The 143,426-nt window shown below is 48.4% G+C and overlaps 1 protein-coding gene across 3 annotated transcripts; it reads left to right on the top strand.

Moving 5' to 3' along the window:
• Positions 1-38,280: 38,280 nt before the first annotated feature.
• Positions 38,281-103,671, top strand: ICE1 (interactor of little elongation complex ELL subunit 1). Of its 3 annotated transcripts, none has more exons than XR_009492003.1 (19): positions 40,447-40,780; positions 54,783-54,841; positions 55,526-57,989; positions 58,764-58,875; positions 61,051-61,127; positions 62,077-62,114; positions 64,809-64,891; positions 65,103-65,142; positions 65,220-65,276; positions 72,335-72,421; positions 74,575-74,948; positions 76,969-81,531; positions 82,771-82,939; positions 88,226-88,386; positions 91,166-91,356; positions 93,173-93,279; positions 100,021-100,119; positions 102,399-102,744; positions 103,370-103,671. XR_009492003.1 is itself a non-coding variant. In XM_003587535.6 (19 exons), exons 1-19 carry the CDS (start codon positions 40,697-40,699, stop codon positions 102,578-102,580), a joined length of 6,537 nt encoding a protein of 2,178 aa, XP_003587583.2. In that variant the 5' UTR covers positions 40,447-40,696; the 3' UTR covers positions 102,581-103,316. The 3 variants fall into 3 exon arrangements, 2 of the variants coding, with proteins under 2 accessions (XP_059734901.1, XP_003587583.2); XM_003587535.6 differs by lacking the exon at positions 103,370-103,671 and having other exon boundaries at positions 55,526-55,560; positions 57,971-57,989; positions 102,399-103,316; XM_059878918.1 differs by lacking the exons at positions 40,447-40,780; positions 103,370-103,671 and adding an exon at positions 38,281-39,404 and having other exon boundaries at positions 102,399-103,316.
• Positions 103,672-143,426: the final 39,755 nt, after the last annotated feature.

The following is a 143,426-nucleotide window of genomic DNA, read 5'->3' as shown; positions in this document are numbered from 1 at the left end:
TTAGATGGCATCCAGCCATCTGTCCTTCCCTGGTAGACTCTGAACTTCTTGAAGAGGAATTCTCTTCCTCCTCTTGCTAAGTCATTTCAGTCGTGTCTGACTCTGTGCAACTGTCTGTAGATGGCAGCCCACCAGGCTCCCCCGTCCCTGGGATTCTCCAGGCAAGAACACTGGAGTGGGTTGCCGCTGCCTTCTCCAGTGCATGAAAGTGAAAAGGGAAAGTGAAGTCGCTCAGTCGTGTCTGACTCGTAGCGACCCCATGGACCGCAGCCTACCAGGCCCCTCGGTCCATGGGATTTTCCAGGCAGGAGTACTGGAGTGGGTTGCCATTGCCTTCTCCTCTTACAAGGACACTAATCCCATCACAGGGGCCCCACTCTCATGACCTCGTCTCTACCTAATCACCTCAAAATACCATCCCAGTGGGTTAGGACTTCAACATGTGAATGGAGGGGGTGTGTGCAGGGAGGAACAAAACCATTTAGTCCACAATAGGCCACCACTAGCCACACGTGACTGCAGAGCGTCTGAAATGTGCTCAGTGTGGTAGAGGAACTGAATATTTACCTGCCTCTGTGTGTGTGTGTGTGTGTGTGTGTGTGTGTGTTAGTCGCGCAGTCCTGTCCGACTCTTTGTGACCCCATGCACTGTAGCCCGCCAGGCTTCTCTGTCCATGGGATTCTCCAGACAAGAATACTGGAGTGGGTTGCCTTTTACTTCTCCAGGGAATCTTCCCAACCCAGAGATCGAACCCAGGTCTCCTCCTGCATTGCAGGCAGATTCTTTACCATCTGAGCCACCAGAGAAGCCCAAGAAGATGAGTGGAAATTGTATTTTATGTTAATTGATTTAAGTTTATGTTTCAATAGCCAAACATGGCCAGTGGCAACCACACTGGACAACACAGCTCCAGGATCTCTTGCGTGCATGGGTACTGGGGAATGAAAACCGACCTGAGTTCAGGCTTGAGTGGTTAAACTTCCTGACTGTATCAGGGAAGTGAAAAGGCTTCCCAGGTGGTGCGCGTGGTAAAGACTCTGCCTGCCAATGCAGAACACATGGGTTTTGTCCTTGGGTTGGGAAGATCCCCTGGAGGAGGGCATGGCACCTCACTCCAGTGTTCTTGCCTGGAGAATCCCATGGGCAGAGGAGTCTGGGGGGATACGGTCCATGGGGTCTCAAAGAGTTGGACACGACTGAGCGAGCACAGACACACACATCAGGGAAGTTACTTACCATTTTCTCACCAAACCTCTGCAGGACCACCTGTACCAGACTAGATGCCGCCTTCCCTGGGGGCCCCTGCAGGCTCCCCCCCACACACAGTCAATGGTGGGAAGGAGCCTCCCTGGAGAGGAAACACTTGAACAGACACCTGCGTCCTTGGGGTGATCTGGAGGAAGTAGCTGCAGGTGGGGGGACGCAACCCACACCAGCCTGTGAACAGAAAGGGAGCCTGTGCTCTCAGCAGACAGGAGTAGGAAGATACAGGCACCCAAGCACGCAGGCCCACCCGCCATCGGAATATTTAAGTTTCCTTTCAAGCATCATGGGGAGTCGTTGCAGGCCTATGAGCAGGGGTGTAACATGATATTATTTAGGTTTCAAGCTTCCTCCTTGGACACCTCTGAGGACACCAGGTCTCAGAGGGCAAGAAGGACAGCAGAGATGCTGGGGTTTCGGGGGCGGGGAGGAGAAGCAGCCTGGTCAGAAGAAGAGACAAAAGAGGGGGAGCCGAGAGGCCGTCCTGTCATTGGCACTGAGGACACAAGTGACCCATGGACACCGCCTGGGGTGAGGTCTGCGGCGAGGGGAGCTGCCGGCCGAGAAGGGCAAGGTTCCAGCTGTGCTCGGGTTGCCTGGATGAGATGCCCCCGGGATACCCACGTGGGCAGCTAAAGGGTAAATAAGCAGGGAAGAGCCTGCGCTGACTGACTGCTGAGCCAGTACCCTCTCCTCTGGAATAAGAAGTCTGCGGATGGGACAAGACACCGCATCAGAGGTGGTCCAGGAACGCTTCTGCTTTCTGGTCAGCGAAGACTGGGCAAGTCCTTTGGGCCACTCAGCGGAGACCACAGCAGCCTGTCCCGCGGCTGGAACATTTCTTTAGCAGCAAGGGGATGGCTGAAGCCCCTTAAACCACCCCACACTCTGCTTCCCATGTTTCAAACTGCTAGATGAAGTTGTTGAGAAATCCTGGAATGCCCCCCAAGTTTCCCTAAACTATATTTCTCACGGTGGACTCTCAGCAACGAGATAAATTTAGATTCCCCCCATTAAGCAAGCCCAGCACCAGGGCGATTGTATAGGCTGATGTTTTCAATTCCACTTTTATTATCTTGTATTTCTCTTCCAGGCTTAGAATCCCTCTTTCTCATCACCCTGCAGTTCTTCCCTGTCTGTATTCCTTTCTCCTCCTCAGAAGATGATCATGATACTGCTTCCGTCATCAGTAAATGGCGTAAAGAATGAATGAGCTTGGCTTTTAACACTCCTAAACAGACAGTTGGGAGGTGGTGGAAAATTAAAACCAGGCAGCTCCATGACATTAGTGAGTCCTGCTTGAGCGGAAGATCCCGACTCCAGTCTCCAGTCTCGTCGTACCAATGACATCAGAGCAGAGGGGCTGGCCAGGACGGGGAGCCCTGGAGCAGAGGACACCATAGAGCCGGGCTTGTCTCATCTGCCCCACAGGAGCCCAGCTTGTCTCATGCTGAAGTGGGAAATGGCAGCTTCCTCCAGCCGACGAGGAAGTTGACGGTTCCTGAAGAGAGGAGCTTGGTGTGAAGGCGAAGGGAGCAGGGACAGTGCTGTAGCATCCTCGGGGGTCAGCACTTTCCCCGCTACCCTGGCTGAAAATGGGGAGCTCCTTCCAGCCGATCACCAACCCCATGGAGCCTGGTTTGACTAAAAGCTTTCACTTGCTAGATTTTGTGAAAACTTTACCAAGTGACTTTCACAAACTTGAGGTCCAGAACTCAGAAGAGGAGATCAGGTTATAGCCTGGGGAGAAAAGCAGGTTGGAGCATGGGATGCTTCTCAGGTTAGCAAGTCTCTGGCTGGGGGGTTGGGGTGGGTGCTTTCTTTCCAAGCATCACTGAGGGCAGACGAAACGTGAATTGCGTCAGCACCGCGTAAAGGACATCAGTGCCATGGCTGGTGATTATTTCATCAGCCTCAATATATTAAGCATGTTCATCAGCCACAAATAACAGTGAAGCTTAAAATAGACTCTGATTAAAGCGTTCAGAGAAAAGGCAACCTCAGGGCCCACACACAGATTCTTTCCATCCCCAGAACAACAGGGCCAAACAGCTGTGGGGAACGTGGCCTTGCCAGACACGGGCAGAACCCTGCCAGGTTGTCAGCATCAGTCTCTTGGGCGGCTCTCTGGGTTTCCTGTGTGTTCTACTACCCCTAGCCAAGAGCAAAGGCTTTCCATGTGGCTCAGTGGTAAAGAATCTTTCTGCCAGTGCCGGGGCCATGGACTCGATCCCTGGGTTGGGAAGATCCCCTAGAGGAGGGCATGACAACTACCTCTAGTATTCTTGCCTGGAGAATCCCATGGACAGAGGAGCCTGGTGGGATACAGTCCTTGGGGTCACATAGAGTAGGGCACAACTCAGCACACACAGGCACCCAGGTCTGTCCTGACTCATTTTTATCTTCCCGGTCACACGTGGGACATCTCAGCAGCACAGAAAATGTCTAAAGCCAGTGCAGTCCAGCTGTGCGCATGCTCAGTTGTGTCTGGCTCTTTGTGACCCCAGGGACTGTAGCCGAGGGCTTCTCTGTCCATGGGATTTCCCCGGCAAGAGCACTAGAGTAGGTTGCCATTTCTTTCTCCAGGGATCTTCCTGACCCAGGGAGCAAGCCCATGTCTTTGCCGTCTCCTGCACCGGCAGGTGGATTCTTTACCACTGAGCCACCTGGGAAGCCCAAATTCTTGGTACCCCCAATAAAAGGCATGAGCGTGGAGGTAGCTCTGAAACAGCCCCAGGTTCCCACCACAGCCCCCCGACCCTGTGGTGGACACTCATAGGCTCCCAGTTACTCAAACAGTAACCTAGGTACTGCTGTGATTGGATCTTGTTGATGGGATTCAGGTCAAAATAAATTGACTTCAAGATCTGGAGATTATCCAGGGTGAGCCTGACCTAATCAGGTGAGCCCATACAAGGGATAAGGTTCTTCCTGAAGAAAGAGATTGGAAGCATCAGGGGGACTCACATGAGGGGGTCCCTCTGATGCTGGCTTTGAAGATGGAAGGGCATTTCAGATGGCAGGGAATATGAACGGCTTCTGGGACCCAGAGTCCTCAGTCCTACAGCCATAAGGAAACGAAATCCACCAACAGCCTGCATAACTTGGAATCATAATCTTCCTTGAGCCTCTGGAAAGGAAGGAAGCCTAGCCAACAGCCCAATTTCCCCAGGTGGGACCCTGAGCAGAGAATGGCCCTCTGACCTGCAAAATTATGAGCTAAGGCAGTAAAGAATCTGCCTGCAACGCAGGAGATCTGGGTTCAATCCCCGGGTCGGGAAGATCCCCTGGAATAGGAAATGGCAACCCACTCTGGTATTCTCAGCCGGAGAATCCCATGGACAGATGAGCCTGGCGGGCTACAGTCCATGAGGTTGCAGAGTTGGACACGACTGAGTGACTACATTTTCACTTTCTTTCCAGCAGCTTTTGGTGACTTTACACAGCAAAGGAAAACTGACGGAATCTGCTGGGTAATGTTCAGATGCCGACTCCTGAGCAGGCCCCCACTGCACAGCTGCAGGATGTCAACGACCTCAGCAGAGAAGGATGACAGCTCCTGTCCTCCAGCCCCCTTGGGGGAGAGTGGGGGCTGCCCAGAGAATGCACAGAGCTTGCTCGGAAGACTGGAAACTGCCTCTAAGATAGAGCAGATCCTGTTGCCTTCTTGTCAATGAGCATCGTTAATTACACTTGTTTTCATTTTCACTCTTGGAGATATCATTTCATTTTTTTTTTTTTACAGTTTTGCTTGAAAAATTATGGTATCGGGAGACTAGCTTTGCCTGGGCTGCTGAGCTTAGATAGCTGGTGTTCACAGGCGTGCTGATGGCTGTTGCTTGGAGAAGGTGCCAACTCTGCTGACCATCATGCTCTCGGAGAGTCACAGGATGTTCGCAGATTAAAAGCCCTGAGAAGTCTGGCTATGAAGGAATTTGCTCGACGTGATTTATTTAACCAGGCATCTTCCAATCCTTCTGCTCCAGAAAGCCCTTTCCTCCAGCTACTCTGATAAATTAGGGGGAGGAGCCTAGTGTGAAAAAACTGGTTCAGAGATTAATAAAGGCAAATAAGTAATAGACAAAGATGCACAGAGCCTGTGTTGTGTGCAATCTGATCGTGCTGTGTGTGATCATGAATGTGTGAGGGGCCTTCACTTGGCCAGATTTTGGACATCCCCCTTGATCTTAAAACTTGGTGGCTCAGGCAATAAAGAACCTACCTGCAATTCAGGAGATCTGTGTTCGATCCCTGGGTTGAGAAGATCCTCTGGAGGAGGGCATAGCAACCCACTCCAGTATCCTTGCCTGGAAATTTTCATGGATGGAGTCTGGCCAGGCTACGTTTCATAAGGTTGCAAGAGCCAGACATGACTGAGTGACTGATCACACCATGACCTTGAACCTAAACATTCTCAGACAATAAGGCATAGGGAAGGGAGCTTTGGTAAGAATATTTAAGACAGGGTTCATTGCCTTATATTGCACAGGAAGAAATTTCACTAAGTGAAAATATCTTTTTAATGGGAAAATAGCTTGATAAGAAAATGAAAAATCACTGTCCTTAGAAAAAAACTAAAGAATGCTGTTTTACTTACCTAAATCCTATACAAGTAGACACTCTATCGTTTGCAAATAAATGTTTTGATATTTAAAATGAGACCTACTCTGCCAGATGAAGAAGTCTATTATATATCAACAGTGACTTACGTTTTATGGTCTGGGGCCAAGACACAGGCAAATCTAGAGGCCGGAACAGACAGTCCAGAAACAGGCCCTCCTGTACCGGGCCTTCACATATGAGCAATAGGACTTAAAAAAATGAACTACTACAGTTTCTAGAGTCAAGAATGGGACAGCAGAGGATGAGATGGTTAGATGGCATCACGGACTTGATGGACATGACTTTGAGTGAACTCCAGGAGTTGGTGATGGACAGGGAGGCCTGGTGTGCTGCAATCCATGGGGTTGCAAAGAGTCAGACACGACTGAGTGACTGAACTGAACTGGAGTCAAGAAATCTGGCTAACTCCTTGGGGAAGAAACCTTATATCTCCAACTCTCATCCTATTTTAAAATGAACTGTAAGTAGAATACAAATTTAAATATAAAATAATAACTGCTAGATGTTTTGAAAGAAAGCACAGATAAATACAGCTGTCCCGCTACGCCCTTTGGTTACTGGTTCCAGGACACCCCCTCATCCCACGCAAATCCTTCTGAGGGTAATTGTGAGAATATCTATGACGATACTTATGACAGTCCTTATGAAACGGAGTCAGATGAGCCATGATCTTATTCTTGGACTATTTTTTCTTGCTAGTAAACTTCACTGATGTTCAAGTCTTTTATGTGAAATTGGCACAGTATTTGTATTTAAATTTGCACAGTATTTGTATATAACCTAGGCACATGCCCTGGTGGCTCAGAAGGTAAAGAATGTACCTACAATGCGGGACACCCTGTGTGGGGAAGATCCACTGGAAAAGGGAAAGGCAACCCACTCCAGTATTCTTGCCTGGAGAATTCCATGGACAGGAGAGTCTGGCAGGGTACAGTTCATGGGTTTGCAAAGAGTCAAACACGACTGAGTGACTAACACTTTCTCTCTCAGGCGTATACACCCCTATACTTTAAATCATTTCTAGGTTACTTGTGTTACTTAATGCAATGTAAATTCTATGAAAATCGTTGCAAATACAACCAGATGCTATGTGAAGTGTTGCAGTCCATGTGTGGCAAATTCAAGTTTTGCTTTCAGGAGCTTTCTGGACTATTTGTCCCAAATATTTTTGATCCACTGTTGGTTGAATCCAGACACAGAGCCAGTGGGTACTAAGGGTAACTGTATTTTATCCACGTTTAAGAAAGGCTGTTTCAACATAATCCCAGAGTTCAATCATAAGAAAGATAATGATCAACCCACTTATACATACATCTCTTTATAATTTTTTTTTTCTTTACTTTTGTCTGCATGGGGTCTTGGTTCCTGCCAGGGCTTTTCTCCAGTTGCATGGAGCAGGGGCTACTCTCTCGTTGCAGGGCGTGGGCTTCCATTGCAGTGCAACACAGACTCCAGGGCACCCGGGCTTCAGAAGCCGCAGCTCCCCGCTCTGGAGACAGGCTCAGTAGTCGCGTCACACAGGATTAGCTGCTCTGAGGCCTGAGGGGTCTTCCTGGATCAGAGATCGAACTTGCGTCTCCTTCACTGGCAGGCGGATTCTTTACCACTGAACCACCAGGGAAGCCCCTACAGACATTTCTGCAATAAAGAAAAACTAAACAAAAAGGCAAAGGAACATTTAGAAACATATCTCTAACATTTAAAAGAGACACATAACTGATGGATTGCAAACGAACGAGAAAAAGTTGACTCCTCTAAAAGGAGAATGGACAAAGGACCTGAACAGACAAATAAATTAGATCGTGAACGGACAGTATGTGGAACTATTTGGCCTCAAAGGCAGTGAAATAAAGGGGGGAAAAGTAACGAGATATTCATATGATTGAATACAGTAAAAAAAAAAGATTGAGAACCTACCCATTCATGCTGGGTATGGTTATGGGAGCTGGGTCAACTGAGATGAGAGCACGCTTTACAAAACTGCAGGAAGGCAATGTCAGGGGAAGAACAGTCAGAATCAGAAATGGCCAGTAGCCAGGTAAGACCCACCTGATTCACTAGGAGTAAGTACCTTTGGTTTGCCTACTATTACCTGTAGACTGGGGCATCCCCTGTGGCTCAGTGGTGAAGAATCCACCTGCAATGCCACAGAAGACACAGGTTCTATCCCCAGGTGGGGAAGATCCCTGGAGGAGGAAATGGCAATGAACTCCAGTATTCCTTTTTTTTTTTGGTGAAAGTTTTCTTTTTCTTTTTTATTTTTATTTTTTAATATTGTATTGGTTTTGCCATAAATCAACATGTATCTGCCATGGGTGTATACATGTTCCCATCCTGAACCCCCCTCCCACCTCCCTCCCCATACCATCCCTCTGGGTCATCCCAGTGCACCAGCCCCACGCTTCCTGTATCCTGCATCAAACCTGGACTGGAGATTCATTTCTTATATGATATTATACATGTTTTAATGCCATTCTCCCAAATCATCCCCCCCTCCATCTCCCACAGCAAAAGAGACACAGATGTATAGAACAGTCTTTTGCACTCCAGTGTTCTTGCCTGGAGAATTCCATGGACAGAGGAGCCTGGAGGGCTGCAGTCCTGAGGGTCTCCAAGAGTAGGACTCGAATGAACTGACCTAGCACACACGAATCTGTTGATTATAGTATTTCACAGCCTTGGAAGAGTCCGCATCCACACAAAGCAATGAATGATGCTGGTAGACTTGGAAAGGATTACAGCCCAAGGTTAGAGCTCACTTGTGTGCGTGATTGAATAACCTCCCTCTCCAGCATTTTTGCGATGCTCTGGGGCACCGTTTCTTCACTTCCTTCTGAACCAGCCTCCCCAGCCTGCTGGTTGTCTCACTAAATGAGACAAAGAAATCTCTGACACAGGTTCACTGTGCGTTTGTCTGAGAGTTGTGTTTCTAACTTAAAAAAAAAATGATACTTTGACAGAAATTTGGCAAAAGGATATTAAAGTTCTCAGATGGATGTTTCTGCTCTGAGACAGTAATTTAGCATTGAGGAATTTACCCTCTGGATAGAATTGGATAGAGATGGAAAGACAGCTATAAGGAAGTTCAGGCAACTTTGTGTAATGAGAGCTGGGGGGAAAAAAAATACATACATCACTGGTTCTCTGTCCAGGGTGATTCTGCCTCTAACAGATTTTGGGCCATGTCTGAAGACAGTTTTAATTGTCACAACTCAAAGGGCCGCTACTGGCATCTGGTGGCCTGAGACCAGAGATCTGCTCAGTGTCCCACCACAGAGAACGATCCAGCCCCAAATGCCAGCGGTGGCAAGCCTGAGAAACCCTAACCAAACTGTGCAACTGCAGGGACGAGGCTGAATCAAAGTGCAGTGCTTTGCAAGCGTAGGGAAAAATTATGATATTGCAGGTCTAGATTCATATTTATATTTAGAACTCGTTGCTAAGTGAAAAAAATATTTATAAAAATATACTTGAATCATCATATGGTTAGGAAATATAAATGTATTAATAAGATATTTATATATTTATAGACTATTGTCTCTCATGTTTCCCACGGACAGAATAGATTCATTATATGGGTCCATAGAAAGTGGCATATGAGTGAATACGTGCGTGCGTGTGTGTGTGCATAGTCGTGTCTGACTCTTTGTAACCCCGTGGACTGTAGCCCGTCAGGCTCCTCTGTCCATGGAATTCTCCAGGCAAGGATACTGGAGTGGGTAGCCACTCCCTTCTCCAGGGGATCTTCCTGACTCAGGCATTGAACCTGGGTCTTCTGTGGCTCCTGCCCTGGCAGGTAGATTCTTTGCTACTAAGCCACCTGGGAAGCCATGTGTACATATTATAGTATTTATTATTCTGTATCTTTTGTCAGTTGACTTCTATATTGATTGGCTTCCTCTGTGGTGTGATGATGCCCCAGAGTCCTTCACTAAGGAGTCCCGTCTCTAAGACAGTTCAAGCTGTTATTATGCATGTGTCTGGACAGATAGCACATTGACACTTATAAGCCATGAACCCTGCCTAGGAAGCTCTTGATTAAATCGGGTGGCCTGCCTGTCACTCAGCTGAGGAGCAGACAGCTCGGGTGTTGAGCTGCAAGACCGCTTCTTAGAAAGGTGGACCTCTGAGCAGCCCAGGGAAAGGACACAGATGGAGCGGACAAGGGTCCTGTCGCTTTCCCTTAGGCCAGCCTCTTCCATCCACTCACTGAGCCAGCCTGAGAGTCTCAGGCCCAGTGAGATGGGCCCATGCAGGACTGTCCATCCCAAACCTGGCCGCCAGCCCTGGCTCTGTCACTGACTCCGGGTTCCTTGTCTGTGAAATTAGTGCACTAACCAGCAGCCTCCTGCAGTTTTCCAGGGCTCTGGTCCTCTGGATTCCCCATCACACATCTGTCCCTGCGATTTCACAACGAGTGGTGTCCACCCTGAACACTGACGTGCCTGTTGAAATTGTTCCCTTGTCTTGACAACTTTCTTCTGTTACTTTGGCATGATCACAGACCTCAGGGAGGAGAGTTTAGGTAAACCTCTTTCCAAGTTCTGGGCCCCAAAAATGCCCCCAGAACTTCCTCTTTGTGAAGCCTTCTCAAGGTCCTGTGACCGCGGAGATCTGGAGGGTCGGCCAGCTCTGCTGCTCCCTGGGGAGGAGGCTGGCCGTGTCCTGTGTTCTCCAATTTTTTGTGGGTTGCGAATCTTCACTTGATAACGTAATTTTCCCTTTTTTCCTTGAAGCCCAATAAATCTTCTCCCACCCTCCAGCAGTTTATTCTGGGAGTATACAATTTCTGCCTGATCTATGAGTGCATGCGACTATCTCCCTGAGATTGTCGTGTGACTTAAAGAATGCTGAATTCTGCAAATGCGCTGAAACCAGGTGGCTTTCACTCCTTACTTCCACTGGGTAGAGCTGTGCAGTATGGTTGAGAGAGAAAGGGACACCTTTGAAAAGAAACAAAACCCTGATTGAGGTGAGTCGTTAACCAGCAAGTGATGACTGGTACAGGCAGCTTCCTCTCTTTTGTGAATATATGAACCAAATAACCTTTGTAAGAGGTTTATAAAGAAAGCTGAGTGCGAAGAATTGATGCTTTTGAACTGTGGTGTTGGGACTCTTGAGAGTCCCTTGGACTGCAAGGAGATCCAACCAATCCATCCTAAAAGAATTCAGTCCTGAATATTAATTGGAAGGACTGATGCTTAAGCTGAAACTCCAATTCTTTGGCCACCTGATAAGAAGAGCTGACTTACTTGAAAAGACGATGATGAAAAGAAAGATTGAAAAGAAAAATAAAAAGAAAGACTGAAGGCGGGAGGAGAAGGGAACGACAGAGGATGAGATGGCTGGATGGCATCACCGACTCGATGGACATGAGTTTGAGCAAACTCCGGCAGTTGGTGATGGACAGGGAGGCCTGGCGTGCTGCAGTCCATGGGATCGTGAAGAGTCGGACACGACTGAGCGACTGAACTGAACTAAACTGAACTGAAGAGGCTTATTATCTCCATCAGAGTGTTCCTAAAATAAAAGTAAAATGCAGGGCAACTTGTAGCTGGTGAAGTCAGCTACCTGTCAGTGCTTCCTATCATCACTGATGTTTGGAATGAAGTGATCAGCTAAAATACGAAGCTAATGAACTTCAATGTCATCAAATATCAAAGAATCAGCCAATAAACTCTATCCACATAGCATATATGTGCTGTGTGTGCTCTGCTCAGTGGCTCAGTCGTGTCCGACTCTTTGTGACCACATGGACTGGAGCCCGCCTGGCTCCTCTGTCCATAGGGGTTCTCTAGGCAAGAATACAGGAGTGGGTGGCCATATCCTCCTCCAGGGGATCTTCCCAACCCAGGGATGGAACCCAGGTCTCCCACGTTGCAGGCGGATTCTTCACTGTCTGAGCCATGGGGGAAGCCCTTAGTATATATACTGTACATTATACGTATATTATAATTACTGTGGCATCCGGTCCCATTACTTCATGGGAAATAGATGGGGAAACAGTAGAAACAGTGTCAGACTTTATTTTTTGGGGCTTCAAAATCACTGCAGATGGTGACTGCCGCCATGAAATTAAAAGACACTTACTCCTTGGAAGGAAAGTTATGTCCAACCTAGATAGCATATTCAAAAGCAGGGACATTACTTTGCCAACAAAGGTCCATCTAGTCAAGGCTATGGTTTTTCCTGTGGTCATGTATGGATGTGAGAGTTGGACTGTGAAGAAGGCTGAGCACCGAAGAATTGACGCTTTTGAACTGTGGTGTTGGAGAAGACTCTTGAGAGTCCCCTGGACTGCAAGGAGATCCAACCAGTCCATTCTGAAGGAGATCAGCCCTGGGATTTCTTTGGAAGGAATGATGCTAAAGCTGAAACTCCAGTACTTTGGCCACCTCATGCGAAGAGTTGACTCATTGGAAAAGACTCTGATGCTGGGAGGGATTGGGGGCAGGAGGAGAAGGGGATGACAGAGGATGAGATGGCTGGATGGCATCACTAACTCGATGGACGTGAGTCTGAGTGAACTCCGGGAGTTGGTGATGGACAGGGAGGCCTGGCATGCTGAGATTCATGGGGTCGAAAAGAGTTGGACACGACTGAGCGACTGAACTGAACTGAACTGATTGCATAAAGTAGGGCTTCCCAGGAGGCACTAGTGGTAAAGAACCCACCTGCCAATGCAGGGACACGTCAGAGAAGCGGTTTTGATCCCTGGTTAGGGAAGATTCCCTAAAGGAGGGCATGGCAACCCACTCTAGTATTCTTGCCTGAGAATCTCATGCACAGAGGAGCCTGGTGGGCTGCAGTTCACGGGGCCTCACAGAGTCGGATGACTGAAGTGACTCGGCATGTATGCATGCACTGTGGAAAACAGGAAATTGTACTGTGTATTTTGGAAAGATTTGGGCTGTAAAAGGAGGAAAGGTAGAGGATTGTTATCACGATCGCCACTTGCCCAAACATGTTAGTATGTCAGGAACGTGGTGTCCTACACAGAAACTGTTCGTGGATTTTGGACCTCGGCTCCATCCATCATTTCCCACCTAAATTCTCTGAAGTGGCGACAACCAGCTGTGCCTAAATCTTCAGGCAAGAGGACCTTCTGTGGCTGCTTTGGGATGTTCCCTGTTCACACATTCCAGGGATTCCCCGAGGCCCCCTTCCCCTGGGCCAGCACTCCCGGGCTTCAAGGAACAGCCTTGCTCCCCACTGCCAAGTCCGAGCTGCCCCTCTGCTGTCTCGGCGTCAGTCATCACCACCCCCTCACTGGCTCCAGCTCCTCACACTGTCCGCACACCCTCCTCCCCGGCCTGGTCAGCCAGTGACGGGTGAGACTCGGGCCATCTCCAGCTCTGGCCTCCTGCTGTCCCAGTCCAGCTCACTCAGTGTTCCGTGTCTCTGTTGTTGACCGCTGTGCTTGGGGGAGGCTCAGAACTGCTCACCATCGGAAGAAAAGAGGTACCCAGGGAAGGAGCCTGTCTTGCCTGGAAGATAAGGGCCTCACCCCTTCCCAGAGGCACGTCTTCGGGGGTGGGTGGCCACCCAGCCCAGGGCCGCCTGTAGCACTGACGGAAGACGTCCCCAGTAACTCCAAAGCACGCGTTCAGTAAAGATTTTAAAATGCTGGTTGTTCCTACAATGGTGGGAAGTCTCTGTCTTACTGAGTCGGAGAGGAGATGGGTCTTTTTACAACACCATAGGGAAATAGAATTCTGGAAGCCTGCTTTGGAGAATGTCTTTTTTTAATTAAACAATTTCAGTAATTAGCACAATGTACTCAAGCCTAGAAAAATTTAGATCTTCAGAAAATTTATCAAATTTTTCTAAAACTAAAAAAAAAAGTATAGGATCAAAATCAGATTGTATATAAATGACTCATTAGAGAGGATTTTGTGAAGAATTTTCTCAAGAAAGGAGAACTTTGTGATAGAAAAAATATAGCTATAAAATCCCATGATTCCATGCATCCTCAGAGATCATTTATAACTGCTGCTATGTTTGAGATAAATTTGAGGAACCGGGTGATATGTGGAGGAGGGTGTCAAGCACGGAAAATGTGAGCTAAAGGCCGGGCAGAGTCTTGTGAATGGCCACTGTCGTCAGACTGATGGCCAGTCAAGGCTAAGGTCCTATTTGGGGAAAGTCCTGCGGCGCTCACTGGCGTGGGGACAGAAGAGGGAGACTGCCTTCGCGGCTGACTCCAGGAAGTCACGCTGCCTTCATTCTGCCTGCGTTCCCCTCACCAGCAAACCTCCCTCTTATACGAATACCTGAGGTTACTAGGGCCCTCCTGGGTAATCGAGGAAAATCTTCTCTCCCCAAATCCTTAACCTTATCACATCTGCAAAGTCCATTTTGCCATGCGAAGTAACAAGGATGGGAGATGGATAACTCTAGGAGCCGTTATTCAGCACTCCGCACCAACACGATAGCCAGGGACCGGGAGCTTCGTCAAGGATGACGATGCTGGTGAGCAGTGCAGTTGGGACATGATGCAATGACCATGTTTACAGCTCCTAGTGGTCCTCGGAGACACACGTCTTCAACATAGAGCCCAGAGCAGTGAGGCGACCAGATGGACCTGGGCACAGGAGCATCCGTGCAGTTGAACCCCCGCTCCTTGAAAGTCCCGCCAGTGCAGGCTCTTGGCAGAGCAAGGCTGAGTTTGTGGCTTGCCAAAGAGCAGGAGGACTCTACTTATGTAACTGGAAATGGGGTCCGGCTGATCGCAGTTCACAAGCCAACAAGTCGCAAGTTACTGGAAAGGAAAATTTGCCTTATTCTGGATGCTGGAGGGTGGGGGCGGGGGGCGGGGAAGGGCAGACTGTAGTCCAAAGCCCGACAGAATGAAGGCAGCGTGGCTTCTGGAAGTCAGCCGTGAAGGCAGTCTCCCTCTTCTGTCCCCACACCAGTGAGTATCGCAGGACTTTCCTCAAGTAGGACTTTAGCCTTGATTGGCCATCAGTCTGAAGACAGTGGCCCTTTGCAAGACTCTACTGGGTCAACCCCAAAGCTTTAGCTCACATTTTCTGTGCCTGATATCCTCTTCCGCATATCACCTGGCTTCTCAAATCTGTCTCAGACATGATAATAGTTATAAATGATATCTAAGAAGTAGGCTAGAGCTTTTGTAGATGCAGTGAGGGGGCTACTTGCAGAAACAGCAGTCAGCTCTGACGGTCATCTTGAAGTTGGTCATCAGTGGTCTGACCAGCATCATCTTGATTGTTTTAGGTACAGTTTACCTTCAGTTCCAGAGTTGGTTTGTTCCAATTTCTCTGAGGCCAGTTTCCAGAACTGTGGCAACTCCTATCATGGCTGCAGTGTGGTCATCATGCAGTTAATTTCTCCACTTGGTGGGGTTTTCAGTATCTGTAAGACAGCTCACAGGATGTGGTCCAGAATAATTTTCTGGAATTACAAGTCTTTGACTTTGCTTAATGAGTAAGCAATTGCTATTTGGTCTCCTTTGACTGTGTTCCTCTGTTTCTGCATTTCTGCCAGAAGCAGAATTTTAATAAAGCATTCGGACAGTAATTCGAAGTAGAGGATTTATTTGGCAAAAACAGAACTATGTTCAGCAACATGGAACTGAACATTATTTTTCATACAAAGTTAAAAGCACATTGTGTCTCCTTCCTGACCACTTGTCCAGTCCCCATCTCTTCAAGAGAGATAATGTTCATCTAAATTATTTCATCTGATTGACGATTGTCATTTATAACTTTATTGCCGCTTCTGTCTCAGGTATTCCTTTGGAAAAGGTATATGAATTCTTTACCTATTCTAATGTATTGTCTATAGATTGTAAGATAAAATCAAGCATGTATCTGCTGATGCTTTTTAAGTTGATCTGTCTTTATACTTGGAAATGTCTCTTAATAGTAGGCTTCTCTGATGGCTCAGATGGTAAAGAATCTGCCTGCAATGCAGGAGACCCGTGCTGGATCCCTGGGTGGGGAGGAGTCCCTAGAGAAGGGAATAGTTACCCACTCCAGTGTTCTTGCCTGGAGAATCCCATGGACAGAGGAGCCTGCTGGGCTACATGGGCTACACGGAGTCGAAAAGAGTCAGCTATGACTGACTGACTCACTCACATTACAGTTGCTCTTTGCCTAAAGTTTTCCCACTGACAAAGGGCAGGCAGGGCACATGGGGGTGGGAAGGACCATGGGGCGCTGCTCTGTTTCACTGTGAAGGCCTTGGACTCGTCTTGGAGGCGGGTGGGGCAAAGCTGGGACATTTATGAGATTTCTGGTGTCTGGGTTAAGGCTGGTCTTTCAAAGCAGAGTGGAGTGGGATTGGGATGGCTTAAAGTTCATGATAAAATATCTTGGGAGAAGCAGATTCAGCAAGGCTTGAGGACATATACACTATGATCCATTCCAGATTGGGTACATGAGTGTTCATTTAAATTAATATTGTGGAAATTCCTGAGATTGGTAGTCAAATTATTTGCAAGTTTACTCCTATCTGGAGAGAAGAAGTCAGGTTGATGGAGACCATGGGGTGGTAATCTGTTACAATGTAGACAGTCAGTTCTGTGGGTATGCATTCCCACACTCAGTTCAGTTTCCCAACACTCAGCCCACCACAAATTCCTAAATGAACCAGATTCAAGCAGAGCATGCTTTTGAGGAGCCCCCACAAGATAGAAAACCCATAAGGCACCCCTCGACACAGTCAGACCAGTGGTGAGGACAGGAGGCAGTCCCCTGGGTCATTGGCAGCAAGGCCAGGGGTCAGAGAAGAACATTCTTTCTGCATGAGTTCCCAAACCCGCAGCCAGACGGCTTCCAAGGCTGCGTGAAGACGACAGGAAGTGTGGACATGGGCATGACAAGGGGGAAGAATTCCTTATGTGACAGCCACACACGTTGAAAGTGATGAGCACAGAGCTGGACGCCCTGCTGGGTGCCTTTCTGCTCTGAGGAGTGAGCAGGTCAGCCCAACACCGGGGTGAATTCCAGATGAAGGCAAAGTGGGAGGCTTTTTTGCAAAATTCGAATAAAACAAGGAGTTTTATTTGAATTTTTTTTTGGTTAACAAAACAAGCATTTTGTTAACCAGGTAGATCTGCTCCCAATGAGAGCTCAGCTGTGTGGCAGAGGAGTAGAGAGAAATTACCAAGTTCTGGACCTGTGAACACGAGATCTCCATGTTATAGCATCTACCACATACTAAGCATCCACTTGTAGGTCAGGTCTTAGGCATGCTCCTACATCATGGACAAAAGGGAAGTCTCATTGCCCCAGCTTAGAGAAGCATGAAGAAAGGTCCTCTCTCAGAGCTCAAGCGGCCGGCCAAGGCATCTCAGTGAGGGACCACGTCCTAAGGCTGCGAGTCTGCATGACCCCACGCTGCCCCCGGCATTCCTCAGAAGCTGCTGTAGGGGTCGCTGTTGACTCTGCAGGGTTTTGCGCACTTTGTGCACCTGATGTGTGCTGAGGCACCTGTGCAGCTCGGCATCAAGCATCCGTGATGCTGTGCGTGCTTTTGTCTGTCCTGCAGAGGAGAGAAGAAATCCACCTGAGAAGTTCCTCCTTTCCCAGTCCAGCAAGTTAGACAAAACCCTTCTCCTCCCTGACTCTCGACAACACACAAAATCCTTGGGGCCCAGACCGGTTTTTGGTAACTTAAGCACCCCACCACCCACCTCTTGTTCCGTCTTCCTTCACTTGGCCCTACCCGCCTTCCCTCCGGCCACGTGCTATTACTCATCTCCGCTCAGAAAGCCGATACTCTCATACCCAGTGACTTGGCCAAAGCTGTTTCCTCCCCTGGAGATGCGCTGGCCCTAATGGTTCTGTTCTTGGTAAAATCCTTTTTTAACGTCCATCCCTGAATTCTAAGCTCATCTCCTCCGTGCTGGTTCTTGAATATCTAGTAAAAATCCTTGCCCCACCCCCCAACGCTGCTCCTCCCTGTTCTGCTCCTGGGGTGCGGGGGACAGAGCATCCCAGCGCGCAGGGCGCTCACCTGGCCAGGTGTGCGCCCCAGCCACCCCCACACCCAGAGCCGGGCCCAGCCTGGAGCAGACATGCTCAGTCCATGCTTGATCAGCAGACCAAAGTGGGGCAAACGTGCTGTTTCCAACACGGACCCTCACTTTCCTGGGGAGATATTTAGATGAGGAAATCATGCAATCTATTCCTGTAAAAAGTGGGAGTTTCATCAAACCTAGTGTGAAAAAGGAATTCCCCTCAAAAAGAATGAGAGAGACTTTTGGATAAGGGAGTTGAAAACATATACGCTGGCAACAATAAGGATTCTTTTTTTTTTCTTTGCCAAATTAGCACCACTTGGTTCAAAGACAATGGATCATATTTGTCAAGTTTAAAATTTGTTGGAACACTTTTACTTTTCTCAAATTTCAGATCTATGACTTAAACACACTTCATAAAGTAAATGACACCATTCTTTTCATGTTGCTACTTAGCAATGAGAAACAAGGTACTTCACAAATAACACTGCATTTTGCAGGATTCCTGTTAAGTGAGTCCATATACATGCCTCCATTTGGGGGCAGAAAACCTAAAACACACATTGAAAAAAAAATGTTTTAAGCACACACGCAATGCATACCCGGGTTGCTATTAGAACATAAAGCATTTAACACCACCCTCCAAGTTTGATGGCAGGAGTCACGGTTCCCCATCCATTATCTTCAAGTGTTGAGGTCAGTTAAGTCATTATGGATTAGAGCCCATCTTATGAATGGATTGTGATGTGCTTTGTGGAAGGTGGTGATAGCACGGACTTCTAAGCAGGAGGACCCTCCTGTTAGAGGGTAGAGAGACCCAGGGTAAAACAAAAGCAGCACAGCGCACTGCGGGTGGGGGCATGGCCCAGCCGCACTCTAAGTCCTGTAGGAGTCACGGGACAGAGCCATTCCCCCGAGCTAGATAAATTAGGAATTCCTTGTGGAAGGGATGGGCTTGGCCGGGAGATCAAAGGTGGTGGCATTTGGGTGGATGAAATTATGGGCGGGCGGCACTCCCGTGAAGGAATTGTGTGGCATGCAGGTACAAAGCGTGGCTGGGAGACCTGGGGGGGATTAAACGTACCAACTGGTAATAAAGCTTCAAGGAGGTGAGGGAAATGTGTGGGGAGGGGGAGGGAGCAGGCTTGAATCCCGTTCTATGACACCTAGACTTTGTCTTGTAGGTGACCTTAGCGACAGAGTTCTTAGGGAAAGAGAATAATTTGATTAAAAAAAAAAACAAAAAAAAACGCTTTAAGAGAACAAAAGCGTCAATGTTGTTAAAGATGAGTGGAAGGAGATGTCTGAGGCTGTGTGAGTCGGCAGTAATCTGGGTGTAGATGTGTGATGATGGAGCCTGCAGGAGCCAGGCCGTGAGGAGGCGGTGAGGAGGCGTGGAGCAAGTGGGAGGGACTCAAGCCGGTGGAGGGGGGACAAGGGATCTTTGAGGAAAATAAGAAAGATGGCTGAGAAACCAGCTCAGGAATTAGGAGTCCAGGTGCCGTTTGCATTTCTGCCTCCAAAGTCAACCCTCATGCTAACAAACCAGACACCAGAACCACTCGGTATTTCTTTTAAATATATTTATTTTTATTTATTTATACGGTTGCGACTTCCCAGGTGGCTCAGGGGTAAAGAATCCACCTGCCAACGCAGGAGACACAAGTTCCATCCCTGAGTCAAGAAGATCCCCTGGAGGAGGAAAAGGTACCCCGCTCCAGTATTCTTGCCTGGGAAATCCCATGGACAGAGGAGCCTGAAGGGCTATATAGTCCATGGGGTCACAGAGAATCAGACATGACTTAGCAACTGAGAACCACGTATATGGTTGCACTGGATCTTAGTTGAAGCCCGTGGGATGTCATTGCAGCATGCGGGATCTATTTCCTTGCATGCATGATAAACGCGTGCATGCTCACTCAGTTGTATCTGACTCTTTGCGATCCTGTGGACTGTAGCCTACCAGGCTCTTCTGTCCTGGGATTTCTCAGGCAGAAGTACTGGAGTAAGTTGTTCTTTTATCCTCCAGGGGATCTTCCCAACCCAAGGATCACACCTGCATCTCTTGCCTTGCAGGTGGATTTTTACCCGCTGAGCCACCAGGGAAGATCTATATCCCTGACCAAGGACTAAACCCCGGCCCCCTGCATTGGGAGTGTGGAGTCTTAGCCACTGGACCATCAGGAAGTCCCCAAGAATCACTAGGTATTTTAAATGAAAAGGGATTTAGTGCAATGAATCATGTGCTTCCAGTAGGGTCAAAAGGAGAAGGGGTCTGTTCACCAACTGGGCTTGGAGAATAACTCGAAGTCCTTTCTGGCTTGCACTTCTGCTACAAAGAGGACTGGGGGCATCGCGATGGAATCGTGACTTCAGGAACCTGTGGCCTTCTCTGTGTTCCAGGCACCAGAAGACTCACCCTGCAGGTGCAGGAAGTGAGCGTCTAGACAGTGGACCAAGGCTGCAGAAGCTAGCGTCTTGGTCCTGAGTGTCAGCTGATGTGGCCACGGCGGCAGCAAGTCAAGCTCTCTGCCCTTCTTGCCTGGCAGTGGTCCTGGGAAGACAGCTGCTTCTCAGAAGCCAGTTTCATCCAGACTGTAACTGGAGAGGACGCAGAGAAACTCTGTCCCAACCTCGGCCCTCTAGGAAGGCACAGCTGGGGTTCAGGATGGACGTTGAGAGCGGCACCCCGAAACGTGCCATAGCAACCCATTCTGGCAGCCCTGGACGTGTGCCCACCACCCACAAGGAATCTTCTCAGCCACTGGAAGGACAAGAAAGCGCCCTCCCAACATAATGGATTTATTCTTCATACAAATGAAAACTAACTCCATCTTCACTGCACAAGAGGAGAGATCCATACTCTTGTCCATCAGCGCGTCCGTCATCAGACCACGGCCTCAGCGGTCACAGTCTCCCCTTCTGCAACTGGAGACTACGGCACTGACCACGGCCAACACAGCACGTGTAAAATAAAAACAGAAGGGCAAGCAATGGAAAAGGGACTTGGCTAAGCCACCTTCACAGAGCAGAAAAGAAACATCGTCATTACTATGGTGCTCACTCCTGCAAGTGCACACAAAGCCATAGATATTATTTCTACTTATGAAATTATTTACAAATGACTTCCTTTTCTCCACTTGGAAAATACTGCAGCTATTTACCTGGTCAATCGCACCTTTCCTCTTAGCAGACTTGAGCTCTTTGGGGTCCTATTTCGGTCAGTCGATTGAATTTTCCGTTAGCCTTTGCCACTGGCTCGGCGGTTCTAAGAGCCGTCCCTGAGGATAACTGGGTTTCAGCATTTCCTACCCGGGAATGAAAACCTTTGAACAAGGAAACCTGAAAGTTGGGGCAGCAGGAAGCAGTTTTGTGCGATGGTCATTATGGGTAATAACAAAAGGACCCAGCCCTACCTCCAAGGGCCTGGGGTACATATATTTTTGCCTTTGGGGAAACAGCACCAAGTACCAGGCACCATTCAAAGCAAACAGTGCTTTCTACAGGGCATCACCCACTCTCACATTACTCCCACTTCAGTAATGCCCCCAATGGATGTCTTGTCTGGGTACTTGATAGCCTATTCCAGCATTTTGAACATCCAGCTGCATGTGGATGTTTGGGTAGGAAGGGAAGACCACATAACTCCACAGGGATGTTGAGGTCAAATCTCACCTCTGCACCCCGACACGGAAATAAATCTTGGAGACAGAGATTTGGGTGAAATAGAAAATACAGCTTTATTGCTTTACCAGGGCAAAGGGGGTCCCAGGGGACAAAGCCCTGAAAATGGCATGTCCCCACCAGAGGGGCGAGTGTGGGGTTTTATAGAAATGCTTCAAAGAGGACATGATCAGCTTGTGAGCATTCTTCTGGTTGGCTGATGGTGAGTGAGTATGAGTCAGCATCATCGACCTTCAGGTTCCAAGGGTCTGGGGTCTGTGTGCTTGTGGGCAGCATACCGCAGTTAACTGTTAACCTCTCCTGCCTGAAGGGGGTTTCCAGGTTATATAGAAGTTTTACAACAAGGGGCAGGCAGTCTGAACATCAAAAGCTTATTGTTAATTAAAGGAAGCCAGACATCTCAGGTTAAGGAATTCAGTGGTTTCCTACGTATGGCAAGATGCGAGTCTGGGCTCACTGAAGCCAGTCCTTTGATCTGCACCTCAGCTGTCTGGGGCCAAGATCCCGTGCTTTCTCATCCCGAGCCTCCGCGGGCCGCCCGGTGGGTGGGGGTTGGTGGTTGATTCAGTGTGACAGGACTGGCCGGCATTCCTCCTGAGTTTCCATCCTGAGTTCCCTCAAGGCTCCCCAGGGGGTGGCCTCAATCGCTGATGGCTCTCACATCCTTTGTTTTCTGATACAGCGGGCAACATTCCATTTCCCATTCCCCGTGGAATGACACTGTCTCTGACACTCAGCCCTGTCAGCTCTTGGCCGGGGAAGCCCGTGGCAGGCTGACAGATCAGCTTGGTGAAGGAAAGCCCGGGCTGTTACTCATCTTCATCCAAGATACCATGGCCAGCTTGCTGCTGGAAAACCAAGGTGGTGTGGGGAGAGGGTAAGTGAGCCACACAGATAGGTCATCTGGGCTACCTGGATACTGAAAACTTTTGGGAGCAAAGCTTTTGTAAGAAGCAGATTCCGTAGCCGTGCCTGTGCTCCCGACCCCTTGTCACCAGGCCTCCAATCTGATTCCTTCCAAGTCCCTGAGCAGCCAAACTCCCTCGACTTCCCATGGATCAGTTAAGGTCTACACCTGCAGCCACAGCTCCTTCCAATAAAACTGAGACGTTACATGAACTGCTTGGTTTCCACCCCGGAGAGAAACTCCCTTGGCTACACATCAACAGGAACAAACCTGAGAGGAGATGTCATTCTGCAAAGACCTACCCTAGGCTGTTCCTGGCACACTATGCCTGAGCCTCTATTAACTGGTTTAATGGTTTTGCAATTTTAATTGACCTTCTAGGCCTGCTAATGCTCAAGCTCTCCAATGTCATCTCCCTTTGACCCAGTGCTGTTCTGGAATCCACACTTCATGACCGAATCTGTTAGATCATAAGGACATACGATGTCCCACGATCTCTTCCGTGATCCTGTAGCAATGAAGAGATATTTTAGAAAAAACATTGTGCTGAAACTCCAATCCTTACCCTGATGCTGGGAAAGATTGAGGGTGGGAAGAGAAGGGGGTGACAGAGGATGAGATGGTTGGATGGCATCACCGACTCAATGGACATGTGTCTGAGCAAACTCCAGGAGACAGTGAGGGACAGGGAAGCCTGGCATGCTGCCGTCCTTGGGGTCACAAAGAGTCAGACACGACTTAGTGAGTGAACAACAATTTCCATAAAAGGCATTACCTTTTGTGCAGAAAGTCTAAGGGCCTCACCAGTTCCTCCAGGAAGGTCTGCAGGAGGTTTGACGGCACATCTGGTCAGTCCTTCTGCGTCTGCTAGGAAGCCAGGTACCAGAGCATCTTGCCGTCTGCTTTGTATTCCTAAAAAGTTGGCTGTCTTTCAGGTTACTCAAATAAACGGGTCAAGGCTGCATTGAGGGGCCAAGGGGTCTGCAGCAGAGGCCCTGACACCGAATATAAGGGAATCTACTTTCTACAAGTGCTCCCCAAAATACCCACACGTAGTGTATTCTTCCTCAAAACAAAAAAAGAGTCTGACCAAGCCCTGAGCTTCTTCTCCGTGGTAGAGCCTCAAACACCCACACATCATGCTCTGCCCTCCCATGTAGGCTGTGTGAGCACCTGCAGCGAGTCCACTGCTGGTGGTGACCCCTGAACTTTTCATCAGTTCTCTCTTGCCTGCTCCTACATGCGATAGGCTATTTCTGGCTCCCCAAGTTCAACGAGCACAGCCATCAACAAATTGAATAAATATGGTACCCTAAGGGATGATGGTGGTGGTGGTGGTTTAATTGCTAAGTCATGTCCAACTCATTGCGACCCCATGGACTGTAGCCTGCCAGGCTCCTCTGTCCCTACAGGATGGTAAGATACTCAAATTTCCTGTGATTAATTGTCAGAGAATGAAAATGTTGACACAGATCAAAAGTGAGAGACTAGAACATCTGATACACTTTGCCCGAACTAAAGATATATTCCTTTTACTCTAGTTTATGTAGCGTGTTGCCAGACTATTCCAAAACATATTACCCAGGCTTCTCATGTCATTAAATACAATCCTTCCTAGATGTCTAACCCTTCCCTTCCCTTTAAAGAATCTGCCCGAAATGCAGGAGACCCTGGGTTTGATCCCTGGGTCGGGAAGATGCCCTGGAAAAGGGAATGGCAGCCCACTCCAGTATTCTCGCCTGGGGAATTCCATGGACAAAGGAGCCTGGAGAGCTACAGTCCATGGGGTCGCAAAGAGTTGAACATGACCGAGTGACTAACACTTCCTAGATATCCAAGAGGGATTGGTTCCAAGACCCCTCCCAGGATACAGAAGCATCTATGGATATTCAAGTAAAATGGTAAATGTAAAATGGTCTAGTGTTTGCCATATAAGCTACAGACATCTTCCAGCATGCTTTAAATCATCTCTAGACCTAATACCTAATGCAATGTAAACAACTGTAAGTATAATGTAAATCCTACGCAAAGAGCTCTAAATACGATGCAGTACTATGTACACAGCTGCCAGTGAGCGACACAAGCTTTGCTTTTTGGTGATTTCTAGAATATTTTCCCAAATATTTTCATATCGTGGTTGCTTGAATGCATGGATATGAAACCCACGGATACAGAAGGCTGACTGTATAAACAAATGGTAATTCTTTTGATCAGTATGTCTTCTCTTCCTGAGTCAGATTCTGTTCTTTGCCTCTGAAGCATGTGGGGATCTGATTCTAATTACAGGTCTAGGGCTGATGAGGAAGTAGGAAGAGGCAGGGAGAGACCCAGCATTCCTTTCCAGGAAACTATGTCAGATGTTGCTAAGATTGACCTCGTCAGACAAAGAAGGAGAAAGTTCTCTTAGCAAGGAAATCTCTCAACCAAAGTTCTCCAGTTCTAACTCGTAACCAAACAATCTCCTGTATTTCAAAGGAGCCCTGACAAGGCTTTGAATTCAGCTGACTCTGCAATTCAGCAACGAGAGTGATCATTTCAGCCATGTCCATGACTACCAGGAAGAAGCTCTACCTGCCAGACTGAGGAGCTCCTTGTCCGACTGCAACCACAGCACAGAATGTAAAAACCCGGGCTTAACACTTTCTTTCCCTGAAATCTCCAGTTTAGCCACATGCTGCCAGCCCGCGCACCACCTTACGCTGCTCATTCTGCCACGCACGAGGTTGTAGCGGCCGCTTGGTCCGCCAGTGCGTTGCTTTCAACAGGCTCTTTACTCCCGGACCCTTTGGGTGAGAATTTATGTAGCTTTTCCTACTGTCGGCCACACAGGTCCAATTTCTGTCACAGTGACTGAATCCTCACTGCCCTCAAATTCCACTGACAGATCACCTCACCATCTGAGTCCCCCAGGGTCTGTTGCCTATGACGACTTTGATTGCCAACTTCTGGATGAGTGAGAATTAAACTGCAAGGAATAAAAGACACCGCAACTATTTTAAGCATGAAAGGATTTAAAACAAGAATCCATACAGCTGTTGCACACTAAATTGGAAAAGTGTCTCCAGGCTGGGTGGGCCTCCAGGAATAGCCCAGTGCACCACAGACCCAGACTCAGCAGGAGCGGCCACCTGTGCCCATTGGGGAAGGTGCGGGGTCAGAGGGACGGTGTCAACCTGGCGTATCCAGGGACCTCTTTTCCTAGCTGTCCAAAGATGTTCCCGCTGTCACTGCTGCAGAGGGTTCTCAACAGCTAAGAAACTAGTCATAGCATCTTGGAATACTGCTGGAGAAAAATAAAAAAAAAACAAACCTTACCCAGTCACAGCAACAGAAACATGACCTCCCCCTTGCTTCCTTCTTCTGTGGCCACTTTTAATTGGCAGATGCTAATTCACATCCATCAGCCTAGCTGCAAGGACATACACGTACAGTTGTGTTAGCTTTCTAGACCCTCTAATCTGCGAAAGACACACCAGGGAGATCACGAGAGGGTGTGATGGCCAATCTCCTCGTTCTACCACGTGAAGTCACCTTTAAACAAACAGCATCTACTCTCATTTTATGCAGTCCATTTCCTTGCATGTCATCTAAATTTATTTACTATAATGTATCATTTTTCTCTCGACTCCATATAAAGATTTCCAAATGCAGGACCACTGGGGAATTTTGCTGTTTTCTTCTCTACTACTGAGTCTACAATCTGATTAAATCGCCATGATGTAAGTTTTGGTGTCCTGGTTTATAGCTTCTTAATCTGAACAACTAATCATTGTTGGGCAGTCAGCTAAACAAGTGCTGAGCAAGCATTTTTGCCTATCCTTTAAAAATAATTGCCTGTAAAGGGCCAAGCCCTTGGTTTTTATTTGATGTTCATATAAGTCTCTTGAAATAAATATCCAGGTATAACTCAATTTCCCAATGCTATTTGACCATTGGGCTTCTTTAAGACATCCTTTTTCTTGTATGGTTTCAATGACAGACACTCTTACCTCCTCTCAATTATGTGACCCAGAGGTGAGCTCCTGGGACAAGGTAAGATGAGCCTGCATCTCCTTATCCCAGCATAGCACACAGTACCTGCCACAGAGGAGGGTGGTGCCCTCCAAGATATACCCAATAAATGAACAGATGAAAAAAATCTGCTTTCATAATCACCCTTTCAAATCTGGTTTCCTTTTACTAAAGCCCCTGCTACCGTTAGTCACCTGAGGAATAAAAGGAGTCATTGCCCACCCACGAGACTACATCTCAGTCCGGTCCACAAAGTGGGAACCCACAGAGGGCAGTGCAGTCCTGTGCTGGAGGGCTGGACAGCCAGTATCCAGTATTCTTACATGCGTAGAAGCATCTGAGTCCATTTCAATATCTGGCCCCACACACCATGGCCACTCACTGGAAAAGACCCTGATGCTGGGAAAGACTGAGGGCAGGAGGAGAAGAAGCAATAGAAGATGAGCTGGTTGGATGGCATCACCGACTCAGTGGATGTGAGTTTGAGCAAGCTCCTGGAGATGGTGAAGGACAGAGAAGTCTGGTGGGCTGCCGTCCAGGGGGTCACTAAGAGTCGGATATGACTGAGCGATTGAACAACAACACACCCCAGGCAGGTGGGCCTGCCTGGCTGTCCAGCAAGGCGTGTGACCCAGACCCAAGCTTCTCCCAGCCGCAGAGGCTGGTTCAGGTGCGTGCACCTGGCCTTAGGTAGCCAAGGTTTTGTTTGTAGGAGGAGCAACTTCGTTCCTAGTGCAGGAGAATCCTGAGGACACAGCCTATCATGTGCCTGGGCGGGGAGGGTCTGTCTGATCACTGACAGAGTTAAAAGCTCAGATCTGCTAACCCTGGATCAGACCAGTTGACGGGAGCCAAGACATTCTTTAAAAGTCAAATGAGATTACATTTCCTGTTCCTTACAACTGAATCATTCCCAAGTGACAGAGCTACCTGGCTTTAGCAGGGCCTTGAATCATTTGGCTCAGATGGTAACAGACCTGCCTATGATGCAGGAGACCTGGGTTCGATCCCTGTGTTGGGAAGATCCTCTGGAAAAGGAAATGGCACCCCACTCCAGTATTGTTGCCTGGAGAATCCCATGGACAGAAGAGTCTGGCGGGCCACAGTCCATGCGGTTGGAAAGAGTCATACACGACTGAGTGACTAACACTTTCAACACTTTCACTGAATCACTTTGCCTACTTGAAAGGCCCGTGGTTGTTTGTTTGCTGTTGTTCAGTCGATAACTTGTGTCTGACTCTTTGTGACCCCATGGACTGCAGCACGCCAGGCCTCCATCTTTCACTATCTCTCAGAGTTTACTCAAACTCACGCCTACTGAGTCAGTGATGTCACCCAACCATATCGTCCTGTGTTGCCCCCCATCTCCTCCTGCCCTCAATCTTACCCAGCAATGGGGTCTTTCCCATGAGTCAGTTCTTCGTATCACGTGGCCAAAGTATTGGAGCTTCAGCTTCAACATCAGTCCTTCCAATGAACATTCAGGGTTGATTTCCTTTAGGGTTGACTGGTGCAAGCTCTGGGAGCTGGTGATGCACAGGGAAGCCTGGTGTGCTGCAGTCCATGGGGTCACAAAGAGTCACACACAGCTGAGCGACTGAACTGAACTGAACTGACTGGTTTGATCTCCTCGTAGTCCAAGGAATTGCTTATATTTTCTGCAAAGAAAAAGGAAGCACCATCCCTCTCCTTGCCTCTTGCCTTCCACAAAAAATGGATGTCCTAGTTCTTGAGAACAAGGGTGGACTTGACAGCCTGCAACTTCTACTTCCAGAGTTAGATAGGCTGTAATCTGTCTTCATAACAGCACTTCTCAGGTTTTACTTCTGAATTTTCAAAGAAATTTCAACCTGTGCTTAAACAGATTTAAAATTTTTTTCCTCAGAAGCTATAAAGTTCCTTACTGGCTACAAAAGTTCTTTTTTAACTAGGAATTCAAAATGTAACAACAAATTCAATAGGATATGTCCTAGAGGCATTTGGAGTTCACACTTTCCTAGTTTTTAAGGAAGAACATGTAGCTATTTTTTCACTCTAGTATATGTTGAATGATTATCTCCAAGACTTGGAGCGTCTACCATGTATCTGGAATGTATTGTTAGAGTTTAGCACCATTTTTCCTTATGTCAGGGCTTGAGGATGAGGCCAAAGGAAAGTTTCTGGCCAAAGATGTTTGGTATCATTTTATCTAAAATTCAAACAATTGCTCAACATTTATTCTAAATGAAAGATATATATTTTTCCCTCCTTGGCAATCCTTTCCTGCCTGGATAAATTACAGAATGTGCTATATTCTCATGATCTTAGAATAAAACCATCCCAACTCACAATCTGGACCTTCAGGTTCAGAAATAAGAAAGTTTTGAGAATCACGGCTTCTTAGGGCCAGTTTGTTGTAGCTGTTTAGTCGCTAAGTCGTGTTTGACTCTTTTTATGGACTGTAGCCCACCAGGCTCCTCTGTCCATGGGATTTCCCAGACAAGAATACTGGAGTGGGTAGGCATTTCCTTCTCCAGATCTTCCTAACCCAGGGATTGAACCCATGTCTCCTGCATTGGCAGGCGGATTCTTTATTGCTCAGCCACCAGGGAAGCCACGTAAAGGCCTCAAAAAGGCCACATAAGGAACTCAAGATATTACTTTTCAAAATCTTTTTGTCATTCAGGGGCCCAGATAATTTTATCGTGTGATCTCTCTTGTGAAAGCCATAAACAACTTCTTAAGTTACATGCGTCTTTACAGGAACACATACTTGATTCTCTGCCCAAAGCTGATTACTCTTTCCCAACTCAGGAAAGGACACCCAGTCTCCTAAGCTATTTCTATTTGACAGCCAGAATGAAATGTTTTTAATGTAAATCTTATCAGGCCACTCCATTTCTTAAAACCTTTAATGGCTGCCTACTCAAAGCTATGGTTTTTCCAATAGTCATGTATGGATGTGAGAGTTGGACCATAAAGAAAGCTGAGTGCTGAAGAATTGATGCTTTTGAACTGTGGTGTTGGAGAAGGCTCTTGAGAGTCCCTTGGACTGAAAGGAGATCAAACCAGTCCATCCTAAAGGAAAATAGTCCTGAATATTCATTGGAAGAACTGATGCTGAAGCTGAAGCTCCAATACTTTGGCCACCTAATGTGAAGAACTGACTCACCGGAAAAGACCCTGATGCTGGGAAAGATTGAAGGCAGGAGGAGAAGGGGACAACAGAGGATGAGATGGTTGGATGGCATCACTGACTTGATGGACATGAGTTTGAACAGGCTCCTGGAGCTGGTGATGGACAGGGTGGCCTGGCATGCAGCAGTCCATGGGGTTGCAAGAGTCAGACACAACTGAACTGAATGACTTCCCATGGAATGGGCTGCCATTCCCCACCCAGAGATTGAATACGTCTCCTGAATTCCAGGCAGACTCTTTACCATCTGTGTTTTCATCAGGCTTCTCAGGTGGGACTAGAGGTAAAGAGGCTGCCTGCCAACGCAGGGGACCTAAGAGATGCAGGTGTGATCCCTGGGTGGGGAAAATCCCCTGGAGGAGGGCATGGCAATCCACTCCAATATTCTTGCCTGGAGAATCCCATGGACAGAGGAGCCTGGCAAGCTATAGTCCATGGGGTCACAAAGGGTCAGACTCGACTGAAGCCACTTGACATCTTTACCATCTGAGCCATCAGGGAAGCCCAGTGGCTGACCATTGCACTTCAAATCTAAAGCATTTCTACCCTGGCTTACCAGACTCTGTATGGTCTGTCTGTGCCCCTACCATCACTTCAATTAATCAGTATTGCTGGTCCCTGGCTCACTGCACTCCAGAGGCCCTGACTCGGAGACTTATTGTGAGTCCTACTGAAACTTCTTGCATATATGTATCACACACACACACATATATATATTAAACTTTAATTTTTAGACATTTTAGGTTCTCTGCAAAATAGAGTGGTAAGTACAGATGTATCCCCTGTCCCGCCCCACCTCCACACAGCCTCCCCCGTTGCCAACACCTCCCTCCATGTGGTACATTTGTTATAACTGAGGAAGCCACACCGATGAGTCATCATCACCGAAAGTCCGTACTTTATGTGAGTGTTCACTCTTGGTGATGAACGGCCTACGGATTTGGACAAACATAAGACATCTGACCGTTATTATCCTCTAACACATAAAAATATTTTAACTGCTCTAAAAATCCTCTGTGCTCCACCTGTTCACCTCCCCTCTCCCCAAGCCCTGGAAACCACAATCTTTTCACTGTCTCCATGCATGCGTGCTAAGTCACTTCAGTATTGTCTGACTCTTTGTGAGCCTATGGACCATAACCAGCTGGCTTCCTCTGTCACTGGAATTCTCCAGGCAAGAATACTGGAGTGGGTTGCCATTTCCTCCTCTAGCGGATCTTCCCGACCCAGGGATGGAAGCATGTCTTAAGCCTCCTGTATTGGCAGGCTGGTTCTTTGCCACTAGCACCACCCGGGAAGCCTTTATTGTCTGCATAGTTTGCCTTTTCCAGAATGTCTTAAGAGTCAGAATCATACAGGATGTAGCTCACTAACACTGGCTTATTTCACTTTGTAATGGGCACTTAAGTCTCCTCCATGTCTTTTCATAGACCCTGATGCTGGGAAGATTGAGGGCAGGAGGAGAAGGGGACGGCAGAGGATGAGATGGTTGGATGGCATCACTGACTCAGTGGACATGAGTTTGAGCAAGCTCCGGGAGTTGGTGATGGACAGGGAAGCCTGGAGTGCTGCAGTCCATGGGGTGGCAAAGAGTCAGACAGGACTGAGCGACTGAACTGAACTTTTCATGGCTTAACACACATTTTTTAGTACTGAATAGTATTCCACTGACTGGATGGACCACAGTTTATCTATTTATGCACCTACTGAGGGTCATCTGAGTTGCTTTCAAGTCTCAGCAATTACGAACAAAGCTGTTACGAATACCCACATGGTGACATGCATTTTTCAGCTCATTCAGCTGAGTGTCACGGGGCACAACTGTGGAGTTCCTGGTTTTTAATCTAACCTATATTTTTAAATCCAGGTATTTGTTAATTAATCACTCATTTGTTAATTAGTGATTAGTTAATTGTTAATTGATCACTCATTAATTCTTTCCACAGTGAGACCTGTTGAATAACAGGCATGTTAGGCACGTGAGGCAAGCTCTAGGTACTGGGGACCCAGAATGAATACAAAGTGCTTCTCCAGGAAGTGCCAGTTCCAGCCGAGTGAAGTTATCAGCACACAGGCAGGTCATGTCGGGTGGTGATGAGAGCTCAAAAGACTGACAGCCAAGCTGGTCTGGACAGACTCCCCTGGCAGACCCTCTGCTTGGGGGAGCGGGGGGCTGCAGCAGAGAAGTGAATGAGGTGGGGGAGGGGGCCCACAGATGTTGAGGGGAAGGAAGAGCCTCTCGAAGTGGGTCAGAGGTGCCTGGAGCCTCTCAGGGCATGTCTGGGAGGGGCGGGGGACAGTGAGAACACAGAGGCAGCAAGGTCGGCTGTGACTTCACTCTTTACCCGTCCGCTGGGGAATCTGAGATGACTCATCTGTCAAAGCTCTGCTGGGATGAGTAAAGGGGGACAGGCGCGGGGGAGGACGGTGGGCACGATGGGAGCCTGGGATGCATGCGCTTGGACTGCCCGGCTGCCCGCGAGCTGGACGTGCAGGAGAGAGGAGAGGAGGGAAGGGGCCTCCTCAGCTCTGGGCCTGTAAGTGGAGAACACGTGGCAGCTAACCCGGCCAGATGGTCAGGACGCCCCTTCCCCGCTGCGGGAGAGCGCACCGAGGCAGGGGACCTGCTCCTGTAGAGTTCAGGCCAGCGGACCAGGCTGCGTGGTGTCAGCTGGGACTGGAAGCCGGGCAGATGGAGGAGTTCACCGCACAGGGAGTGAATGTGGAGGGAGGGGAGGAGGCAGACCACTCCAGGTCTGCCCACACTGACACCCTGTAAGGGGCAGTCTGGGGGGCCAGTAAGAGAGACTGACGAGGAGCAGCCTGTGGGATGGGGGGTGTCCAGGGGAGAGGGTGTCTGGACCCCAGTAAGACCCCAGGGAAGGGGGAAAGGGTGACCAGCAGCTACGACAAAGGAAAGCGGTGCAGGCTGAGATGCGCATCCTCCGTCTTTAAGAAATCGCTCCCTCATCTCCACGTTTTCCCTTCCAGCCACCAAGAAAATTAAAGACACAACTTCCGTGAGGTAGTGCAGTGGTTCTCAAGGAGGGGTGGTTTTGTACCCCCCCCCACCTCCGCCCCGGGGATGTGAGCAAGGTCTGGAGGGAGTTTTGGTTTTCTCAAGGGTGACAGAGGGTGAGGGGCTCCTGGCTTCTGGTATACAGCCTGGGGGCTGCTGTTTAATAACCTGAGGCACAGGAAGGCCCCACCATCACAACTCTCCAGAATTACCCAGCCCCAGGGTTGCTGAAGCCGAAGCTCCAATACTTTGGCCACTTGATATGAAGAGCCGACTCACTGGAAAAGATCTTGATGCTGGGAAAAATTGAAGGCAGGAGGAGAAGGGGGCAACAGAGGATGAGATGGATGGAAGGCATCACCATCTCAATGGACATGAGTTTGAGCAAGCTCTGGAACATGGTGAAGGACAGGGAAGCTTGGAGGGCTGCAGTCCATGGGGTCACAGAGAGTTGGACATGACTCAGCAACTAAAGAAGAGAGCAGCTGGTGAGGCTGGGAAACTGACGTAGAGTGAGAATTTGCAGTGTGTGAAGCTGACACCCAGTGCCCCTCAGAGCAGGCTCCAGCTGGGACCCAGGCCCAGAGCAAGCTCACAGATGCGTAAAGACACTTCCCAGGATGGGACTGAGGCCACCAAGGGGCAGTGTCACGTCAAAGCTCTAGTGGGGCTCACCGGACCTTATAGTTAATAACCACGAAAAGATGATGGTGAAACATCGTTGAACACACATGCCAGTTTAGGAGAGGTTCGGGCTATGTTAGCAAGGATGGGCCCCTTTAAATAGTGATGAGGATGCTAAGAGCACAGGGGCCACGGGGATCCCAGGCATAACACGCCATTCCCAGAGTCGTTCCCCGATTGCTCAGGGATACCGGCCAGGCCAGCAGGGACTGTGAGGACCAAACCTCAGCTCAGAGCAGACTCTCAAGAGGGCGGGAGGGAAGTGAGGCCCTAGGGAAGGCACAGGAGGGAGTGGATCCCTCACAGTCTCCATAAAACAGTGGGACACGGTATGACTTGCAGCAAAAATCGGGGCAGAGGGTTTCATGTGCCTGCTACGGAGGTGCCGGCAGAACTCCAGGGTGAGGACTGAGCCAGCAGTCGAGTGTGAAGGGCCAGGGGGAGAAGGGAGGCGCCCGCAGCATGTCCAGCTGGGAGGACAGCCTCCCAGGGCCTGGGGATGCTGCATCCGCATCAGCTTTGATTCCCATGAAATGGAAAAACGAAGCCTGTCTCAAAGGAGCACCACTACCCTCAGACCGTGTCTGCCAGAGACCCTTCCTCCCTCTCATCTGCCCGAAAGGATCAGGGGTCAGAAGGCGCCACGGGTGGCCTGTGGTGACCTCTGTCTTCCCTCTCTCACCGTGCGTCCAGCCTTGCTGTCGTTGGTGCTGGGACCCACTGGCAGGCAGGCTTGAAGTGCTAACAGGGAAGGCTGTTCTCATTCAGAAATGCCCTGGTGGATTTGCCCTGGTAACTCAGGTGGTAAAGAATCTGCCTGCAATGCAGAAGACCCAGATTCGACCCCTGGGTCAGGAAGATCCCCGGGAGAAGGGAATGGCCACCCACTCCAGTATTCTTGCCTGAAGAATCCCATGGACAGAGGAGCCTGGCGGGCTACAGTCCACAGGGTCACAAAGAGTCGGACACGACTGAGCAACTAACATGACACGGAAGGGCCTCAACAGAGCTCCCCTCGTTCTTGGGCTGAGTGGTGGCTCTGAGAGACAGGTCCCCAGGCTTCTTCCGGGAGAGAGCGCTTCGCTTCAGGTGACACGTGGAGGGGCGGGTGGAGCAGACCCCGGGAGCACGGCTGCTGCTGCCCACCAGGTCTCCCCTGCATAGGCCTCCTCCGAGCTGTCCTCTCAGTGTGGCCCTGACCCCCAGGCTTCAGGGCTCATCTCTGCCTGGTTGGATCTGAGCCAGAGTCTTGTTCAGTCACTTGGACCAGGAGGCCCCACCCTGGGCACAGGACCCGGAGACGTGTGATCACGTTCCCCATCTTCCACGTCCCCGACATGAGGTCTGACCACCCTGCCTGCCTGCAGCTAGAGTCCTGTCAGGAAGCTTTAGCCAGGATCCCTGTCCCCACTCCCCCACCCCCAGGCTGGATGTTTCTCTTAGAAATGCTCTGCCCCCTGCCCCACCCCCACCCCGCCCACCGCTCTGTGCTGCGGCTGCAAATCCCCACCTTCCCTCTTGGTCGCTGGCTCAGAGCCCAAGCCCTCTCTCCTGCCTCAAAAGCCCAGCAGGGCTCCCTATGGCTGTCACCAGGGCATAAATAAGGGCTTTGCTGTTCTTTGCCAAGTGTCGGAAATAACATGTTTTTTTTCTTCGACAGTTAGAACAACATTTTGAGCCCTCCTTCAGATTTTTCCTGGGGTCGCCCTGCAGTTATCCCAGGGCTCCGTGGAGTCTTACAATCACAGCCATAGGAGACAGGAGTGACCCACAACACGGGTGGCTGAGACCATGTGCAACCAGGATCATGAAGGGCCTGGACAGACGGACAGACAGGGAGGAGAGATGCGAGGCCTGGGATGAGAGCCTTCGGTGAAGCGAGAAGTCCACACACGATGTCTCTGGACTGGTCGGACTCTGTTGTCTCTTAGGACAGGAAGGGAGGACCACCTGGTGGGCTGAGTGTGGGAGCAGGGAGGACACAGCTCTGTGCTCCAAGGGTGGGAGGGTGGACCACGGCGGGAGGCGAGGGGAGCTGGGGGCAGGTCTGGTTCCAGACAGGGAGGCAGCGGGGCCACTTTCTCAGTGCGCTACCCATTGTCAAGACGGACCCTCGCTCACAAGAGGCCCGCCCCTGTTTGAGGCTTTGTTGTTGCATCTTAAAATTCATCAGAAGTTCTGAACACGGTGTCTGGCATTTTCATCTTATATCTGGCCCCCAAAACTGTGTAGATGATCCTGGTGCTGGAAGGGGCCAGAAGTTACTGGGTCTGTAGGGTGGGAACTTTCAGGAAGCAAATCCTGGAGACCACAGAAGAGTCCTAGGTGACCAGGAGTTACAGCTGCCAGATGTTCACAAAACACCTCACACTCCCCTGCAGAGGGCTTTAGCAACCAGGAAAGTCCTTTAAATTGCGCTTCATCTGTATCAGTTCTGCCTTCTATTCCAAATCACGCTTGTTTTAAAGCAAAAACTGGTTCTTCAGGTTTCCAGGTTGTTGTTCAGTCGCTCAGTCATGTGTGACTCTTTGTGACTCCATGGACTGCAGAGGCTCTCAGTCCTTCACCAACTCCCAGAGACTGCTCAAACTCATGTCTATCCCATCTTGTCCTCTGTCCCTTTCTCCTCCCGCCTTCAATCTTTCCCAGCCTCAGGGTGTCTTCCAAAAACTGGTTCTTCAGGTTTCTGAGTAAACTCAATCTTTCAGGTAAGACCCCTTGACTTAAGATGTAAAACTCATTCTTACCTGGCAGGCTGTGCAAAAACAAGTGTAGTTGTAGTTCATAATGGAAACTGGTGTTGGCCGATGGTTAGGGAATGCTGGAAATGACATTTTTCTCTCCTGTAAGAATGGCCACCCCTACTGTGTCATACTGTAGCTCCTGATGTGAAGAGCCCATTCATTGGAAAAGACCCCAGTGCTGGGAAAGAGACTTCCTGGTAGTCCAAAGGTTAAGAATCTGCCTCACAATGCAGGGGACACAGGTCTGATCCCTGGTCAGGGAACTATGACCCCCATGTGCTGCAAAGCAAACTAAATCTGCACACCAAAGCTGAAGAATGTCTGTTTGCAACGAAAGATCTTGCATAATGTGACGAAGATCTCGTGTGCTGCGATTAAGACCCACTGCTGCCGAATAGATAAATAGTTTTTAAAAAAGCAGCAAAGGCATAGAGCCCACCACTGATCCCCGGAGAAAACTCAAACTTCCCTCCCCACCCAGAAGGGACTGTTGCTTTGTTCAACCTCGGTCATGTTTGATTCGCTACAACCCCATGGACTGCAGAACTGCTGCCCTTCCTTCACCGTCTCCCCGAGTTGCTCAACTCATGTCCATTGAGTCCCTGATGCCATCCAACCATCTCATCCTCTGTCATCCCCTTTTCATCCTGCCTTCAATCTTTCCCAGCATCAGGGTCTTTTCCAATGAGTTGCCTCTTTGCATCAAGTGGCCAAAGTACTGCTGCTGCTAGTTAAGTCATAAACATGGTTGGAAATTCCATTTGGGTCTAAACCACAGACAGGGAAAGACAGCCATCTTGTGGGCTTATGGTAGCATTACATTGCAGATGCAGAAACTGGCACAACTTAGATAATACCACTGAACTGCAGACTGCTAGAGTTGCCATTATTCCCTAACACACCTCTCAGGAATTTAGAAGAAGGAAGAAACACAGTTTATTTTGCTTATGGGCAAATGCAGCAGGTGAAAGAATAGCTCTCCATAAAGCAAAATATCAGAACATTCAAAGAACAAACAGCTTTGCACTTTGAGTTCTTGTGATATAAGCCTTGACTTCTAGACAAAACCTATTAGCCATTTCAGTGGAATCATGTTAATAAATTAAATAATCAATTCAATTAAACTTTATTTTGTTATTCTTCAAAGCATTAACTTTGAGAAGCTACCAAGGATATGGGGGGTGATGAGGAGGGTGTGGGCCAAGAACTGAGACTATTATACTTGGATTCTCTAAGTAGCTTCCTGGACTCCAGGCACAGGGGTCCCCAAAATCAGAACCAGAATCTAGACATCCTCCAGGTCTTAGGACAGTCTGACAGAAAAACAGTTTTCCTTGGAAGCTTGATCAAAATTTTAAAAATTGAAAAAAAAAAAAAAAAAAACCCAAAACACACCTAAACCAAACCTCTTTTTTCCCTTTTCTATTATTTTTTTTACGTGAGTTGGATGGAGATATTATCTATTTTCCAAACTAGATGACACCATCAATAAACTGTGAATGCCTCTTCACTGTATGGTAGAGCCTATGGGCTTGGCCCTGCCCTTTTCATTTTACCCTTAAATTACAGCTACTCCTCTGTAAGGAAATAGCAGCTCAAAGAGATCACTTGCTTCAGAGTTTAAAGCCAGGTGCATGGTTCCAAAGCCTTTGCTTGCAGTTTTCTGCAATGTAGACATATGCTTGTTTGCTTCCATCACAATGACACAATGTTGCTGTCTCTCAGTTGCTAAGTTCTGTTGGACTCTTTGTGACCCCATGGACTGCATTATGCCAGGCTTCCCTGTCTTTCAGCATCTCCCAGAGTTTGTTCAAACTCGTGTCCATTGAGTCAGTGATTCTTTCCAACCATCTCATCCTCTGTGGTCCCCTTATCCTCCTGCCCTCAATCTTTCCCAGCATTGGGGGCTTTTCCAAGGAGTGGGCTCTTCACATCAGGGGCTACAGTATGACACAGTACGGGTGGCCATTCTTACAGGAGAGGAAAAATGTCATTTCCAGCATTCCCTAACCAGTGGCCAACACCAATTTCCATTATGAACTACAACTACACTTGTTTATGCACAGCCTGCCAGGTAAGAATGATTTTTACACCTGTAGACGGTTCCTCAAAAACAAACAAACAAAAAAAATGACATATGCAGTAAAGACCAGTATGTTCCCCAAATCCTAACATATTTACTGTGTGGCCGTTTATGGAAAGTTTGCCCACACGACATTACACAAAACGGACTGCTGCTATTGGGTTTTTTCCCCCTTTGAATATCTTATGAGAAATGTAGAAGATGGAGCAAATGCACTTTCACTTCTGAGCAGAAGTGCTTATTATTTTTCACTTTCAATTAGCTGCAGCAAATCTGACTCACTCTGACATCCATGGAGCACCTACTGTGTACAGCACTTTGCAGAGTTTCAAAGGAAAATTCACCTCTAAGACATAAAGACCACCATTATCCAAGTCAAAATGTGGTATTAATTTCAAAAAAAAATTAGTGCTAAGGGACAAAAACGGGCTTCCCTGACGGCTCAGCGATAAAGAATCTGCTTGCCAAGGCAGGAGACACAGTTTCAATTCCTGGGTCAGAAAGATCCCCTGGAGAAGGAAACGACAACCCATTCCAGTTTTCTTGCCTGGGAAACGCCGTGGACAGAGGAGCCTGGTGGGCTATGGTCCATGGGGTCACATATGTTAGGATATGACATAGTAAGTAAACAACAACAAGCGGACAAAAAAGGACATACATATTGTGGTCGTGGAGGTAAAACATGCGGCCTGGAAGGACAGGAGGGTTACAGAATGCCAAGCTGGCAGGAAGGGCGTTCCAGGCAGGTGCAGGGGACAGGAAGGCAGCAGTGAATTCCCAGTTCCTGCAGGGGTAGGGATGTCGTGTAGGCGGGTGGACAGTGCAGAGGGAGCCAATGCTGGAGTATAAGCTGGTGCCTCCCTAACTAAGATACCCTGGGGGGTAGGGGGGGGACTACATTTGGGGAACCTTAGATAAAAAGGAAGTTACTGTTAAGACCTGTTTGTCCGAGGTTGGAAGGCAGACATGGAAAGTCATCAGGACCACAGGGGTTCCTCTGCTCTTTCTCGCTTCTCCTTTCACTTTTAACCCTACTCCTGTTTTCTGCACATCCCACAGTAGCCCCTCGTGTACAGACGTGTCTTCAGTGCCAAGGACAGGCGATCTAAGCGACTGCTGGACACCTGGTCCCTCCACTTCACAGCCAGCTTCAACCGCAGAGCGTGTACAAGCAAGGACAGGGATGCCGGCGTTTGGAGAGGAGCACAGACTGCTTTCTTGGAAGGTGCGGGGGGGGGGGGGGGGACGGGGGGACGGGGAGGGGACGTGTTTTCAGTTGCAATTTCCATCCTGAAGATTTAGGAAGGAGCTGATAGGGTCTGGGACGCCTCCTTAATGCATGCAGTTCTTGTATGGGACGCTAAGAATTCGGAGTTCCTAACCAGACGTCGAGAAGCGACGTCTGAGGCTTCCGAGCAAGGTAACCGATGGCAAGCTGGGATTATCAAAAAGATTCTGGTGGCAGCGGATATTGGGGAAAACTTCGATTCAAACAAGAGGATGAGGACTTCAGGGTATCCGGGAATTGCTGTAAAGTGAAGATTTTCTCTTTTTTCCCCTTTGAAGAGATTTTAAAAAGATTTGGTAGCAGCCGGCCACTGACGGGAGGCGGGGTCGCTCAGGATTCGGCCAGGCGCTGTGCTTGGCAGGACTTCCGGGGGGTGGAGGGGAAAGAGGCCGAGGAGCGCGGGGCCGGAAGGCAAGTGGACACGGAAGGAGAAGGAGCTGCGGAGAAGAAAGACGTCTGAGAAGAAGGGCTGGTCAGCGGCGACGACGACAACGCCTCAGGAGGCGAACCGCCCCCTCAGGCGCGCCCGCGGCGGCCGGAAGAACTGCTCGGGGTCCGCCCGGCGCGCGGGGACCGCCGGGAGATGTAGTCCTCGGGTCTCCGCCTGGGCCCGGCCGCAGTCTGACGGAGCGCGCCGCTCCAGTTAAAACTCGCGCACCAGCCCGTCAGCGTGCGGGGTCCTTCAGGGCCAGGAGGCGCCTGCAGTGACGTCACCTCAGGTCACCTCCCCCCCTCGGCGAAGGTTTTTGGTGTCTATCGAAAGCCGTCTACAAAGCAAGCCGGCAAAGGAAGACTAAACCCTACACGGCGAAAGAGGGGACCCGTCCGACGCCTCTCCGCCCTGTGCCGTTTCTTCGGGCGGTGTACCCCCGCCGCCGAGGCGCAGCCCCGCGCCCCGTTTTTCCTCAGGCGGCGCGGCGGGCAGCCCCGAGCCGCGGCATGGGGGCGGAACGAGCCGGGGCGGGGCGGGGTCCTGGCTGAGCGGCGTCGCACGCTCGGGGGGCCGCGCCGGGTGTATCGTTTCTGTCTGCAGCGCCTGAGGTGGCTCTGGCTCGGAGAGCCGTTCTCCCGGCTCCACGGGGACCTCGGTGCACGGATGGACCCGCCCGGACCCGGCGGGAAGCGGCCCGGTAGGGCCGGACGGCCCCGACGGCGTCAGCAGAGGCAGGACGGGGCCGAGGCCGCCGGCCCCTGAGGCGCGCGGGCTCCGCGGGCCCGGCGGCGGCACCATGATGCCGGGCGAGACCCACTCGGCGGCGCCGGGGACGGCGGCGGACCTCTCGCGTTGTCAGGGCTGCGCCTCTCTGCAGCAGGTGAGGCGTCTGCCCCTCAGGCCGAGGGCGCGGAGAGGTTGGGCAGGGCCGTGCGGGGCGCGGGCGGGGCGGGGCGGGGCGGGGGGGGCGGGTCGGGCGGAAGGCCCCCCCCCCCCTCCCCGTATTGGGAATGGCTACGGCTTCCCTGGTGGCTCAGCTGTTGAAGAATCCGCCTGCAATGCAGGGGAGAGATTCTGGTTCGATTCCTGGGTCGGGAAGATCCGCTGGAGGAGGGAGAGTCTACCCACTCCAGTATTCTTGGACTGCCCTGGTGGCTCAGCTGGTAAAGAATCTGCCTGCAATGCGGGAGACCTGGGTTCGATCCCTGGGTCGGGAAGATCCCTTGGCGAAGGGAAAGGCTACCCATTACAGTATTCTGGTCTGGAGAATCCCATGGACACAGGAGCCTGGCAGGGTACAGTCCATGGGCTTGCAAGAACTGGGCATGTCTTAGCGACTTTCCGCTGCGTTCTTCAGGCTTAGAATCCGGGATTCATTTCCTAGATGCAGCGCTGGTGGAGGGTTGGGGGGCCCCCCGAGATTCCCTTCTCCAATCCCGGTGTTTCCCCCAAGGCTGACTCCGAGGGAGATGAGTGGTGGTCAGAATGCCAAGGGAAGCTAATCTCTCCCAGGAGAAGGTGGTTGATTTTTTACTGTGCCGGGCCGTCCTTCCGTATTTCTTGCTTGTGGGGGTGGTGGGGGCGGGTGCTCATGTGGCCTGCGGGTTGGCCAGGAGGGTCATTCGTTCCCCGAAGGCAGGCGGACAATGCAGGTCTCTGAAGTGTAGCGTGGAGTGTGCGTGCCCCTGGCAGAAGAGGAGCCGCTGCCAGCGTCTGCCTCAGGTCCTGCGGAGTGCTCCTCCCCAGCTGGACTTCTCGCAGCTGTCTGATATCAGGAGTCTCTCTTTTTGCTGCTGTCATCAATATTTTTCAGTGGTAAAGCAGTGCTGTGCACCGCCTGTGCCTGTGTCCTCAGTCGCGTCCAGCTCTTTGTGACCCCATGGGCTGTGTGTGTAGTCCTCCAGGCTCCTCTCTCTGTCCGTGGGGTTTTTTTTTCCAGGCAGGAATATACTGGAGGGGGTTGCCATTTCCTTCTCCAGGGGATCTTCCCAACCCAGGGATCGAATTTGTGTCTCCTGCATTTGGCAGGTGGATTCTTTACCATCTGAAGGTCGTAGTCCAGCACGGTACTGACATGTAATTAAATTACTCCTGTTCTACCTGGTGTTCTAGGCACTAGGGACATAGTGGTGAATAAAATAGTGGTGAACAGTAATCTTGTAGATAAGGTGTATATGTGGATGAAAGAAGGTTTGAAGTGTTAGGAAAATAGAGGAGGAGTTGGAGTGGTGGTTTTTCCTCCGCTGGGGGCTGCCCGGAGGGCAGGTTGCTCTTGAGCTGGTGACATTCGGACACGTGAATGATGAGAAGCAGACTGGAAAAGGTGTGGGAGGAGCTTCCTAGGTAGAAGGTTTGACAGGTGATCGAGTTTTGGGGTGAAAAGGAGCGAGGTGTCAGGAACTGGAGGAGCTCTGGTTGGGGCAGAGGCAGAGCTCTGTGAAGGCAGGAAGGAGTGTAGGCCCCGAGGCTATCAGAGAAGCTGAGGGTTTGGGGTTTTATTTTTCTAACAGCATCATCTATGAGCTAATACCAGACATTTTAAGGGCTGGGAGCAGGGAGGGAGAGAAGAAAGTCCTGCCCTGGCACTCGGAAATAGAGGAGGAACTAATGGGAAAGTCACTGTCTGAGCTGAGATGTCTCATGGAGGCATTCATAATGTGCTTCTGTTTTTCCCTCAAAACCCAGGTCCATGAGGGAAGTTCTCTTGAATCTTTTGTAAGTTGTATTTGTTCTTTGGGCTCTTTACTCACTCAGCAAATGTTTTTTGATTCCCTCCTGTGTTTTAGGAAGTACAGGTTCAGCAGTGGGTGAAAAGGCAAATATTCTTTATCTCTTAGAGCCTGTATGTTAGGAGGTAGGGGGAGGAGATAGTCAACAAGTTATGTGAGAAGGTAATAAACATGTTGGAAATAAATTGAGCAGAGAAAGGAGGCAGAGGAATAAAAGGCTGAAGAAAGGGCCAGTATCTGGTAGAATTTAAGTAGGGAGTCCTGGAGGCCTCAGGGAGGTTGTCTTTGGGCAGAGAGGGTGAGGATAAGCTCTGGAGATGTCTTTGGAGAGGAGCACCCCAGACGGCAGAGAGGTCGCTGTGGTGGCCATTCACTCACGTGCTTGGGAAGACGTGGAGGCACGGCAGCTGGGGTGGAGCGCGTGCTGGGCTCTTGGTCGGTTTGGGGCCGCCCTGGCCAGGTGACTTCCAAGCGACAGGGATTCACTCCTCACAGTCACGGTGGCCGCCAAGTCCAGGATCCAGGGACTGGCGGATCTGCTCTCTGATTCCTTCCTGCTGTGCCCTCACTTGGCAGTGCTCTGGGGTCTCCTTCGTAAGAGCACAGGTTCCATCCCCAAAGGCTGTGCCGTTCTGACCTGTTTACCCAGCAGGGGACCACCCTGCTGTGCCCGTCCTATTGCTGATTATTCGTCAGTATATGAATTTGGTGGGGGCGCAATGACCTACAGAATTTGATGAAGTTAGAACAGAGGCTGACCGGGGACGCCCTTCGAGACTGTCATAAGGATGTTGGCTCTTCTTCTAAGAGGACAGTGAGTCACAGGCTTTTCTGTAGGAGGACGATGAATGTAAATAACCCACTGTCCAGTTGTGGGTTCGAATCTCCTTCAAAGACCCGGTCTTCATTCAGAGTAGCAACTGCATCCTCCTGGTGGCTCGGGCAGAAACTAGATGTCCCCCTTGGTTCCTCACTTTTCTCTCACACCTTGTGTCCAGCCTATCAGCTTACTGTCAGTTCTTCTCCTGGTCCACCCGTTTCTCCCTTTCCCCACTGCTTCCCCTCTCATGTGAACCCCTGTGATCTCTGGCCCAGAAGCTGTTGCAGTCGCCTCCTGGGCACCTCCCTCCTTCCTGCTGCGCCACATTCTTCTGTTGGTTCTCAAGCCAGCCAGCAGCCGTAGGGGTCGTCCTCTGAGGTCTCTAAGTATAGGAGTCTGCAGGACTTTTCCAAAAGGGGCAGGATTGTAAATAGTTAGGTGTTGTGGTCTCCTTCACCGACACTCAGCTCAGCCTGTGTAGTGTAGAGACACCCACGGGTAGCACTGGAGGGATGGGTGTGGTTATGCTCGGGGGAACCCTTGTTTGTGGGATGGGACAGGCACTGAAAGTGTGGACTGAAGCCCCAAGGGGTTTCAGCTGTGTTCGTGTCTGGATGTGGAGCCTCCAGGTACCACGATCCCCTCCGGGGAAAAAGCAAAGCGGCTAGGTCAGATGGGCTCTGAGCTCACTGTGAGAACCGCAGTTGGGGAGAAGTGGGGACAGGAGAGTGGAGGAGTGTGTTCTGTCCATGCCTGCTGGCCTCTAAGGTGGATATGGGGTCATGAGGCCAGGAGCAGCAAACAGACGGAGGTAAAGAGGACGCGTGTGGGAGATCAGGATGGGGGAGCCCCGAGGGTGAGAACAGGCGTTTGCCAGTCAGCAGGCCTGCGGTCGGCCCCGCAGCAAAGACATTTCTGCAGGATTGCGTAGCACCACAGCTCGTTGTGTGTCTCAGAGAGAGAGGGTATGTAGAGAGCACACTTTGCTGTGAGCTCTGGTGCACCGAGACTCCTGGGTCTTGCAGAAGTTTACCTCGCACGTCAGGGGTGTCTGCCTGCAGGAGCCCCCGAGCCAGCGCTGTGGCTCCCTCCTGAGCCCCGTGGAGGCCGGTTGTCCCCATGGAGCGGTGCTCTGTGTGGGCTGCGCGGCTTCCTCCCCGTCTCACTCCTCCCGGCCCTCTTCTCTCTCTCTCTCTCTCTCTTTCTTACTTTTGTCATGCCTCTGGGTTGCAGGATCTTAGTTCCCTGACCAGGGATTGACCCCGAGCCCTCAGAACTGAAACCCTGGAGTCTTAACCACTAGACTGCCAGGGAATTCCCTGCCCTCTTTTTCTTTAGCAGGTGCAGAGATACTGCTTTTGTGGCTTGATGTAGAAGTTTATAGATGGACCACATTTTTCCCTAGCCTCTGACATCACGTCATCTGTTTTCTCACCCTTACTGGTTACGATGGTTGATCACTGACCTGTAGCCCAGTGTCCGTATGGGTTGCCACACTTTGGAAATCCTAAACCTGTGTGGATCCTCACACTGGTGATATTATGTACCGTTAAACAGATCTTACGCTGAGAGGTTTTAACTCAAGCTGGCGGAAGCCCCTTTTTTCTGGTGAAGGAGAGGGCCTCTCCACCCACCTCCCTGCCTTTTTTTTTTTTTTTTTTTTAACCAGTTTTGGTTATTGCAGAGCAAAACATTTTAATTCTCTGGAGAATCCAGATGAGAGTTTGAAGCACATAGTTATACTGTTTAGCTTATGTAACCAGAATAGATTCAGAATAAATGGTGTTTGGCTGTCCTTGGAGCAGGTTTGAGCCAATTGTTTATATAAATTTGTGTTGGACTTCCATTGATAATCACCAGTGCTTTCAACTTCCATTATTTGCAACTTGAAACATACTTGCCCCTATACATACCGATATGTAAGTGGTTATAGCAAATTCTCACAGAGTTGAGATTCAGTCAGTGAATGTTTTTCGAGCGTCACCATGTTTGTGAGACTGTGGTGTGTGTTGGAATTGAGTGTGAACAGAGGAGGCGTAGAGTGTGTGTTGTGGTTGAGGTTACAGATGAATGAAACAGCGTCCACAGCGTACGTGTCTTGTAATGAGTACTTACTGAGAAAATCTGAGTAAAAGGTGGGACCCACGCAGTTCAGACCGTGTTGGTCAGAGGTCAACTGTTCTCTTCCAGGGGACGTTCAGGGTAGGTGCTCTGGGAGCATCCAGGAGGGGCAGCTGAAGGCTTCATGGAGGAAGTGAGTCTAGGCCTGAAGAACCATTTGTGGTAAATGAGAGGGAAGAGATGGAAGGGGAGTGGCGTGGGCAGAGGAGGCATCCTGGGCAGAGACTAGGAGGGGAACGGCGGAGTCTCTGAATGATCAAGCCCCAAGAAGAGGCCCGCGAGGCTGAAGCCTGCCCTCCCCAGAGCCAGAGCCGCTCAGCGGCCCCCGCGGATGGGTGCAGGTGGAGGGGTAGGTGTTCCCACTGTGCCAGGGAGCATCACCTGGGGCCCTGGCTGACCGCTCAGGGGACAGGCTCAGCCCTCATGAAGCTCGACCAGACTCCATTCAGCCGCAGTTCGTAAAAAGGTAGCAAACAGGAGGAGGAAACACAGCTCATTGGAGAGGATTCAAGCTGGTCATTTAGCGAAGTCACCCACAGCACAGCAATCAGAGATTTGTGGTTTTTAAAAAGAGTTTATTTTGAAATAGTTTAGAACTTCCAGGAAAGTTGCCAGAAGAGTACAGAGAAGGCTGATATTCTGTTCATCCTATTCACAGGTGGTCAGGATGTTTGTGTTCAGGTCCTCGTTGGTCTACACACACACACACACACACACACACTCCTACACACACACACTTTGTCCCCGCTCCACGTTCTCGTTGGTCTGTACACGCACACACTCCTACATACACACACACTTTGTCCCCACTCCACATTCTCGTTGGTCTACATACACACACACACACACTCCCTCGCACATACACTTTCTCCCCGCTCCTCATTCTTGTTGGTCTACACACACTCACACTCCCTCACACACACACACATGTGCACACACACATACACTTTCTCCCCGCTCCACATTCTCATTGGTCTACACATACACACACACTCCCTCGAACACACACTTTGTCCCTGCTCCACATTCTCGTTGGTCCGTACACACACACACACCCACACCCACACATATACATACACACACACTTTCTCCCCGCTCCACATTCTCGTTGATCTACACACACACACACACACATACACTCCCTCGCGCACACACTTTGTCCCTGCTCCACATTCTCGTTGGTCTACACACACAAACACACACACAAACACGCACACACACACACTTTGTCCCCACTCCACATTCTCGTTGGTCTACACACACACACACTCACTCCCCACACACACACTTTCTCCCCGCTCCTCATTCTCGTTGGTCTACGCACACACACTCCCTCACACACATACACATGTGCACACACACATACACTTGTCCCCGCTCCACATTCTCGTTGGTCTACACACACACACACACTCCCTCACACACACGCACGTGCACACACACACACACACACACACACACACACTTTCTCCCCGCTCCACACTCAGTGTGCTTCCTCAAGATCTGAGCGCTTTCCAGCAGAGCCTCAGCTCTCCCATCGGGCCAGAAGCCTTCATGCCCACTTCCCTCTGGCCTCTCCATGTAGCTGTGATTTCCCTCAGGTCACTATCTGTAGACCCTTCCGAGGGGCCTGCATTACGGCCAGGTGTGGCTTCCCCTCCTGGTGCTAGAGCCCATCAGGGAGGTGTATCGTTATGTTGTCGTGTCTTCTGCCTTTTTCCGTCAGTCTCTCTCTCGTGTGCGGGGAAGTTCCAGTACAGCCTTGTCTTCTCTGCGAAACACTTGGCCGGGTCTGGAGACGTTTGGGCGGTTACCCTGTATTAGCGAGCTCCACAACTGCCCCGAGTTTGGTGACGCCCATAAGGGGCTGATCCAGGGTTAGGTTAGTGGTTTATTGCGGTGAAAGCAGACCCAGGAAAGGCGAGCGAGATGCCAGTGGAGGAAGCCAGCTGAGCGCTTGATTCAAGGGTTGTGCAGCTGTGTGTTGTGACGCATGTCAAGTATTGTCCGGCAGGGCTGCTCATTAGAGACTCCGAACCCAGAGGCTGCTGTGGTCACATGGCCACGTGGTCGTGCCTGCCTACGTGCCCAGGTGCCGGTCTCCCGGGAGGAAAGCAGTTTTCAGCAGCAGCCATGTCGCATCGTTGGGCCACTAGGTACCACTCTTAACGGTTTGGGGAATGGTGGGAGCCCTTCAGAAAGCTAGGTTCCCAGATGCCAGCCAAGGCCCCCCTCCTCGCAAGCAGGCCTTTCTGAGGACCGCAGTCTCAGGCCTGCCCTGTGGGCTCTGGTCTGCACCAGCCCTGGGGGGTGGACAGCCTCTGGCCATGGGGTGAGGAGTGACCGCGAAGGTGGCAGGCCTCCCACGGTGGGAAGGGCACTCCAGAGTCAGCTGAGAACCTTCCCTCCCCGAGCATCAGTGCTCACAGGCTGACTCAGGCAATTTACTTAGCCCGCTGTCAACTGTGTGTTTCCTTATTTGCTTGATGTCTGCGTGTTGTAACACCACTTGCCTAACTCGAGGGCCATCCCCCGCCCGCCTCTCAGCCCCGGGCCCTCGGTGCCCCCCGCCCCGCGTGCACAGCTGCTGTGTTGAGGGAAGACGGGAATTGGAGAGGATTGCTTCTCTCCCCTTTCCCTTGGCTCTCTGTGTCCTCACTGACTCTCAGGGCTGGGACCTGGCTGATGGGAACCGCTCACTGTGGAGCAGGCGGCAGGACCCAGGGGGCTGCTCTGGGGGCTGGGTCAGCGAGCACGGGAGTGAGCACGATGGAGCCGGAGGAGCGCGCGCTGGAGGCCGAGGAAAGCCGAAGGAGGGAGTTAGGACAGCAGAGGGGACTGCGGGGACGTGAGGTTTCCAGGGGACGCTGGGGCAGCAGTCCCCGAAGGAGAGGAAGCTGTGTTAGCACAGAGACAGCGGGAATGGGGTTCCAGAAGGAGAGCACGGGCCGCGGAAGGAGAGTGGTCTCAGGACACCCCCGCCTTCACCTTGGACCGCGTCCGCCCTGGAGGCTGGGCACTGGGAGGGTGCGGCGTGCGCACGCGGGCGATCGGTCAGCGGGGCCTGCCGCCCTCTGCTTCACGCGCGGTCATGCTTCCCAGACGCATCACTCGCGGCCTTGACCGCGGGCGGGGTTGGAGAAGCACCGGAGACTGTTCCATGAGGTCAGGGCAGCGGCAGACCCGCCGGCCGGGCAGAGAACGAGGTAGGGGCTGGGGCGCGGCGGCCACCACGGTGCACTTCTCACCCGCTGTGTGCTGCTTTCCTGGGTAGTGCTGTGCTTTGTGATTTTAAGCTTTTAAAATTTTAAGTTTTTAAAATCTGTGTGAGCATAGTTTAGAAAGACAGGTAGACGCACCATATTTGTTAAGCCCCCAGCCAGCCTGTCCGTGTTCTCAAGAGACACCAGTTTTGTTTGCACTCTTGCATATTGTTGAATAAAAGAGGTATGTGGCTACTTCTTGTTTTTCAGTTTCAGACATATTTTTCCATTTCTGCCTTTGGAGGGTGAGGCTGGAGCTGCACCCATCACCCCCCGCACCCCCAGTGGAAAAAACAATCCTCTCAGTGTAGTTGTGATGCCCCTTAGGTCACTATTCAGAGTTGACATCATTATGACTGTTTGTTAGAGCCAAATATGGGGTAAATTGCAGTTATTTTTCCTCATTTGTGTGTTTTCTAGTGTTTTCCCTGATTAATAGCTATATCCTTAATTCAGTGGATTAATCTTGAAAATGTTAATATGGCAGAGATGAAGTTAAATGCTTTATATGACTCCTTCTGTTTAATCCTGATAGCAAGCCAGGTACATTACCTGCCCCACCCCCAAACACACACACAAACCAGGGTTTCAGTCTCCTTGTCTGTAAAATTGGAGATAGTACTGAGGCAGGGCAAGTTAAGTTGGTTTGCCCAATGCACCCTTCTAGAAAGTGGCGGAAGAGGAATTTAAGCCCAGCTGTGTGTAACCACAGAGCCTGAGGTTTCTGGAATGTGTCTGGCACAGTTCTGGACATTACAGAATGGCCCCCGGAAGAAAGGCTGGGAAGATGAGATTGACTTGCAAAGAACTTGAAAGAGAATTGGGGGTGGGTGGGAAGAGGTTATTTTAAAAAGTAATCCATCTCAGTGCGCAATGACACCGTGTTCCCTTGCAGCTGTCAGTCAGTCAGAACAGCTTAATGCCTTTGTTCTACCGGGTCTTCTGTCGTTTTATCCTTAAGGAGAAACATCCCCTCTGAGCCCTTGGGCCTGCCCCAGACTGGTGCACAGCTGCCCTGTGGGGTTCTCCGGACCTCTCTTTTGTGCCTGCCTCGTCCTCTCTTCTTTTATCTCATGATTAGGGTGGGCTCCGTTCACATCCTTGGGTACCTCCTGAGCAGGGGCGCCTGGGGAGTGAGTTTGCGGAGACTGCAAGTGTTAGAATGTCTGTTTTCCATCGTGATTGATTGATAGCTCGTGTGGAATTTTACCTTGGAATTCGTTTTCCCCCAACATGCTAAAGGCTTGCTTTCTCAGGTCTCTAGTTGATTTTTGGAGTCGGAAGATATTCTGATTCCAGGTTCTTTGTATGTGACTTGTGTGATTGTATTGTTTGCAGCCAAAGATGGAGAAGCTTTATACAGTCAGCAAAAATGATACCAGAAGCTGACTGTGGTTCAGATCATGAACTCCTTATTGCCAAATTCAGACTTAAATTGAAGAAAGTAGGGAAAACCACTAGACCATTCAGGTATGACCTAAATCAAATCCCTTATGATAATACAGTGGAAGTGAGAAATAGATTTAAGGGCCTAGATCTGATAGAGTGCCTGATGAACTATGGACTGAGGTTCATGACACTGTACAGGAGACAGGGATCAAGACCATCCCCGTGGAAAAGAAATGCAAAAAAGCAAAATGGCTGTCTGGGAAGGCCTTACAAATAGCTGTGAAAAGAAGAGAAGAGAAAAGCAAAGGAGAAAAGGAAAGATATAAGCAACTGAATGCAGAGTTCTAAAGAATAGCAAGGAGAGATAAGAAAGCCTTCCTCAGCGATCAATGCAAAGAAATAGAGGAAAACACCAGAATGGGAAAGACTAGAGATCTCTTCAAGAAAATTAGAGATACTAAGGGAACATTTCATGCAAAGATGGGCTCGATAAAGGACAGAAATGATATGGACCTAACAGAAGCAGAAGATATTAAGAAGAGGTGGCAAGAATACACAGAAGAACTGTACAAAAAAGATCCTCATGACTAAGATAATCACAATGGTGTGATCACTCACCTAGAGCCAGACATCTGAAATGTGAAGTCAAGTGGGCCTTAGAAAGCATCACTATGAACAAAGCTAGTGGAGGTGATGAAATTCCAGTTGAGCTATTTCAAATCCTGAAAGATGATGCTGTGAAAGTGCTGCACTCAATATGCCAGCAAATTTGAAAAACTCAGCAGTGGCCACAGGACCGGAAAAGGTCAGTTTTCATTCCAGTGCCAAAGAATGCTCAAACTACTGCACAATTGCACTCATCTCAGACGCTAGTAAGGTAATGCTCAAAATTCTCTAAGCCAGGCTTCAGCAATATGTGAACCGTGAACTTCCAGATGTTCAAGCTGGTTTTAGAAAAGGCAGAGGAGCCAGAGATCAAATTGCCAACATCCGCTGGATCATGGAAAAAGCAAGAGAGTTCCAGAAAAACATCTATTTCTGCTTTATTGACTATGCCAAAGCCTTTGACTGTGTGGATCACAATAAACTGTGGAAAATTCTGCAAGAGATGGGAATACCAGACCACCTGACCTGCCTCTTGAGAAACCTATATGCAGGTCAGGAAGCAACAGTTAGAACTGGACATGGAACAACAGACTGGTTCCAAATAGGAAAAGGAGTACGTCAAGGCTGTGGATTGTCACCCTGCTTATTTGATTTCTATGCAGAGTACATGAGAAACGCTGGGCTGGAAGAAACACAAGCTGGAATCAAGATTGCCTGGAGAAATATCAATAACCTCAGATATGCAGATGATACCACCCTTATGGCAGAAAGTGAAGAGGAACTAAAGAGCCTCTTGATGAAAGTGGAAGTGGAGAGTGAAAAAGTTGACTTAAAGCTTAACATTCAGAAAAGTAAGATCATGGCATCCGGTCCCATCACTTCATGGCAAATAGATGGGGAAACAGTGAAAACAGTGTCAGACTTTATTTTTGGGGGCTCCAAAATCACTGCAGATGGTGATTGTAGCCATGAAATTAAAAGTCGCTTACTCCTTGGAAGAAAAGTTATGACCAACCTAGATAGCATATTAAAAAGCAGAGATGTTACTTTGCCAACAAAGGTCCGTCTAGTCAAGGCTATGGTTTTTCCTGTGGTCATGTATGGATGTGAGAGTTGGACTGGTGAAGAAAGCTGAGTACCGAAGAATTGATACTTTTTAACTGTGGTGTTGGAGAAGACTATTGAGAGTCCCTTGGACTGCAAGGAGTCCAGCCAGTCTGTTCTAAAGGAGATCAGTCCTGGGTGTTCATTGGAAGGACTGATGCTAAAGCTGAAACTCCAATACTTTGGCCACCTCATGCAAAGAGTTGACTCATTGGAAAAGACTCTGCTGTTGGGAGGGATTGGAGGCAGGAGGAGAAGGGGACAACAGAGGATGAGATGGCCGGATGGCATCACCGACTTGATGGACACGAGTTTGAGTGAACTCCGGGAGTTGGTGATGGACAGGGAGGCCTGGCATGCTGGGATTCATGGAGTCGCAAAGAGTCGGACACGACTGAGGACTGAACTGAACTGCACTGTGTTCTGAAAGCGTGTGCTTCTGTTTCCTGGTTTGGATCCGGTTGGAATCCGTGTGCTGGACCCTTTCAGTTTGGCAACTGTGGCTGCAGTTCTGGGTTTTTCTTGACTTTCAGTGTTTAATGATCTCCCTATCTTTTCCATTCTTCCCTGAGACTCTTATCAGGCAGGTGACATTTCTTGCACTGACACACCGATTGCTTTTATTTTTCTGAATTCTTTCCTATGTGTCTGCTTTTTTGGGGGGGAGGGGTTTGGAGGACATTTTTTTTTTTTCCAGTTTTACCACCAAATTTTTTGAGTCTTTTATTTTGTTTTCCTGTTTTTAATTTAGCTGTAACAGTTTTGTTGAAGTATAATTCACATACCATAAAATTCATCCTTTTAATATGTACAGTTAGGTGGTTTATAGTATATTCACAGTTATGGAAACCGGTTACCACTTGTTAAACATGTCTTTCCTGCCCGTGTGTCCTCTCCAAGAACCCGTTAAGCACTAGCAGTCATCCCGCTTCCCCAGCCCAAGCCCCTGGTGGTCTCTAGTCTGCTCTCTGTCTCTCTGGCTTTGCCTGTTATGGGCAGTTCACATGAATGAAGCATACCGCGTTAGCCTTTTGTAACTGGCTTCTTCCACTTAGCAGGTTTTCAGTGTTCATCCATGATGTAGCATGGGCCATTCATTTCTGCTCATTGTCAGATATTGACATTGTGTGGCTGTACCACATTTTATTTTTTCCTTCATCAGATGATGATTCATCCATTTATCAATTGATGTTTAGTTTATTTCTACTTATTGGCTAGTGAATAAATGCTGCTTTAAATGCCACCTTGTTTCAGTGGTGTCTGACTCTTTTGTGACCCCATGGCCTGTAACCTGCCAGGCTCCTCTGTCTGTGGGATTCTCCAGGCAAGGATACTGGAGTGGGTTGCCATGCCCTCCTCCAGGATACGTTGTCTATCCAGGGATTAAACCATCAAACCCATGTCTCCTGCATTAGTAGGCAAGTTCTTTACCCCTAGCGCCACCTGGAGGCGCTTTAAATAAGAGTGTACAAACTGGCCTGGACATATATTTTCACTTCTGGGTGTATACCTTGGAGTGGAATTGCTAAATCATATAGTCAGCTGTTCAACATTTTGAGGAGCTGTGAAGTTATTTTCCAGAGCAGCTGTACATTTCCTGTTCCACCAGCAGTGTTAGGAGAATCCCAGCTTCTCTGTGTGCTCGCCAGCACTTGTTATTTTCTGTAATTTTGATTTTAGCCGTCCTAGTAGCTATCTGTTTTTGATTTTTAAGAGCTTCTAAAATTTTTTCTAAGAATGGCCACAAGAGACAAGGGTGATTTCTCAGTTTCACTCGTGAGGAAATATAAATGAAAAACACGGCTCTGAGATGATCACGCTTCCAGCTATCACTAATGCAGGGAGCCTGTTTGGATTTGAAAATAGATGTGTCTACCAGAAGACTGGGCAAGAAATATATTGCCCAGTGTGTTATTAACAATACGGTGAAGACTGAAAAGGACCCAGCCTGGTCTTCAGTAGGAAAATGGTGAATTGAATACATCCAAACATGTTTTAAATATACAGTGACAGTTCTGAAAAGATATATGCAAAAAGTAAGAGTGACTTTCAACAGGTGTTGAGATTATCAGAAGGTACATACTTTTTAATGTGTTGATTTCTTATTTCAGTAAATGTTACATGTATGATTGCAAAGAAAATGCACATGTTAGTGTAAAGGGAAGTTGTCCTGTAATTCTCAAAATAAGTTAGTAAAGACATTTTGGGGATAATTAATGAAAAATAAGTTCTTATTTCTGAAATGTTAATGAGAAAAGGAGACATTAAAGGAAAAAGTGACTTAAAAAATACCTGTTCAATTTTAAGTATTAGAAACATTTTGAACAGTCAATTAATTTTTTCCATCAAATTGGTAGCAATAATTTAGAGCCAAATTTGTAGTTGTCCCAAAAGTATAAAGTAGATCCTTGTAAAAAGAAACTTCACTGACTCTTGACCCTATTTTAATATTCCTATTCATCTTTTCCATGTTATTTTTCATTGTTTGCTGTTTTTAAGAATTTATGTGTATTTTTGGATTAAGTCCTTTTGGAAATAATGCAGACTGAAGTGTGTGAGTGAACTAAAACTGACTACTTATTGAGCTCTCGCAGTGAAAAAGCACACCCAGTCAGAGCATCTTGCTGTTGGTGTGTGGTCGTTCAGGTAAAGAAGGAGCTTCTAAGCGATGCAGCAAGGGCCCAGGGTCATACAGAATATCCCTGGGGGGTTATGTGCAACGTGGATAATAGACTCACATATTTCTGAGTTTGTAGAATATAGTGAGCTGTATGTGTATTTTATCATAAATGTTACAGAAAAGTTTAAATTATAAAAACAAATGGCTAACTGCAGCTTTTTTTCTTGCAGAATTTGAATGAATACGTTGACGCATTAATTACCTTGAAGCAAAAAATTATTAACACAGAGTGAGTATGTTTCGTGTGTTTGGCTGAACTCCATGAACCTGCCATACAAACTGGAGCGGGTGCTGGTGGTAGCGCCCTGGCCTGAGGGTAGACCTGGGGTTGCTCGCCCGGGGCCTGCGTGGCCTGTGGGGCAGTGCAGCTCCTCAGGGCCTGGCCTGGCCTCGGGGAGGCCTCTGGTCTTACGGGTGTGCACACTTCTCTGCTGTGTGGCCACACCGTGTGACTTGCAGGGTCTTAGCTCCCTGGACCACCAGGGAACTCCCAGTGCTCTCAGACCTTTACAGCAAAGCTCAGGGGCTAGGACATAATTTCTGCTCAGCTGGAAATGTTAAAAATTCTAAGAACTTTAAAAATTCTTTAAAGCCTTCTTAGCTTTAGGACTGGATAGATTTCCTGTGGTAGTTCATGGTCATGGTGTGAGATTGTTTTTTTAATCCTTTAAAAATCACAGGAATTTATGGGCAAAGATAGTATTTAGATCAAAGGAATTTTAAATTAAAAACTCATATATGTGCAGAGCTTCATAAGGAATTTAAGGTGGTGTATATGCGTGTGCACATATATTTAATGAATTAAATATGTTGCAGGAAACCTAGGAAGAAGAGTGCTTTGTATATTTTGAAATATGCTTGAAACGTATGTTTTTTAGATTGAAAACTAACATAACTCTTTTCTTTGTTGCAGTAATTTGTTAACAGAATATCAGAAGAAATGTGATGATATCCTTTTACTGGCTTTTTCCTTTGAATTTTTAAGAATAAACAAATGTGATAATTTTCATGGTTATCCTTTGGGAAGCGGTTGTTTACAGATTCAAAGTAGAAAGTGCCTCTAATAAGCTCAGTGAGCAGCTGTCTTCTACTCTAGACACATGCTAAATCAAGGCTGCTCATCTCCTCCTTACAGAATGTTTTGGTTTTGTCATTAATGCTGATTTTCTCAGATTTTGTAAGCTTTTTAAAGAGTCGGTCTTTTTCATTTGCACTGAGGACATCACATATATTCTTTAGGTTTAGGAGTAATGTGAAGCTGAGATGATGCTGCGAGAAGATTTGGGAGTTTCTGTAAGAAATATACTGTAGGAGTATCAGAATGTTGGGAGGTTAACTTTTGTTCATTAGCTTTGTGATTTGTAGAGAGTAATAAATACTGCCAAGTCATAGTACTCTTGCCTGGAAAATCCCATGGACGGAGGAGCCTGGTGGGCTGCAGTCCATGGGGTCGCTAAGAGTTGGACACGACTAAGCGACTTCACTTTCACGCATTGGAGAAGGAAATGGCAACCCACTCCAGTGTTCTTGCCTGGAGAATCCCAGGGACGGGGGGCCTGGTGGGCTGCCGTCTGTGGGGTCGCACAGGGTCGGGCACGACTGAAGCGACTCAGCAGCAGCAGCAGCAGCAGTGGACTTCCACTACTTGTCTCCTCCCCTCTCCCCATGTCCGTAAGTCTATTCTCTGTCTCGTTCTTCTTTGTTGCCCCGTAAATAAATTCTTCAGTACCATTTTTCTAGATTCCACATATACGTGTTAGAATACAGTATTTATCTTTCTTTTTCTGACTCACTTCACTCTCTATAATAGGTTCTAGGTTCATCCACCTCATTAGAACTGACTCAAATGTGTTCCTTTTTGTGGCTGAGTACTATCCCCTTGTGTATATATACCACAGCTTCTTTACCCAGTCACTGTCGATGGGCATCTAGGTTGCTTCGACGTTCTAGCTATTGTCAGTAGTGCTGCAGTGAACAATGGGATACATGTGTTTCTTTCGATTTTGGTTTCCTCAGGGTATATGCCTAGGAGTGGGATTGCTGGGTCATATCATCGTATGACCTAGTTTTTATTCCTAGTTTTTTAAGGAATCTCCATACCGTCTTCCACAGTGGCTGTATCAGTTCACATTCCCACCCACAGTGCAAGAGTGTTCCCTCTTCTCCACACCCTCTTAAGCATTTATTGTTTGTAGACTTTTTGATGATGGCCCCTCTGACCAGTGTGAGGTGATAGCTCATAGAAGTTTTGATTTGCATTTCTCTGATAATGAGCGATGTTGAGCTTTCCATGTGTATGTTAGCCACTTGTATGTCTTTGGAGAAATGTCTGTTTAGGTCTTTCCCACTTTTTGATTGGCTTGGTTGTTTTTCTGGCATTGAGTTCTATGAGCTGCTTGTATATTTTGGAAATGAATCCTCTGTCCGTTGTTTCATTCGCTGTTATTTCCTCCCATGCTGAGGGTTGTCTTTTCACCTCGCTTAGTTTCTTTTCTGTACTCTTTTGTGTCATTCTGGCCATCTTCTTGTTTATCAGTTTCTCTTTCTATAGGACAGAGAGTATATTTTATTTCATCAGAAATTTTTGTGAATTTGTCTATCTTGCAAAGACTGCAGTAATTTAGGATGAAAAACATATACTCCATTAGAAGTTTATGTTCTAATAGAGGAGGATACAGACATGTTATGACCCATAGGCATTTCTATATTGTGATATGAGAGTAGGGTTCTACAGAAATGAAACTTAAAGATGAAACTGCTGTCTTCGGTAATATTTTACTGGCAGCATGATGGGAAATGATGTTATCAAATTGTGCAGATTGTAAAAGTGAAAGGTTTTTCAGATTTTATGTTCTGCCTGTATTTCTTTTCTCAGATCTCCCACATTGCAGGCTAATTCTTTACCATCTGAGCCAACTGTATTCATTAAACATATAGATACATATATGTATACGATTTTAGTAAGTACAGAACGCTTGTTTGCTGGAACTGTGCTCTGGACTCTGAGAAAGGAAAGGCAGGACATGCAGGGATTCAGGGTCGTTTTTGTTAGTTGTTTATTCCTTTGTCTTTGCTTTTGTCTGGAGTTTCATATTAATCATACAATTAATCAAGAATCTTTTAATTTAGAGAAATATATATTTCGACTTACTGTAATGCTGTAAATTAGGAGTAGCTCAGTGAAAAGCTTTTTATCATATGTTATAGGTGGAACTTTGAATGTTGTTTTCTAGAAATTATGATCACCTGTATGTATATTGAACACAGATTATTACAGTTTTAAAGGGAGTTTTATCTTCAGACCCGCTACCTGGTACCTGTAGATAAAGTGGTCACAGTTTTCTTTAACCAGTTTTACAGCTGCAGTTTGCAAGAAGGTAAGCTACCTGTTTTCACAGTCAATGCAGGGTAGACATTTACTGAACTGGATTTCTACACAAATTCAGCAAAGTGCCACATAGCATTGACCCATCATGTAGGCTTTTTTGAGTGCTCATAATAAAAGATGTACATTTTCCTTCCTGTTAAATTGTCTAAATGAATTCTTACTGAGGTCTTAAATTACAGCCTAGGGTTTGGCTTTTCAGTTACTTTTACTGACCATGTGGCTTGAATTGAAGCTTATTGCTATCAGTTATTGTCTCTGAATTGACAGTTTAATGTGGTTCACTGTGTATATTCTAAACAATTTAAAATAATCTTACTTAGAATTTAGTAGTGTTGTATACAATGCTACTGATTACACTTACCAATTAGAAGAAGGCAAAGTGTAGTTATAAAATGAATCAAAAAGTTGCCTGTCGTTTAATTTAAATCAGTGGTGATGAGTTTTTTATTGGAAAAGCCACATCACTTGATAGACAGTCCCAGTATTCTTATGTTCTCCAGTGGATTGACAGCCTGTGGTGTTTGCTTCTCAGATGGCTTTTGATGTACTTTTATTAGAAATAGAGTCATGTCAAAGAAATAAAAAGTGATATGTAAATAATTTTGGTATTTAAAAATACCAAAATAAATAGAATGTGTTTAAAAAGAGATTCTTATTTTCTTTTTTGTTTTTAGAAAAAAAAATTGAAACTCACCAGTAGATATATTTAATAATTCATCATAGATACTTCTCATAATAACGTTAATGCTTTGTCCATTTTTAGAGAGAATAGTACTTTGCATCACCAAGTGGAGCAGATGCTTCAGAAAATATCTCCTCTACAGAAATGTCAGGAAGAACTGGGATTTTTAAAAGCTGAATTAGAAGAGAAAAAGGTACCTAAAGTAATTTTCCTATAAAGGTTTATCTTTGGTAAAGTAAGATCTGCTTATTTCCTGTCACTGGGATAAGGGGACTTTGTGTATCTTACTTAACAAGGAGAGAGAGGTGCTAGGACTCTTAAGTGTGCTGCTATCCTTAGAGAACACTGAACTAGTTGACTGATGGCTCAGTCCTTAACAGTAGTTATTAGTGATTAATGTAATGCTGTATTAGTTGCTTTTGGAGAAGGCAATGGCGCCCCACTCCGGTACTCTTGCCTGGAAAATCCCAGGGACGGAGGAGCCTGGTAGGCTGCAGTCCATGGGATCCCAAAGAGTCGAACACGACAGAGCGACTTCACTTTCACTTTTCACTTTCTTGCATTGGAGAAGCAACCCACTCCAGTGTTCTTGCCTGGAGAATCCCAGGGACGGGGGAGCCTGGTGGGCTGCAGTCCATGGGGTCACATAGAGTCGGACACGACTGAAGCGACTTAGCAGCAGCAGTATTAGTTGCTTATGCTTTTTGAGAGATTTAGTAGAACCACCTTTTAGCTGTGAATTTGTATGACTTTGTGTCCTGCATAGCTTGCTTTCTCTGTTTTTCTTTCTGCCATTGGGGTGGCTCAGACGGTAAACAGTCTGCCTGCAATGTGGGAGACCTGGGTTCTATCCCTGGTTTGGTAAGATCCCCTGGAGGAGGGCATGGCAGCCCATTCCAGTATTCTTGCCTGGAGAATCCCATGGACAGAGGAGCCTGGCAGGCTACAGTCCATGGAGTCACAAAGAATAGGACACAACTGAGCAACTAAGCACAGCACATAAGTGTAAAATAACATGCAAAAGTTCAAACTTTATTAAACTTAGGGAAAAAATTAGGTTCTCTGTTTCAAAAACCCGGTTTCAATAAAACAGTTTTAAGTGCTGTAAACTTATTTTTTAATATAAAATTCATGTTACTCTTATTGGAGCTCTAGAAGAGAATTCATGGCTTTTCCACATTACAAACTCTGAAGCCGATAGGTAGGTGTTTAGCGTGAGACGAGTGGTAGCCACGCTGCTGCCTGTCTCCTTGACCTGGTAGCACTTGTGCCTCTTAGTCTGCAAGTCGTGCCGTAAGGTCATGCCGTGTGCCTCCTTGAGGTTTTTCTACTTTAACAGTGCTTGATTTTCCTGTTCGTTTAGAAAGTATTATGTATTTATCTACGTGGTGAAAGATAAACAATCGTGCTGAATTTTGTCTGCCCCTGATGACAAAGTAATGTCATCAATCATACCTGAGAGGAAACATTAATACTGGAGTCAGAGTTGAATAATAAACCCTCAACAGTCAATCCCTTAGTTTGTCTTTCAAAGAATTCCTCAGCTTCTGAATCCTCAGGCCCCTCATCTGTAAAAAAGGGGTCATGAAGACCGTCTCTCCGAGCTCTGGCCGTTGAAGAACCGTGTGCACAGGAGGACTATGTGACCAGGCTCAGTATGTTCCTTTCCCATCCCATGATGCCTGTAGCTGTGCCTGTGGTTGGTGTGAACATACCCCCTTGGTTACCAGGAAGGGTAATGATTGATATTTCTGCATGGTGGTAATAATTGTTGTGTAGTTGCTCAGTTGTATCTGACTTATTGCAACCCCATAGACTGTTGCCAGGTTCCTCTGTCCCTGGGATTTTACAGGCAAAAATACTAGAGTGTATTGTCATTTCCTACTCCAGGGGATCATCCTGACCTAGGGATTGAACCTGCATCTCCTGCATTGGCAGGTGGATTTTTTTTACCACTGAGCCACCTGGGGAAGCCCAGTGGCAATAGTAACTTAAATTTATTAAGCTCAAAAATTGCCCTAGGGTTGTTGAATTCTAATTGGTTGAGACAAAAATACTAGCTATTCAAATTTACGAAGATTTGGATTTACCTTAAAATTAGCATATTTAAAATTTTATAGCTCTGTTTGACTAGACTGTTAATCATGATACCTCTATTGAGAGTTTGGCTATATCTGTTAAAGTGTTCAATGAATTGTACTTTGGTTTCCTGCCTAAACATTTTATTCATTTGGTTAATTTCATACTATTAAATGATAGTGCTTTAGCTTATCAAGGTCAAAATCAGTTATCACTCATGGTCAGTGACTTTCACATTGGTGAATGTCAATCAATATGTACATTTCAATATATAAAATTTCTTTTCCAGAGTTCTCTAAAGTTGTATCAGGACACTCATCAGGAATATGCTCGTGTGAAAGAAGAATGCTTAAAAACTGATGCTCAGTACGTATTTAAAAATTACTGTGAAAATAAGGCGTCCAAACTGGAAACTGTGTAGTGCTTATATGAGTAGTGTTGTCTTCTCTCTGTCTTTGGGTTTATTCGCCATAATTAATGGGGTGATCTTGAACTAGTCTCGCAACCTTGATTTCCGCATGTCTGGAAATTCTGTGTTAAAGGATTAATAGGATAAAATACCCTGTCGTATGTTGAGGGCTTACACAAAGAAGGAACTCCATAAAAGTTTTTATGTCTATATGTGTGTGTGTGTCTGTGTTACGTTTTCATAGAGAAAACAATTGGCATCTCCTTTTTTTTTAACCAGTCCTTTAACATGTATTATGTGGAATGGGTCTCTTTGTCCCATTAAGGCAAAGGGCTCTTCCAAAATGTCAGTTAACTGTTTTAAAGTCTAATACTATGTTCACATCATTTACAAAGCTTGTGAACTACATGTACAGTTATTTCACAGTAACTCAGGAGACTTTCTCAGAGGGTTTCCTACCTTCTCTGACTCAGGAATCTTTCCTAAAACTGAAAAATTGTAGTTTTCTAGCCACTGTCTCCTATAAAATGGTGGTGTGACTGTTTCCATCAGACATGCTTCTTAAAGTAACCTCACCTGATCAGTGCATCACCTGGACACACGAGCGTGACTTAGATGAACCACGCTCACCTAAGTTCGAGGCGTGGCATGCCTGATAAACAGAGAATTTTAAATCCATTTTCCAAACACTGCGTGAAAACAGCGTACCTTTGTTTCTGTGGTTTGCTCTGCCTTCTGAACAGTTGGTGGTGGTAGTGGTGGGTGTGTGATGCTTGTCGTGGCTAACGTTTTGTTACATAAATCTCAGTACTTTAAAAAAACATGTATCACAGATTGTGAGGCTGTAATACGTTTTTTCTGTTAATACTTCCCTAACCCTGTTAATATGTACAATTGTGTTATCAGGAAGAAGAAGCTAGAAGCCAAAGTGAAGAAGCTGGAAGGTAATTGGCACCCTGTTACCCCGCTGGTGGGAGCCATCACCCTTGTGCGAGCGATTGGTGTCTGTGCAGGGCTGCAGTTCTCAGTCAGCCGGTCCCGTCCTGGTTGTGATGGCGTATCCCTGGGAGAGCACATTTAGGGTACCCTTAGGCAGAAGGGTGAGCACCACGCTCCTCTGAGTTCCTGAACAGACGTGCAGGTCCTTGTCGTGTTCACTCAGAACACAGCTCACAAGTTCCATGTAAGAAGCAGCAGTCATTCAAAGGAGTTAATTTTGAAAGCTGAATCTCATGGGGCCTTCTCATTTTTTCGTGATGAAATCAGTGGTTAGTAGGAAAAGATACTCCTTTTAATACTCAGAAACTCAAGAGTATTTGGATGTTCATGACTCCCGTGATGGAGAGATCTCTGTGAGGTTCCCTGCATCGGGGCTTTCCACTTTGTCCCTGACAGTCCACCCACCCACCCCTGCCCCGCCCCACCACCACATGGTCAGGGCCGTGTGTCTGCACTGAGCAGGTGGGGTGCGGACGCCACACAGCGGGGTCTGCTCTGTCCTCCTGTGGCAGCCAAGAGCCCTTTCAGGAGTCGAGTTTGAGATCTTCCCTTCTGTTTTTCCCCATTCACTCAGTGGCTGTGATGTGGAGACAGCATCAAGTAGAGACGAGGGGGCCCTGCAGACCCTCCCTGGCCCTGGTCCCCTGCGCGCTCAGCCCGGTGTGGGCCGGGCTGCCCTCTTACTGTGGGCCCTCCCGAGCCTGCCCTGCCCTGTTTCCACACCACTAGTGCTCTGCTTCAGAGGACGGTGTACTTTTTGTAGTTAATTTTTTATTGAAGTATAGTTGATGTATAGCATTGTGTTAATCTCTGCCATACAGCATAGTGACTCACATAATATAAACATTCTTTTTAAAATAAGCATCCTTTTTTATCTTTTCCATTACGGCTCACACAGCAGATTGAGTTTAGTCCCTGTGCTGTGTGGTAGGACCTTGCTGGTGTCCGTTCTGTGAATACTGCTTGGCATCTGCTAACCCCACACTCACACCGCCTCTCTCTCCATCCCCTTTGGCAACCAGGAGTCCGTCAGAGAGCAGCTTAGTTTCGAGTGTGAATTGAGAATTTGAATAGACGTTGCTGAATATGTTTCCAGTTATTAACTTGCCTAAATTGAGCCCAGTTTTTCAGATTTAAGCTCTAAATATTTTGGTAACAACTTTTCCCCTGATTTGGTTGTTGCAAAAGCATTGTGGCAGTAAGTACAACATCACTGTGTTCCTTCCCAGATGACCTCTCGCTAGTGTGTGGGGATAACTGTCTGTTTAAAGACATGTTTTAAAGGGATCCAAAGTGCCTGTGAGAGTGTATGAAGCTATTACAACAAACTTCCTTTGAATCAAAAATATATTTTTCATGTGACAAAAACATGTTTCTAGTAAGTGATGAAAGGTTGTTGTTGAATCGTGAAGACACCGGGATTCTTGGCCCCCGGAGGAGAAGAATTCAATCCAGGGCCAGTGATGAGGCTTGATCGCTCAGAGCTTTTGTGTAATAAAGTTTTATTAAAATATAAAGGAGATAGAAAAGGCTTCTGACATAGGCATCAGAAGGGGGCAGAAAGAGTACCCGCTTGCTAGTGTTAGCAATGAAGTTATATACTCTGCAATGAATCCAAAGAATGTCTGGAGGTTATAAAGACCTCACCAGACCTACTCCCATAATTTACATTTTAAGATAACAGAATTAGCCAAAAGGTTTAATCCAGAGACTGTCCTCAGGCAGGATACATTATTGTTATATAATCCTAAGAAATGTAGAGAAGGAAAAAAAGGTTTGTCCTTTCTTCCTCCTTGAGAATTCCAGACCCCTCTCTCCTTGGGGACCCCTAGACTCCTTATCAACCTGCCTAGGAAATGACTCTCTCAGTGATAGGACATAGAAATCAGGTGAAGAAATAGACAAGTTTGTTAGAGGAATCAGGAGGGGACTGTCTCTATGGTGTTTATAGGATTTTATTTCTCATAGCAATTGTCTGTGAACATACTTGGATGCAGTCAGTACTGGTCAGGTTCTTCATAGTGTAGTTGAACCCTTCAGTGCTCAGAGCCAAAAACTTGAGTGAAGAGTTTGCTCTTGGTCCACAGGGGAGCTACACAAACGTGTTAGAAGTGCCTCTGTGATAAAGTTACGGGACTTGGGGTGAGTTGACTTGAGGCAGGGTAACTCCGAGCAGGCAGGCACAGCAGTGTAGTAAACACCAGGAAGGCTGTCCCTCCCCTGGACGAAGAGCAGGGTCTGAACCTCTGCTGAGCAAATCACACCCCTGAGTCTGGCTCCAGAGTGCTGCTGGTTGTTGAAGAGTGTGCACATCAAGCCTCTCCTCTGCAGGTCTTGCGTGTGGGCCTTTTGCCTGACTGAAGGGATTGGGTTGGCTTGTTTGGGGATTGGAAAGGTTTCTTAAGGCCTATGACAGTTCTTCATTTCTGTAGATAATAATAGTTCAATCAAAAGTGTTTCTGCCTTTATTCCTGATTCTGACAGAATACTGAAAGAATGACAACTTTACAAAATCTGTTTCAAATTTGAAAAAAAAATGAGAAAAGCTCTCAGTAGGTTTTTTGAGTATTTTATCAATGGTACTTATAAATTTGGTAAATAATTTTTTTCTTTTACTTCACTGTACTCTTTAAATAAAGAGGCTGCTGTCAAGCAAACTCAGGACTTCAAGCAACTAAGGAATGAAAAGAAAATACTTGAAAAGGAATTTAAGAAGACACAGGTAATAGATCACAGCAGTGCCGCCTGTGTTCGGGTCTTCTCTCCAGGCCTGCTCGTGTCCTCTCTCAGCACAGGGGGTCCCCATCATGCAGAGTCAGAGGCCCCACAGATGCAAGGGCAGTAAGGGGTGCCCCGGGCTGCCCCTGTGCATCCCATCCAAAACAGCTGCCCTCCCATCCACCGCATACACTGCTTCTGTTTTGTTTTCACAGGAAAGACTTGATGAATTTTCTAAACAGAAAAATGAAAGGGGTGAGTATTCAGTTAATGCTTACTTAAAAATGCTGTTTCAACACACATTATTCTAACTCTTTTCCCCCACATTTTAGAACTGAGACATATTGGAACACAAATTTCAAGTGATTCTTACGGAAGCATCGATAAAAGTGAGTATATTACAAATTTGGTTTTAATCTCTGTGCATTTCTTTCAGTGGTTTGGGAGGTTGATTGTTACTGTCACCTATAATGATGGGGATTCTAGGGCTCATAGATGATTTTTGTTAGAAGAGACCCCTCCTGTTTCCTGTCATGATTAGATCTGTAACCTTGCTGTCGGATAAAACAGTCCAGTGAATGAAAGAGCCAAAAAGCTGGGAGAGGTATAACTTCCACACTTGGCAACAGTTTATCCAGTTAACGCTCGATTTCTTAGGTGCCAGGTATATGGAAGTGGCCAAAGGCAGGCAGGGAGACCGTGGAGTCCGAGCCCTCCAGGGTGTTTTGGCAGACAGAAGACCTGGGGAAGGCCGGGCGTCCCACGGAGGGTGCGGCTGTCCTCTGGGAGAAGGGTTGCCCCACGCCCTACTCGTTGCCTGCTGTGCCCACCGCCACGTGGGTGGAGGCACGATGCGAGGAGTGGAGACCTGGGGCTCACATCACCACTCCCACCTTCCGTGGGACCTTTGGTCGTGTACTTCCTGTCTGTGTGTTTTCATTCTCAGTTTTGAAAAAGGTATGAATTTCTGCTGTGCTAGCTCATACTTTTTTGATAGAGATAAGTTCAAAATGATTAATAAGTAATGGTATTTTCATGTCATCCATCCATGTTTTTTCCAAATGGAAATTATTAAAAACACGTTTTGTGCAGGTATGTAGTGTGTCTTCAGAAGTCTCCTCTACCTTTTTTCCTTCCTTTATTTTTTTTAGTCTGCAGTTCAAGGCTTCAGCTTAGACTAACAGTTGGCACATTTCAGCTGCCTGGGCCCCAATTCCCCGTTTGTCATCATCATTGATACATGGTTCCATGTGTCTGTGGCTCTTCCTGCTCCGAGGTGTGGAGACTCTTGCGTACTGGTGCTGCTGAGAGAAAGCGAAGGCTGGGTAGTGCTTGGCTTTGCCAGCTGACAGCCAGCTCTTGGGTTTGGTCGTCTCAGTTTTAGGAGTCAGCCGTTATCAGGCCTCCTGTTTAAAACAGAACCCTCACCCCCTTCCACAGTTGCTCACTAGCCTCACGTTCTGATTTTTTGTCAAAGAACTACTTAATAGTTTTACTAGAACTAGTAAAATCTTTTTTTTTAACATATCTTCTCTGTAAGGGAAAGGATCTTGTTTATTTTACTTTTTACAAATGAAGTCTTTAGGAATCTGCTGATTATTTAGCTTGGAGCTTGATGGGTTTAATTCCCAATGCTTAAGTATATCTTTTAACAGTTTCCTCTGTTAATACTGGACTTCTGAAGGACATTATGAGTTAGAAAGAGCATTGGGCCGGCTTCACTTTTGAAAAGACTGCCTGAGTCCTGTGTTGGCCTGTCTTTCTTTCATGTTCCTTATCTAAAGATGGCAGAAGATTAAAAAAAAAAAAAAAGAATAGTTAAAAAGTGCTAACAATTATTGAGGAAGGTATAAAGCAGATGGTGGCAATTGGTGATGAAATCCCCAGTCACAGAGAAAATCGCAGCCCTCCAAAAGCAGGCTTTGACTGCGGGAGCCTGGCATCCCCAGACTGGGGGTGGTGTGGGGGCGAGGAGGAGCAGTGTGACTGATGGGGTGGGAGGGCTGCTGCTGTCTAGCTGCACGTTGTCACAGGCTGTGACCCAGACTGGCTGCAGGCCACGGCCCAAGTTTAGTCTTCTGATGAGTTAGGACACAGGGTGGCTGTGGGTGTCAGAAAATTGGGTTAATGGTGCTGCTTTGAAGGATAGCTCCCCCTGTTTCCAGAGAGAGAGGTATGTGTGCGCCTTGTGGCTCCTCACTGTTCTCGCTCGCTTGCCCTCCTGATGAAGGCATGTCCTGCAGGTTCATGGCACAAGGACCTGCGTTTATTGCCAGAGGAGTAGCACTGTGGATGGAGGCTGAGGAGATGTGCTCTGGCTGTGCACGGTGCTCCTGTCCTGGGGAAGGGCAGGGACAGGAGAGAAAACCACCAGGAGCGAGCAGGCCCCGAGGGAACAGTGGTCAGTCGTGAGCAGGGAGAAATGTCTCCAGCCCAAGTTGTGTCCTTAGAGAGCATCTGAGGGCATAGCCATGGGCCACTGCTGTGACGTCTGAGTCAGTTCTCTGATACTAAAAACATGATTGTAGAGGTGAACCCCCTGGAAAGGCTGGATTGCTGAGTGGGCAAGTATAAGATTGCTTTGATGAGCCAAGGGATTTAATTGTGGATATCTCTCAATATGTGGTATAAAAAGATAAGGAAATAAAAGGTGTTAGGGAAAATCTGAGATGTTGGAGTATAGAGCCAGGTGCTGTGATGGTCACCTAGGACTTCCCAGAGCAGAGAACAGAGCTACTGTTTGCAGAGAGAGTGTGATCAAGAAATGACAGAAAATTTCCCAGATCAAGACCCTGATGTGATAGTTACATTAGAAAAGCCTGTCAACTGTAGAGCATGATTTTTATGTACAGTCTCCATCCCTGACTTGTTCAAAGGAAATAAATTTAAAAACAAATGACACAGAAAGATTGAATAGAGGGGGATGGATATAGAAATTGCAGTTCAAGCAAATTCTAACTTGAAAGCAGTCATATAACACAAAGGGCTTCCCTTGTATTTCAGTTGGTAAAGAATCTGCCTGCAATGCAGGGGTCCTGGGTTCGATCCCTGGGTTGGGAAGATCCCCTGGAGGAGGAAATGGCAACCCACTCCAGTATTCTTGCTTGGAGAATCCCATGGACACAGGAGCCTGGCACTATGGGGTCACAAGAGTTGGACACGACTTAGCAATTAAACCAACTGTATAATGCAAAAGAATAATTCATGCCTAGGAATGAATTTGCCTGGATTAAAAGGAACTGTTTAGAATGGTCAGCAGTACAGTTCATCAAGAAGATCCTGCTCTTGTGACCTTCAGGCATAAAAGTGCACTAGGTGAAGTGCCTGGGCATTCTAGGGGAAAGAGCCACATCTGACTTCACGAAAGACTTCAGTGTGTTTGTTAGAAACAGAGAGTAAAAGCAAACAAATGGGAGATGGAATGGGAATAATGACTGCAGGATGGGTGATTTACATTGACTCTCAAAGCCCGGGGATTCTGTAAACTACTTGTCAAACATGCCTAAAAGCTGACTACTAAATAAAAAGCTGCAATCTGAGATTAGGTTATAGATATTTCAAAAGATATTAATAAAAACCTCTCCTACCTCCTTCCTGAAAAACTGGTAACCGAACACACATAATAAACTGCTCTTGGATAACAGAAAAGATAAAAGCTGAAATACTAAGCAGTTTTGGAAATTAACAAAAATAAGGCAGCATTTTGGAGAAGGCAATGGCACTCCACTCCAGTACTCTTGCCTGGAAAATCCCATGGACGGAGGAGCCTGGTGGGCTGCAGTCCATGGGGTCTCGAAGAGCGGGACACGACTGAACGACTTCACTTTCACTTCTCATTTTCATGCACTGGAGAAGGAAATGGCAACCCACTCCAGTATTCTTGCCTGGAGAATCCCAGGGACGGGGGAGCCTGGTGGGCTGCCGTTTATGGGGTCGCACAGAGTCAGACACAACTGAAGTGACTTAGCAGCAGTGGAAAGGCAGCATTTATTAAAATCTTTGAGATATTGCCAGTATTCAGTGAGTGATCCATGGTTGTAAGCGATGTTGTGAGGATATGTGAGGATAGACACAGGGCAGCCTCGGAGGAAGGGTCCCGGAGACACACCCTGTGTGCCAAGTGGCTTCGGTCACATACGACTCCTTGTGACCCCATGGACTGTAGCTCGCCAGGCTCCTCTGTCTGTGGAATTCTCCAGGCAGGAATACTGGAGTGGGTTGGCTTGCCCTTTTTCAGGGGATATTCCTAAGACAGGGATCGAACCCAGAGTCTCTTTAGGTCTCCTACATTCACAGGTAAATTCTTTACCGCTAGCAGTACCTGGTAAGCCATGCTAGGACGCAGGAATTACCGTAAATGAAGCGAGAATTCCAGAAAATGAATGACTTAAGAAGGTAGCAAAATACAACAGAAACCCAAGGAAAATAGGAGGAAGGAACTGATGAAGAAGGAAACATAAATGAATGAAATAGGAAACAGAGCAGTTAACTTAGGGCCGTTGAAATGAACAGCTGGATCTCTGCAGTGCTGGTGAAGCTGACCAAGAAAGGAAGGCAGAAAAGCTTCGTAGCACTAGGACTGAGGACGCTGTCAAACTACATCTTGAGAATTTCTGAATTTCACAAATTTCAGATTTTATCATGTTTGTAAAATGGACTGTTTTGTAGGAAAACACACTCAGATTGACATAGAGCAGTTGTTGGAATATCCTGAACAGAGAAATAACTCGTAAGAAAGTTAAAAATTAAAGATAATACTATGGAAGCTCTGGATGGCTTGCAGGTGAGCAGATCTTCAGTGAAAACCTGATGTCTTTATTATTGTTTTTGCTTTAGGACTGCTCCTGTCTTGTTCTTCTGACTAGCAGAACCGTGTGCCAAAACTAACTGTGTGCGTGAAAATGCGCACACGTGTCTTCAGCACTTAGAACTGTCACTTAGCAGTGAAGCTGTGAAAATACTAAAACTGTAAGAACTCACATCTGTTAGTAATATAGAATATGGACAAAGTATGACTGAGGATTTATCTCAGGACTACGACAACAGCTGGTTAAGAGGGACATGATAGGGTCATCTCAATTCAGCATCCATTCCTCATTAAAAAAAAAGACGAGATAGTAATAGGAAAAAGCACTTCGCACTTGAGAAACGTGAAGCACTGAGAGCCTAGTCGTTGCATCAGAGACGAGGCGAGCCTGCTCCTCCACCCTTCTGTGTCTGCTGGGGACCTGAGCCATGCGCCCGAGTGGACTCACAGCGCAGGAGCTGTCAGATTGCTGTCATTGGAAATGAGGGCACTGACGAGGTGGAGAAAGGAAGATAGCAGTGTTGGAGCTCGGGCGAGCGCTGGTGCTTACAGTGAGGACGCACGGTGGGTCTTCACTAGTCTGTCAGAACAGATGGCATAAGAACAGTCCGTTCTCAGGTGGCCGCAGATCGGTTAGACACCCAGGGAAGTACCTGAAGGCAGCGTGCCTGCCTCTGTGAAGACAGCTCTAAAACCACTGAACATGCACACAAATGCTGTGTTCCTGGATGTAAACAGTGAAGGCATAGAGATGGGAATTTTACCCCCATGTATGTATAAATATATATTCTTAAGACTGGATGGGGAAGGCTTATCAGAAGCAATAGACCCGTAATAACAATTTAATCCTGAGCCAGGGTCATGCTAGCACAGATACTAAAATATAGTTACAAGGTTGTTGTGATTAAGGATGCGTGCCATTCATGTGGACACTGACAAGTCAGTGGAGTAGGCAAGTCTAGAAACGCTGTCCTCGGAGATGCCTGGCGTTTGATAAAGGAGGCGTCTATCACAGGGTCAGGGGAAGGCGTGTGGTTCAGCCGAAAGGTTTTCACGACCAAGTCCCGAAAGTGCCAGGATGCAGGCTGTTTTCTGCTTGCTGGTATCGGATAGTTCTCGTGTCAGACTGGAAGTAATGAAGGCGCTTAGCTGGAATAGGCATAGCTCTGGTTAATAGCCTCTGTAAGAACAGAGAAGGAACTTTCTTGTGTATTTTTTTTCAGGTTCCTTGTTTGCTGCTTTGGGTATTTGTAATAAGCAGAGATCCTGGTCAGGTCATTTAAGCAAAGGGTGTCATGGTATTTGGAAGCAGGCTTTGGGTGGGTTAACTACAGTGTAGATAAACTACTTGATCATAGAACTTTGCAGCTTGAATATGGATGCACCTCACCAGCGACTGGCTAATGTGGGTCAGGAGAGGCTGGAAATGCCCACATTTCCCAAGTTCTGTACGTTTGCCCAGTTTGTCCTGGTCCTTTTTCTGTGGAATTAATTTATTCATTATGGAATTCTACTATAGATGTAGTTTGCCATTAAATAGGGCTGTCCTGTTCCAAAATTTGTGATTCCTTGGAGATATTTTAGTTTAGAAGATTGATCTTTTTAACTTCTCTAGAACTGGATTAAAGATTTCAGTGTTTTCAAGAAATGATTCTGTTTAATAACCTCAAGTGAGCTACAACAGAATTTTGAGGTGACTTGAAATTACCAGGTACTTAATAATTATTTTCAGTTAAATATTAAGTAATGTGGCTTGTCTTTTTATATGTATTTGACACGAACTATTCATATTTATATTTTGATGAATGTTTTTTGCTTGGAACATTTTGAGGAATTTGTATTTTTAATGTTAAATTTACTTTAAAACCACAGTGTGATATTCTTAATGTTATATGACTTTCATTTAGTTACAGTTGTCCTTTGCCTTTCAACTTGAACCAGTGATTCTTAACCACTTTAGAAATTCAGACCCATTTGAAAAAAATTTTCAAAAATTACAAAGCTCTCACTTTGCTTATATAGACGTAGATGCTTCCTTCTGTGTGCTCACGTGGGTGACTCTCTCTCCCTCTCCATATGTCTATACCCGCACGTTGATCTCCTCTCATTTCCCCTTAAGGCCATAAAAGAATTTCCCAAGACCCACGAAGCCCCTAAGTTAACTACCGCCTGGTCACCTCTGGTGGCATTTCTGATGACCTCATGGAACTGAGCTGATACTGTTTCTTCTGTGTAGAATCTGTGGAGCGGTGATCTATACCGGTCCCTCTAGCTGGGCTTCCTCCCTGCGCTCCCCAGTCACGTCACTGTCTGTGGAAAATGCAGAGACCAGAGATTTGTTTGTCATGTGCGTGCATAATGGAGGTGAAGACCTTTCCCAACAAGCACGCTGGGTTTTCTGAGTCCTACCCTGTGTGCTCCGCACCCTCCAAGCAAAACCCAGGCTTGTGTTCAGCCTTCAGTCAACATGCTTTCACATTAGTAGCCAGCTGAATTGTGTTCAGTGATGGAAGGAGGGGAAGGGGGTTTAAGTTACCTAGTTTTCTAATTCCCTGATAAATCCCGATTTCCCAGGAGTGTGTTTTGGCCTTGGGCTGAATGAGCCAAATGACATGACTAACACTTGCCTCTCTTCCACAGGGAAGGTAAAACTGCTTCTGAAGGAGCTCTGGCTGTGCATCAACACCACACACAGACTCCCGGGTGAGGGTGGCAGATACATCCCAGGTGAGGGGGAAGCTTCCAGAGCTTCATTTCATACAGCAGCAGCGGTGTTTACTGTGGACGTTGTACGTCTTTAGTTTTTTTTTTTTTTTCGTCTTTAGTTTTTAATTTCTCGAATCTCTCATTGAAAGAGTGAAATAAACTGAGATGGGCGCTTGCCATCATCCAAAACCCTGTTCCTTCTAGCATGATTTCTAGTCTCGTTGAATGCGTCTGGTTTTGAATTTTGTAATAGCTGCTTCATCAGGGAACATCCACTGGGAAACCAGAAGGACTCGTAGAGGGAGTGTGTGTGGCTGGTGCAGGTGGAGACCGGGTTTCACCGTTTCTCCGCCCATGTCACTTTCCCTGGATTCCTTTAATTCTGGTGGCTCAGATGGTAAGGAATCTGTCTGCAATGTGGGAGACCTGGGTTCGATCCCTGGGTCAGGAAGATCCCCAGGAGAAGGGATTGGCTATGCACTCCAGAATTCTTGCCTGGAGAATTCCATGGACAGAGGAGCCTGGCGGGCCCCAGTCCATGGGGTTGCAAAGAGCTGGACCATGACTGAGCGACTCATGCTTCCACTCTCATTTTTTTCTGCCTTTAGTTGCCCCTGCTCTGGCAGTTACGGATCTTTCCTTGTCTCCTGACCCTTTTGGAGAGTACAGATCATTGGGTAGAAACCCTGTGGGTTGTGGCATGTTTTCTTGTATTAGAGTGAGGCTGTGTATTTTCCACTAGAGCTCCTAGTGTGTTCTGGGGAGAGAGCGTGTGGTCGGCCTTGTCCTGGGGGCTGTTAACCTTGATCTCTGTGGAAGGTGATGTCGGCCCGGTTCCTCCTGTGAAACTGCTGTTGCTTCTTGACTCAGTGGCCACCCCGAGGGAGGCGCTGTGACATGGCACATATCTGTTTCTCTCTAGCCCTGGCCCACTGATTTTAGCTCTGCTGGTATATCTTGTAGGCTGCGATTACTACTTTGTGAAATAGTGGCTTTTGCAATTCCCTTGTTTTCCTAAAGGTATTAACTGCAATTCTTCTGTAAGGAAGAACTGTCATTTTTCTCCACTCACTCATTCATTCACTTTGCATTCACTTCTGTCAGTGTGGTCTCATAGACACTTGTTTTATTCTGTGCATCATAATCCGGTACTTTCACTAGTCATCTTACCGCTCAGGTTGCCCCAGGTGCAGTCACTGGGACCATCTGGGCCTCTTAGGCATGTCCGTCTTTACATCTGGTTCTGCAAACTGTCTCGGGCTCAGCTTGTATTTTTCCCTCCCCAGCCCTGTAATCAGCCACTGCTCCAGGGAGCCCTGAGGCCTTCTACGAAAGGTGTTTTTGTAGCTTTCATATGTTTTTATAGCTTTCAAATATGACAAGTGGTTGTTTCCAGTTAATTGCCAGGACACAGTATTTTTACTAACAATTAGCATTGCTGTTGCTCACCAAAATCAAAACCCAAAGAGAACCGGCATTTCATAGTAGCTTTCAGTTGTGTTACAGTGCAAAGTATTTCTGTGACGTAGTCAGGTTCCTTAGAGTATTGTACAAATACTTTCATGGGGTGGAGGTGAGAGTTGCTCAGTTGTGTCCGACTCTTTGTGACCCCATCGACTATACAGTCCATGGAATTCTCCAGGCCAGAATACTGGAGTGGGTAGCCTTTCCTTTCTCCAGGGGATCTTCCCAACTCAGGGATTGAACCCAGGTCTCCTGCATTGTAGGCAGATCTTTACCAGCTGAGCCACAAGGGAAGCCCTACATGGAGTAGGCCTGGTATAAGTTGATTTTAGAAGGAGAAATTTGTTTCTTGTCGCCTTGTGGCAGAAGGCTGTTTCTCCCCAATACTGCTGACTTCCCAAGAGAACGAGTGTGTCATCGAGGCCTGTCACCTTGGCCATGGACGGAAGCCTTGGCAGGCATACCCTGCTGCCCGTGGACAAAGGCATCTCACCCTTTCCCCCGGCCGTCTTCTCGTTTACTTGTTGAGGGAAGCGTACTTTGTGGAATGTGTTTAAGTTTTATAGGCTATTCTTTAGGAAGGGATTGTTGGCTTTTAAAAATGTTTCTACTTGGATTTAATACAAGCATTTTGAAGTGTTAAAATAGGTGGTTTTTTTTTTTAATTGATAACTGTAAATAATTTGATATTCACTTTTTTCCCCTTGCAGAAAAACCTGCCCGAGAATACTGCAGATCCATAGAGTTCGGGGAAGATGGGGTGCCCCCTGCAGCAGGTGGCAGTCCCATCCGCACCTCGGCAGTGCAGACGTGCCTGGCAGAACTGTCCATGGAGATTGAGGGTGACTTCTCTGCCTGTGAGGATGTGGGTGGAGCAGCAGGTCGCGACAACGGCCTCTCTCAAGAGGACACGAGTCCCAAGGCTGTGGCGTGGAGGAGCGAGGCTCAGGGCCCTGGTTTTGACGAGGACCTCCAGGCTGCGGTCGACTTCTTCAGGCTGCCCCCGCCTCTGCTGTCCCCAGTGCCCTCCCCGCCGCTGGCATCGCCGCCTCACCTGGGTGTCTCACCCTCTCTGTTTGCACCTGTGAGTGGACACTTTGCACTGGCCTCCCCAGGTGGCCACCTTGTCCACCCTAACGTGTGAGCGCGTTCTGCATAGTGTCAGGGAGGAAGCCGGGAGTTCGTGAGGCACGCCACTGCCCCGGGGTCCGTATCTTGTACTCACACAAGCGCGCACACACGTGCGCACATGTCGTGGCCTTCGTTGTGTGCTGGGGGTGCATTATTACTGTCTTCATCTGCAGTGTGTTTTAAGTCTCCTGTGGAGGACTGTGTCTTAGTTGTTTACTCTTATCTTTAGACACGTAACAGGGATGGAATGAGTGAGTTACACAGGTGTTTGTCTGCCTGGAGTGTTTCAGAGACAGAAGGTCCGTGTATGGCATGCACGCCTGTTAACTTAGGTTGCTGCGTTCTCCACCTTCATGCAATGAATTCATCATCTCTGTGTATTTGCAGAATGGTTTATGTAATTTCTTAGGAAGTTAGTCTTTTTTTTCTCTTTCCTTTTTATTGTTTAAATTGTGAAAATGATAGGGGTCACAAAGAGTTGGACACAAATTAGCAACTTTCACTTCACAACACACTTACTAGGAGACTTGGAAAACACAGAACCAAATTACATATAGGGGAAGTTAGTCTTGACAGAGCAGATTTGCATGCTTTTTGACTTAAGGAAGAAAGAAATTAATGGCTCCTTTGAATCACTTCATTTAGGAACCGTAATGCATATCTGTTATGTTCTGGACATGATGCTGGACACTGCGGGCACAGAGGTGACAGGACCTGGTCACTCTTGCTTGGGTCCTGGGTGCTTGCCCATGAGGGCGCCGTGGTGGCGTCTGCGTTGCCGGGGGCTGGGTTAGGGGCTCACCCTGGTGGGAGGCCGGCGCACACCTAGTGGGAGAGGCCCCCGGATGCTGGCGTCTGGCTGGCCGTGGAGGAGGTGCCGGGTGTCTGGTGCTGTTTACAGAGGTGTGGCACTCTGGACACGGGGAGCGTGCACCCAGACCAGACCCAAGCCCATGTGAGTCTTCAGGGCTTGGCGTTTTCTCCTGACAGCATGGGGAGCTGTCAGTGGGTCCAGAGAAGTGGACCTAAAGGTCGGGTTCCACGTGAGAGTTTCCGTTGAGTTGCGGTGGGGATGGGAAGAAAGTGGGAGACTCCGGGGAGAGGCAGGACCGTTGACTGGAATCTCGGGATCACCAGTGTCCTGCGCTCTTGACCCCTGGACCCAGTAGCCGCACTGGAGTTAACTGATAGACACTGGTTTGGAAAAGGTCTCCAGGCTGAGAGAGCAGCGAGCCTGGTGAGATTTGCAGTGTGGCTGTGAGAGGAGGGGTCGGCCAGGGACGCTGGAGACAACACAGAGAAGAGCCTCTCTGGGTGGGAAATGGTCCACCTTAGGGGTGGGCAGGCCTTCCCTGGGGGTGCCGGGGGGCAGCGGGGGCCTGGGGCCGGCGGTGTCACGGAAGGTCTCCGGAAGAGAGGGGCTGGTTGGGAGTCGAGGAGGGCTTTTGGAGCAGACATGAAGGTCACGGGCCATGGGGAAGGGGAGTAGTCCGTACACGGAGGGGAACTTGAAGGGTCCAGGGATAACTGCAGCTGGGGTGCAGCCTCGGTGAGAGGTATGGGCAGAGGGGCTCACAGGGCAGCCCCTAGAGCACGGGTCGGGCTGGGGGGACCGGGAGGGGCGAGTGGAGGTTGAGAGGACAGCTGGGCGGCTGCCTGCAGTGGGTCTTCTGAGTTGAGGAGGACGGTTCACAGTCAGGACAGAGCAAGCCCTGGGCTGCGAGTGCAGCAGCACCTGGACGCCTCTTGGGGAGCAGCAGTGAGCGTGTGTGGAGCCCTGGGGGGTTTCTCTGAGGAGAGAGGGGGAGGGCCCTGGCTCCCCGACCCCCGCCCACCTACCCATGGGGCGCCTGGGGTGGCCTGCCTTTCTCAGACGCTTCCAGAGCGTGTCCGTGTTCAGTGCATTGAATCAGTAACTGTGTAGTTGGTTTAAGTGGTATTTAACTGATGGATACAATTCCTTTGTTTTTAAGGAACCCTTTGGAGAGGGTGCCAACTCCAGTGATTATGAGTCAGCCCCATGTAGGAACTCGGAGCCTGTGTCCAAAGAAGATCCGCCTGAGGCCCAGGACCGCTGTGGCTTATCTGGAGAGAAGAAAGGAGCTGGAGCCTGGGAGGAGCAGCCCCACACCCGCGAGGCCGCCCTGGCTCTCAGTGCAGGGACCACGCTCGGCTTTGGCACCTTCGCAGCAAACCTGCAGGAGCCCGCAGCTTCATTCGCCTTTGCTCGGGAGCAGCTCTGGACCGTGTCCTCTGAGCTCGGGAGTGGGAGAGAGAAGGGCGTTGTGGACAAGCTGGGCAGACACAGAGAGGTCGGGCAGAAGGACAGGTTGGTGCCCACAGTGTGGACACGTCCCAGAGCCCCGGGTGGCAAGCCTGCTGAGACGCTGTTGGGCGGCCTAGCTCGAGAGGAGGGCACGGCTCATGGTCAGTCAGACCCTCGTCCCCCTCCCCTGGGCCTGCAGCCGCTCAGGGAGCCCAGGGCACCTGATGGGAAGACCCTGCTGTCCCCATGGATCGAATCACCCAAGTTAGAGCTGGCCAGGTGGACACTCATTGATGGAACTGCTTCTGAATCGGGGCGGCAGTCAGCCTCTGGTCATTTCCAGGGACAGCCTAGAGCCTTGGAGAAGGAAAGAGGAGCCACGCAGGGGTGTGTTTCAGAAGGGCCCCCCACCCCGGGAACCGCGGGGCTCAGCCTGGGAGATGCCTGGTCTTGCTCCTCGGCCTCAGGCGCCTCCCCTTGCTGTGGCCACCCCCCGTCTCCCTCGGGGCTGGAGGATGGCGGTGGTCCCGCCATTCCCCCTGCAGTTGGCCCTCCCCGCCCTTGTGGCTCAGAGCAGACCACGCCCGCTGCCGGGGTGACTGCGGTGGAGGTGCCCCCCGAGCCCCCGGGGTGCTCCTCAGGAGGGGCCCGTCTCGAGAGCAGCTTCCCGACTCTGTGCCCCATGTCGGGCACGTCCGATCCTTTTGGTCAGAGGAGCGGCCCGCTGGGATGCGCAGCCTTTGTGAAGGACTTGAGTGATGCCTGCTTGCTCCCGCAGCCTCCGTTCCCTTCACGCTCATCGTTCCCCCCTCGCTCAGCGTTCCCAGGAGCCGCTGGCATTGGGCTGGCTGCTGGGCAGGCACTGAGAGTGGAGCTCGCGCCGGCTCGGACAGGTTTCAGAGCGTCGCCGGGGCCTCTGTCCAGCTTGGTCAGGAGCGGCTTCGGCTTTGGCAGGAGCGCTTCCTGGCACCACAGTGACCTCTTGCGGCGGGGCAGTGAGGCGAGGCCCCGGGCCGTATGGTCCTCAGAGGGCGGTGGGTCGGCGTGCGTGTTCACCAGTGAGGACCGTGGTCCTGCTGCTCCCCGGGCCCCCACGTCCGTGCTGCCCAATCAAGTATCAGTGATCACCAGGCAGGCGCGGCCTGGCCCCGCGCAGCCTGCCCGCCCGGAGACCCCAGCACCCCACGGCGACGCCCGGGCCAGCTGGCTGGCGTGTGGAGCGCAGCATGGCGGGGAGAGGAGGGACACGAAGAGCAGTGCCCGGAGCCCTGCCTCAGGAGCCCCCGCCTCCTGGGGAAGGTTAGATTTTGATGCTCCAAGTGGTTCTTTCCCAGTAGAAAATTCCCATCATCCTACAGACTGTAAATCCTCATTCTTTTCTGAGAACATCCCGGTCCCAAACCGGGATGCTGTGATGGGCGCCGCGGTGCAGGAAGAGGCGCAGAAGCAGAGCCCTGGTCTCCTGGCCACAGGCGTGGACACGGCCAGCTTGGATGTGGATAAATGTCCAGACACGGACCTGACTCTCTCCGGAGGTTTTCCTGCTGGAGACGCAGTCAGGTGCCCTGGGGCGGCTCTGGCGGTTTCACAGGCCCCACCTGCCCTACAGCGTGGCCTGAAGGAGCGCCTGCTCCTGGAGTCTGAGAGTCCTGGCTGCGCGCCTCTTGAAGGCCTGGGTGCTGCCGAGACCGCATCTCCACGCCCTGCCCCGTGCTGTTACAGCGGCATCCGGGAGGCAGGCGGAGGCGACACCGAGGTAGAGGAGAGCGAGGCGCCCAGCAGCAGCGAGGGGGAGCCCGAGCCCGACCCCGCTCTGGAGCCGGACCTGCACAGCGCCCCCAGGGCCCGCGGGTGGGGTGCAGGGCCTGCAGAGGCTGGGCCATCCGTCGAGGTGGGCTCCCTGACCTCAGCTCTGCAGGACTTCAACATCAGCACGCTGTCTGAGATGGACAGACTGTCCACGTCCGAGGTCGTCATGTTTCTTGAAAGCTGTCAGCTGAGAGATTATAGTTCAGCGGACTCCGTTTCAGAATGTTCTAGCAAAGGAACACTGAATAGAGGAATGAAAGAGGAATTGAAGCCCAGTGGACCATCAGGAGAAGGGTATGGAAGTCAGCTCTGTGAAGAGGAAGCACTGGAGACCTCTGAAGAGTGGGTGGAGTCGGAGGAAGACGACTGTACTTTGCGGGGTCAGCTCCCTCGCTGCTCCCTGGAGACGCTGTCCGAGGTGCTCACCAGGCTCGGGCAGGAGCTGCAGGCCAGCCAGGAGGACAGCGAGGCGGAGGAGGCCGAGGGGCTGCTCCTCTTCAGAGGGCCTGAGAGCGCGACGGCAGAGCACCTCCAGCAGCAACTTCCACCTCTGGACACAGCCATCACCGCCTCACCCACTCCGAGGGCCAGCGCGCACACTCAGGGCGGGTCTCCCACCTGTGCTGAACCTGGCCGCGAAAACACGCAAAGCACTCCTGAGGGCCGCGTGGACGCGGTAAGGCCGGCGGGCAATCGGGAAGAGATCCAGTCAGAACCCGAAGAGCCCTCGGTCCCCAACGCTGACCCGGGGGCGGGGCCTGGAGAGGTGAGGCTCCAATGTCAGATCTCCACGGTGACCTCTGAGGTCATCAATGTGCTCATCAACAAGGATCAGAACCTAGTCATTGAGAAAGGGGACAACTGGACCATCATCAACGGGGTGACGCTCATGCCGGAGCTGGGCCAGGTGATCCTGTGTGACGCCCCGGAGGCCGCCCCCCTTTCCACCCATTCGGAAGAGCTGGCAGCTGGTTTCCTTTTGGTTCCTCCCGTGGAGAGGTCTCCAGAGGCTGGTCGCCCCGGCTCACCTCTTCAGGAGCCCCCATGTGGCCGCAGTGCGGCTGGAACCCAGGAGGATATCTCAAGCAGCGGGCAGAGTGGTAACTTTGATAAAAGTCGTTTGCGAAACAGACCCGTTAAACCCAGCGTGAGGATCAGCTCCGAGATATATGATCAGAACTTCGAGTCACAGGCTGCTCCGTTCGATCACACTTACTGTAACTCGAAACTGGAGCCACTGGGCAAAAATAAGAATCGATCAAAGGTTTCAAACAGAGACCAGTCCAACAAGCCAGTCAGGACTCCGGCATCAGGCCGCGTTGAGACCATTGAGCGCGAAGTCTCTCCGTCGTTCTCAGGGGACAGAGGTCATGGAAGACCCCAAAGAAGTCACACGCACACCATCCTGGCCACCGCCGACACGTCCACACCCGCAGACTGCTGCGTGGACACGCTGAGCAAGATCCGGCAGGAGGTGGGGCCCCCGCTGCCCCCACTGCTGGCCCCCCTGATCGCCACGCCGCCAAGGACGTCCCGCCTGGCATCTCCCCTCATCTCCAGCTCCAGCCCCTCCTCTCCACTGTCCCCGCTCTGCCCAACGTCCCCGTCGTCCGAGCCCCCGGCGCCTCCTGTGACATCCCCGCTGCCGGAGGAGCCGAGGCCCTGCTCTCCTCTGTGTGCCTCCCCGTCGCCGTCATCTGCGCCGGCCGGGAACAGGGTCTTGTCGTCCCCGCTGCAGTTCTGCGCAGCGACCCCAAAGCACGCCCTCCCAGTGCCCGGCCGCCTGCCCCCACTTGCACCCGCCCATCCTGCGGTGGCAGCGCCCCCGGAGAACTCTGTGAAGATCCTGGACACCATGTACCCAGAGCTGTCCGCCCGGGCCCGCACCCTCAACATCCTCAAAGGGAACATCCAGCTCACCCGTGGCCCTCCGGCGAACCGTAAGGGCCTGCCGGGGCCCGTGGGTGCCCTCGCAGGCTTCCAAGCCATCGCTTCCAGCTCCACCGCCTTTGTGAAGGCAGGGGGCAGCTCTGGCAGTGATGGCAAGCAGGACAAGGTGGGCGGCCTGGGGCCTCCGCAGGACCCGGCTGGGAAACGGACACTGTCTGCCAGTGCACCGAGGAGCGCCAAGAGGCTGCGCCTGGACAACGGGTCCCCAGAGCCAGAGCCCACCCCAGAGGGCATGGGCTGCAGCCCCTGGACGGACCTCCCCCAGGCTGCAGCCCCAAGCACAGAGGACAACAGGCATCCTCTCCCGGCCTCGCAGTCCCCCTCCAGCCCTGAAGAAACCGCGGATTCCCCCGACAGAGCCATCACAGAGGCCCTGAGAAAGATCGGGGAGGCGACCTTTGACCTGTTACCTGTCATCCGGAGTCACGTGTACGTGGGAAACGTCTCCACAAAGCCGGTGATGCGAGACCAGGAGAAGGACGTTGTCTACGAGTTCAGCACCACAAAAAAGGTACGCGGCTCCGCTCAGAGAACGCTGGGATTGCCCGTCCCCCGACCCAGGCTGCCTGCCACCAGCGAGGGGGGCCCTGAACAGAAGGTCCTGTCCCCAGACACAGGCTGCCTCCTGCCAGCGAGGGGGACCCTGAATAGAAGGTTATTGTCCAGGATGGACAGTCACCCCTGTAAGCGTCAGGACCTGTGCTCTATTTCTAGCCAGGAGTTTGTGCATCTGAGAAGCGGTCAGACATTGGAGACTTGGTAGTCTGTATTCACTAGATGAGTTAAAATTTTAAAGGGAAAAAAAGGTGCCCGTCAGGACTTAAAGTGCACAGTTCCTGTTGGTTCTGGCATGTTTAATGGCTCAAAATGGTTTGCCTCAGAGCATCAGTTGCTCTGTAATAGAGCCCTTTTGTCAGTAGTGTTACATACACATTTGAGAATTTTGAGAGAGGGTTAGTGTGTGGGTCTCCCCCTCGCCCCCCACACTTAATGCAGGTCACCAGTCAAATAGGAACACACGCTTAGTTTCAAGAGGAGGTGGAGAGAGAAGTGTGTAGGTTTGCATACAAGGTTTCTTAGGACTTTGCTAGGTTATTATCTTTTCCATGTTCATGTTGATAGTGGGTGGGTGACTTCCAGTGTCCCTGGATTAACATTATTGGTTGTCTGTATATGCCTGGAATCACAGTGGTATACATGTTTATTGTTCATTTCAGAAAGCATAAAGAGCAATGCAGGTAACTTTGGAAGGATGTTTATTTTCACGTGATTGAATATATCAGGTTATTTAGTACTTCTTTACCTGAGTAAGGAAACTGTTACCCAGTATTCTAAGATCTAAACAGGATAAATGTGTAGAGTGTATTGCAGTTCAGAAAACAAGAATGGCAGTAGAATTAGAGTGGATTTCATACACAGAGATTATTTTAGTAAAAGCCAAAAAATAGCAGCTTGTTGGAGTGGCGATAGTGACGAGCATCAAGAGTTGGACCAGCCATAGGCCCTGTGCCCTGCTGACCTCTGCTGAACTGCCCGTCTGCTCGCTGGGGGCCCCCTTCTCCGCAGAGCCTCCCGGCTTCCCTGCTGAGGGGTTACTGCAGTGGCAGCTGGCCTCTGTCCGAGACAGTGCCCCTTTTATTTTTCCAGCTTTCCCAAGGACTTGATTTTGTAACTTGTAGCTGTTCCATAGTAGGCTAACGATAAATATGAATGTACATTGCCTTTTTGTTTTTTTTTCCCCCCAATTCAGCATTTAGCAGAGAGCTTGCTTCACTCTATCCTCTCAGAGCTGAAGAGTCAGAAGATGTCCGTGGAGCACAATTACATCCACGCGCTCTGCAGGGTGTACGTGGGGGTCTGCCGGCAGCTGGGTGATCTGGAGAGGGCGCGCCTCTTCTGCTACGGCCTGCTCAAGGAAGGTACTTGTGGGTGGTGGCGGTCTAGCCTCAGAAGCAGGGGCTTGCTCTTTTACCTGCTTACACATGCCTCTGGATTTCCAGCTGAGTTGCTGCTGTGTGTCTTTTGTGCATCTCCCTGGTTTGCAGTGGGAGGATTTACGTGACTGACGCTTGCCTCGGTCAGCACGTACATCCCTGCTGTGTGGGAGGGCCTCTCCCCACTGCCTCTTGGTGGTATTCCTTGTGCAGCTGCTTTGGAGTCAGACGTGGTCGACACAGAGGAGGGAGTCATTGTGACGCAGCAACTGCTCTGCTGTGTTCCTGGCTGGAAATGGCAGAAACTGGTGGAGTCACAGGCTCACGAGCAGTTTCAGGGAGATGTGGGGAGGAGTGCTGCCCTTCGAGTCTTTCCCTTCAGTGCTGTGTCTTCAGTCTGCTGATGGGGAGCAGACGGGCCTCGTTCTTTACATCAGGTCGTCAGGGAAACATTTAAATAGCAACGTGATACGAAATGCAACTGAGTATCGCATCCATCCTATCTAGATCGCAGAGGCTGATAACCTTGTGTCACCACAATGTTTATGGGACTTTTGAATCGGGATGAACCTGCCGCGTGTAGACTTGTGCGTGAGGCTGCTGTGTTGGTTGCCCACTTTGTTTTTCTTTATTTTTTCAGTCACTGACTTATTAGCAAATAGTTACAGGGTGTACATAAGTGTGAAGGCTTTGATGGTGACCCGGCCCAGGTATCGGTACGGCCTTGCAGTGGTGCACGCATGACCATGACCTCACGGGAGTACCCAGCAAGTTTACCGGTGAGGGCGGCAGGGAGGAGAGCCCTGTGGGGCGGCCAGGACCACCTGGGTCTCTGTTTCTTCCTCAGACGCACCCAGCACACTCTCCATTCCGGATCTTTGTAACCGTTTCTCTTTTGGGAAGTGTTTCTCTCTCTCCACTAGATGCTGGTCAGACTGTTCCTTTCCCTTTGTTGTCTCTTCTCTGCTAGATCCCGTCAGAGTACCGGTTTTGTTTTTCTTGTTCCTGTTACATCCTCTCCCTGGAAAAACATGTTGTGTGCTCCCACTCAGTGTCTACTGAATGAACGAGAGGTACAGTGGAAGGTGGCTTTGAGCGAGTCTCAGGCCTGGGACACTTTCTTTGTCAAAGTGACTTGTGAGCTTTGATGTGAAGACAGAAGCAAGGGAGAGAATTCCAGGCGGAGGGAACAACCTGTGATGTCTTGGGACAAGAGGAAGTGTGACCGGATAAGCAGTTTACCGAATAACACGTCAAAGTAGCCTAGAGAGTGTATGCTTTGGGTTACTCTCCTTCCAAACACGTTGCAGCATTAGATAAAATAGAACAGAGAAAAATGAAAAAGATATGGCTTCATGCCAAACAGGATACAGATATTTGTGTTGACTGGTATAACCACTTGAAAACACTTAGTTTCTTATAAAATTAAACATTAATTTATCATCGTCATTGTTCAGTTGCTAGGTCATGTCCGACACTCTGGGACCCCATGGGCTTCAGCACACCAGGCTTCCCTGTCCTTGACTATTGCCTGGAGTTGGCTCAAATTCATGTTCATTGAGTTGGTGATGCTATCTAATCATCTTGTGCTCTGTCATCCCCTTCTCCTTTTGCCTTCAGTCTTTCCCAGCATCAGAGTCTTTTCCGGTGAGTCACTTTTTCCCTTCAGGTGGCCAAAGAATTGGAACTTGAGCTTTAGCATCAGTCCTTCCATTGAATATTCAGGACTGATTTCCTTTAGGATGGACTGGTTGGATCTCCTTGCAGTCCAAAGGACTCTCAAGAGTCTTCTCCAGCACCACGGTTTGAAAGCATCAATTCTTTGGTGCTCAGCCTTCTTTATGGTCCAGCTCTCACATCCATACATGACTATTGGAAAAAATACAGCTTTGACGATACTAACCTTTGTTGTGTCTGAGTGATGTCTCTGCTTTTTAATACAGTCTAGGTTTGTTAGGAGCAGGTGTCTTTTAATTTCATGGCTACAGTCACCATCTGCACTGATTTTGAAGCCCAAGAAAATAAAGTCTGTCACTGTTTCCACTTTTTCCCCATCTATTTGCCATCAGTGATGGGACCAGATGCCACAATGTTAGTTTTTTGAATGTTGAGTTTTAAGCAAACTTTTTCACTCTCCTCTTTCACCCTCATCAAGAGGCTCTTTCGTTCCTCTTTACTTGCTGCCACTAAAGTGGTATCATATGCATATCTGAGGTTGTTGATATTTCTCCTGGCAGTGTTGACTCCATACTGTGATGAATCCAGATGGGCATTCTGTATGATGTACTCTGCATAGAGTTTAAATAATCATGGTGACACTATACAGATTTCTCCTACCCCTTTCCCAATTGTGAACCAGTCCATTGTTCCATGTAAGGTTCAAATTGGTGCTTCTTCACCCACATAACATATTTCTCAGGAGGCAGATAAGGTGATCTGATATTCCCATCTCTTAAAGAATTTTCCAGTTTGTTGCAGTCCCCATAGTCAAAGGCTTTAGTGTAGTAAGTGAAGCAGAAGTAGATGTTTTTCTGGAATTCCATTTCTCTAGAATCCAGTGAATGTAGACAATTGGATTTGTGTTTCCTCTGCCTTTTCTCAACCCAGCTTGTACCTCTGAAAGTTCACCATTCAGTTCACTTCAGTTCAGTCACTCAGTCATGTCTGACTCTCCCACCCCATGGACTGCAGCACACCAGGCCTCCCTGTCCATCAAGAACTCTTGAGCTTGCTCAAACTCATGTCCATGGAGTCCATCCAACCGTCTCATCCTCTGTCGTCCCCTTTTCCTCCTGCCTTCAATCTTTCCCAGCATCAGGATCTTTTCCAGTGAGTCAGTTCTTTGCATCAGGTGGCCAAATTATTGGAGTTTTCAGCTTCAGCATCCAATCCTTCCAATGAATATTCAGGACTGATTTCCTTTTGGATTGACTTGTTTAGACTGGTTGTAAAGCCTAGCTTGAAGGATGTTGAGGGTAATCTTGCTAGCCTGCTAAATGAGCACAGTTGTGTGGTAGTTTGACCGTTGTTTGGCATTGCCCTTCTTTGGGATTGGAATGAAAGCTGATCTTTTCTAGTCCTGTGGCCACTGCTGAGTTTTCCAAATTGGCTGACATATTGAGTACAGCACATCACTTTTTAGGATTTGCAATAGTTCAGCTGGAATTCCATCACCTCCACTAGCTTTGTTCATAGTGATGCTTCCTAAGGCCCACTTGACTTCACGCTCCAGGATGTCTGGTTCTAGGTCAGTGACCACACCATCGTGGTTATCCAGGTCATTAAGGTCTTTTTGTAGAGTTCCTCTGCGTATTCTGTCCACCTTGTCTTAATCTCTTTTGCTTCTGTGAGGTCCTTACCGTTTCTGTTCTTTATCGTACCCATCCTTGCATGAAATGTTGGTATCTCTAATATTTTTGAAGAGATCTCTAGTCTTTCCCATTCTGTTGTTTTCCTCTTCTTCTTTGCATTGTTTGTTAAAGATGATCTCTTTATCTCTCCTTGCTATTCTCTGGAAGTCTGTATTCAGTTGAGTATATTTTTCCCTTTTGTCCTCTGCCTTTCTCTTCTCCTCTTTACTTAGCTGTTTGTAAAGCTTCCTCAGGCAACCCCTTTGCCTTCTTGAGTTTCTTTCTTTCCCTTTGGGATGGTTTTGGTCACCGCCTCCTGTACAGTGTTCCAAACCGCCTTCTGTAGTTCTTCAGGCACTCCTGTCTACCAGATCTAATCTCTTGCATCTGTTTGTCACCGCTACTATATAATCATAAGGGATTTTATTTAGATCATACCTGAATGGCCTGCTGGTTTTCCCTGCTGTCTTCAATTTGATCCTGAATTTTGCAATATAAAGCTGATGGTCTGAGCCACAGTCATTTTCAGGTCTTGTTTTTGCTGACCGTATAGAGTTTCTCCATCTTTGGCTGCAATATAATCAATCTGATTTCGGTGTCGACCATCTGGTGATGTCCATGTGTAGAGTCACCTCTTATGTTGTTGGAAGAGGGTGTTTGCTCTGACCGGTGCTTTCTCTTGGCAAAACTCTGTTAGCCTTTGTGCTCCTTCATTTTGTACTCCAAGGCCAAACTTTCCTGTTACTCCAGGTATCTCTTGACTTCCTACTTTTTCATTCCAATCCCCTGTGATGGAAAGGACATCTTCTTTGGTGTTAGTTCTAGAAGGTCTTGTAGGTCATCATAGAACCGTTCAACTTCAGTTTCTTTGGCATTAGTGGTTGGGGCATAGACTTGGATTACTATGATGTTGAATGGTTTGCCTTAGAAATGAACTGAGATCGTTCTGTAGTTTTTGAGATTGCACCAAAGTACTGCATTTCGGATTCTTGTTGACTCTGAGAGCTGCTCCATTTCTTCTAAGGGATTCTTGCCCACAGAAGTAGATATAATGGTCATCTGAGTTGAATTTCCCCATTCTGGTACATCTTTGTTCATTGATTCCTAAGATGTCCATGTTCAGTCTTGCCATCTCCTGTTAAACATGTCCAATTTACTTTGATTCATGGACCTAACACTCCAGGTTCCTATGCAATATCGTTCTTTACAGCATCGGACTTTCCTTTCACCACCAGACGCTTCCGCAGCTGAGCGCCATTTCTGCTGGCCCAGCCCCTTCATCCTTTCTGGAACTATCAGTAATTGCCCTTCACTTTTCCCCAGTAGCATATTGGACACCTTCTGACCTAGGGGACTCATCTTCCGGTGTCATATCTTTGTGCTTTTTCATACTGGTTACGGGACTCTCGTGGTAAGAATACTGGAGTGGATTGCCCTTCCTTTGTCCAGTGGACCGTGGTTTGTCCATAGTCTACATTATGACCCATCCATCTTGGTGGCCCTGCACCCTCGCCACAACGAGGCTGTGATCCATCAAGGGGATGGCCTGAAAGGACACTCATCTAGTAGCAGGGTTCTGGGTGCGGACTCTTGAGACAAGGCGTCTGCTTTCTCTGCTTGTTTTAGAGTTTATTGCTCTTCTCTATAGTGGTGTATACTTATGCTGGGTTTCAAATTTGATTAAACAAACTATGCCGAAGGGTAAAGTTGGCTGGAGGCTGGGGGAGAGGACGGGAGGGGCAGGCGGGAGGGACAGAGTGGATTTGAGGCAGCTGGGGCTGTGGCCTCACGGGGGCCACCTCTTCTTCAGGTGTAGGCAGCCTTGCTGCGCACATGTGGCATTGTTTAAATATGTTCTTGCTTTGTAATTTACTCACTTAATCAGACATGAAGGTTTATTATCTTGTTTTCTTTCTCATAGATTTTCCAGAGTCTGAGAAATTGACTTTGTTCATTGCAAACATGTGGCATGATGTATTTATCTCTCAGTCGGTGATTAATAAGGCGATGCAGTTGGTAGCCAGGCAGCGCGCCAAGGGAGAAGTTCTGAACTGTTTGCGTGCCTTCCTCAATTGGGAGAAGGTGAGGTTTCTTTTTATTTTGTGCAATAATGTACACATAGACCTTATATAAATGTTTTATTTGGTTTTGTGTTCGTGAGCATTTTAGAGCTATTATTCTTCATATTAGATCCTTCAGAATACCATTTTAATGTCTAAGCTTGTGCATTTTGTTCATTAAGTATGTCCACTGAGCAGAGTTTATCTTGGGTACTAATTTGCCGCTGGTGAAATCCATACGCGTGCTTAACATATGTAGGGGCCCCGAGAAGATGCAGACCGCTGCTTCTACACGTGGTACTTAGGTGAGAAAATTGAGATCCCAACTCCTTCCTTTGATGATTTTTCTGAATGTAATCTGTGTTCTTCTTCCCAATTGATGAAATTTGTAGTTTTTGGAGTATTATGTGCTTTCTTTTATTTTCTTTAGTGACTGATGTGTTAATATAATATGTAGATTGGTGTTCTTTTCATAGATTTTCTCTAATGAGAATCCCTGGGTGCTGAATTGATAGTGATACACTATAAGAAGAGGTATTGAAGAGGCACTGAAGTCAGTGACAGGTTGATTTTCACTCTGTTCTGCCTTTTTTAGGACTGTATTACTGTCCTTTTTAGAAGGAGGCTGGCTCACGCCTGTGGATGGTGCTTGTGTGCCATCATGCTTTCCTTTTCAGCGCTTTCTGGTGTTACTGTCAACTAGACTTCAGTTTCCTTAGAAAAGGGAAGGGCTTGGTGGATAAAAAGTTAGGCAAGTCTTAAACAGCGGGTCTGCAGTCAGCCCTCCATCAGCCCACTTCCACAGTCTAGAGTGTGTTGTGTGAGGTCCCATCTGATTGTGCTCCCTTGGCGGCTAGCAGAGCCCTCCAGGGTGCGTCCCGCCCTCTGTGGTTACCTGTGCACCCTCCCCTGCTGAATCCTCCCGCTTGTGCCCTGGGGGTCTCCTCCTCCAGCCTTCAGGGTGAAGCTAGATAGGATAGGGTGGTAAAAGCCATGATTAACGAAGAAGGGAGAATTTTAATAAGTGTATTTTATCTGTATCATATCAAATAAAAATATAAACTCAAAGTTATTTTAAAAAGAGAGAGAAATACCTGGGGGGGAAATACCATTATAGTCTAAGACGTCCATATTCTCTTACAGAACTCCACAGGTGTGATACTCAAAAGTAAGTAGAGAGATAGCACAATCAACAACAAAAAAGTAAACTGGATGAAGGCTATTTTTCGTGTCTGTGACATTTGCAAAAGCAGTCATAGATTTGGCCACACAAGAACCTTAATTTTTAAAAAGTAAATATTCTACACTCAAAATTGTCTGGTAATGATTTGGTAAAATTAGACATAAATAATTGTATAAAAATTTCCCAGAGATTGAGATGCACAGTCTCTGGACGGTCTGTGAACAAACAGAAACTCAAAGTAAAATCGCAGTATCTGGAACCCTGCATTAGCAGAGACCTCTCGTTTTTGGAAGACTCACACTCACTGCGGTAGTTTAAATGTCTTCAGTATTAAACACAGAAACAAAGTTCTTTGATAACCATCTTGAAAATTAAAAATTTGAGAAGGAATCTAGGGAAGAAAGAATGTGATAAAGGAACAGTAGTAAAGTTGAGAATGAAAAAAAAACCACTGCCTTTAAAAAAATGCTAATAAAACAGATAACTCAGTTCAGATGACTATAAAAAGAGCAAAGCAAAAAATATTCAAGATTTCAGGATGAGAGGAGTTGTGAGTAGAGACAGAGGGTGAAAAATGAGAAGATTGCTGCCTGCAGCGTCACAGAGGCAGCCCTAGACCCGGGCAGCCGCTTAGCGGTATACACACGTCACAGTTGGCTTCAGGGTCGAACACTGCAGTAAGCCAGTTTTCAGTTACAAAAGGCTGAAAAGATAATTGGAAACTTAGTATACAAGAAGGGTGTATAGATGTCACCCGAACAGTAAATCTTATCTTTAAAGAACCAATTAATTCCAGTCTTTTTCAGGCATCAGAGATTGAAAGCTCCTTGTTCAGTTTAAATCACAAAACCCAATAAAAAAAAAAAAAAACTGAAGAAAGAGAAGAACATTATAAATCCACGGCTGGGTATGAACCCAAGGGAATTCAAGTTTATGTCCACAAAAAGGCTTCTACAGAAATGTCCAAAGCAGCGTTATTAACTGTAGCCTAAAGCTGCAAGTGACCCACACATCTTCAGTAGGTGAAAGGACAAACCGTGGTGTATCCGTGCTTTGGTGTATCCAGACCGTGGTGTGACCCTGCTCAGCAGCGAGAGGCAAGCTGAAAGTCTCTCTGCACTCAGAACGTGGAAAGACACCCGGACAGCGCACAGCTGTAAAAGGAGGCAGACGAAAGACTCTAGTGCAGTCTTGTTCGGTTTTTTTAATTTCTGGAAAAAGCAGGTTGATACATACGGTCAGAGAGATGGCCAAATGAGTTTATTAAAGAACTTTTTAAATATTAAAACCTTTTTTTATTTGTGACTTTAATTCTCTGATTTGAGTTAATGAAACTGGGCGTTCCTCTGTGGATTGCGGAGTCTTTTCTAGCCCGGCTGGCTTCCGCATTGTGCCTGGAGCTCTTTATCTGGCCTCTCTGCCGCTGTTGCATAATCATTTAGGACAGGTGCTATGCCTAGGTAAGCACAGTTCCCTCTTCAAAATCCAGCTTTCAAAGGGTGTCTTTTAAAGTTACATGAGGATTCATCTGATGCTCCTTACGTGCTTTAAGATCACCCAGAGAAGATGCATTGCATTTGAAATTCTAAATTCCCTTTTTTTTCCCTTTATTTGCCAGAATGCACCTGTAGATGTTGGCTTCATGGTTTCTAAGCTGCTTTTGACCATACAGTTATGTCCAAAAACAGAATTTCAGCCCAGTGTGAGGTTTGGGGAAGACCTGAGTGACAGCACTTGGGAGTACGTATGTGCCATCGACCTGCTCTGCTGCCATCAGAAGTGGGTCTGGACGCATGACAACATCATCAGGTACGGCTGCTTTCCTGACTCAGGCTGGACTATTTGTATTGTCAAGCAGTCCTTTCAGCGATTGCCGAGTTGTGGTTTGAATCATTTTTGCTTTTAAGGCAGCTGAACTGTTTAGAACGCACATTTTGATTTGGATAGGAATTAATAAAACTGCTCGTAAAATGCCAGTGTAGCTGTGACATCCCCTCACTTTATTTTTTTACGATACCTTTCACTACTTTTCATTGTATTCTCTCATTACTGTCTCTCTCCCAATGGGAAATGTCTCATGAGTGGGGGGCCTTTGGTTTCCTGGCCTCCCCAGCATGTGGAGACCTGTGCCTACACAACCGAGGCGCTCAGCGAGTACGTGTAGGTGGAATGCTGTGATCACTGTCTTAACGTTCAGGTGCTATGGAAGGGCCATAGGAACAAGGCTGTTCAGGATTCTACATTGGCGGCTCTTCTCACTGGGGTTGCAGGAGAGAACAGAGTCTGATACGCTCAGGCATCTGTCTTGCGTAATGAGCTAACTTTTCTCTGTGCATCAACTATGCAGCATATTTGGAGAATGGAAAAATAGTCAAGTATTTATAATTGTTCCATGGTTAAATATAACCTTAATTTTCTTACAACCCTGACTGAGAAAGGCTGGTTTAAAGGGGCTTATGACATTGAAAAGGAGTCCCCAAAGGATTGATAGTATGTATCTTGATATCCTGTGGAAACTTGTTCTTGTTTTCTCCTAATACTGGAAAAAGATGATACATCTAAATGTCAAGCAACAGATCACTAATTCTGGGATGTCTGTATAATGAGGTACAGCCATTGTAGAATTCAGAGCCGTACTACATAGATCTGTACGTGTTGAGATGAAAGTTGTTTTGTAGTCTGTTACTAAGAAAGTGCCAGGGCCATCTGTTCCGTGCTGTGTGATGACAAGCGAGAGGCCACCCCCGGTCCCCTCTTCCTAGGAGCTGGGGGCAGGGCCCTCCTCCCAGGGAAAGGTGAGACCACTGCGGGCGGTGCCAGGGAGAGGCGCTTCATCCAGGGTTCCCCACTAGTGGAGTGGACAGAGGGGCGAATAGCAGGATCTCTGCCTAAGCTACTTGTGACCCTGATTCCTGAGCTCTGTGGTCACTCTGTCCGTGTTTTTTATATAAATGTAGGCATAGACGTGTGTGGAAGGCAAAGCCCCAAAATAAAAGAATGATAGTTACCTGACAGTGTATTATTTGGGGTGCTTTTAATTTACATTTTCCTTTCATTTGTCTGTATTAAACTTTTCTAATGTTATAAATGCTATGTAAGAAGTTAATACATTTTTGAAACGAGAAAGCAAAGAGAAATTGCCACTGATCAGTAGAAAGTTTCTTTAATCCCTGTTAACTGTGGTTCATTTCCTCTGGTTTAGTTCTTTTTATGAAATACAGCCTGTCCTTGTTCCTAACTGGGAAACAAGGCTTCTAGAACACAGGTCCTCCTGATGTCTAGATGGTCCACATAAAAATCCAGACTCTGCTGCTTCCAGTTCTGCAGCTTGGGGACGATACTGGGTACTTTGCCTTGTGAAAAGGGTTTACACAGAATAAAGATGCCAGCACGGGTGTTTGCAGCTTTTTTAAAGCCACTTTGCACACTGAGATCCTGAATAGTTGGAAAGTCTCAGTTTTCAGAGTCTGTTCTATTGTTAGCCAAAAATGCTACATCTTTAGAAGTTCCTCTTCTTCACGGATTGTCACTTATGCACCATTTTTAGATAGGTTCTTAATATTTGAGCCATGGTGGGCATGCATACTTACATACATACATGTCTATATTTGTTTTTATTTTGCAGCAAGGAGCTGTGGCCTGTAATGGATAAGTGGATAAAGTATAGGAAAGGACATGCGAACGTCGCCTACACTCCCGATATCATCGTAGCGTCAGTACTGAGGCTCATCGGTGAGCTGTCTCTTGTACTGAATTTGTTCTTGTTATTGATGCTATCTTGGCGGGAGAGTACGTGTGGAATAATGATAAATGTTGACTGAAACTTCACTATGACTGACCTTATAGCCATTAGAGTAGGTACTTTTGCACTAAATTAATTTTCATTACTCATTCTCTTTATAAGTTAACATTTTATTCAACTTTGTCAGAGAGTCAAGATTTTTCTTGTTAGTACATTTTATTTATAATTGAACTCTTGATTCTCAGATACTAATTTTAATATACAGACAGATATACACATATACATAGCAGGATACATAAATTGCTATAAGTTGTAGTCTAATTTGATTTATAAAATAAGTGTATCTTCCCTACTTTCACCCTTTTTTTTGGAACTTGCTCAGTAAGGATGACGATGTGCTTCCATGATTGGAACTAGTTTTATTTTGTTTCTACAATTCTAAGCTGAATATACACAAATTAAATCATTGCTTAAAAATATTTTAAATGAAACATTGTTTTTAATCTCAGGTCTAAAGAGGACCTCAGTGACCCTTTAGTTCTGCTGCTTCCTTTGCACCTTACAAGTCTTTATTTTTCACTTTGACTTATTTTCTTCCTTTTTATGCCACATCTCTGACAAACTGCTCTCCATTCCTTATGTTATTTCATTATCATTGATACGATATATTCATTATTAGAAGGCTGTCTTTACTATGAACTGACTCTCTGCCATGTATTCATCTCCTGGGAGCAAACAAAACTGGGTTCACCCAATTGCTGTGTCAGGGCCCTTCAGGTCGTTGAAGGTAGTTATCATGACTATACAGACATCATGGAGTGTGAAGTCACGTGGGCCTTATGAAACATCACTGTGAACAAAGCTAGTGGAGGTCATGGAATTCCAGTTGAGCTATTTCAAATCCTAAAAGATGATGCTGTGAAAGTGCTGCACTCAATATGTCAGCAAATTCGGAGAACTCAACAGTGGCTACAGGACTGGAAAAAGTCAGTTTTCATTCCAATCCCAAAGAAAGGCAATGCCAAAGAATGTACAAACTACCACACAATTGCACTCATTTCACACGCTAGCAAAATAATGCTCAAAATTCTCCAAGCTAGGCTTCAATAGTACGTGAACCGAGAATTTCCAGATGGTCAGGCTGGACTTAGAAAAGGCAGAAGAACCAGGGATCAAATTGCCAACATTTTTGGATCGTAGAAAAAGCAAGAGAAAAAACATCTACTTCTGCTTCATTGACTATACTAAATCCTTTGTGTGGATCACAACAAACTGAAAAATTATTAAAGAGATGGGAATACCAGATCACCTTAACCTGCCTCCTGAGATATCTGTATGCAGGTCAAGAAGCACCAGTTAGAACTGGTCATGGAACAACAGACTGGTTCCAAATAGGAAAAGGAGTAAATCAAGGCTGTATATTGTCACCCTGCTTATTTAACTTATATGCAGAGTACATAATGCAAATTACTGGGCTAGATGAAGCACAAGCTGGAATCAAGATTGCAGGGAGAAATATCAATAAATAACCTCAGATATGCAGCAGAGAAGGCAGTGGCACCCCACGCCAGTGCTCTTGCCTGGAAAATCCCATGGGCAAAGGAGCCTGGTAGGCTGCAGTCGATGGGGTCGCTGAGAGTTGGACACGACTGAGTGACTTCATTTTCACTTTTCACTTTCATGCACTGGAGAAGGAAATGGCAACCCACTCTAGTATTCTTGCCTGAAGAATCCCAGGGACGGAGGAGCCTGGTGGGCTGCCGTCTATGGGGTTGCACAGAGTCAAACACGACTGAAGCAACTTAGCAGCAGCAGCAGATACACAGATGATACCACCCTATGGCAGAAAGTGAAGAGGAACTAAAAAGACTCTTGATGAAGGTGAAAGAGGAGAGTAAAAAAGTTGGCTTAAAACATTAAAAAAACTAAGATCATGGCATCGGGTCTCATCACTTCATGGCAAATAGATGGAGAAACAGTGGAAACAGTGACAGATTTATTTTCCTGGTCTCCAAAGTCCCTGCAGATGGTGACTACAGCCATGAAATTAAAAGACTCTTGCTCCTTGGAAGAAAAGCTATAACCAACCTAGACAGCATATTAAAAAGCAGAGACATTACATTGCCGACAAAGGTCCGTCTAGTCAAGGATATGGTTTTTCCAGTGGTCATGTATGGATGTGAGAGTCGGTCTGTGAAGAAAGCTGAGCACTAAAGAATTGATGCTTTTGAACTGTGGTGTTGGAGACGACTCTTGAGAGTTCCTTGGACTGCACTGAGATCCAACCAGTAAATCCTAAAGGGAGTCAGTCCTGAATATTCTTTGGAAGGATTGATGCTGAAGCTGAAGCTCCAATACTTTGGCCACCTGATGTGAAGAACTGACTCATTGGAAAAGACCCTGATGCTGGAAAAGATTGAAGGCAGGAGGAGAAGGGGACAACAGAGGAGGAAACGGCTGGATGGCATTACTGGTTCAATGGACATGAGTTTGGACAAGCTCAGTTAGATGGTGAAGGACAGGGAGGCCTGGCGTGCTGCAGTCCATGGGGTCACAAAGAGTTGAAGAAGTCTCATTCTCTGTATCTTTGGCATTTAATTAAAACTCAAAGATAATACCATTTGAAATGAGGTTTAAGAATTTTTAAGTCATGTAAATCAGTCTTGTAAGTGGATCACAGTAAGAAATATAATAGCTCCGACTGATTTTGTTGCTGTGTCTGCTAACATGCACTGTGCATATTCACCTGCAAACATAGGAACGTTGTAAATGGATATATAAGCTGAGTCCTGACAACAGCCTGGTTTCAACATGGACATCTACTAATTTTCACTGGAGATAACCCAACATATACTTGGAGTTAAGATTCCGAATAGGAAAGCATGGAGGTGTGGGAGTGGAGATGGCTTCTTAGGGCACGGCTCTCCTGAGCTTGTGAGATCAGTGTCCCAGGCGGGGCCACCAGAACACGGACAGGCCAGTAGCTGCATTTCTAGCCGTCACATGACGGCATCAGTGTGTCTGGAAACCCTGGTTGCAGTAGCAGCTTCTCTTACGGATTCAAGAAGAATTGTTCATACCTCTTGAGAATTCTCCTCCGTGCCTAGAGAATCCCATGCACAGAGGAGGCTGGCGGACTATAGTCCTTGGGGTTAAAGAGTTGGACATGACTGAGCAACTAACACTTGAGAAGATAGTTCATAAGATTTGATGATATATTAGAGTAATATATGTACATTTATATAATTAAAAGTGACGTATAATGCAATTGTGTATCTTATAGGAATAATTCATGTCCGTCTCTTTGTGACCCCATGGACTGTAGCCAACCCGGCTCCTCTGTCCATGCAAGAATACTCTCTCCAGGCAAGAATACTGGGGTGGGTTGACATGCCCTGCTCCAGGGGATCTTCCAAACCCAGGGATCGAACCCCGGTCTCCCACACTGCAGGTAGATTCTTTACTGTCTGAGCACAGGGAAGCCCAGAGGAGTAATTAATAATGTATAATTAATATGTAGTTAACAGTACTGTATAATAAAACGATAACGTAGAAGTAAATGTAGTTCAAAGGGAGGGTAATGAGGAAGCAAGTGTCATGTGGAAAATAAGAGAGTCCAGCCTACCTGCGAACACTGTGAACGCTGCGTGTCTCAGGAGGACCAGCGCAGGTAGAGCTCACGTGCCTGAAAGGCTGGTGTGCAGAGGGCAGGGGGCCGCCGGGCCGTTCCAGGAGGACCTCAGTGAGCTTCGCTCGGTGTCTGTTGGCACTGAAGGCTCTCCTGACCCCCGTGCACAGCGGGTGCTGGGGGCTTCCTTAGCTTGGGGGCTGGGGCTGGGCACCGGTGAGGCCCAGTCTGGGGATGGGGCGGAATCCTGCGAGAGCTTGAGGGCGGGACAGGTGCTGTCCTTCCCGTGCACTCATCTCAGGTGGAGTTTGAGCCGTTTCTTGAGAAGAAAGCATTGGAAAAGCATCTTAACAGTTTCTGAAGCTGACATTTACTAAAGAATTTACCGAATAATTAAGTTGGTTAGTATGACTTCATAATAATAAATGAAGTCACACAGCAGGCGTTCATGAAACAGGAATCGTCTGTATTCTTAACTCTAAATGTGTAAATCCCAGTGGGTTTTCTGCTCCTTGGGAAATAAAGCAGGACGATCCAGAGCCATCGGTGCAGGGTTGGGGTGTAAGCACCACCGTGAGCACACGCCGTGGGCATGCCTGGTTATTAACCTGCCTGAATGCCAGTGGAGCCCAGGGCTCTGGAGGACCAGAGAGCCTGGCAGAGCTGGGGTGTGGGGAGAGGTGAGCGTGTCTGAGGTCCTGAGTCGAAAGGGAGTGGAGCGAGGCCGGAAGTCGGCCTCCGCTGGACACAGGGGCGTATAGAGCCACGTGATACCACTTGCTGCCCCCAGAGTGTTCTGACTCTTAAACGGCCTGGCTGGGGTCAGCGGAGCCCCGAGCTCAGACGGCCCTGTTCCTCCTGCCAGGGTTGCACGTTTCCTGCAGTAGGCAGTCCCGCTTGATTTCTGTCCAGGGTCTCGCCACGTCGTTCAGCTTTTCTGTGGAACTGTCTTAACGAATGCATCCTTTCCTTACCATACCTGCGTATAAAACCGTGACAGAGAGCCCTGGGTGACTCTCCAGCTCTGAGCCCTGCCCTTTAGACTAGGCCACATTCCCTGTGACCGTCAGCTCTCCTCAGGCCTCCCTGAGTGTGGAAAATGTTGTCTTTGATCTGAGATCACCTCCATGTTTCTTACTTGAATTTCATTGTGGCCCAGTTGCCTTGGACTCACCCACATTCCTTCCATGGGGGTACTTTTCTTCCTATCTCTTAGTAGATCTGTCCATCGTCTTTGTCAGGTCATCATATGTGCAAGTGTTAAGTCCTAAACCATATACCTCAGACTCATGAGTTCCTCTTACTGTATCTCTGATTTACTCTGATAGATAGCTTCTAAAACCCAATTCATTAAGCATCTTTAATTAAAAGAAAAGGATCCAATATAATGCAGTCAGGTGTTATCTGGTGGTGATGGTGTAGTTGCTCAGTCGTGGTCAACTCTTTGCGACCCCATAGACGGTAGCCCACAAGGCTCCTCTGTCCATGGGATTCTCCAGGCAAGAACACTGGAGCGGGTTGCCATTCTTTTCTTCAGGGAGTTTTCCCAACCCAGGGATTGAACCCACATTTCCTGCATTGGCAGGCGGATTCTTTACCACTGAGCCACCAGGGAAGCCAATGTGTTTCCTGGGGACACAGCCACATGGTCCCACAGCTGTGGAGGCATGCACCCTACCCCTTTCTCTGCTGTGAGTCGTGCACCGAACACTCCTCATAGATGGCCTCAGAGGACAGGGCTGGGGACGGGCGCTTAGCACTTTGACCTCATGCAAGGAGGTATTTAAGAGTGACGGTGCCTTGACCTTTCTCATCTCTGAAGTCCGTTACTTTTCAGCCTCAGTGAAAGACTGCCTGAGACATGATCCAGATGTTTACAGTTTCACCCCGGGTTAGGCCTTATCCGGGGAGTCCCTGGTAGAAGGAATTTCCTGGAGGGCTGTGTCTGTCGCAGTGCTCAGGGTGCATGTGACCAGCACTGCGAGCCCCTACAGGGGATACAGAGTGACAGAGCTCCTGTGGTGCCCCGTGCTTCAGTTTCTCCGTGTCTAACACAGAGGGGCAGGTAGACTGGTTCACGTACAAGCCTGCGGGCTGTCTGTAGTACTGAGAAAGCAGGTGGGCACAGCGGTGCCCGCACAGGGTAACATAGCCACAAGAGCGCGGGAAGGGGCCCTGGGCCCAGCGACATCCAGGGCTCGCCCCAGAACCCCCTCCCGTGCACCAGAACCCCCTCCCGTGCACCAGAACCCCCTCCCGTGCACCAGAACCCCCTCCCGTGCAAGGGGTCAGGCCATGCAGCCTGGCCCTGGGTGAGGGAGGTGTCCCGCTCTGGAGCAGGCTGGTGCCCCCAGTTGAGTCGCGGCCCAGCGAGGAGCATTGTCCTGGTGAGACCCCCAAAGAGCTGTTGTCAGCCCAGGTTTTGTGTGTCAGTGACTGTAGTTGAAATTAGAACTCATGCTCAGACTTTAAAAAAATTCTGGCTATTCATTGGAAATTAATAAAATGATACTAGTAGTTGTAAATGGCATTTTTAATGAAAAACAGCTGTTTCCAAACAAAAATAGAATGGAACCTTATCTTGTCGAGAGGCTCTTCACTGTCTGGTTTCCCATAGCTGCTTTGCGTTCTCTTGTGGCTGTATGTTATTTTGGTTGAGGTATTTGGAAAAAATCCAGTCTCATACAGATCTGTAGTTGATGAGAGGAGTACTTTAATAGCCTGTTGGAGTAATTGTGGGTGTACTTCTTTGACACTGGGCTTTCTGGTGGCTCGGCGGTAAAGACCCCACCTGCAATGCAGGAGACCCGGGTTCCATCCCTGGGTTAGGAAGACCCCCTGGAGAAGGGAATGGCAGCCCACTCCAGTGTTCTTGCCTCAAGAAGCCCATGGACAGAGGAACCTGGCGGGCTACAGTCCATGGGGTCTCAAAAGAGTCAGACACGACTAAGTGACTAAACCAACAGCAGCAGCAACCACCCGGTTTCAGATCCTGAAGCTCAGTGCACATAATGTTGAACAAAAGAAAACATAAGTTTTAAGTTCTTATGAAAAGTTAGCATTTAACCGAAGGTTGTTTACCGTTTTTTTTTTTCCCCTCTAGGTCGTTTAGGTCAGTTGGGTTTGAAGGAAGGGTTCCCGTCTGCGGTGAAGAACATTAGTACGGTGATTGGTATGTTTATCCAGCATGCCCAGGATGAAGGTACAGCTTCTGTCTATCACGCTTACTTTCAGATCATTTGCATTCCTCTCATCCAGTCTCTCTCGTGTTCTTAACCATGTGCCGTGCTCTGCGCGTCTCCCACTGCTCGGGCATGAGTTTGGCGAAGCCAGCCTCTGCCCGTGCTCCCAGCACCGGGATGAGAGCCTGTGTGGGTCTCCTGCAGTCTGCGTGTTCGCCGCTCATGCCCTTGGCAGTGAACCCCTAGGGAGGAAGGGGCTCTTCCTGACCTGGTGCTGGCATTCTGTCTCGGCAGCCGTCGGCTCTGGCTTCATGCCGCCCCGTGACCCCCGCTGCCCCCACGTGCCCGGCTGAAGGTGTGTCCTGACGATAAGTGGGGTCCCCCGTGTGAAGCAGCAGCTCCACTGTGGCCTGGGTGTCCGTCCAGAGCACCCGGGATAGCTCGGAGACTGGAAACCGCTGAGCCAGTCTTCACGCTCCCTAATTCCCTTAATGTGCATGCCGCAGAGCATGTAAGTTTATAGTCTTATTTGGGAAGAGCTTAAAACTCAAAAAGTGACCCTTTGAAGCAGTGAGTCCCTCTCGTTTTTATTTGAATGCTGTGCCATCAAGGGGTGATGCCACTTCCATCAGGATTCCATCAGGAGCGCACAGTGACATCTGAAATCTGTGTCCCAGATGAGCTTAACCTGTAGATTGTCCTCTTTCAGGGTGAGGCTCGGCAGGTTGAGCTGCTGAGAACTTCTCTTTGATCTGCTGAGATAATGCCCATGAGAGTGTTCCCTTTGCGCTAGATGGTGCTCCCCTCCCATCTGGACCATGTTCCCCTCCCGTCTGGACCGTGTTCCCTTCCCATCTAGACGGGGTGTTGTCATCTTAGAGTTGCTGGAGAGTGGCTGAGGGACTGTCCCCAGAGCCGCCAGCTCAGACATTTCCTAGCAGAAGGAGGCTCGAGGGGACTCACTCGGGCCTGCTGCCAGTGCAGCACGGGGTCCCTGGACGGCCCTCCCAGGCGGCGCTGACTGCATTATGCTCAGGAAGCTGACGCCCCAGGAGAAACCTCGAGCTGGATAGTGCTGCCAGCTCACAGCCAGGCCTGAGGCCAGAGCCACAGCCGTGCACGCACTCCTGCTCATCACAGTGGCTTTCACACCCTGTGTGACTCCTCTGTTAGGCCTTTTGTTTTAGTCTTGTGTCCCCTTCTCAACGGGAAAGTGACTCTTAAGCTGGTGCAGCGCTACCTGCATCCGCAGCATCACCATCTGAACCTGTGGGTTTTGTGATGTTTATTTGTAAACACTTGTTGTTTGCCTTGTTGAACACACTGCATCACTAACAGTGTATAGTTAATAAGTTTAAAGAAATGACTCCTAAATTTCTTAAACTAAATAATTTAAGTGAATTTAACTAAAATTGGAAAAGGAAATGGCAACCCACTCCAGTATCCTTGCCTGGAGAATTGCATGGACAGAGGAGGCCGGCAGACTACCGTCCATGGGGTCGCAGGAGTCGGGAACAACTTAGCGACTAAAATTGAACTGAATTAAACTTTAATTAAATAACTACTAAATAAACGCAGGCTAAATGAGAACTCTTACATACCATAATCTAAGCTAGCTCTAGCCTACAGTTAAATGCCGTGTCTGTGATCGTGCACTGTGCTCTAGTGTGTAAGAGTGTTTGCTGTACTATATTGGGCTTTGGCTGGTGGCTCAGACAGTAAAGAGCATGCAGACAAAGCAGGAGATCCAGGTTTGATCCCTGGGTCGGGAAGATCCCCTGAAGATCATACTAAAGAAGATCAAACTAAAAACTGAAACTACGACCTAAAAAGAAGGTCATACTAAAAACCAGTTTCTCATTTGCTCTCATTTCATTGTTTTTCCTCTCCAAAGTCCATGTGTCAGTACTCGCAGTGGGTATAATGGAGTCGTTTATTTGACGGATGCTTTGGGATCCACATTCTATCGAACCTTAAGTGCCAGTGTGGTCCTTCCGGAGCTGCCACTGGAGAGCTCGCTGCGGTCCGGAGGAGGGGCACTCCTTGTGTGCCCTCTGCTCCGCACACCCTCCTGGGGTGCCAGCATCACCAGGGGCCTGTCGAGACTGGGCTCCGTTTTGCTTCTTCCATTCCTAGGAGGACTTAAATGAGCTTTTTTTTCATTGTCGGTTTTGTTTTTGTTATTAGTTTTCATTGCTGGCAGAAAGTAAATGAATAGTGATTCACTAGATTAACAACATTAAGATTGTGAATAGCAGAGCTTTTCTCATGTGATGACTGATGTGGAAATGCTTTTCAGATATCCCGTGGGGGGTCCAGCTGGCCGCCGTGTATGCCTTGTGCGACCTGAGCCCCAGCAACCCAGCGGAGATCTCCAAGATCCTGGAGGCCTGGCGCAGGGAAACAGCGCGCAGCGTCCCCGCTGCGGTACTTGGCGCCCTGGACGAGGTGGGCGCGCTGTGCGCGGAGGGGCGAGGCTGAACACCAACGCGGCGCCCAAGTGCCTTCACGTGTTTCGGGGCCGCGGGGCAGCTGGCCTCCAGGATGCACCCCGGGCCCCGGGGAGAGGCCGGGCTGCGCCCCCTGGGCCGAGGCCGAGACACCGGGGCTGGCCCCGAGCTGCGCACGTCTCCCTTCCAGCTGTGGTGAGCACGGACGTTTGGACTGGAGTTTGTGTGTCTTGGTCAAACAACAGAAACTTGAACTTAGCCCTTTTTTGCTGCAGAAAGTGTCGTGGTTTTTTTGTTTTTTTTTGGTCGCTTTTTGAAACTGAGTGGCTTTTTGTAATGAGTTTAATATAAAAACATTAATTTGGTTCCTGAGCCAGTTTTGGACCTTGTGCCCAAACGACTGACTGGGAGGAAGCGCGGCTGAGGCGGAGGCTGAAGACGCTGCCAGCGTCCTCGCCGGTAGGGGCCGCCGCTGCTCAGGGTGGAGACCCGGGGCGCCTCTCCCGCTGCTCAGCCCCGGGAGGAGAGAGAGTCCAGGCTCCCAGGGTCCGCACCCAGCCCAGCGCAGGCAGGCCCCCGCGTGTGCCCTGTATATACGGACAGCCGACAGTGTGTCTCACATTTGATGATATTCCACTTTTCGGAATTTTAGTATTTGTACAGAGAAAAATGGGTTTAATAATTCACCCTGGTCCTGATTTGTCCGCTAGTCATCATTTCTTAAAATTCTTGTATGTGTTTTTATAATAAAAAGTGAAAGTAAGCCATGCACATGAGTCCTGGTGAGTACAGAGTGACCCTTGCCCACCTTCTACTCCAGCCAAAGATGAAGTGAGCGCCCAGTGCTGACCAAAGACGGGAGCCGCCGCCTGGGAGCCTCCTCTGCAGACATGGGCAGGGACGCCGGGGGGTGCTCGCTGCCTCATCCTCCAAGGCTTTCGGGGATGGCAGACCCCATGCCAGCGCTACCTGGCCCTCAGTGTTGGATGTCTTCGTTTAGCTAGAGATGCTCCCCTTAAAAAATTACCTCTGACAACTATTTTGTTATTCCTTCCCCCTGTTTTTAAAGGAATTATAACAGACGGAGATTTATAAAAAGAAACCTCTGCCTTGCCCTTTGGATGCTTTTTGTCTGTGTGTTCCTTCTTTCTCCCTCTGTCTCCGGAGCGCGTGGTCCGGGCCAGAGCCTGGCTGGGAGGAGCTGGTAAAGAAAGTGGCCAGGTTTTCAAAGACTTCTGTGATCTGTCACCCCAGACTTTGGTTGCATACAGTGAGGGGGACACGGGGACTTGGAGCAGGGTAGCAGGCCCAGGAGGGTCCCCCCGAGGAGGTCACTCGTGAGTTAAGCCCTGAGAGGAGGGACCTTGGAATGGTCCTGGTGGACAGGTGTGCTGGCTCTGAGAGCGGAAGGGCCTGCCCTGTGTCAGCAGGATGCCCCGCCCCTCCCTGGGACCTGGGCAGCCCTGGGCTCAGTCACACTCCGAGGGACGTTTGAGCAGGTGTGACGGGGCAGGGGGCTGACGCTGGTGGGCACAGACCATCAGCAGGGGCAGGGGGCGGATGTCACACGGATCTTGCGGCTGAAAACAGTGCTGAGTTGGATAAAGGACAGAAAGGAGTCGGGGGTCCCACAGTTTTGAGTTGGGGACGGGGGTTCCGAGTTGGTGATAGGAGCCACAAACCCTGGGCGCGTGCTGGGATGCAGACATCCACGTGGAGGCAGCCGGGAGCCTGTAGCAGCAGGAGTCGAGCTGGGACGAGCTGGGTCGGAGGTCAGAAAGGTGACAGAGCTCAGAGGGTGTTTAAAGCGAGCGGTCACCTAGGACAAGTCACTTCCCTCTCTCAGCGTTTCCTGTGATTTGAAGATGCCTGGGAGGGGGCGGAGGAGGAAGCACCAGGTGGGACAGGAGGGGCTGGCTGAGAATCGCGTTGGTGCATGCGCCCTGGCCCAAGTTGGGAGCAGGAGGGCAGGCAGCAGCCTCTGAGCTGCTGGATGCCGTGAGGTCCATGGTCCCGGAGAAGCAGCCAGGGTGGGTGGATTCTGCTGCTTGTAGGGGCGTGCTGAGCCTGGAGGGTTGCAGAGTAAAAGGGGGTAAGGAGGAGAGGGCAGATCTGGGGACACAGTGGGGGTTGAACTTGTCTGGCGTCACATGGTTTGTCATATGGCTCACAGCAAAGAGGGCTTCCCTGGTAGTTCAGCTGGTAAAGAATCCGCCTGCAATGCAGGAGACCCAGGTTCTATCCCTGGGTTGGGAAGATCCCCTGGAGAAGGGAACTGCTACCCACTCCAGTATACTTGGGCTTCCCTGGTGGCTCAGCTGGTAAAGAATCTGCCTGCAATGCAGGAAACCTGGGTTCAATTCCTGTGTTGGGAAGATCCCCTGGAGGAGGGCATGGCAATCCACCTCAGTATTCTGAAGAATTCCATAGACTGTACAGTCTATGGGGTCGCGAAGAGTCAGACAGGACTGAGCGACTTTTACTTTCACAGTAAAGAACCTTCCCACCAATGCAGGAGACGCAGGTTCCATGCCTGGGTTGAGAAGATCCCCTGGAGAAGGCAATGGCAACCTGCTCCAGTATCCTTGCCTGGAGAGTCCCATGGATGGAGGACCCTGGTGGGCTGTAGTCCATGGGGTGCAAAGAGTCGGACATGGCTGAGTGACTGGACTACCACGGTTCAGGTCATGTTCTGAGCTCCGCAGTCCCATGTGCGCTCAGCTGGTGGGGAGCAGATGGTGCTGACGGGGCTGCCCGTCTGCCCACAGGAGGCTGGCATCATTCCTGAGAACATACATGCCTGAGCAGGCCCATCCTACTGTGACCCCCTCAGAGGGGGAAGCAGTTTTAAACTGTTGGTAAACTGATCGTTTCTGGTCCCCGGGCAGAACACAGTTGTAGAGTTTCATCACTAAAAAAAAAGGATGCAGGCAAAAATGCAGGTAAACATTTGAACCTGGAGTGGGATGGGGCTCTGGGCCGGACTAGATCAGGGCATCCGGGAGGCACAGGGGTGCTGGGCGCCCCCTTGGAAGCAGGCACCCAGCCCTCTGCCTGCAGCCACACACTTGACTCCGGAGCCCGAGGGGCAGGCGGTGGGGCAAGGAGGATGTGCAGCAGTGTGGCCAGTGGTCTTGTTTTTTACTTTTTTTTTTTTTTAATTTTATTTTATTTTTAAACTTTACATAATTGTATTAGTTTTGCAAATATCAAAATGAATCCATCACAGGTATACATGTGCTCCCCATCCTGAACCCTCCTCCCTCCTCCTTCCCCATACCATCCCTCTGGGTCATCCCAGTGCACTAGCCCCAAGCATCCAGTATCGTGCATTGAACCTGGACTGGCATCTCGTTTCATACATGATATTTTACATGTTTCAATGCCATTCTCCCAAATCTTCCCACCCTCTCCCTCTCCCACAGAGTCCATAAGACTGTTCCATACATCAGCGTCACTTTTGCTGTCTCGTACACAGGGTTATTGTTATCATCTTTCTAAATTCCATATATATGCGTTAGTATACTGTATTGGTGTTTTTCTTTCTGGCTTACTTCACTCTGTATAATAGGCTCCAGTTTCATCCACCTCATTAGAACCGATTCAAATGTATTCTTTTTAATGGCTGAGTAATACTCCATTGTGTATATGTACCACAGCTTTCTTATCCATTCATCTGCTGATGGACATCTAAGTTGCTTCCATGTCCTGGCTATTATAAACAGTGCTGCGATGAACACTGGGGTACACGTGTCTCTTTCCCTTCTGGTTTCCTCAGTGTGTATGCCCAGCAGTGGGATTGCTGGATCATAAGGCAGTTCTATTTCCAGTTTTTTAAGGAATCTCCACACTGTTCTCCATAGTGGCTGTACTAGTTTGCATTCCCACCAACAGTGTAAGAGGGTTCCCTTTCCTCCACACCCTCTCCAACATTTATTATTTGTAGACTTTTGGATCGCAGCCATTCTGACTGGTGTGAAATGGTACCTCATAGTGGTCTTGATTTGCATTTCTCTGATAATGAGTGATGTTGAGCATCTTTTCATGTGTTTGTTAGCCATCTGTATGTCTTCTTTGGAGAAATGTCTATTTAGTTCTTTGGCCCATTTTTTGATTGGGTCATTTATTTTTCTGGAGTTGAGCTGGAGGAGTTGCTTGTATATTTTTGAGATTAGTTGTTTGTCAGTTGCTTCATTTGCTATTATTTTCTCCCATTCTGAAGGCTGCCTTTTCACCTTGCTGATAGTTTCCTTTGATGTGCAGAAGCTTTTAAGTTTAATTAGGTCCCATTTGTTTATTTTTGCTTTTATTTCTGATATTCTGGGAGGTGGGTCATAGAGGATCCTGCTGTGATGTATGTCAGAGAGTGTTTTGCCTATGTTCTCCTCTAGGAGTTTTATAGTTTCTGGTCTTATGTTTAGATCTTTAATCCATTTTGAGTTTATTTTTGTGTATGGTGTCAGAAAGTGTTCTAGTTGACAAAATTCAACACCCATTTATGATAAAAACTCTCCAGAAAGCAGGAATAGAAGGAACATACCTCAACATAATAAAAGCTATATATGACAAACCGACAGCAAACATTATCCTCAATGGTGAAAAATTGAAAGCATTTCCTCTAAAGTCAGGAACAAGACAAGGGTGCCCACTTTCACCATTACTATTCAACATAGTTTTGGAAGTTTTGGCCACAGCAATCAGAGCAGAAAAAGAAATAAAAGTAATCCAAATTGGAAAAGAAGAAGTAAAACTCTCACTATTTGCAGATGACATGATCCTCTACATAGAAAACCCTAAAGACTCCGCCAGAAAATTACTAGAACTAATCAATGACTATAGTAAAGTTGCAGGATATAAAATCAACACACAGAAATCCCTTGCATTCCTATATACTAATAATGAGAAAACAGAAAGAGAAATTAAGGAAACAATTCCATTCACCATTGCAACAGAAAGAATAAAATACTTAGGAATATATCTATCTAAAGAAACTAAAGACCTATATATAGAAAACTATAAAACACTGGTGAAAGAAATCAAAGAGGACACTAATAGATGGAGAAATATACCATGTTCATGGATTGGAAGAATCAATACAGTGAAAATGAGTATACTACCCAAAGCAATTTATAGATTCAATGCAATCCCTATCAAGCTACCAACAGTATTCTTCACAGAGCTAGAACAAATAATTTCACAGTTTGTATGGAAATGCAAAAAACCTCGAATAGCCAAAGCGATCTTGAGAAAGAAGAATGGAACTGGAGGAATCAACCTACCTGACTTCAGGCTCTACTACAAAGCCACAGTTATCAAGACAGTATAGTACTGGCACAAAGACAGAAATATAGATCAATGGAACAAAATAGAAAGCCCAGAGATAAATCCACGCACATATGGACACCTTATCTTTGACAAAGGAGGCAAGAATATACAGTGGATTAAAGACAATCTCTTTAACAAGTGGTGCTGGGAAAACTGGTCAACCACTTGTAAAAGAATGAAACTAGAATACTTTTTAATTACAGTTACTCTACGATACTGTGATGGTTTCTGCCATATATCAGCGTGAATCAGCCATAGGTACACATGTGTCTCCTCTCTCTTGAACCCCCTCCCACCTCCCTCTCCATCCCACCCCGCCTACAGGTGGCCAGCACTCTTACTGTACTTGTCCCCAGAACTCCTAGGGAAGCCCCAGCTTTTCATTCAGAGCTCAGAATCAGCCTGGAGGTGACACTTGAGGCTGTAATCCCCCCGCCAAGGAATGCTTGGTCACATTGCCTACTTGGGTTTTTTAAATAGGATGAGACAGCATATCTCACAAATTTCCTGTAGAAACTTGAAAGGGGCTTTGTTCCTGGCCGGGAAGGAGCAGTGTGGTGCCACTAGAGGGCGCTGTGGCCCCCACCGCGAACCGCAGGGCCCCAGACACAGAGGGCTCCTTGGGCTGCGTTGAGCTCTCCTGAAGACGGCTGCCCACATCTGCGGCCTTGAAAGGAGGTGGTTTTACTGCCTGGACCCTTTTCTCCAGGAGTTAAGTGGGGAAAACGTGTGGAAAGGATAACTTGTAAAATAGATGGTATTCAAGAGCATCAAACGGATGTTGAAGCGGAAGCTCCAATCCTTTGGCCACCTCATGCAAAGAGCTGGCTCATTGGAAAAGACCCTGATGCTGGGAAAGATTGAGTGCAGGAGGAGAAGGGGACGACAGAGGATGAGATGGTTGGATGGCATCACCAACTCAATGGACGTGTGATGATGGACAGGGAGGCCTGGCATGCTGCAGTCCATGGGGTCGCAAAGAGTAGGACACGACTTGTCTACTGAATAACAGCAAGATCACAGTAATTCCTTCCTCCTCCCACCACCACAACCAAAAAAGAAGCAAATATTTGCCAGTTTGGTCAGATTCTTGGATATTTTATAATGATCCTAAACCAAAATACTTTGACAAAAATAAAATGTGCCAGATGGGCGGTGCTGATGATGGGTGTGGTGGAGGGTCGTGTGATGCGGCCCGAATCCGTGAATAAAGGTGGATAACTCCCCCTGCCCCCCCCCCCCCCGGGATGCATTCCGTTCTCCAGGAGCATGTCCTCTCGTGAAGAACCACGGTACAGAGAGCCGTGACCCAGAATCTGGTCAACCTGCCTGATTAAGGCCAATGATGCCACACAAGTCTCCCTGAGGAACGCTCTAGGAATTGAGGGGACTTTGGAAAGGAAGAGTCGTCCAGCTAAACACCTCCCACTTGCATCTCCTTCACTCACCCGACGCTTTCTCAGAGAAATTGAGCATGCTTGTTTCATGGTGGAACAGGCAGGAAGTTCCTTTTCTTGCCTCTTTTAAGGAAGGGTTTTAAGGAAGCCCTATTTTCATAGCAGGACGTTTCTGTCCTTACGTGCTCGGATTGTTTTCATGAATCAGCCGTCACGGTGTTGCAGCCAGTGTGTTCAGCACAGGAAGGGTTCTAACAATGTCAACAGAGACAGAATTAGCAGTGAAGAGTGGTGGTGAGGGATGCTTCAGTTCAGTTTTATGAAAAATTTGTTCAGCACAGAAAAAGTGCTTCTAACAATGTCGACAGAGACAGAATTACCAGTAAAGAGTGGTGGTGAGGGATGCTTCAGTTTATGAAAATGGCAGCCTCTTGCTTTTACGAAGGACTCTGGGCTTTTGTGCCCGACTTGAGGACCAGGGCTCCCTGCCTGTGCTTGGATCCAGCCCTCGAGGGAGGCTCTGCTTCTCCAGCCGGGAAGGGTGATACCTCGCACCTGTGAGGGTCTGTGCCCAGGGGGATGGGAGAGGGGATGCCTGGCGGGCTGGTCCCCAGACCAACGGTTCTCAGATGGTACAGCCTCACCCGGGACACACTGGGCACCAGACTGGGCTGTCCCATGTGCACCAGCCTCTGGAGAGGCATGTGGTCCGCAGCCCAGGAGCCCAACCTGCCCTGGACACCCACAGCTCAGACTCCAGGCGCAACCTCTGCTGCCCCATCCATGCTGCCTTCAGCTCAGAGCTCCACTCTCCAGGCAGCCTCGCCTTGGCCCCCTTGTGACCCATTCAGTGGGGACTTGGGAGGAAGAGGAGGTGAGCACGTTGATCGCCTTCTACCATCAGGAGATGAGTCTTTGTTGTTGTTCAGTTGCTGTGTCTGACTCTCTGACCCCATAGACTGCAGCACGCCAGGCCTCCTTGTCCTTCATTCACTATCTCCCGGAGCTTGCTCAAACCCACGCCCATTGAGTCGGTGATGCCATTCAATCATCTCATCCTCTGTCATCCCCTTCTCCTGCCCTCAGTCTTTCCCAGCATCAGTGTCTTTTCAAATAAGTCAGCTCTTCACATCAGGTGGCCAAAGTATTGGAGTTTCAGCTTCAACATCAGTCCTTCCAATGAACACCCAGGACTGATCTCCTTTGAGATGGACTGGTTGGATCTCTTTGCAGTCTAAGGGACTCTCAAGAGTCTTCTCCAACACCACAGTTCAAAAGCATATCCAACTCACATCTATACATGACCACTGGAAAAACCATAGCCTTGACTAGATGGACCTTTGTTAGCAAAGTGATGTCTGCTTTTTAATATACTGTCTAGGTTTGCCATAGCTTTTCTTCCAAGGAGCAAGCATCTTTTAATTTTGTGGCTGCAGTAACCATCAGCATTGATATTGATGCCCAAGAAAATGAAATCTGACACTGTTTCCACATTTTCCCCATCTGTTTGCCATGAAGTAATGGGAATGGATGCCATAATCTTCGCTGTTTTGAATGTTGTTTTAAGCCAGCTTTTTCACTTTCCTCTTTCACCTTCATCAAGAGGCTCTTTAGTTCTCTTCACTTTCTGCCATTGAGTGGTATCATCTGCATGTCTAAGGTTGTTGATATTTCTCCCAGCAATCTTGAGTCCAGCTTGAGAGGAATCTGCTGAATCTAGTCCCTGCCCATTTTTCTTTTTTTCAGACTCGGGCTTTTTTGTTTTCATTTTTTGGGGGGTGGTCCCAGGCTCCAGGGCACAGGCTCAGTAGTTGTGACACATGGGTTAGCTGCTCCCTGGCCTGTGGGTTCCTCCTGGACCGAGGCTCGAACCTGTGTCTCCTGCATTGGCAGGTGGATTCTTTGCCCCTGAGCCACCAGCAAAACCCTTGTTTTTCATTCTTTATGTTGTTTTTAAGAACATTATTTTTTCTAACTAAAAATTTGTTCCTAACAAATCATCATTGATTGCTACTCAGAGACTATCTCACCCTAAACTGTGAGTGTTCAGATGACAAAAATGAAGAGGAAAAAAACAGTGGCTGAAGAAGTGAGCCCTGACCCCACCATACCCTCAGTGTTCACAGGAGGCCCCCTCTTGATTGCCATGGTTTTATAAGTAAATTAGCATTATTAAACGTCCACCTTGATAGTTTAAATGGTAATCCAGTGTGTTTTGGTTGTGTCTCATCTTTCCACGCTAGTTTTGTAGTGTAGAGTTAGAGTTGTAACCTACAACTACAGTTGAATTAACCATTGAAACAGCTGATACACTGTCTACCCCGTCACCCAGGTCCTGCAGTTCCAGGCAGCCCTGTGAGCAGGCTCTGGATTTCCTTCCAGAGACCCCCAGCTCGGCTCCGGTGGAGGACTAGGGATGCCAGGGACCTTCCCTGCTCTGCTCTGCTCCATCTGATGGCCTCGGGGTTAGCAGCTGACTAGGCACTGGCTGTCTCCAGAGTGCATTTCTGCCTGGGGAAGTGGTCCTGGAGGGCCCTGGGGCTGCTGCCCGCTGGCCCCCTGAATGGTCTCCGCGGGGCCCTGCTCTCCACTGACTCCCCTGAGCCTGCAGCTTGCTGGGGGTGCACCTGGGGCCAGCCCAGTGTTGTCAGGTCTCCACCCAGCTGTCACCCCAGGCGGCCTGCACACCTCAGCTCCCAACTCGGTAGGTGTTTGCTTTATGGTTCCCTACAGTCCAAGCCCACACCAGTCGTTAACAGATCCTTAAAACCATCGTTAGTAAAAAATGCAGCAAAACCAGAAAGGAGGTGAAAAAGTGAAGTCACTCAGTCGTCTCCAACTCTGTGACCCCCTGGACTGCAGCCCACCAGGCTCCTCCGTCCATGGAATTTTCCAGGCAAGAGTCCTGGAGTGGGTTGCCAGGACTTCTCCAGGAGATCTTCCCAACCCAGGGATCGAACCCAGGTCTCCTACATTGCAGGCAGACTCTTTACCATCTGAGCCACCAGGGAAGAAAGGAGGTAACACTTGGGATTTTTGAGTAACAACCACATTTAAAGTTTGGGGACAGGTCTTTACGGAAAAGCTCCCTGTGAGGTTTCCGGGGTTAGGGCATACAGGCAATCACTGCGTCCTTGGTGGGGTCACCTTATTTGTGGGGATGCTGAGATGCTGTCTGTCCATTTACACCCATCTGCTCCCCCTGTACTGAAGTCACCTTAGTCATGTGGATTCTGGAGGGACTTGGGGGTGGGGGGCAACTGACAAGACAAGGCCCATCACAGGAGTGCCAGGCAGTCAGCCCCACCCCAGGCACCTCACCCAATTTGTCCCTCAGAGGTCAAGGACCTGCCCCACATGCAATGGGCAAAGCCCCGGCTCGGCCTGCCAGAAAACAGCAGTCCTTTGCAAGTGTTTGGACTTGGAACCCATGACTGACCTCCAGAAGCATCCTTCGTAGGGAACCATGGTAAGTGTCTGTGTGTTTCTGCAGGAGAAAGGTCTCCTGACCCGTCCGTAGCCCTGTATGTTTTTCAACCTTTACTTCAACTTTGCGGGGGTGGGGGGTGGGGACCGGGGATGTGGGGGACGGGGGGGTGCGGGGAAGTTTTCACAAGGAGGCATTTTGTTTTGTTAAGTGAAGCAAGCTGCTGGCTCTCACTCCCGACCAGACAGAGGAAGGTCCAAGGGGCCTGGATCTCCAGCCCTGTCACTGAGATGCTTCCCCTCAGTCATCCCGAGGCCGGCAGGTCTTCTGTTCTCCCGTCACCCTCAGATATTGGAGAGAACCTGCCCATGTAGGGTGTCTGCTTCCTCCAGAGTCTTGTTACTGTGGAAACATCTAAAAAAGCAGGGTTGGGTTCTGCAGTGCAATCAGCCTGCTCCAGGGTGATGGTATCTGCTCTGGAGCTGTGTCATCGGCCGAGGGAGAAAACCAGAGTGGACCGTGTCCTGCCTTAAAATCCTGCAGGAGTGCTTGATGAAGTGTGGTCCACGCCTCCTGCAGGTCGGGTCATAGCTGTTCTTCCTGCCTGAGACTCAGGGAACCTGGGTTGAACCGAAGGGCAGCTTGCAGGGTCAAGCCTTCGCCCTGAATATCTGCAACTGGGAAGCAGCCTTGATGTGCACATTGAAAATCTGTCTATTAAATCAGCAGTGGAGCAGAAAATAGAATTTTTAAAGCACTCACTCTTGACCTTTCCTATTCTGTATTTTTAAAGAAACTGAAATTTAGCTCCTATGATCTTGCCAGATCATCCAGAATATTTTTAATGTGTCTTCTCCTCATAAAACTATTTGATTAGTGACAGGGAAATGAATTTTCTGGATTTGGATGCAATTTTGCAGTTCATGACTTTAATTTCTAAATAGGGATATTGGCATAGGAAAAACTAAGGTAAAATGAAAAATAATACAATTTCAGAAACTAGGTTTGCTTCCTTTTTTTCTGGCTTGCTTTAGCTAAATATCACATTCTTAAAAGCTTTTCTATTTTATATTGGAGTATCATGGCATCTGGTCCCATCACTTCATGGCAAAGGGGAAAAGGTAGAAACAGTGACAGTTTTTTCTTTTCTTGGGCTCCAAAATTACCACAGACAGTGACCACAGCCATGAAATTAAAAGACACTTGCTCCTTGGAAGTAAAGCTATGACAAACCTAGACAGTGTATTGAAAAGCAGAGACGTCACTTTGCCGACAAAGGTATAGTCAAAGCTATGGTTTTTCCAGTAGTCATGTACGTATGTGAGACTTGGACCATAAAGAAGGCTGAGCGCTGAAGAATTGATGCTTTTGAACTGTGGTGCTGGAGGACTCTTGAAAGTCCCTTGGACTTCAAGAAGAACAAACCAGTCAATCCTAAAGGAAATCAACCCTGAATATTCATTGGAAGGACTGATGGTGAAGCTGTAGCTCCAATACTTTGTCTACCTATTTCAAAGAGCGGACTCATTGGAAAAGACCCAAATGCTGAGAAAGATTGAAAGCAAAAGGAGAAGGGGGTGGCAGAGGATGAAATGGTTAGTGGGCATCACTGACTCAATGGACATGAATCTGAGCAAACACCGGGAAATAGTGAAGGACAAAGGAACCTGGCATGCAGCAGTCCATGGGGTCAAAAAGAGTTGGATATAATTTAGCGACTGAAAAACAACAATAGCTGGTTAATAGGGCTTCCCTGATGGCTCAGTGGTAAAGAATCCACCTGCAATGCAAGAGACACAGGTTTGATCCCTGGGTCAGGAAGATCCCCTGGAGAAGGAAATGGCAACCCACTCCAGTATTCTTGCCTGGGAAATTCCATGGACAGAGGAGCCTGGTGGGCACCAGTCCATGGGGTTGCACAGAGTCAGACATGACTGAGGGACTAAATAGCAACATCACTGATTAACGATGTTGTGATAGTTTCAGGTGGACAGCAGACACAGGTATCCTTGTATCCATTGTCCCCCAAACTCCCCTCCCATCCAGGCTGCCATGTAACATTGAGCAGAGTTCCCTGTGCTGTACAGTAGGTCCTTGTTGGTGATCCATGTTAAATATAGCACTGTGCATATCCCCCTTTCAATGAACTTAAGAAAAGGGACATGTTATGAATGATTTTTTTTTCACAGGTCGAGTGTTGCATTTTGTCCTTACCTGGCGTTCCTTCCCATTCAAATTCCACAATCTGACCAAGGGGAGAGAAAGGAGAGAGAGAACTGAACCTAAAGATAATAAAACCCTTGTGCCCGGCTCGAGTTGATACATACCTATTTTTCTTTTTCATTCCATGCCAGAGTTTTCAATGGAAAACACGTTGACCTTACCGGTTCCCTTGCTCTACTTCAAGCTGGGGTCTGCATCCGCCTAACCTTCCCAGCAGGTGGCGCTCTAAACCTTGGTCTTGAGCTCAGAACCACCCACGCATCCACTCAGACACAGAAACACAGGTTTAGGAGAGGAAAAAACCCGGAGGGTATCAAGGCATATTTCACATGCTCCCGGTGTCTTGCAAGGAAGAAGTTTCCACGAGGCAAAGGCTGCGTCTGTTGGTGGTGGCCAGGCTTCCGAGGGGCCTTGGAAGGGGTCCCCAGCTCCCAGGTTTTAGGGGAGCACTGGGCAAGTCCACCCTCGCCTGTTACCCGATCGCAGGGCAGCTCACCCGGGATCGCTGACCCGGAGTCTCTCGGGTGGAGGCTGAGTGGGGAACATCTGCCTTCCTTTTGTGGCTTCGCGTGGCTCCTTGCACCCCTGGGCCTTGTCTCCTGTCTCAGGGTAGCAATGATGAAACAAGCCAGGTATCCCATAGATGGTATTTTAAAGTCAACCAAGAAATGTCGGTGAGGTTTCAAAATTTTTTTTTTCCCCCTATAGAAAATACAGACAGATGCCCCTAGGAATGCTAGCGGAACCACTGATTGAAATTGCCTGCCCTGACCAGGCACCGTAGTTACCACTTGCGTGAGTTATCTTAAAGGGGAGGTCCTGGTAAGGAACACAGAACTAACGAGCTACCACCATCCGGAAGAAGCCAGGGAAGGTCAAAAGAAGAGAGTCGTTGCCGGTCCACACGTCCTACCGCCGCCCAGAATCCTCCTCGCTGGCAGCCATCTTGGCTGAGCGATGCCTGCGCCACCAGGAAGGACCCCAAGTCGGAATGATTGGCCAGAGACAGGCCAGAAACTAACCCCCTCGGCATAAAATCCGAGGCAGCGAGCCACGTGGCAGAGCCGTCCTCCTGGGTCCCCTTCGCCAGCTGCTCTCTGCCCCGGCGCCCCTTCCCGATAGAGCCTCTTGCTTTGTCAGCTCATGTGTCTCCTCTTTTAATTCATTCCTGAGTGTTAGACAAGAGCCCACTCTCAGGCCGGAAGGGATGGGTCCCCCTTCCTGCAGCATGAATGCCCACGCAGGTGATGAGGATCTGAGCTCAGGAGACATAAGCCTGTGGAGACATCTTAGCTGAGAGCGCGTTCCACTCAGTAATTCAGTAGTGGCCCTGCTGCTCTCTTGGTTGACACCGAAGCTCACCTATGAAGTAAAATCATTTTGATCCCTTTCTTTCACCTTTATTATGTTCTTGTTTCTGAAGGGTATTTTTTAGCTAGAGTGAGGGGAGAGAAGGAATTTGCTTTAAGTGTTCAAGTTCCTACACAAATAATCACAATACTCTTTGTTAACTATCGAAGCAATGATGGGCTGCTAACTTCACCTGGCTAGCTTTAAAAGTTTTACTTGGTAGTTTGTCGAGAAAAACTTCTACTAGAGAGGCATGCTCTATCTCTGTCTTCCTGGGAGCCTGCTTGAAACTCAGGCAGTGCTGCATACCTAGGCACAGGAGGGCACGGCGACCTCAGCACCATGGCGTATGGGCTTGCAGGGAGCCCTGAGTGGGACCCTAGAAACCCGAGGCTGCTCTTCGCATCCCAAGAGGTCTCTAACGTCCAGGGATGAAGTGTGTTTTCCGCATCCCAGATCGAGCATTTCACCTTGAGCAGAGAGCAGATTTGACGAAAGATGGCAGAAAGGTTAGAACTGGTGTAAAGGCACTTCACTGTCTCTTGGCTAGAGAAGAAGGAGGCTGGCATAGCCCCTGCCATTAGAGCAAGACAGCCAGCTGACCGACCACACGAGGCAGAGGAGCCAGGGCAGCAAGAGCCAGGCCAGGGCACCATCCCCTCAGCGGCCCTCTGCAGTGGCTTCTCCATGACCCGTCTCACCTGGTCCACAGCGTCGGGGACCCTGCAGGACAGAGCTGATGGCAGCAGCAGGAGGGTGCAAACCAGTCTCTGGCTTCAATCTAGAGCCTGCATGGCTTCACTGTCCTGGAGTGAGTCTAATCAAAGCTAGGTTTTTCCAGTAGTCTTGTCCGGATGTAAGAGTTGGACCGTAATGGAGGCCAAAAGCCAAAGAATTGATGCTTTCGAACTGTGGTGCTGGAGAAGACTCGTAAGAGTCTCTTGGACTGCAAGGAGGTTAAAACAGTCAATCCTAAAAGAGATCAACCCTGAATATTCATTGGAAGGACTGATGCTGAAGCTGAAGCTCCAATACTTTGGCCACCTGATGCGAAGAGCTGACTCATTGGAAAAGACCCTGGTGCTGGGAAGGATAGAAGGCAAAAGGAGAAGGGGGCAGCAGAGGATGAGATGGTTGAGTGGCATCACTGACTTGATGGACATGAATTTGAGCAAACTGGGAGATCGTGGAGGACAGAGGAGCCAGGAGTGCTGCAGTCCCTGGGATCTCAAAGAGTCAGACATGACTGAGCGACTGAACAACATGTGAGATTACTTATCTGCAGAAATGGAAAACAGAACGTTTTAAGAATGTCACAGTTACTTCCACTTTATCAGATACATTTTACCCCAGACTATCTCAAAACATTTCTGTGTAATTCCAGCTTGATTATATGCTTCCCTTCTAAGTTAAGCTTGCACAGACTTATTCAACCTTTTACAAAAAATATGCAAGCACAGTTAACACCAGACAATGTCTAGTCATTATTTAAGTGTATATTTCTGCCCAACAAGTAATGTAAAATTAGAAATAGTTGTTAAGCATTGTTCTTTAAAACATACAGTCTTGTTTGAAATTTAAAACAGTAAGTTTGTAGTAATGGAATGTAGTTCATAATTTCAGCAAACACAAAGAAACTACAAAAATGAATCAAGTAGAAATGCTAGAAATGAGATATGCACTATAAGAAATAAAAAATTAAATTTGTTTTAATAGCATAATGATTCAGCATAGGAAATAATGAGTGAACCTGAGGACAGGTGAATTCAGAAAAAAATAGCAAATCAAAAATAAATGAACAAAAGAAACATAACAAAACAAAAAACCAGAATAAATAAGAGTCTCTTAATTTATGGGACAATATCAATTACTCCAGTACTTTGGCCACCTCATGTGAAGAGCTGACTCATTGGAAAAGACTCTGATGCTTGGAGAGATTGGGGACAGGAGGAGAAGGGGACAACAGAGGATGAGATGGCTGGATGGCATCACTGACTCGATGGACGTGAGTCTGAGTGAACTCCGAGAGTTGGTGATGGACAGGGAGGCCTGGCATGCTGCGATTCGTGGGGTTGCAAAGAGTCGGACACGACTGAGCGACTGAACTGAACTGATCAATTGGTCCAACATATCCATAATTGGAGCCCAAGAAAGAGAAAAAAGAACAAGAAGAAATATTTAATATTTGCTGAGAATGGTATGAAATTGTTGATGATGTCAACCCACACATCCAAAGAGCTCAGAAAACACCAATCAGGAAAAATAAAGCAGACACACACACATACCCCTCACTCATACACAAACAAATGCCAACCTAGAAGTCCATATCTTACAAAAATAGCCTTAAAAATAAAGGTAAATCAGTCTCAAACTGGGCTTCTCTGGTGGCTCAGCTGGTAAAGAATCTGCCTGTAAAGCAGATCTGGGTTTGATTCCTGGATTGAGAACATCCCCTGGGGAAGGGAACAGCTACCCACTCCAGTATTCTGGCCACGGACTATATAGTCCATGGGGTTGCAAAGAGTTGGACATGACTGAGCGACTTTCACTTATTAGGCTTCCCTGATAGCTCAGTTGGTAAAGAATCTGCCTGCAATGCAGGAAACCCAGGTTTGATTCCTGGGTCAGGAAGATCTGCTGGAGAAGAGATAGACCACCCACTCCAGTATTCTTGGGCTTCCCTTGTGGCTCAGCTGTCTTCTTCTTATTGATTTTCAGGAGTTCTTTGTAGGTGCTGGATAGAAATATTTTGTTGTATGAACACATGAGGATGTGTTCCTTCTGAAAATCAATAACGAGAAGACAGCTCAATTTTAAGAGGCAAAGGCATGTAGACACCTCATGAAAGAAAATATGAAGTTGTCAATAAGCACATGAAAAACTCTTCAGCTTCATTATTTACCAGGACAGTGCACACTAAGAACCCAGTGAGACGTTATACATGCTCTGCTAGGAAGTCTAAGACACAGGAGATTGGCCATAGCAAATCTGAAAGAACTCTGAGGAAGCCGGAGCCTGCATACGCTGTTGGCAGAAGAGTGAGACAGTACAGCCACTTTGGCAAAGTGTCAGTTTCTTGAAGTGTTCAATCTACTGTGTGTGTGCGCGCGTGTGTGTGCTAAGTCTCCTCAGTCATGTGCAGCTCTTTGTGACCCTATGAACTGTAGCCCACGAGGCTTCTCTGTCCACGGGATTCTTCGGGCAAGAATGCCACGAGCAGCACCTGGGAAGCCTCCCCAGTAACTCCACTCCGAGGTGTGTGTGCAAAAGAAATGTGTGTGTGTATCCATGCAAAGCACTTTATCGGACTTTTATAATAGTGAAATCTTGACTATTGATCAACACAATGAATTGTTGTTGTTCAGTTGCTCAGTCGTGTCTGACTCTTTGTGACCCCGTGGACTGCAGCACACCTGGCTCTTCTGTCCTCCACTATCTCCTAGAGTTAGCTCAAACTCATGTCCATTGAGTTGGTGATGCCATCCAATCATCGCACCCTCTGTCGTCCCCTTCTCCTCTTGCCCTCCATCTGATAGAAATGCATCAGAGTCTTTTTCCAATGGACTTGCACTTTGCATCAGGTGGCCAGAGTATTAGAGTTTCAGCTTCAGTGATATTGCTTCCAATGAATATTCAGGATTAATTTCTTTTAGGATTAACTGGTTTGATATCCTTGCTATCCAAGGGACACTCAAGAGTCTTCTCCAGCACCACGATTCAAAAGCATCAATTCTTCAGCACTCAGCCTCCTTTGTGGTCCAACTCTCACACCCCTACATGACTACTGGAAAAACCATAGGTTTGAATATACAGTCCTTAGTCGGCAAAGTGATGTCTCTGCTTTTTACTATGTTGTCTAGGTTTGTCATAGCTTTTTGTCCCAAGAGAAAGCATCTTTTAATGGATAAGCTGTGCTTGTTCAAAATGAAGCAGGACAAAGGCTAGCAGAGTTTTGCTAAGAGAACTCACTGGTCATAGCAAACACCATGTTCCAACAACACAAGAGAAGACTCTACACATGGACATCACCAGAGAGTCGACACTGAAATCAGATTGATTATATTCTTTGCCGCCAAAGATGGAGAAGTTCTATATAGACAGCAAAAACAAGACAAGGAGCTGACTATGGCTCACATCATGAACTCCTATAAACCAGATAGATTTAAATTGAAGAAAGTAGGGAAAACCACTAGACCATTCAGATATGACCTAAATCAAATCCCTTACAATTATTCAGTGGAAGCGAGAAATAGATTCAAGGGACTAGATCTGATAGAGTGCCTGAAGAACTATGGGTGGAGGTTCACGGCACTGCAACGGGAGGCAGTGATCAAGACCATCCCCAAGAAAAAGAAATGCAAAAAGGCAAAATGGCTGTCTGAGGAGGCCTTACAAATAGCTGAGAAAAGAAGAGAAGCAAAAGGCAAAGGAGAAAAGGAAAGATATACCCATTTGAATGCAGAGTGCCAAAGAACAGCAAGGAGAGATAAGAAATCCTTCCTCAGTGATCAATGCAAAGAAATAGAGGAAAACAATAGAATTGGAAAGACTAGAGATCTCTTCAAGAAAATTAGAGATACCTAGGGAACATCTCATGCAAAGATGGGCACAATAAAGGACAGAAATGGTATAGACGTAACAGAAGCAGAAGATATTAAGAAGAGGTGGCAAGAATACACAGAGGAACTATACAAAAAAGATCTTCATAACCACGATGGTGTGATCACCACAATGGTGTGATCACCACAATGGTGTGATCACTCACCTAGAGCCAGACATCCTGGAATGCAAAGGCAAGTGGGCCATAGGAAGGATCTCTATGAACAAAGCTGGACGAACAAAGCTGGCGAAGGTGATGGGATTCTAGTTGAGCCATTTCAAACCCTAAAAGATGATGCTGTGAAAGTGCTGCACTCAATATGCCAGCAAACATGGAAAACTCAGCAGTAGCCACAGGACTGGGAAAGATCAGTTTTCATTCCAGTCCCAAAGAAGGGCCATGCCAAGGATGTTCAAACGACTGTACAATTGCACTCATCTCACACACCAGCAATGTAATGCTCAAAATTCTCCAAACCAGGCTTCAACAGTATATAAACCATGAGCTTCCAGATGTTCAAGCTGGACTTGGAAAAGGCAGAGGGACCAGAAGTCAAATTACAACATCCATTGGATCATAGGAAAAGCAAGAGAGCTCCAGAAAAACATCTACTTCTGTTTTATTGATTACACCAAAGCCTTTGACTTTGTGGATCACAACAAACTGGAAAATTCTTAAAGAGATGGGAATAACAGACCACCTTACCTGCCTCCTGAGAAACCTGTATGCAGGTCAAGAAGCAACAGTTAGAATGGGACAGGGAACAATGGACTGGTTCCAAATTGGGAAATGAGTAAATCAAGGCTGTATACTGTCACCCTGCTTATTTAACATATATGCAGAGTACGTCATGCAAAATCCCAGGCTGAATGAAGGACAAGCTGGAATCAAGATTGCTGGGAGAAATATCTATAACCTCAGATACCCAGATGACACCACCCTTATGGCAGAAAGCAAAGAGGAACTGAAGAGCATCTTGATGAAAGTGAAAGAGGAGAGTGAAAAAGCTAGCCTAAATCTCAACATTCAAAAAACTAAGATCATGGCATCTGGTCCCATTACTTCATGGCAAATAGATGAGGAAACAATGGAAATGGTGAGAGAATTTATTCCTTGGGCTCCAAAATCACTGGAGATGGTGACTTCAGCCATGAAATTAAAAGATGCTTACTCCTTGGAAGAAAAACTATGACCAACCTAGACAGCATATTATAAAGCAGAGAGATTACTTTGCCAATGGAGGTCTGTCTAGTCAAAGCTATGGTTTTTCCAATAGTCATGTATGGATGTGAAAGTTGGACTATAAAGAAAGCTGAGTGCCAAAGTATTAATAGTTTTGAACTGTGGTGCTCGGGAAGACTCTTGAGAGTCCCTTGGACTTGAAGGAGATCCAATCAGTCCATCCTAAAGGAAATGAGTCCCGAATATTCATTGGATGTACTGATGCTGAAGCTGAAACTCCAATACTTTGGCCAACTGATGCGAAGAGCTGACTCATTTGAAAAGACCCTGATGCTGGGAAAGATTGAAGGTGGGAAGAGAAGGGGACGACAGACAGAGGATGAGATGGTTGGATAGCATCACAGACTCGATGGACATGAGTTTGAGCAAGTTCTGGGAGTTGGTGATGGACAGGGAAGCCTGGCGTGCTGAAGTCCACTGGGTGACAAAGAGTTGGACAAGACTGAGTGGCTGAACTGAATTGAACTGTGCTTGTTCATACAAAAAAAAAAAAAGGAATCAATTACTGATAGACAAACAATAGATACAAGTCTCAGAATAATAGGCTGACTGGAATAAACCAAACACAGACATACATATTATATAATTCAATAGGTAAAAAGTCAAGAATAAGCAACAGAGACCCACGGTTTCTGGGTGGGAGGGAGGCGCTGAGAAGGGAGTGTGGGTGCTGGTGAAAGTGTTATGTGCCTTCATAATATTCATAGAAATCTTGTCAAATAGTTCACCTGATGTCTGAGCACATCAATGTGTGTAAATTATATTCAAAAGCATTTTACTTGTGTGACTTTGGGGCATTTTGCCATGCCTAGAGAGAGCAGACCTGGTGCCTGAAGTTGCCTTCACAAGGAAATTGCTGCTGCTGCTGCTGCTGCTGCTGCTAAGTCGCTTCAGTCATGTCCAACTCTGTGCGACCCATAGACAGCAGCCCACTAGGCACCTCTGTCCCTGGGATTCTCTCTAGAGGGGGACAAAAGCTGGTCTTGAGAGCATCACAGAGCACCCAACTCCTTCTGCTCCTCCCTGTGTGATCTCCTGTCACCCTAGTTCTCTCTGGTCCCTGGACGGCCAGGTAGCTGATCCAAGAGCACAGCTGGCCTCTGGGAAAAGATGACTGTTCATCCCAAGGGAGTTCCAGAAAGAAGGAAGCTGATACCATCTGGGGTGGTTCGCTTTAGGGGTCAATGTGGCTCTGCTGTGCTGCCCTGTTCTTTGATCAACCATCAGTCCACGTGTTGCTGTGAAAGTCCTTTCTAGATGTGATTAATATCTGCAATTAATTGACTTTAAAGCTGGTTACACTTAATAGTGTGAGTAGGCCTCATCCAATCAGTTGAAGTTCCTAAGGCCAAAGGCTGAAATTTCCCAAAGAAGAAGCAATTCTGCCTCAAGACAGCCTTAGAAACTCTTCCTTACGTTCCAGCTGGTGGCCCTGCGGGACTCAGCCTGGAGGTTGCAGTGTTAGCTCTTCCCTGAACTCCCAGCCTGCTCCATGGGCTTTCAGACTTCCTGGCCACATAATCACATGAGACAATTGCTTAAAATAAATCCCTGTTTCTATATAGCTATATCTATACCCAGAGATGAAGAGAACTGAATCTGTATCAAGCATCTTTGCTGACCACAGCACTAAGAGATTAAGTATCAATTAATCAATTAAGAAAAAAAAACAACTAAAAAACACATAGACATGGAGGCTAAGCAATGAGTTATAAATAACCAAGAGATCACTGAAGAAATCAAAGAGGAAATTTAAAAAATGCCTAGAAACAAATGGCAATGAAAACATGGCGACCCAGAAACTGGGGGACATAGCAAAAGCAGCTCTAAGAAAGCAAATTTGCAGCAATACAACCCTACCTCAAGAAACAAGAAAATCCTGAAATAAACAACCTAACTTTACACATAGAGCAATTTATAAAAAGACAGCAACAGCGACAAAAAGCGCCCAAAGTTAGTAGAAGGAAAGGAATCATAAAGATTAGAGCTGGAATAAATGAAAAAGAAGAAACCAATAGCAGAGATCACATACACACAGAGAGGCATAGATCACACATGGTGGTGGTTTGGTCGCCTAGTCGTGTCTGACTCGTGCAACCCCAAGGACTATAGCCTGTCAGTCTCCTCTGTCCCCGATATTCTCTAGGCAAGATACTGGAGTGGGTTGCCATCTCCTTCTGCAAGGGATCTTCCTGACCTAGGGATCAAACCTGCAGCTCCTGCATTGCAGGTGGATTCTTTACCATTGAGCCACCAGAGATTCCCATAGATTATATAGATATATGTGGATAGGGGCTTCCCAGGCGGTGCTAGTGGTAAAAAAGCAAACAAACAAACACCTGCCTGCCAATGCAGGCATAAGAGACATAAGAGATACAGGTTCAATCCTTGATTTGGGAAGAGCCCCTGGAGGAGGGCATGGGAACCCACTCCACTATTCTTGCCTGGTGAATCCCATGCACAGAGGAGCCTGGTGGGTTACATCTAAAGGTTTGCAAGGAGTCGGATATGAGTGAAGCAACTTAGCACATGTGCATGCATATATAGATATTTGATATAGAGATCTATACATATATCTATGTATCCAGAAATATATATATAAATATAAAGAGAGAGAGATCATATTTATAATCCTACTTATCAATCTGTCCATCCATCCATCCATCATCCATCATCCATCCATCCATCATCCATCATCCATCCATCCATCATCCATCATCCATCCATCATCCACCCATCATCCATCATCCATCCATCATCCACCCATCATCCATCATCCATCCATCATCCACCCATCATCCACCCATCATCCATCCATCATCCATCATCCATCATCCATCATCCATCCATCATCCATCCATTCATCCATCATCCATCCATCCATCCACCATCCATCCATCATCCATCAATCATCCATCCATCATCCATCCATCATCCATCATCCATCATCCACCCATCATCCACCCATCATCTATCCATCATCCATCCATCATCCATCATCCATCCATCCATCCACCATCCATCCATCATCCATCCATCATCTATCATCCATCCATCCACCCATCATCCACCCATCATCCACCCATCATCCACCCATCATCCATCATCCATCCATCATCCATCCATTCATCCATCATCCATCCATCCATCCATCCATCCATCATCCATCCATCCATCATCCATCCATCGATCCATCATCCATCATCCATCCACCATCCATCCATCACCATAGCATGGTCTTCCAGAGACTCAGAACCACATTCCATGACAAATGTGTCCTATACTGAGTGTCCCTGGAGAACCCAGACTAACTCCTGGCTGTATTTCCCTCCATACCAGCCCCACAACCTGAGTCAGAGGAAGCAGGTGGCCCAGGGTGAAAGGTCATTTATTTAGAAGAAAACATTACTGGAGAGATGGATGAGGGTGTCTGCCAGCTGGCATGTTTGGGGACAAGGACATTCATATTTCTGAATCCAGATTTCCTAGAACGGAGTGCTGAGTGCTCATCACATAATTCTTCCTGATGTACCTGTTCATTATTTCCCCCATGAAAAATAGTGGTCAGGTGCAAAATTGTTACACCACAATCTATTCTCCAGGGGTTTGTGGGCTTTTTAATCAAAACGTGCCTCTTTCTGCTGACTGTTACGCTGTTGAGGGCTCCACCATGAACTCAGCAGTGGGTGAAGGTCAGCTTCTCAGAGTCACTGTGGGATTAACTGCTTGAATGTGACTGGGACCCCAGAGTGAAGGCAGTGAGGGGGCAGGGGCTTTGTCCACCCCTCCTGGACCATACCCATAGGACCACACAATGCTGGAAGGAGGCATCCCCACCCCACCCACTGCTTGGGGTGTACTAAGCCCTTTGCTTCTCTGTCCCAGGATCAGCTTCCTTCTGTAGTTACCTAACCATGTAATTTTGAAACCATGGCACCCTCTGTCTCGTATGTGGTGTGCGGTGCAGACCCTAGGACCCCACCTTGGGTCTCAGCGGCAGTCTGTGATCCTCAGTGTATCAGAGGGGGCGGCTTCCAAGCTAGGATAGGATGCAGGCTGCAGAGCAGAAGCCTGAGGCGGGGGCTTGAGGAGGAGGCTGCCCTCATCAGGACACTCCTGCAGACTTTGATGTCCACTCCCCGCTCTCACCTCCACTGCTGACCACTAGGCAGAGGCGCCAGTGCTCCTGCCCTGTGCCCCCCTGCCACCTCTTCTCTCTCCTCCCTCTTCACAGGCATGGAGGGACCCAAGTGGGACTGACACCCTGGCCTCAGAGCTGCTGTTCAGGGAGCCGGCAGCCTCATTCTGGACCTGGATAACTGTGTTTAGTTGGCTGCCTCCACCATCACCTGCTCTGTCTTACCTGTCATTCTGGATGACTGGAAGGCCCAGGGGAAGGCTATGTCACTTGCCCATTACATCCCCAGCCTCGTCCTTCCAGCTCCCATCCCCACTCACCTGTCCTAAACACCCTGCTGGGTGTGCTCCAACCGGATTTATCACCCAGGGAGTCCCTTCCCCCTCTGTCTCTCGGACAAGCACTAAGATTTCCCCATCCACTGCTGAAATGTGCCCTCTTTGCTGCTTACTTCTCTCCCTGCCCCGAGGAGGCTGTCTCCTGCCCTGCCCCAGACCCTGCACTTGGGCCCCCAGCTCTGGCCTGGAGGGCTCACCTGCTCCCCTCCCAGACCTGCTGCTCTCCTGCAGTCTCAGCTGGACTGTGCACCAGGTGTGCACCTGAGCAGGCCCAGGACCTGAGTAGAGCACTGCTTTCTCCAATAACGGTTCCAAATTTTCTGCAAGATGCGCACCATGGCTGGCTTCCTTTCAGAGAAGATGACATCCTCTAATGCCAAAAAAGAAAGTGGTCGGTGGACTGCACACCTCGTGCGGCACTTCTGCTGCACGTGAACCTTATGGGGAGACAAGGTGAGGGGCTCCAAACTCAAGTGTGGTTTGTGCCAAACCCAGAGCCAGCTTTCATCTGGGTTTTTTTTTTTTTTTTTGGTGAGGGGGGAGGGTGGATCAGAAAGTTGCTTGCACAATCACCATCACAAAGAACCTAATATAATACAGTTGAATAACTTTTCAGTATTGTATCACAAATCAAAACACTGCAAGTGTTTCAGAAACAGCCACCAGCTTCCAAGGATAAGTGATTATCAGGATGGGTGCTCATGCATTTTTAAGGATCTTGCAGGACAACGTTACGGTGTATGCTCTACAGTCCATTCATTTTGTTGTTTCTGAACCTCAGTTCCCAGTGCGGTCCAAGTGCTTGTAGGGGATGTCATAGGACTAATTCTCCCCACAGCTGGAAACATGCATTTTGGGGTTACCAGCAATGGCACTCCACTCCAGTACTCTTGCCTGGAAAATCCCATGGATGGAGGAGCCTGGTGGGCTGCAGTCCATGGGGTCGCTAAGAGTCGGACACGACTGAGCGACTTCATTTTCATTTTTCACTTTCACGCATTGGAGAAGGAAATGGCAACCCACTCCAGTATTCTTGCCTGGAGAATCCCAGGGATGGGGGAGCCTGGTGGGCTGCTGTCTATGGGGTCGCACAGAGTCGGACACGACTGAAGCGACTTAGCAACAGCAGCAGCAGCATGTTACAAAACTATGCTGAAATAACGACATTTATGTTACACGCTGATTGTAAAGACAGATGGAGGGAAAGAGAGGCTGCCGTCTGTAAACCCCTTCCCTGTGCTGGTCTGTCTTCCTAGTGTCACTAACCATGCGGAGCAGGTAAGGAGGTGCCACCCCCAGGCCGGATCTCCAAGTACGAAGTCCCTCACAGTTCCTGACCTCACTGCAATGTTGACCTTGGATAAACCTCTTCAAATCACTCTGTCTCCCTCTCCTCATCTGGGTAACAGGTGACCACAGGGCTTCTCTCATAGGTCGTTTGAAGACCAGAGGTTGTGACTGTGAAAGTCTTAACACAATCTCTGTCAACGGTTAATGCCCAATCAATGACTATGCAGGTGGTGTAATTTCATTCTCCATATGTTTGATTTTGTGCTCACAACAAGCGTGCGAAATAGATCTTTCAATCTCCATCTTAAAAACTGAACACTTGAAACCAACACTCCATCCTCCTGAAATCAGAGCCTGGGGAAAGGATCACATGCTGTTGCTATATGGGGCGCAAGGCCCCAGGGCTGCCTTTTGCTCCTTTACACCACAGCCTGGGCAGTTTAAGCACAGACCTTAATTTCTCACAGTTCTGGAGATCAAAGTGTCTGCAGACTGGGCAAGGGCAACTTCCTTCCTGGTTTGCAGATGGTGGTCTTCTCGCTGTGTCCTCACGTGGCAGAGAAAGTGAAAGAGACAGGAAGCGAGGTCTGGGGTCTCTTCTTTGAAGGACACTAACCCCATCGCAAAGACCTGGATGCTGGGAAAGACTGAAGGCAAAAGGAGAAGGAGGAGCAGAGGATGAGATGGCTGGATGGCATCATCGACTCAATGGACATGAATTTGAGCAAGCTCTGGGAGATAGTGGAGGACAGAGGAGCCTGGTGTGCTGCAGTCCATGGGGTCACAAGGAGTCGGACACGACTGAGCAACTGAACAACTTCAATTGACATGAAAACAGCTGTACATACTTAGTGTGCACAACTTGATGAGTTTGGAGTATACAAACACCCATGGAGCCATCATCGCCATCTGTGTGTAAAGATAGCCATCGCCTCCCAGAGTTTGCTCTTCTCCTTGCCTCTTCCCCTCCTCCTCCTCCTCCTTCCTAACATAATTTGTATGTGTATGATAAGAGCACTTAACATGAGATCTATCCTTCTGGCAAATTTCTAAGTACATAGTACAGTAGGGCTAACTCTAGCCAGCTATGCCGTACAGTACATCACTGGGACTCATTCATCTTATAACTGAAACTTTGTACTTTTTGATCAATTTCTCTCCATTTCTCACTTCTCCCAGCCCCTGGCAACCAGCTACCTACTCTCTGTCTCGATGAATTTGACCTCTTTAGGTTCTCAATATCAGTGATACCACATGATACTTGTTTTTCTGTGCCTGCCTTATTGCATTGAATGTAATGTCCTCTGGGTGCACGCGTATTGTCGCGAACGGCATCTCCTCAGCTTGCGTTCTATAACTGGACAAAGTGCTGCATGTTTGGTTTCCGAGTGTGAAATGGAACAGGACGGAGATCAGGAATGGCAGACACAGCTCATTTAATCAGGATTTTACAGGATGAGAAGAGAGGAAGCACTTGGGCCGTCACAGCAAAGGTGGCAGACAGCACCAGCCACGCAACGCTTGGAGGCTGGGGGTCTCTGGTTCTCCCTTTCCGCTCCTGGGGTGGGTGCCTGAGGTCAGGAAATTGAGGCACAGGGTGGCTAAGTAGCCTGCCAGAGGGCACATCACCCTAAAACCACGGTCACTTACCCAGGACACTAGGCCTCAGGGGCCCAGGCTTGGTCACTCACTGTGTTGACGTATATGAGGTTTCCCCCTTGGGCCCTGGGCAGGGCTTTTAGGATCCCAGTTCTGTGGATAATACAGCTACTTACATGCTGCTCCTCTGAGCACCGTGTCATAAACCTCTGGTCTGCAGAACTGTGGATCCCCACCAGCGATGCTGGCAGAGGCTTCGGGCAGGGCCTGGCCAGCACCAGTCGTCCACCAGCCCTTCTCCAGCTGGAAGCTGGCACTCGGCTGGTAGAAGCACTGGTGTTTCCTGCAGCTATTCAGGGCCAGAGCATCGGTTCTGTAGGACCTGCATCCGTTCTCATTGGTGATGTCTGCATTACAGTCACGGAGCTTCTCCAATACGACATCTCTCGTCGTGAAGGTGACCTGGTGGCCAACCTCACACATAGCCTGTCCTCGGTAGCTGCAGATTCTGTGTTTGTGCATTCACCCACTTGCTAACATTCATCTGTGGCCCCAGGTCAATTGTCTTGGTGCTTTCATGCATTTATCCGTCTAACCCCAGAGCAGTGGGGAATTTGAGTTCCTGACACACACACAGTCCCAGCAGAGGGGGATCCAAGGCACTCTGCCTCCTGGTCTCGGCTCCCATACTAAACAAGTGGCCTTTTCACAGTCTATTTAGTGACACATTTTCCCCATTTTTAGGCTTCTGGTTGGTGACTTTACTGTTTAAAATTTCCCTCAAGCATCATGCTGAAACACTGCCCAGGATCCTAAGAACAAGAGGTTCTGAAAATACACGTGCTAGATGAGCCTCACTCAGACACAGGCTCCAGAGATGGTGGCTTGAACTCAATGCTCATAACTCAACCGCGTGTTAAACAAGTGTCTTTAAACAGAAACACACACAATACAGGTTCGGTTTTGATCTGCTGACAAAGTCGTGTTGGTGAGAGGCTCTCAGGACCTGGCCATGTATTTCCTCAGGTGCACTGACCTGGCATGAACCCGGGGTTCAAACACAAACCAGAGCACCAAGGATATCATTGCCTGGACCAGGGCTTGCTGAACTGGGCTACTGAGCCCAGTCAGCATAGAGCACACACTGCAGTCCATGGGGTTGCAGAGTCGAACACGACTGAGGTGACTTAATGCACAGATGTAACACGGGAGTGGTCGGTTACATCCTGTGAAACAGGATAGAGTAGGTGCCCTCGTACCGAGGTCTTCAAAGAATGGCGTTAAATGTGCGTGGTCGCTCGCGCCTATGAGTGCATGTGCAGTTCGCTTCAGCCGTGTCTGACTCTTTGTGAGCCCGAGGACTCTAGCCCGCCAGACTCCTCTGTCCATGGGATTCTCCAGGCAAGAATACGGGATTGGGTGGCCACGCCCTCCTCCAGGGGATCTTCCCAACCCAGGGATTGAACTCATATCTCCTGCATTGGCAGGCGAGTTCTTTACCACTGAGACACCTGGAGAGCCCCTTCTGTCTGTGAGCCAGTATCAGAGTGAACGTGGGCGCCAGAGGCTCACCCCACACGGAGCTGACCAGGCTGCAGGTATCTGCTTCCCTTCCTGGTTCTCCCTGCTCCCGCCCCGGCGTAAGGCAGGGCCATGTCATAATCAATAAGGATTGTCTCCAATCCTCCCAGCTAGCTGCTCCTGTATTTTAGAGGAGGAAACAGGCTCTTGTGCAAGAGACATGTAGACACAGGCCCTAATACCGGCCCAGGGCCAGGCTCTGTCACCGGCAGTATGACCACCTCTCTATGCACAGGTTGCCCCTCTGTGAAGTCAGGACAGTGGGGATTGTCAGGAGGGCAAAGGGAATCCACTCAGGAACAGTGCTGGCAGCAAATGTTAGTGTTAGCCACTCAGTCGTGTCCCACTCGTTGCGACCCTATGAACTGTAGCCCGCCAGGCTCCTCTGTCCTTGGGATTCTCCAGGCAAGAACACTGGAGTGGGTTGCCATGCCCTCCTCCAGGGGAATCTTCCCAGCCCAGGGATTGAACCCAGGTCTCCTGCATCGCAGGTGGATTCTTTACCGCCTGAGCCACCAGGGAAGCCCGAGTATTAAGCAATTAAATACCTGTTACCTGAGGAGGTCGATGCTGGTGCTTGATTCAAAAGCCCTCAGGTCCCTCCTGCCTTTGCACCCACCTCCCCAGTGGAGCTGTGGCTCTTCTGTGGGGCGCTGACCTTGACCCCTCCTTCACCTGCACAGACAGAAAGTGCCCAGAGGTTAGGTCCTGCCATCCTGCCCCCCACCACCACGACCCTGGAGACGTGGCCAGGTTCTGGGTCTGAAGCTTCCTGGCTCTGGGCTGCAACTGCGCTGGGGGATAACTCAAACCTGGGGCCCCTCAGGGTCAGGCCAGAGCCGCGCCCGCCTCATGGCTTCCTACTTCTCCTCCAGCCGGGACCTCACACCATTCATTTCCCGCCCACACCCCATCCCATCACATGCCTCTGTCCCTCGTCTCGGGTCTGCTTCTACGGACCCTGCTGACCGAGAGCATCACTGAAGCCCTTGGGCTCCCAGCCGAGACCCCAGGATGGACCCACCCTGCCTGCTGGCCTGGGTCCAGCTCCCCCTCCTGCCACATCGCATTTCCCAGCCTCGTCTGTGAAGACTGACTGAGCTGCAGAGACTGGGACCCACTGCAGGGCCCCTGGGGGCCGCCCCGGGCCCCCACCTCATAAGCAGCACCCTACAGCTGTGAGAAAAGCCACCTGCTGTGCTTTCCCAAGGCCCTCAGGAGAAACCCTCGTTTCCCAAGAGGGGGTGTCAGCCGCGTGGCGGGAAAGCAGGTTGGAGAACAGCAGGCCTCTCTTCAAAGAGCCTCTGGACATGAGAGGGAGGCCTTACTGCTCCTGTGGAGTGCTGGTGTAAGCAGGAGGGGCTTCTCCAGAAAGTGGTGTTCCAGGCGGTCCCCGGACCCGGAGGCCCTGCAGACACAGGGCCTTCTGCCCGTCACTGGCCTGTGGTAGGTCTGCTCCTGGAAAGGCAGGTGGTAGAGCTCATGGGGAGGGGCGCCTGGTAACTGTAGTGGACACTGTGAGAGGGAAATGGCAGCCCCCTCCAGGGTTCATGCCTGGAGAATCTCCTGGACAGAGGAGCCTGGTGGGTCACAGTCCGTGGGGTCACACAGAGTCGCACAGAGTGAGCCGTGCGGAGCAGGGCAGGGCAGCTGGCACCTGGTGGGTCCTCAGGCAGGGCCCAGACCCCGCTCTGAGGTGGGAGGTGAGGTCGGCGTGGGCTGGTGGTATGAGGGCCCAGGTGTGGTGGGTTTTGAGGATCCAGATGTGGTGTGTTCAGGTGTGATTAGGATCTGAGGGCCCAGGTGTGGTGGGATCTGGGGACTCAAGTGTGGTGGGATCTGAGGGTCCAGGTGTGTGGGGGGTCTGAGGGCCCAAGTGTGATGAGGTCTGAGGGCCCAGGTGTGTCAAGGGTCTGAGGGCCCCGGTGTGGTGAGATCTGAGGGCCCAGGTGTGGTGGGGTCTGAACACCCAGGTGTGTGGGGGGTCTGAGGGCCCAAGTGTGATGAGGTCTGAGGGCCCAGGTGTGTCAAGGGTCTGAGGGCCCCAGTGTGGTGAGATCTGAGGGCCCAGGTGTGGTGGGGTCTGAACACCCAGGTGTGTAGGGGTCTGAGGGTCCAGGTATGGTGAGGTCTGAGGGCCCAGGTGTGGTGGGGTCTGAACACCTAGGTGTGGTGGGTCTGAACACCCAGGTGTTGGTGGGTCTGAGGGCCCAGGTGTGGTGGGGTCTGAACACCCAGGTGTGGTGGGTCTGAGGGCCCAGGTGTGGTGGGGTCTGAGGGCCCAGGTGTGGTGGGGTCTGAACACCCAGGTGTTGGTGGGTCTGAGGGCCCAGGTGTGGTGGGGTCTGAACACCCAGGTGTGGTGGGTCTGAACACCCAGGTGTGGTGGGGTCTGAGGGCCCAGGTGTGGTGGGGTCTGAGGGCCCAGGTGTGGTGGGGTCTGAACACCCAGGTGTTGGTGGGTCTGAGGGCCCAGGTGTGGTGGGGTCTGAACACCCAGGTGTTGGTGGGTCTGAGGGCCCAGGTGTGGTGGGGTCTGAACACCCAGGTGTGGTGGGTCTGAGGGCCCAGGTGTGGTGGGGTCTGAACACCCAGGTGTTGGTGGGTCTGAGGGCCCAGGTGTGGTGGGGTCTGAACACCCAGGTGTGGTGGGGTCTGAACACCCAGGTGTGGTGGGTCTGAACACCCAGGTGTGGTGGGGTCTGAACACCCAGGTGTGGTGGGTCTGAGGGCCCAGGTGTGGTGGGGTCTGAGGGCCCAGGTGTGGTGGGGTCTGAACACCCATGTGTTGGTGGGTCTGAGGGCCCAGGTGTGGTGGGGTCTGAACACCCAGGTGTGGTGGGTCTGAGGGCCCAGGTGTGGTGGGATCTGAGGGCCCAGGTGTGGTGGGGTCTGAACACCCAGGTGTGGTGGGTCTGAGGGCCCAGGTGTGGTGGGGTCTGAACGCCCAGGTGTGGTGGGGTCTGAACACCCGGGTGTGGTGGGTCTGCGGGCCCAGGTACAACAGGAAACATTGGTTTTAAGTTGCATCAAATGGCAGTTGTATAGTTTCTCCCCTCAGCACTGAGCTCCCCACATGTAGGGAAGCAGCTGGATTTATTTAGCACCAGTTTTTGAAAAAAAGTGGGGATACTAATAGCTTTTTGTTAGAATTGCTGTGATAATGTAATGGGATATAACAAGGGAATCACCTTAGCGTGTTGTAGGTCAGTGTACAAATATAAGCGATCACACCTGACATGTAAATATCACTTATACTATGAAGTAGTGTTCAGCTTACCTATTTCCTGGCTCAGCAGGAAATAAAATATTGATTTGCTTGCACATGTGAGGTGTCTGTGCCAAGCCCTTGAGTGTGGTCTGGGGGAAAGATGTTTCTTTCTGCAAGTCCAGCAGCCTGCAGTGTCCTGAGTCACACAGGTCCTAATGCCAGTCCAGAGCAGAGCTTGAATGAAACCGACTATTTTAACTGTCACTCTCCTTGTTTAGAAGACTTAATTGTGGTTTATCTCATATTGTTCTTAGAAAACTGGGTAGCTGATGATATCAGTTGCAATTGTGTGATGCATTTTTAAGCAGATATTTATTTACATAATATGCTGCTGCCAAAAACAGGCTCACAGACCAGACGTTTTTATCACCAGCCTTGGTATCTGGGAAGAAATAAATAAAACTGTGCAACAAGCTGACCATTAAACAGCACGATTTCAAAAAATACACTCTTTGAAAAGACTGTTTGGAATTTTCTTATACATTTCTTAGTTCAAGGAACTGCATTTAACTGGGAGAAGATGGATTGTTAGTTGTTTCAGAAAATAACAGTAAGGGTATTTGAATTAAATTCACTCCCATTCCAAATACTATCTGGAATATTTTGAGTATTGAAACATTTTTCCTATTGCTGTTTATCTAAAGCTAGTGTTCTATCCTCTTGCTTCTCTCTGATGAAAGTGTGCGGTGATAAACAAGTGGACATTTTATCATAACGACCCTGCTGATCAGAATTTTTTTTCTTATTCTCTAAAAGACTCTGCATCTGGGTCTCTCCAATACCTTGGTCTGATTCTCAGACACAGCTGAAAACCCCTGGAGACCTGTCTACTACCTGACCCCCAGGGAGCTCTGACCCACAAAGTGACCCACACAGCTGCTTGGAATTCATCTTTCTTTTTGGTTTCCTCTTTCTTCATGCATCTGGTCTTGCCATGGTCTGAGGGTCCCTTCTGCTACCTTCTTCCATCTCCTCTTGTACCATCTTTTTCTCTCTCTGCCCCACCTTGGGCTCAGCAATCATTCCTTTTGCTTTTTCTCTTCTAAACCATATTCTGTCTGTTTTTGTATCTCGTGCTGTGACATACCTATGATTCTAGCTGCCCTTGTCATCCCACCTCTAAATAAATTTGTGAGATAACAAAACCGTGAATTTTACACTTCAAATTAGTGTTTTCTTAATTATAAAGCCTAATTTAACTGGAGAGGGCAGAGCAGCACAGACATGCTCATAGATTATTGGTGTCACTCTAAATTGTTATAACTCTGAAAATAAATTTGCCAGTATGTCTCCAGAGCCTAAAGTCGTTAATCCTCTTTAACCCAGTAATTGAACTTCTGAAAATCTACCCTTCAAAACAAATCTGAAACTCAAGCGTAAAATCACATACAAAGATGTTTATGATGGCATATTTATAATGGAAAAGAATGAAAACATCCCATGATAGTAAAATGGTTTTACAAATATGTTTTGGAAATAAATACAAAAAAATATTATGATGAGAAGAATATTAGTGTAAAGTTGGGTGAGTGTTAAGATGGAAAGTTTGTATTAGGACTGGCAGAGAATTCATAGTTGGGTTGTGTGTATGTATGTATGTATGCATGTGTACTCAGTCATGTCTGACTCTTTGCAACCCTACAGACTGTACCCTGCCAGGCTCCATGGGATTCTCCAGACAAGAACACTGGAGTGGGTTGCCATTTCCTCCTCCAGGGGAATCTTCCTGACCGAGGAATCGAACCCACGTCTCCTGTGTCTCCTGCACTGGCAGGGGGATTCTTTACCACTGAGCCACTGGGGAAGCCCGTAGTCAGGATAGAAGTAGATTGAGAGGTGAACTCAGGACAAGTTTGAGCCACATGGGCAGAAGTAATGGTGGGCGTTCTGGTTGAATGCTGCGTAACAAATGACCCCAGGCTTTGTGGGGGTAAGATAGCAATCATGTTATTATGTTCACAAATGCTGTGGGTCAGGAAACAGTATGGAACACAGAAAGGAGATCTGGGGTCTCATTTGGAAAGATTTGAATGGCTGGGCTGGCCCGAGGCTGGGGGCTGGAACCATCTGGTTGCTTCCTCACCCAGACATGTGTTACCTGGGCTGGACGGCTTGAAGCACGGGCTCCCCAGGACGGTTGAGCGGTGTGTCCACATGTGGCTTCCCCCCTGCTTGGGCTTCTCACTGCATGGGACTGGCTTCAGGGGACCACATAGAGGCAGCATGACTTTTAAGACCTTGTTCCAGAAGACACAGGGTCTCTTCCACCATACTGCTTGACCGAAGCTATCTCAAGCCTGCCCTGACTTGAGGGGAGAGGACACAGTCTCAGTCCCTTTAATGGGGCAAAAGTCAAAGAAGTTGGGACCTTTTTTCTTTTGCCCACAAGGACCTGAGCACCAAGGCATAGCAGATAGAGGAGATGTCACTCCTAAGAGTGTCCATGATCAGAGACTTTAGGAATTAATAACATAGAAGACCCTCACCCTCTGCCTGGAGGGGACTAGCTCAGCCTCCAGATAAGCAGAGGGTCTCTCATTTCCAGGAGAGTTAAGGAATAGGACGGGTCATAGCCCCTGTTGGATAGTTTAAAAACATTTCTATTTAATGGTGAAAGGAATTACATCACATTCTTGATTTCTGTGTTCATTTGTAGAAGCTCTATTTGCTCTTTTACTAACCTTTGAAAATTTATAAGCGGAAATTAAAATCCATGTCACGAGTCCCAAGCTAAATTGGTTTATTATCAAATGCTCATTATATATGATCCTAGAAAGGTTTCAGGAAATGGACTTGAATACATTATAGACTGGGTTTGTTCATACCCACCTCCTCATCCAGGAAAAAGAAAACCACAGAGAGTCAGAGTTAATCCATAAAACTGAGAGAGACGCTCTTTTTAGTTTCTTAAATTTGAAAGTAAAGTTTATATACTTATAAAAATTCATTCAGTAATCATGCTGAATGTTTACCTCCATATCTCCTGACTCAATGATCTCCCATTGTATTTTCTCTGTGTCTCTCCAATGGCGAGTATCATACCCTGTCTTGGATTTTAGTTATTTATACATTAATCTAATGGGCTTCCCTGGAGGCTCAGTGGTAAAGAGTCCACCTACAATTTAGGAGCCACAGGAGATGTAGGTTCAATCCCTGGGATGGGAAGATCCCCTGGAGGACGGCATGGCCACCTATTCCAGTGTTCTTGCCTGAATCCTATGGACAGAGGAACCTGGCAGGCTGAAGCCCATAGGATCACAAAGAGTCGGACATGACTGAAGTGACTTAGCATGTACGCATGCGTACATTAATCTAACACATACTAGATTATGTTCTAGCATATTCTATGCATTTAGCATGTGACTCAAATATATACCCTTAATTTAGTTTAACTGCTCTTTTCCAGCCTTGTTTTTGGGCATGCACAGAAATTAGCAGTCAGGATTTTCAATCTCTTTTATATTTCCTTTCATGTTGGGGCATCAGCTTCAGTTGACCTTTATTTATTTATTTAATTGAAGGGTAATTGCTTTACAGAATTTTCTGTCAAACGTCAACATAAATGAACCCTACAGTTGACATTTGAATAACATGGGGGTTGGGGCATCGGCCCCCAGTGCAGTAAACAATTCACATATAACTTTGCAGTTGGCCCTCTGTATATACAGTTCTACATCAGTGAATTCAGCCAACCGTGGGTTGTGTAGTACTGCAGTCCATATTTACTGAAAAAAAATCTGTGTATAAGTTCAAATACTATTTCATTTGCAAAGAAGTTCATACTCATGATCATTCATAAGTTTTATCCCTTAATTATGTTTTGCCTCACGTCTTAACATGAATGGACAGGAGAGCTTGCTGTTCTTTAGGGAGTATTGATTGTGCTTTCCGAGAGCAATGCTATAAATATTGTCGCATCACCCACGTCTTAACCTGCTCACCAGACGCTCAACTGTCTTCCTAGCAGCAGAGAGAAAATCACATAAAAATGGGAGCGATGTGTCGGATCCTGTTACCTTCTAAAATGCTGCTTTCTCACCTGAACAATAGGATTGGTACTGCCTGTCTTGCCTCCATCATGAGGTTGTTTTAGGAACAAGTGAGAAAACGCTGATGTTCCCTGACATGCGGGGAAATGTATGGAATAGCTGTCATTGCGCACACTCTGTAATGAGAGAGGGCGCAAGCATACAGCACCTGCCAGGCTGCTCGCCCTACCCCGCACTCTGGCTGGTACCTCTCCTTACAGTCGGGCCATCGTCATCGGTCTTGATTCAGCCTCAGGATCTTTCGCAACACGGTGCTGGCGGCCCCTGAGATAAACTTGTCTTAGGGAGTGTGGTTTCTGAGTGAGCAGAGATACTCCCCAGGCACAGAGCTTGCCGCTCTTCCACGTCTGTGAGCACATCTCTGTTTGTTCATACGGGGCGGCTCCCGGCCCCGCCCCTCCACTTTGGACAGCCAGCTGCCCTTCTTCACCTCTTTGCCCTTTGAGGAGGTTGCTTGATGGGGTCCAGAAAGTGACCAGGCTGGGGCTGGGTGCTGTGCGCTGGTCAATCCCGAGCAAGCCTTCCATTCACACCTATCAGCAACTCTATGCTCCAGGTTGGATCTGGAGAGGACATGGTAATGAGGCTCTGAAGGGTGACTTGCTTGATTGCATTTCTGTCATCTGTCATCTTACTTTCTTAATTAAAGGTTTCCCCCCCTACCGAAAACACATTATTAGGTATAAGGTATATGAGGTATTGGAGAAGGCAATGGCACCCCACTCCAGTACTCTTGCCTGGAAAATCCCATGGACGGAGGAGCCTGGTGGGCTACAGTCCCTGGGGTCGCTAAGAGTCAGACACGACTGAGCAACTTCACTTTAAGTTTGAGGTTAGGTACATCTTGAAATACCTCATTCTGCCCCAATCACTGCTTGAAACTTAAATAAGTTTGTTTTAATGTGTGTGTGTGTGTGTGTGCACGCTCAGTCGTGTCTGACTCTTTGCCACCCCATGGGCTGTAGCCCACCAGGCTCCTCTGTCCATGGGATTCTCCAGGCAGGAATACTGGAGTGGGCTGCCATGTCCTTCTCCAGGGGATCTTCCTGACCCAAGGATCCAACCCATGTTGCCTACGTCTCCTAGATTTGCAGGCGGATTCTTTATCACTGAGCCACCTGGGAAGCCAATGCCTTAATGAGAGGTGGACGATCTCTAAGGAGGAATATGGAGCATATGGAAAGTCCTCATGGCTTGGCTCCGACTTTGCTGCTGACCCAGCTCTGCTCCCATTCTGGCCTGAACACCTCATGCTGGCCGCACCAGCTCAGGCTGGGGACACGTGGGGTCTGGGACCGCTGTCACCCAGAGAGGCCCTGGGGGGCTGTCAGCATTCCAGATGACTGACTTTTGTTTATGGATACGGATATTCACTCCCAGAAGTCTAAAGCTGGGTCTGTGTAGCCTGTGGCCCGATCCTATTAAAGCCCCACGTGCTTTCTCTTTAAGCTGAGGGCTCTGGTGAACTCTGACCTCCCAGGAGGTGGGCCCCCTGATGAAGACAGGCACCTGTGTCTTCTGAGGGGCCAAGGGGCTGAGAGCCGAGTGTGGCGAGGGAGGTCTGGGTTCCCTCCACTGTCGTGAAGGAGCTGATAATCGCAGTCCTCCTTTGGAAGACCAGTATAGGCCCCCAGGAGGAGCAGAGCCTGGCATCAAGCAGAGGGGGCTGTGTGCACTGCCCTGGCCTGGCGGTGGGGGATGGGGGGCGAGGAGAAATAGGCTGTCCTTCAGCTCACCTTGCCCAGTGCCCACACACTGAGGGGCTGTGTCTGCCCACCTGGGAACCACAAGGCACCCCAGACAAAGGAGGGAGATGGGTGGGCGGGCAGGCATTTAGAGCTGACCATGCTCACTGGGTTCTGGGAGCCCAGAGACAGCTCTGCTGCCAGTTTGGGTTGGGGGAAGGGCTAAGAGGGCTTCCTGCTGACTGGCCTTGCACTTGGTCTTCAATGCTTGAATGATGAAATTGATGCTGAAAGCTCAGCTTCTCTGTGCACCAGTGCTGAACCGAATCTCAGAGACAGAGTTTTGGGTGAAGTAGAAAAGGAGAGCTTTATTACTTTGTCAGGTGAAGGGGGGACACAGAGGGCTAATGCCCTCAGAACCAAGATAGTGATAAGTTTTGTATTAACAGTGAACGGGGGTGTGATCAGCTTGTGAACATTCTTTTGATGGTTGGTGGTGAGGTAAGTAGGGTCAGCATCATCAACCTTCAAGTTTAACTGCTCTGGAGCCTGCCTGCTTGTGGGCAGCATGTCATCGTTAATCACTGACTTCTCCCACTGGAAGGGTTTTCTTTATCCGCAAAACAGCTCAAATATTTTGTTGTGTGTGTATCCACTGATGGGGAAATAGGACCCTGCCTCAAGGCTGCTCTTGACTGTTCCTCCCTGGTTTCACTTTCCCTTCCTTCCCTAACTGGGCTTCCCTGGTGGCTCAGACAGTAAAGAATCTGCTTGCAATGCAGGAGACCCAGGTTTGATCCCTGGGTCAGAAAGATTGCCTGGAGAAGGGAATGACAACCCACTCCAGTAGTCTTGCCTGGAGAATCCCATGACAGAGGAGCCTGGTGGACTACTGTCCCTGGGTTCACAGAGTTGGACATGACTGAGCGACTAACACTTCGACTTCCCCTTCCCTAATTAACAACTGCTTGAATCTGTCAATTGGAACTCAAGGAAGGTCATGGAGGCTAAATGAAGACTATTTCCTATAATCAAAGAAACGGGGAGACAGAAAGCCCTTGTGCCTGGGAGCCCCACTGGGCCCTGCAGAGTATAAACAGTTAGCCAGGAGATAAGGCAGAAAGAAGAACTCTACCATTCTCCCCCTAGTGAGAAGGGAAGAAAAATGAAAAGTCAAAGTGTCCAATGAAACATGTCACTCTGGGCCACAGTCCCCATGCTGTCCTGAATGACTGATGCAAATTTTGGGTGCTGAGCAAAGTAGGAGAAAGGGCCAGGAGGAAGGGTCCAGATTTGGAAGAACAGTTCCAACTGGGCTCAGAAACTCGGGGGCTTTCTGTAGAGTCTGCAGGAGTCAGTGGAGGCCCAGCAGGTGCGGGTGGTCAGCAGGTCTCTGTCTGGAGAGATGGCCCCTGGTGGTGATGCCCAGACAAGTGACCGACCGGAAGGAGGGAGGGCCTGGGGATCCGTGGAGAGCTCAGGTCATAGGGGACCTGTGGAAGGGAGGGTGAGGTCCAGACATAGGTACAGGATGGCCCTAACCCATTGCCTGAGGAGGGGAGAGAGACAGGGATGGAGAGGCATACCAGGAGGACTCCATGGTGACAGGAAAAGGTCACTGGGATGCAGCTACAAGCCAAGGGATGCTGGGAGCAGTAGGCAACTCCAGAAACCAGGGGCAGGCATTGCATTCTCCCCCTGAGCCTCCAGGGACCGGCTGACCCCCCTGGTTCCAGACTTCTGGCCTCCAGAGCTGCAAGGGAAGACCATTCTGCTGATTTAAGCCACCAAGTCTGCAGCACCATTACTGCAGCCCTAGGGACCCGACACACCCACTCTGAAGAGGTAAAGGAGGGACATTCACGGTAGAAGGCGCGAGGATGAAGGAGGCCTTGTGTATGTGGGAGGAGCCTCGGTGAAGCTCAGGCAGAGCCTGAGGAGGGCGGGGGAGGAAGGGGATGCAGGGAGCAGAGGATGGCTGGGGCAGCCTCAAACACCAGGCGGAACTTCCAGACTCTCAGCTGAAAACCCTGCACTGTCAACTGAAAGACATCCCAGGCCTTTGAAAATGCAGGTTGGATGATGAAAGAGAGAGTGTTTTTCTCTAAGCCTGCTCAAGAGTAAAAGAAACGCATCCCACGTGGAAGAGGGACAGAGCGCACGGAAGGAATCGGCGTCCATCAGAACCCCACGCCTTAGTGGGGTCACTTCAGGCCAGCAGTGCTTAATCTACTCTGGGAGCTTCTGCCCTTGCTAGACATAAAGAACACTCCGGTGTTGGGCCACATCCATCTCTGAACCCCAACACAGAATTAAATCTCAGAGACAGAGTTTTGGATGGAGTAGAACACAAGAGCTTTATTGCTTTGCCTTTTCAGACTGGTCATTGGGTTCACAAGGTCTGTCTAGTCAAAGCCGTGGTTTGTCCGGTAATCATGTCCGGACGTGAGAGCTGGACCATAAAGAAGGCTGAGAGTTGAAGAATTGATTCTTTTGAACTGTGGTGATAGCGAAGGCTCTTGAGAGTCCCTTGGACTGCAAGGGGATCAAACCAGTCAATTCTGAGATGCGTGTGAAAGGAATGACTTCAGTGAAGCCAGAGCCTTGTATCTTCACTAAATTCCTTAGCTTGATATCTGGTTTTCCTTGTTGTTGTTCAGTCCCCAAGTCACGTCCGACTCTTCGTGACCATGGACTGCAGTATACCAGGCTTCCTTGTCCTTTATCACCTCCTGGAGCTTGCTCAAACTCATGTCCATTGAGTTGGTGATGCCATCCAACCATCTCATCCTCTGTCAGTTTTCCTTACTAGTTAGTTAGTTAGTTCAGTCGCTCAGTCATGTCCAACTCTTTGTGACCCCATGAATGGCAGCACACCAGGCCTCCCTGTCTATCACCAACTCCCGGAGTTCACTCAGACTCACGTCCATCAAGTCAGTGATGCCATCCAGCCATCTCATCCTCTGTCGTCCCCTTCTCCTCCTGCCCCCAATCCCTCCCAGCATCAGAGTCTTTTCCAATGAGTCAACTCTTCGCATGAGGTGGCCAAAGTACTGGAGTTTCAGCTTTAGCCTCATTCCTTCCAAAGAAATCCCAGGGCTGATCTCCTTCAGAATGGACTGGTTGGATCTCCTTGCAGTCCAAGGGACTCTCAAGAGTCTTCTCCAATACCACAGTTCAAAAGCATCAATTCTTCAGCTCTCAGCCTTCTTCACAGCCCAACTCTCACAGCCATACATGATCACAGGAAAAACCATAGCCTTGACTAGAAGGACCTTCGTTGGCAAAGTAATGTCTCTACTTTTGAATATGCTATCTAGGTTGGTCATAACTTTCCTTCCAAGGAGTAAGCGTCTTTTAAT

This window comes from Bos taurus, chromosome 20 (genome assembly GCF_002263795.3).
Source record: "Bos taurus isolate L1 Dominette 01449 registration number 42190680 breed Hereford chromosome 20, ARS-UCD2.0, whole genome shotgun sequence".
Lineage (NCBI taxonomy): Eukaryota > Metazoa > Chordata > Mammalia > Artiodactyla > Bovidae > Bos > Bos taurus.
The sequence above is the reverse complement of the archived record's forward strand: the minus strand, read 5'-3'. Positions and strand labels throughout refer to the sequence as shown.

Coding starts and splice junctions, on each gene's coding strand:
- ICE1 (XM_003587535.6), top strand. CDS start 40,697: ATGATGCCGGGCGAGACCCACTCGGCGGCGCCGGGGACGGCGGCGGAC. Junction 64,892..65,102: donor AGGAATTTAAGAAGACACAG/GTAATAGATCAC, acceptor TTGTTTTCACAG/GAAAGACTTGATGAATTTTC. Junction 65,143..65,219: donor TAAACAGAAAAATGAAAGGG/GTGAGTATTCAG, acceptor CCCACATTTTAG/AACTGAGACATATTGGAACA.